General features: G+C 50.8%; 1 protein-coding gene across 2 annotated transcripts; it reads left to right on the top strand.

Annotated features, from left to right (window-relative positions):
• Positions 1 to 44,919: 44,919 nt before the first annotated feature.
• LRRN2 (leucine rich repeat neuronal 2) lies at positions 44,920 to 103,758 on the top strand. Of its 2 annotated transcripts, XM_084789874.1 has the most exons (3): positions 44,920 to 45,256; positions 88,597 to 88,807; positions 100,726 to 103,758. In XM_084789874.1, the coding sequence occupies exon 3, from the start codon at positions 100,935 to 100,937 to the stop codon at positions 103,071 to 103,073; it is 2,139 nt and encodes a 712-aa protein (XP_084646000.1). In that variant the 5' UTR covers positions 44,920 to 45,256; positions 88,597 to 88,807; positions 100,726 to 100,934; the 3' UTR covers positions 103,074 to 103,758. The 2 variants fall into 2 exon arrangements, with proteins under 2 accessions (XP_084646000.1, XP_084645999.1); XM_084789873.1 differs by lacking the exon at positions 88,597 to 88,807.
• The last annotated feature ends 35,632 nt before the right edge of the window (positions 103,759 to 139,390 follow it).

Raw genomic sequence — 139,390 nt, 5'->3', positions numbered from 1 at the left:
CCAGATCGTGTCAAGCTGACAGTCCAGTCAGTCTCCTTCCCTATATTCCTGTTGTTTGTGTAGCCTGCAACGCCACCGTTTCACCTCTCTCCTCTTCAAATGCGCTCTGACCACCCTCTTCAGGATGCGACACACTCTTTGTCTTGCTCTGCTATGGTCTTCTTTTTCTTTTTCTATTTCTATTTCTTTTTCTTTTTTCCCCTCACATCAAGAACCCGAAGTAGGACCCAGATAGGATGGCATGGAGGAAGGGGAGGAGGCTAGGAGGCTGGGGCTAGGCCACAGAGGGACGGGCCTGCAGGTGGTGGGTCTGGGCGAGGTAGACAGACAGGAAACTCCTACAGAACCCACGGGAGGGGGATCCCTGTCCTATCTTCTCCATGAGACTTTGCAATGTGCCTGGCAAAGCCACCCTGTTGTCAACTCTCCAAGGCTCCTGGTGGCATTGGCACTGTGTCTGAGAGAATCAGCTGTCTAGGTGCCTAATGGCAGACCCAGAGGACACAGGGCATTTACCTGTGTGTGCCCACGTGTGTGCCGTGTCCAGTCTCTGTGTGCAGTTATTTGAGACTGTACTGGAGACTTTCACTTTCAGCAGCTCCTTATTCTGAGAGCTCATTGTGTCATCTCCAGTGTCCCTGAGTCTGGCCAGAGGCCTAGCCTGTTCTCCCAAGCAGTGCTTTCCCACTGCCTCTTCCTCCGGCTTAGCACCCAGCCTGCCGTGTGGAAGGGGGCCCAACATGTGGCCCACTCCAGGTGGACAGTGCCCCCTTTTCCAAACACTGTTACTCCATTGCCAACAAGTGTTCCCTAGGGCCAGTCAAAACAAAATCCAGGGCAGTGCACTTCTTTCTCATTTTCCCTACTTCTGAGCTCTGAAATTACCCATCGAGCAAAATCAACAATGCATCAGCCTTCCCACCATTAGTCTAAATTACACCACATCCACCCCAGGCTAGACTTAGAAGTCTTGCCCTATCTAACCCCACTGTCTAGCATCCTTCCAATAGAGGTACCCAAGATGCTCTTGGCCAGGACCTTCTCCCCTGCATGCCCCTCCACAGCGGCCCTGGCTTCTTAAGTCATAACCCTATCTGATTGTCGGGTCTGGAGCCCAGCACTCTGTCTTTGCTGTAATCCAGTGTGCTCTTTAAGATCTCCTTCTGCTCCCAGCCTGGCCAGCACCACGAGCCAGTCGGGCTCTTGCTGCCTTACAGTTCACAGTTAGAAGTGCACAGCTTTGCATTTCATTGCACTCCATTTACCTCACAGTAGCAAACTCTATCTTCACGCAGAGTGGTTAAGCCACAGAAGGGCAGGACACGAGCTCCCCGGACCCCTCACCACATCAAACAGGGAGCGGTCAGGCAAAGCTTCTTGAGGCCGCATCCCAGGGTTCCCCATTTCTCTTCATCCAAACTACCTCCACCCTCAGCCCTCAGTCACACATTCCCCCTGGCCCTCAGAAATTAGGTGCCCCAAGGAGGGTGATCAGAAGACCATGCCAGCCACGGCCCTATGAGGGATTCAAGTGAACCCGGCCAGGCTACTATAGAAAACCAGGCTGCAGGTGTCTAGCACTGGCCCACGAACAGGTGACAGAGATGTAAAGAAGGCAAGGGATTCAAGACAGGAAGTAACGGATCCATCTGTCTAGTTCTGTATAGTTTCCCAAGCATGTTCCCATCATTAGCGCATTGACCTTCAGCCATCCAGGAGATACAAGTAGCCCGAATGATAGTGCGGAGTCCTAGGTGATGAACCGTTCTCAGGGAGAGAGTGGGCAGCCCGTGTTCACATGGCTGGTTGAGACAGGCACGGGGCTCCCATCAAGATCCCCAGGCATCTCAGTCGGGGCGCTTCAGTTCCTGTCATGGGGCTCGGGGCGCTTCAGTTCCTGTCATGGGGCTCGCACTGCAGCTCTAGCGAAGCCTGGGTGTTAAGCCTGACTCGGCTACCTGCCTCAAGCTATTTACACAGCTTCAATTGATTTCCTGTAACCTGTAATTATTTTGCTGATTTTTTTTTTCATGCTCCATTTGTGTTTCCCTCTCCAGCAGGCAGCTACAGGAAAAAGCAGCTTGGGAGGGCAGTGGGAACCAGAGAAGCCATGTGTGGCTGCAGGACAGGCATCGAGGGGACCCGGATGCCTTTCTCACCACCACCTACCAGACAGCTCCCTCAGCTCTTCCTCCACCCCCCCACCCCACTCCATCCCCACCCCCACCCCACCACCCCCACCCCCCACCCCCACCCCCACCCCCGTGTCTGAGTGGTGGTGGGTGCTCAGGTCTGTCTCCCCTTCTGGCCTGTGGGGTAGCACGCCTTAACTCTTTTCTCTCTAGAATTGTTCCCACTGGTACATCTGTCAGGATGGTGATTTTTTGGAAGGAAGGAAGGAATGTGTAAGAAGGATAGCTCATCTTCTATTCCCTGCCTCCTTCTCCCCAACCGACCCCCATGCTGTGGCTAGCACCCAGCTAAGCAAACGCTTTGCGGCCTCTCAACTGTTCATCTTCTCACGTGGATAACTCAAACCCATCTCTATGCCTAGCTGGTAAAGGCTCTGCCATACTCCCTAAACTCTTTTGAGCGTTTCGAATGGCAAAGACTGCTCGGCTCTTGACCAAAACTACAGCCAAACCCCCTGTGTTCACTGCTTCAAAGGGCCAAAGCTTTCCCCGCCCCACAGCCCCCCTGACAGCCCCCCCATCCTTACAGAAGCCCGCTTTAGCAAGAACCCTGGCTTGCAGAAAATCAGTTTAGCCAAAAAACAAACAAACAAAAACAAAAACAAAACCTTTTTTTTTCATACACTGACACCTCTTCCTCCCCCTACCCCCAATCCTTCATTATCAATTCCAGCTTCTCCTTTTAGGGGCACAGCTGAGCCTAGTCTCTCTCCCCATGCAAGGCCCCATCGCAGGGTCTTATGGCCATGGGCCCCTTGAGTTAAACTTGCATTAGCACCTGGAACTAGGATTTGGGCTAGCTTTGCCCCCCTCCTTTCTCTTTAACAAAGATAGCCGAAAGAGAGCCAGCACTTCAATTCTGAAGGCTTGGGGAAAGACTTCTGTAGCTAAGCTTTGCCTGTGGGTCATATTCTGCCCGAGGCTTATTTTCATCTGGCCTTTGAGTTAAGAAAGTGTCTATATTTTTATTTGTATTTTCTGGCCTGAGAAGTTGTTAATACACCATGTAATGAAAAGAAAATATTTCGGAACCACTACAATAGTAAATTCCAGAAACAGCTGGAATCCTGGTAATAGCTAAATGCTGTACAAATTCATGTTTATTAAGACGTCATAGGAAAGAGATATCGTTCTTGCTGGGGAGGTGCCAAAAGGCACAGATAACATTTTTACAACAGGAACATGTTCCTCAGTGGAGTTATCTCCATAAACAATACATCAATTGAGGATGTCATAGAAAATACATTGAAAGCATCTAACCTAACAAAACCAACAACATTCAGTATAATGTGGTTGGGGAAAGTCAAAAGCATAGTAGCATTTTGTGACATGTGAACGTTCTATACAATTCAATTATCATTGTCCAGAGATAATGCCTATTGGGAGATAACAACACATGCTTGCTTCCATATTGCCCCGAGAGGCTTCTAGGCCACCATAGAACAGCTATGCAAGTACCTCAACAGATTGTCTATGGCCTGAAAAACCCAACACATTTACTCCTCCAGTCCTTTACAGAAAACGCTGGCTATGGCCAGGCATAGTGTTGCGTGCCTGTAATCCCAGCACTTGGGAGGTGGAGGCAGGAGGTTCTCAAATTTGAGGCCATCCCGGACCATATAATGAGACCCTGTCAAAGACAAGAGAGGAAAGAAAGAGAAGAGGGCAGGGGGGAGGGGAGAAAGAAAAAGCAAGGAGGTGGCGGGGGAGGCAAAGAAGAGAGAGAGAGAGAGAGAGAGAGAGAGAGAGAGAGAGAGAGAGAGAGAGTTGATATTAGAGCTTGAATCTGTCCCTGTTATGAACATTTGTGCCCCCAGCTGGTAGCTCTATTTTGGGAGGCTGTGGAAGCACTGTGAGGTGGCTCCTCACTGGTGGCAGGTCACTAGGAGCAGGCCTTTGAAGGTACTGCCCGGCCTCCTGGTCCAGCAGCCTCTCTACTTCTTGACAGCCATGACGTTGGGAACCTCCACCACCCTCTCCTACTGTCACAGCCTAAGTCCCTTGATCAGGCCTTCCTCATCATGATGCCCTGACACACACACACACACACACACACACACACACACACACACACACAGTGAGTCAAAACAAACCCTGAAGGGAGTGTAAGGTCTTCAGCTGGTTATGCGGCCACAGAGAAGGAAAAGCAAACAGACACCACAGGCTGCCTGTCCATCAGAGCCCCGCTGCCCCACATCCCTCACAGAGCTGCTGTGAAAGTTAAATTTGGGCTGGAATCTATTAACCACAATCTGTCCTGGCAGCCCAGATCTTAACTCTTTCAATACTGTTCCTACAGAAGAGGGAGAAGCTAGGAAGTCTAATCCTACTGACAGAAAACTAAAGGAGGCACACTGAATGCAGAACGCAAGCGCAAATGCCCTTATTTTACTTCCTAACCTTGTCCAGGCAAGACCTTGTCTAAGCAAAGTCCCAGAGCTACATGTTCCTGCAAACCTAGGGCTGTACAGCTCTGCTTGGAAAGGAAGGACTGACTTTTTTTTTCAAGAATTTAATGAACAGATTGTTAATCACACCATCAAAAAAACTGACACAAAGTTACAGTTCAATAAATTTTATTAAAAGCACGGTAATAAAGAGATCCATCACTTCCTGATTCTTGGCTGTGTTTTATCTATGTCTGTGCTCTTGCAGCCATTCAGAGTGATGGTCTCTGTGTGGTAGAAATACCGTATAGCTCTCTGTTATTAGCTCTCTTTCTGGCTCTGGGTTAGCGCCGTCCTATTTGGTATACTGGTCATGGTGGGAGCATTTACACCTTGGCAAGTGGCAAACTCTACAAATCAGACTTTGGTCCCATCTCATATCTGTTCATTAAATATTTATGAGTCACTGCTGGGACCAGGACTCCTATGGGTATGAGACTCACAAGGGAGACAGGACATGTGACTGGAAAGGACAGAAGACAGAGATAGTCATTGTGGGCTTTGGAAGAGGAATGTCAAGGTCGCTTCTATCCTTGGAATACTGGCCCAGAGAGAAATATTTGGGGACAAAGACTTCAGTAATTCTCCCCCAGAAACTCTGGAGCCTTAGTGCCTATACCCATTCCCCTGATCCACGGCTTTTGATTATACTTACAAATGGTGAAATCCAAAAGATTTGGTTATGTAGAAATTGGGGCCACTACAGCTTGTGAAAATAAGTGACTTGCCTGGATCCAAGCAGTGGCCAAATCTAGATTTTTCTTCTACCAGACTAGTTTTTCCCAGGACAGATATGTTGTGTCTTCTTCTTCTTCTTCTTCTTCTTCTTCTTCTTCTTCTTCTTCTTCTTCTTCTTCTTTTTGTTTTGTTTTTGAAACAAGGTTTATCTGTGTACCCTTGGCTGTCCTGGACTCACCTTGTAGACCAGGCTGGCCTCGAACTCACAGCGATCCACCTGCCTCTGCCTCCCGAGAGCTGGGATTAAAGGCATGTGCCACCACCGCCTGGCCAGAGATGTTGTCTTCTTAAGTATCTGCTGCTTCTGGGTACAGATTCATAGGCTAGATTGTACTGCTACTGTCTCCCTGTTAGCGAGAGCCTAGCTCCCTCCCTTCGGCCAGCAGGTTTCTGGAGGTTTATTAATCCATGACAGTCTGACCACCACATCCTCATAGGCCCTCTTTCTCAGAGCCTCCTAGGCATCTCATCAGACGTACTTCTGTATCCTAACACAAGCTCATTAGGTACACAGGGAGTGTTCAGCACACGGCATGCGTGGTACACAGATAGGGTGACTGACCACAGCTTTGGGAAGCACCAGCTGGCTGTGCTGGAGAAGAGCTGACGAGGGCCATCTTCGTTCTTAGATGAGGGTACTCCTCATCTTGGTTTGTGCACTCCTTAGGGATCAGTACAGGAAGTGGAACATGAGGAAGCAGGAAAGAGCATTCTGGGAGTGCTCCTGTCAGTAAGCACACGGAATAATTTTATGTCATCACTTCCACTCAGTACCGCGCAAAGCAGTAGACATTTAAAAGTCATGTTTGGAAGACACCCAAGAGACTACCACATCCAGGACTTCACTGTACAGTTGAGAAAATTGAGGGTGAAGAGAGGAAATTATCAGAGCAAAGTTAGGTTTGTGAGTGAGAGCTTTAGTTCTGGTCTAGCTGGCACGTGTGCTCTCTGTCTCTCTCTCTCTCTCTCTCTCTCTCTCTCTCTCTCTCTCTCTCTCTCTCTCTCTCTGTGTGTGTGTGTGTGTGTGTGTGTGTGTGTGTGTGTGTGTGTGCATTTGAAAGCTAGAAGTCAATGTTGAATGTTTTCCTCTCTTTCTCTCCACCTAATTTTTCACAACAGAGTCAGTGAACCTGGAGCTCACCAATTTGGCTAAACCAGCTGCCCAGAAAGGCCCCAGACTCACCTGTCTCTGTCTCTCTGGTGACTGGTTTGCAGATGCATGCTGCTGCGATGCCTCCCTTGTATGGGTGCTGGGCATCTGAACCGAGGCCTCCATACGAAAACAGAAAGCGCTTTACCCCCTGAGCCAACTCCCCAGACCTGAAAACGGCCTTTTATTCAGACCAGCTCTGAACAAGTTTCTTCTTTTCTAATAACAGAAGTAGAACTTTGTCTCTTGACTCCAGATTCCATTTGAAATTTATGAAGCCATTACTATTTTTAAAAAGTAATCTATCTATTCCCAGAAGTATGCTAAACACCGTGAAATGAACTCAGTAAACACGGTTCCTGCTGTCCGTACAGTCTGGCATACAGCTTAACATTGAGAAGTGGACATAGAAAAGAAGGTTATGTAGGCTTAGGCAACCAATAAGTGCCTGGAATGTGCGTTCCCTGGCTGGTGATAATATATACACGGAAGCTTAGTTTGCTGCAGAAGGCATGGGCGTGAGAAACAAAGCCCGGAGATCAAATCCTGGCTCGGCTATTTACAGCTGTAAGACTTGGGGTGAGTTGCCCAGCCTCTCAGAACCTCTGGTTCCCTGGCTGCAGGCTGCAGATGCTCACTTCCTGGGCACTGGGCAGACAGAAGAGAAGGCCCCAGCACAGGGCACCAGCAGGGGCGTGACGGGCTTGAGTCCTTTTGCTTATGACAGTTAGTACAAGATGGGGGTAGGAGAGAGCCAGTAGCGTGTGACCTGGGAAGAGAAGGGCCCACCTACCTGCTTCGCTCACAATGATAGCAAAAAAATCCCTCACCTCTGCACATCTCCTTATAACTTATAGAAAACCCAAAGGGACAGAGCATTGTCTGTCCTGTCTCACAGGGTAATGAGCAGTCACATTTATTTATTTAGTTAAGCTTTTGTGTGTGTGTGGGGGGGGGTTGTTTTTTAGTTTCTGGGCATGTTCTAACTTATGAGGCTATAGTGATTATATTATTACTACCCTCTGTTTTAATATAATGAAATACCGGAGGCAAGCTAAGTTAATAAAGAAAAGAAGTTTTATTGAGTTCATGGTTCTGGAGGTTCAAGGACGTGACACTGGCCTTGACGCAGCTCTGATGAGGAACCCCGGGGATGGAGAGGGTCGACCACAGCACATGTGGAAGAAAGAGCTCACATCTTGAAGAAGGAAGCTGGGAGGCAATTCAGAGTCCCAGAAGAACTATCTCAATCTCTTCCAGGGACAGCGCCCCTCAGTGACCTACGGGACTCTCAGCAGGCGCTATCTCTTAGTGTCCAACCTACCACCTCCCAGCATGGCTGCAGCAGGGGGTGAGCTTCCGATGGTTGGACTTTGGGGGACTATTTTTAGGACATAGCTATGACGCACAGCCAAAGGCTAGAGACACACACAGTAGCCCAGATCCTGACTTAGGATTCTCTAAGCTGGCTCAGCCCTCACTTGTTCTTCTAGGTCAAGAAAGGCCATGAATATTCAAAGGGCCCAGACATTAAAGGAGAATAAAGGAAGGGCTTGAAAGGGCTCACCTCATCCCAGGCCTGCTTAGAGCACTTGGAAGGAGGAGCCTGGCCACCTCCCGAGACCTCTTTCCTTGATGGCTCTTCCTGACTTGGCAGACACCCATTCTGGGCTTGTGGAGGCTCACTCCCATTGGACAATTGCTTCTGGGCTGTTGCTCTGGGATTTGTGCCAGGCAGACTCTGGCATTCACCCAGTCGAAGCCAGAGTGCAATGAGCAAAAGACAAGACAGGTGCTGCATGTCAATGGCATGAAGGAGGTGGGAGAGATGACTTGCTATGTGGACACTAGCGTGGCCAGATAGGAGCCTGCCGGACAGAGCGTGTGTAAAAGGATGCATACCCGTAGAGTAAGGGCAGGCATTCGAGTGACCACTTGTGGTCAAGAGGTTTCCTGCAAAGCCTAGCATAGCTGTCCTCTGAGAGGCCCCACCCAGAAATGAATTAAAATGGATGCTGAGACAGCCAAACATTGGGAGGAGCACAGAAAGCCTTGTGGAGGAGTGGGAGGATGGAGAGAGGGACCCGGAAGGAACAGGAGCTCCACAAGAAGACCAACAGAGCCAACTAATCTGGACCCAGTGAGCTCTCGGAGATTGAAACAGCAACCAAGGACCATGCATGGATTGGACCTAGGCCCCCAAAACATATGTACCAGATGGATGGCTTGGTCTTCATGTGGGTCCCCTAGTAAGGGGAGCGGGGGCTATGTCTGACAAGAACTATGTTGCCTGCTTTGGTCACTTCCCCCTGAGGGGGCTGCCTCGAAACCATGGTAGAGGATGCACTCAGTCCTGATGCGACTTGATGTGCAGGTGGGTAGGTGGGGGCCCCCCTTTTCTGAGGGGTAAGGGAGGGGGTTACAGGGAAGAGGGAGGGAGAGTAGGCTACGATTAGGATGTAAAGTGAATAAATAAATTAATTGTAAAAAGACTTTATGAGCATCCACACAATAATTAAAAAATAATTTTGGGGGTGGGGGGGAGAGGTTTCCTGTACTTGGAAGCTGGAAGAGGCGAGCGTTTGGACAAACATAGCTAAGAGTATGCCTATGTGGATGTGTTTGTGGCATGGGTGTCTGAGTGCGTGCTGTGTGTTATGAGAGTGGTGGGTGGGTGTGAATATGTGTGTGAGTTGTACACATCCAAGACATAAACAGAAAGCAAAGAGGCTGCTGCCTTAGGCCAAAGACAGATACTTCCCTGACGAACGTTTGTTTCCATATCAAGCTTGTATGTGCTAATGTTAGGTGTTGTTGTGGTCTGAATGTTGGTGTCCCAGCCCCCTCCCCCAAATTCACAAACTCCCAAATGTGACAGTCTTAGGAGAAGGGGGCCTTTGAAAATGGCATTAGGATCCTTACGAAAGAGCTTGAAGGAAGCTGCCTGGTCCCTCTGGCTTGTGAGGATACAACAATAGTTACTGGTACCATCTTGCTTTCCTGGACTGTTTAAATCAAACAAGGCTCTGACTACGCATGTCTTGGTCTATGGCAAGTTCCCATTAGAAGTACCGCAGGCTAGAGGCTGTGTGCCTTATACAGCAAAGTGATGTGTTTACTTCACAATTTTGGAGGCTGGACATCTGAGATCCTGCAGCCATATCCTGTGAACCTAGTGGTGACCTTCTGGATGGCAATATCACACAAGGGTGTGTGTGCCCATATCACATGACAGAGTGCGTGTGCAAGAAAGGTCAGGTGATGAAAGTGAAAGCAGGTCAGACTGACCCTTTTACAGGAACCCACCCTCATGAGAACTAATCTATGCGTAAGATCTAATCCACTCATGAGACCACCATTAACCCCTTCCCAAAGGCGACCCTAACCCAGGCACTACAGAACCCCACCTTCTGAATACCCTGCCATTTTTCAACATGTTAGACTAGGAACCAACCACGGTTTGGGAAACAAACCATGTCACCCACAGTAATCCCAACACTCATTGCTCTACCCTAAATTACCCAGAAATACCAGGAGGAGCCTGTGACCCAAGGGTTGAATAGCCCCAAAGACGGTCATAGCCACCCCTTGCCCTGTCACTCAAAGCCAAGAGCGTGAAGCCCACACTGAACAGTTTATACCAGCATCCTGTATCCAAGGGCTAGAGGGGCTGGTGGGATGGCCCAGATAATTCCCTGGCTACCTTGCCATCTCCTGGAAGCTGCTTGCTCGCACAGGCCCCACTGCAGGGCTGACATTCCTTCTCTGCTCATTTGCCTCTGCTTTTGTCTAATGAGGTACAGGAAGCTGCTGAAACTGACAATGGAATTACCTGCATGCTGGATTCTGCCAATCTCCATTAGGAGCCCAGGGAGAGAAAGTCAAAGCACCGGGACACCTTGGTGCCGTTATTGCCATAGGGTTTGCTGTGAGAGCAAATAAAACAACCCCGGGCCGATGAGTCAGCCTGGCTTCCAGCCCAGGCTGCAGCATCTAGCTCATTTTCAGAGTCCTAGGAGATAGAGCCCTGGGACAGCCAGGACCTCACCGCACGGTGTCACTGACCAGTGATGAGGCTCAGCCTTTCCCAGAGGGCACTGCATGAGCTCGGCTCAACAGCCCGTTCTCCATGTAATGACTCCTGCAAAGGGCGGAGCCTCTGCCAGACTCTCTGACTTATGCACTTTTGACACTCTGGTTTTGAGATGCTGGTGAAGTGCCTAGTAGGTAGGCCGTCTCTCCAATCCCTTCTTCTCCATAGGTTTCCCATTTGCACAATTTCAACCCATTGTGGAATTCCATCTTTTTCTTAGTGGGTTTAAAACACATACACACACAAAGAAACAACAGTCCTGAAACAACCAAATATATATATATATATATATATATATATGTGAATGTATGTATGTATGTGTATATATATGTATATATGTGTGTATACATATATACATACATATCATCATACTGTCTTGGACTGAATATTACTGTATATAAAAGCATCGGCACTACAGCAAGGCCACCTCCCTGCTTGCTTGTCTAACTTAGATTAACCTGACTACTCTAGCCCACATCCTGCTATGTGGCCCATTACTTCTCTCTCACTCAGTCCCAACACCTGTTCCTTCCACCTCCCTGTCAAGCTGGTGAATCTTCAAAATCTTGATTATTCCTACAATCCCTATCGCTTCCCGGAAGTCCTGCCTTTCCTCTCCTGCTTAGCTATTGGCTATCAGATCTTTATTAAGCCAATCAGAAGGTAAGGGAGGTGTATGTTTACAAGATACCGAGACAGGTGATAAGCCATAAGAATAATAGTACCAGGCCAGTTGTGGTGGCGCACGCCTTTAACCCCAGCACTTAGGAGGCAGAGGCAGGCAGATCGCTGTGAGTTCGAGGCCAGCCTGGTCTACAAAGAGAGTTCAGACCAACCAAGGCTACTCAGAGAAACTCTGTCTCAAAAACAAACAAACAAACAAACAAAAAAGAATAATAATACCAAAGTCCGGACAGTACTCAGCTCTCTGCTGGTATACAAATAACCATCTGAACAATACAAAGACAACCTTTACACAGTGCACAAAAAGATCACCCCAACACACACACACACACACACACACATACAAAACAACAACAACCTAAACTGCACAACTTACACAAAAATTAACCCCAACTTGATTTTGAATGGGCCATGTAACATGTAGATCATTTGTAAAACATGAGACTATACAATTTCTAGATGAGAAAGCATGGGAGAGAATCCTTGTGACCTTGGTTAGGCAAAGAGCTTCTATGTGAAATTCTAAACATGTAACCAATCCACAAAAGAAAAAAGATAAACTAGATATCAAAATTCAAAAATTTGTTCTGCAAATGACCCTAATAATAAAAGGAAATCAAGTCACAAGCAGGGAACAATTCTTACAAATCACACACTTGGCCAAGGGTGTAGATCCAGAATATATATTAACCTCTCAGAACTCAACAATTACTGGGCATGGTGGCACATACCTCTAGTTAAGCACTGGCAGGCTGAGGTGGGAGGATTATAAATTTGAAGCAGTCTGGGCTATACAGTGAAGCTCAAGGCTAGCATGGACTAGCCTTGAAAACAAAATACAACAAAAATTCCAAGCAAAACAAAAAAAAAAAAAACAACAACAAAATTTATCAATAAGAAGATAAACACTCAAAGACAACAGTAGACAAAAGATCAGAAAAGGTATATGATGACTTGAATGAAAATTGGCCCCCATAAGCTCATAGGAGTGGCATTATTAGAGGTACGGCCTTGTTGGAGTGGGTGTGGCCTTGTTGGAGTGGGTGTTTCCTTGTTGGAGTGGGTGTGGCCTTGTTGGAGTGGGTGTGGCCTTGTTGGAGTGGGTGTGGCCTTGTTGGAGTGGGTGTGGCCTTGTTGGAGGGAGTGTGTCACTGGGGGGTGGGGGGAGGCTTTCAGAAGCTCCAGCCAAGCCCATTGTCACTATTTCTTTCTGTTTCCTCCAGATCTGGATATAGAACTCTCAGCTCCTTGTCCAGCACCATGCCTGACTTCCTGCTGTCATGTGTCTCTCCATGATGACAATAGACTAAACCCCTGAACTGTAAGCCAGCTTCCAGTTTAAGCTTTTCCTTTATAAGAGTTGCCATGGTCATGGTGTCCCTTCACAGCACTAGAAACCCAAAGGCAGCTCTCCAAAGAAGACACAAGGGGCAACAGCCACCATTTGAGAATGTATCTACAGCGTTAGCTGTTAGAGAAATGTTGGATGAAAACCACACAATGTGTGAGAATCTATTACAATGGCAAATAACTAACCGTAAGTGACAGCAGCCATGCTGGGGAGGCCAAGGAGAGGCTGCGGCTTCTCTGATATTGTGGGTGAAAGAGCAGATGGCTCAGCCGCCTAGGTGACACTTGGACAACTTTTTGTGATGTCACACATACCATTACTATATGATCTACAACTCCATTGTTCTTTGCTCAATAACAGAAACTCATGTTCACATAAAAGCCTGAGTGTGGAAGTGCACAGTAGCTTTATTCAGTTTCACTGAGCTAGAAGAACCTAGAGTTCTTTAGCCGACCAACACATAACAGACTGCAACACCTCTGTACAACGGAGGAGTGCTCAGCAAAGAAAAGGAAACACAGTTTGACACAAACAGCGTCACAGTGGTGCACCTTAAATATGTTTTCTTAGCTGATAGAAGTCAGAACCAAAATGTTAAATCTGACTCCCTAAACATGACATTCTGGAAAGCATAGCTATAGGGATGATAAAAATAGATGCACGGTTGCCAGGTTAGTGGTAAGGAGAGGGGCTGCCATAAAATTTGCAGAACAAAGGGATTTTGTCAGGTGTTGTTCTCTACTGTGACAGTGGCAGTAGATTCAAGCCCAGGTGCCCGAATATCACAAAAGTCAACTTTACTGTGTTAAATAAAAAAAAATTAGCAGAAAGTTAAAAGAACCTAAAATATAATAAACTGAACTGTGTTGAAAATTAATTATGTAGCTATATCAAAATAATAGTGGAGATGAGAAAGAAAATAGCTACCCCAAATGACAGGAGAATGGTTTCAAAGGTGTAGTGCAGCACCCTGTGGCTTTACAAGCCCAACACCACTTCCCATGAGAGCTTGTAAGGACAGAGACGTAAGTGAGCTCTTGTGGTCCTTCTGAGGTGGCTGTGCTCCATGAGTGCCTACAAACTCTGAATTAGCTAACAGCCACTGTACATACAGAAGTATTGCCCAGAGAGGAAACACAGGCACAAGATTACGCTTCTGAGAGCCGCTTTCCAGAACAATCAATACCTAAGCTTGTTTTTACATGTGTTTCTGTTTTTAACATATATTGTTGATCTGTTAATGTCAAACTCACGACTAACACCCAGAACCCACACCTGCATAAGACTCACCTAAACCCACATATAATCTCCACGAGCTACCACCACAGCCTGCTTATACTTGGGAGGTTAAGCTGCACATTGGCACCGTGCTCACAGACCTTGTAAAGAGCAAAATCACTAATAAGAAGCACAAATGTACGGAAAGTAAGGTATTAAACGATTGCGGAAGGAGTCTGTGTCTCAGTGAGAGAGCTAACAGCTGAAGGCAACCGGCGTCTCCTTTGACCTTAGCCAGGACGGAGCATATGAGCTACAAGTTGTTTGGTGTTAACGGACAAAGTCACCTGAGCCCTGGCTAATCTACGAATAAGAGGACCCGCTGTATACTGTAGACAATGACAGGCCACCCCTCTGACATCAGTGACAGTGGCTGAGTTTACTTTCCGAGTCCTCAGAGACGGCAGCTCCTCCATTCTCAGACAACGGGGAGAACGGAACCCTAGCAACTGAGGTGACACCGCATGTTGCCTTAGCCTTGCTCTCTCTACCTTCCTTTTAAGGATCCAAAGGTAACCTTGGTTTCCCTCCTCCAAGATCTGAGAGTTTTGTAGGTGGGACAATCAGAATGTTTGAGATCCAAGCCTCAGTTTACCCAGATGGTTCATCCTCCCTTTCCACTGATCTGCTGTGCTGCAAGCGCTGAACGCTAGGCCTGCCTGGCGCCCTCGGCTCTCAGCCCCCGCAGCACTCCAGGGACAAGGGAGCTCTTCCACCCTCACCACAGTCAGTTCCATCTGTGTGCAGCTGGACACCAGATTCCTCCACTTCAGGTTCCAATTGCTGACCACCGTGCTTTCACTACCTGGTTATCTTAGAGGAATCTCAAAGCCAGCCTCCTCCCATGGGGCTTTGATCCCCTCCCCCGGCCTGCTCTTCCTATATCCTTTCCCACCACAGTCAATGGTAGCTCGAATTGTTCAACAAGGCCTTGCCCTTGAACCCTTCCACCTCCATCCTCCACATGCTGGAGACATTTATCCTAGTTCCTAGGACTTCCTGCCTTCACTGCGGCTCCCACCCAGGCAGGCCCTCTGCTCCTGCCTGGGTCTCCTGTTTCTGCCTGGGCCCCTAGGCCCTGTGTCCCTAAAAAAGCCCTCTGCCTGCTGCATCCACAAGCTCACAACACAGGCGGCCAAGCAGGAGCTAGAACTGCCCTTTAAAGATATGCCCTGTTACTTCTTTGCTCAAAACTTCCCAGTGGCCTCCCTGTCACTCAAGGCAAAATCCAAGATGGTCCCCAAAGCCATCTGAGCGCTGACTTTCTCCTCCTCCCCTCACCCTTTCCCCCAGTTCTACCCCCATGGCTGCCAACTGCCCCAACAGCCAGGCACACCTCAGCCAGGCCTGTGACTGCCTGGGAGCCCTTTGCACACAGAGAGAGTCAGCTTCAAGCTTCTGTGCTCAGGTTTTGCATCCAGAGGTGGGTGCTCACCTCTATTGAAGTGCTTCCAGAAAGGGGGAAAAGAATCACCTCTCCAAACTACAGCTTCAGCATCCCGCTCTGGCATCTTCCTCCTGGGTTTTCCTGGTTGGTACCCGCTCGTCGCCACTTGCTACAGTACATTTCATTCATTTGTGAATGTTTCTTTCATATTTCAGTTTTTCACCGATGTGTATCCCTGAACCAAGAGTACTGCCTAGAATGTAGTAGGCGCATGGGTTTTTTTAATTAATATTCATTCTGGGAAAGGGTCTCACGTTGTCCTGTCTGTAGCCGAAGATAACCATGAACCCCTGATCTTCCTGCTTTCCACATCCCAAGCTTGAAGCACAGACAAGCACCCCATGCCCAGCTGCATTCCTTGTTGTTGTTGTTTTGTCTTTCAATGAATAAATGGAAAAAGATGGGGCTTGTGTTTTAAACTGGAACTCCCTGCTTTCTAAGGGGTCAGGTCAGGAGACCATTCCTAGATTTCCCTCCAGGAAAGGTGGGCACTCCCTTAGCATCCCTTGGCGCACAGTGCCATTAAACCTATAGGGAAAAAACAAGCCAGTTTCTCAGTAGCCTCCACTCAGAGAGGCAGGAGCTCTTAGCAATGCAAACCAAGGATTCTGTGGCTTAGGGCTAGCAGGCCCATCAAGTCTGTCCAAATGTGACTGGCACTGAGCTGTGTGTGCCTCTCCTGCCTTTCATAGATAGGCTCAGGGTGTCCTTCTGGCCTGCAAAGGGGCCCATTTTCCATGTAGGCGCGGCTGTCATTCTCAGGGCCAACTTCGTCCAGTCCTCACAGCTGTTCCCAGAGCTTATCTGGAACCTTCTGATTGCACCTCCAAAGAAATAAAATAAATTCTAATACCAGCTGTTCAGCTTTCCTTCTGTTTACCCAAGATAGGCCTGCTGAGGCTCCTGGGATCCACTGTGGCTAAGCAAGGTGATTTTCTGATTGGATTGGTGGGGAGCCGGGTGGAAGTGGAGGTGGTAAGGACACCTCAGGAACCTTCACAGTAAAAAGGGGGGAACTGCAACCCTGGCTTGAAAGGTGGAGGTAAGGGTGCAGGGGAGGACAAACAAACACAACAAAACCTGCCTGACACAATCGCAGCCACATTTGCATGACAGAAGCCGCCCACTGCTTAGAAGGAGTGGTAATTAGATTCTCAGGTGAATAGGGATGCTTTCCAAGTGTGCCTGAGGAGATGAAAAGCCAGCCTTGAAGCAGGGTAGAAGGATACAGAATCCAGGATCCTGGCAGTGTTTCAGCTGAGCAGGCAGGTGACGCTGTGAGGGCAAGAGATTAGCCACCTGTGGCTGGAGTGTGTGGCGAAGATGGAGACCTTGGAGTGTTAGGGACATGGTCTGAGGTCAATTTCTTTTCTCTCTGAGGGCCAGGCTTTGACTTCTCCCCTTAAAAAAAAAAAAGACAACATCCAGCCATGCGTTGGTGGTGCACACCTTTAATCCCAGCACTTGAGCGGCAGAGGCAGGTAGATCGCTGTGAGTTCGAGGCCAGCCTGGTCTACAAAGAGAGTCCAGGGCAGCCAAGGCAATACAGAGAGACCCTGTCTCGAAAAACAAAACAAAACAACAAAAAAAAGAGACCATCCTAGGGTCACCTTAAGTAATTGGCGACCTTCATTATCAGCAATGGATGATTTGTGCCATACCGTCCATTGCTTGGGTTGAGTGATTCTTGATGACGGGATCAGATGTTTATTGAATTTGTCAATTCCTGACAGGAGGCTCTTGTTTCTTGGGTGTTGTGGTCCTGGTGAGTGGCAACACAACTGTCTCCACCTCCACCCGTGGCCATGATGACTCAGCAAAGGCTTAGGGGCTTCATGACTCAGCAAAGGCTTAGGAGCTTTGAGGATGCAACGCTCCCTACAAACTTCTAGGTAATATCTGGATGTTGGATTCAGTCCCTGGGTTTCCAGGAACAGTAGATGACAGCAAGGACTTTAAAGTAGCTCAGCCTCACCTCGTACCTGGATCCAGCGTTGGACTTAATTGCTGCGATGAAAGAATAAGCTGACATATTTTTCTTAAAGGTGTGTGTGTGCATGTGTGTGTGTGTGTGTGTGTATTTTCACTTAAGTTGTGGATATGGATGTATTGCTGCAAATCAAGGATTAGCTAAAGAAGCTAAGAGTGTGTTACGGTGGTTTCCATGGTAACCCAAACCCTCTTTGCTCTGCGCTCTCCTTCCCTCCTCTCAACGGGAGGGCCAAGGTTGGTAAGAAAGCAGGGAAACCATCCATGCCAGCTCAGCTGCTCTAGGCGCCCGCTAAGAAGCAGCTGTAAATCCAGTGAGTCTGCGCGGATGAGATGGGCACCAGCCAGTGGGCCACCTGCCCCTATCTCCAAGGTCACCACCTTCTCAAAATCCCTGTCCCTAAAAGCCCACTGGTGCTGTAGGCTTAGCTGTCCCCAGAGACTCAGCTACGCACTCTGGGTTCCATGTTCTCTGAAACCAGAATTTGTCTTCAACCAGAACAGCGTGGTATTAAAAAGAAGACAGAGCCAGAAGAGCGATAAGAGAGAATTGAAACAGGGCAGGAAAAGGGGGACAGCTGCTTCTGACCCTTCACTGGCTTAAAATATATTCGTTTTAATTTTTACTTATGAGTCTATGTGTGAGTGTACGCATGTGTGCACAGGTGCCCGAAGAGAGCATCGGGTGCCCTGGTGGTTTTGAGTGGTCTGACATGGGTGCTTGGCACTCAACACTGGCCCTCTGGAAGAGCTGCAAGTGCTGTGCCACCCCTCCAGACCCCTGAGGCAGAGTCTTACTAGTTAGCCCTAGTTGGCCTGGTACTACCTATGTAGACCAGGCTAGCCTGAAACTCCCAACAGTGCTCTTGCTTTCACCTGCCAAGTGGAAATTCCAAGTGTATGCTACTCCTGTTGTATTAAGCCAACAACAGGCCCAAATAGATTGCAGACGAAAACACTGGAGGCTAAGACCTGGGTTATAAATAAATGTAGGTTTATCCTGTACCTTTCACAATCTGCAGGTTGACTACCTGTTGGTACATGATACATAAATCTGTGTTAAAAAAAAAAGAAAGAAAGAAAAGAAAAGAAAACCTTCCTCCTGCAATGTATATTAAAAGTCCCCTGCCCCCCCCCACACACACACCTTTTCTGTAGTATTTTCTGATACAATCCTCTTTACCCTCTTGCGTGTCAAGCCTGGCTCCAACCCATCACATGTACCCATTATCTTATTTCCTGCCTACAAAGACCCTAGACCAGAGGTGACATTAAGAACCATCACTTTATGGAGATGCAATTGGCACAGAGAAGTTACATTAAGCTGCCCAAGGTCACACAGCAAGCAAGTGGGAGAGCTTGTGCTTGTGGCCTCTCCACTCACACAGCCAGGCGGAAATTGTCACCCACTCACCTAGCTTTACTGAGACCCACAGTCTGGGTATGACCTTTGCAAGGTCACACAGCCTGAGCAGGTGCCATGTGCAAGTATCCAAGCAAGCCTTGGCGTTCCCGTCCTGCTTCAAAGGCAAGCGCCTTATCGCAACTGCAGCTGCCTCCTGCATCTGGGGTTCAAGCCCTTGTTCCTTCTCCTTGGAGGGACCCTACCCAGATGCTCTGTCAGTCAGTCTCACCTTCCTGGTGAAAGTGGGGGAGCTGTGCCCAGTAGTCCCTGCTAAGAATGACAGCACCACCCACCACCCTGTCATCTCTGCCTAGCTGTGTCCCTGTCAGACGCCTCCCAGCTCACAGCTGTCTGTCAGCAGCTGCTCCAGGATATAAATAACCAGCCGTTGGCAGAGGCGCCCTGGGCTGGGTGGGAGGGGGCAGAGTTGGGAGGTGACAGGCAGTGAAGAACCAGAGGTCCTCCTGTGGGCTCAGATACCCCAACCTGGTCCTCGGAGGATGCTAGTTAAAGCTTGGAAAAGGAAAGGGAATTTGGGCTTAGCAAAAGAGAGGGCCAGCGAGCCAGCTCTGTCACCATGTCCCCAGGCTTTCCAATGGCTATAAAGACTGGGAATGATTGCACCAATCCAATCCTTCAATCCACACCCTGGTACTTGAGGACGTATTTGGGAGATCCCTGACTGTGGTTGTAAGGATGTAAGGACCGCACCAGAAAAGAGGGGTCCTAGAACCCGAGTCAAGCACAGAGTTGCGGGGGGACAGGAAGGAGAGGTAAAGTCTGAGCAGGAACAGAAGGACACAGGAACAATTTAAAATCCGACCAGCATTTATCAAGCCTTATACCAGATGTTGGGCTCTTCCACACGCGCATCACCTCACTTCCTCAGGGTAATGAAGAGGGTAATGAAGAGAATCAAGAAAAAGTGAGGCTAGAAGAATCCTGGGAGGTTACGAGCTCAGTCCTCATCTTCAGCTGAGGAGGCATAGAGAAGCAGGCAGTGGCAGGGCAAGCTGAGAGGGCAAGACAGCAGCAGGTAGCCACTGCGTCACTGCCCTCCTCTTCGGAGGCCACCTGGGAGGCGCCCTCTGCACAAGCATCGGACAAGACAGAGTGCCCTTCTAGCGGCTCTTGGAGTAATAGTGGTTCACATACCTTCATGTGCGTTGGACTCACCTAGAAAGCTGTTAAAACAGAGCTGATCCTCACCCACCCCAGGGATTCTGGGTCATCAGATATATTATTTACACTTTCAGTCTTGAGCATATTAAAATGTTTTGATGTTTAAAAACATATGTGGGAGGAGCCTTCCAGGACAGTTCTTAGAGAGAGCATTCTGATATGCAGATTAGCCCATCCTGAGTGAATACTGCTCGACTTGACCTGACACCCTCGGTCTCATCTTCCCAGGCCCAGGATCCAGGCAGCTCAGAGCTGTCAGTCCTAAACTGCTCCTTTCCCCTGTCCTGCCTCCCTTTCCCCTCAAGTCCCCATGAAGGCATTTCCTGGGTTCCCCCCTCAGTCCTTCCTCTCTGCCTCCTGCTCACACTAATGCTTTTCCGGAAGGCCCTGTAAGGAAAATGCTGCCTAGGCCCTCAGACCTATCCATAACCCTGTTTCCCTGAGCCTCTTCTGTAGCCACTCTAGACTAATAGTTACATCAAAGAACACAGCTTTGTGTGTTAGAGCTGGGAATTTCTTTCTACCATGCCCCCAAGGACTGCTGCTGCCACTGCCCACGCAGGACCTCACTTTGTGAACTTGGAGAGACAGCTGGGTAAGACAGTATACAAATTTTCATAGGACCAAGGAGGCTCTTGAAAGGAAAGGCTAAAGACACTATTTGCTCGGCTTCTGTGGCCTGGAAACTGGGACTAGAAACTCAAGCCTCAAGGGCTTAGCTAGAGTGTCAGTCATCTGCATGATATCCAGATCCAACATGGGTGGCCCAGTAGGTTGGGTGGGTCTGTGCTGCCATTTCGTTAGCAAGGGCATTTGTGGGGCTGTGTAAATGAATGGGAAACCATTGCTGATGGCAGGGAGGAACACATGAGCTATACAGGCAACCCCAGGATCTGCTCATCTGCTCTTTCAGTCACACACACACACACACACACACACACACACACACAATGCAAATGCTACATTTTCTACCTAGATGGTTGCTCATTTACGTATTAAAAGCTCTGTAATGGCTAGAGAGATGGTTCAGCAGTTAGGAACATAGGCTTTTCTCCCAGAGAGTCTGGGTTCAATTCCCAGCATCCACATGGTGGCTCACAACTGTCTATAATGCCAGTTCCAGGGCACCTGACACCCTCTTCCTGCCTCTGTGGGCACTGCATACACATGGTACACAGACTACACACAAGCAAACACTCATACACATACAGGAAAAAACAATTAAAGATAAAAGATCTGTGAAGATTGAGCCCTAAACTGGTGAGGCATGCCTCACTAGTTACCTCTCACTGATTTCTTTATCTTACTTATGCCTTTGACAGAAAGAGTCAGCTATTGGCTTAATCGTCCCTTCATATTCACAAGTTCATCCAAGGATTCAGCCAAAGGAAATATATATGTATGTATATGTTCACCATAACAAAGAATTGAAACCAACCTAACTGTCCATCAACAGATGAGTGGCTAATGAGGATTATATTTAAAATTTATGCAGGAAATTGGATGGACTTAGGATGCAGGGAGCAGAGGAAGCTCTGAGTAAAGTCCTGAGTGAATGTGTACTATTGACATGCGCACAGCCATGGCAAGGACGCCAGAGCCTCAGACTCATGGATGAATGGCAGAATCTTCCCTACTAGGATGAAGCTGAGGGAAAAATGGCAAAGCCCTCCTTAGGGGATGGAGTGCGAGTGTTGACAGGGTGTGCGGAGGTGAGGGGGGAGGGTGAGGGGTGGATGTCCTGCCATGTCACTGCCTAAAGACTGCTCCCCTGCAGGGACTCCTCCTACTGCTCGCTAGGCCTGCCTCCTTGGTCCAGATGTACATACGCCATAAACGCTGCCTCCTTGTTTATCTCTAGGTAACAACCCTGACTCCTTGTTGCATGAGCCCACCCCTCTGTCCAACTGCAGGGCATAGCAGTTTTTCCAGCAGAGTCTGGGCCGCCCACATCCTGTATTTCTGTGTCTGTCACATCTTCATTCCCTCACTGTCCCAGTCAGGCCCGAGTTCTGGGAGTAGCACAAGGATTCGGCAACGTATAGTGTTAAGCGGGGTCATACAATCTCAGAAAGAACTAAATCGTATAATCTTTGTCACATGTGGGACCTAGCCAGTAGCACATCGGTGAACAAATGGAATGTGGGTACAGCGTGACAGGAAGACGGTAGAACAAGAAAGACTAACTTGAAGGGGACGAGGACCCACTGAGTGCAGGTACTAACACCAGGTAGGAAAGAGGAGAGACAAGGCTAATTGTTTTCCTAGTCCTGATTCTCTCAGGAATTCTTGGGTTTGATACTGAGGATGTAAAGTTTAATGTGAAGCTCCACAGCTCCCATTCCGAATGCCTGGTCTAGATGCACTGCAGTTCCCTGAGTCACATAAACTCTGGGTCTGGCTGTTTTGGGTGTGTGATGCTTTTATGTATTTGCAAGTGTTTCTTTTTTTAATAATAAGGATTATAAACATCAGGTGAGAAAGCGCACCTGTACAACACCCGCAGACTGTTTCTCTTATTGTTACTCTTACTGTTATTTGCATAGCATTTGCACTGTTCTAGATATTCTAAGCCATTCAGGGGTGATTTAAAGTGTTCCAGGGAATGTGTTGTTATATGCAAATTACTATTTTCTGTAAGAATCTCCAACATCCTCCAATTATCACATCTGCAGGGGCCCTTGAACCAGTCCCCTGTGTGCATGGAGGGACCGGCGTGCTTGCAGTGCAGAATTCAGACCAATGGCGAGTGGAGGGTGGGGACTAAGGAACACGGGTACTGTCAGCCCGGCATCTGTCTACCTCACCCTGGACTATGGCAGCGGAGGCCAGCTCCATTGAAGGCTCCTGCCAAGGAAAGGCTAGGAGAGGAGTGAGAGGGCTAAGGGGCACCTGCCTCCCTCCTACCTTGCCCCCTCCCTTGTTTCCTGAGCTCCCTCAGCTTCTTCCTTAGCCTGGAATGCTAGTCTGTCCTGTCTGGAAGATGGGCTTTCTGCCTCTTTCCAGATTTGTCTGGACTCTTGTCTGAAGATTGTCCGGACCTGTCCTGGACAGTGTCACCCTTTCTCCCATGCTGCCCCACATGCTCTCCCCTCCCTCACAGCACAGAGATTTTTTTTTTCCTGCTGACTAAATTTTCTAAGAGCAAAGATTGGCTTTGGCCGTCCTTTCAGATTCAGCACCACATGTATTGGACAGATACCGCTTGGGTGACATTGCTATACAGGGGATCCAAATCAGGGTTGCCTCAAGTGGGAAGCTATAAACGCCTCCTATTTTACCACAGACACCACGGAGACCTACATTTATGACAGGCTTTGAGGTGGAAGATGCTCTGTTCTGGGAGGGATGACATGTCTTGACCCCTAGGGAGTTCCCAGAACTCTGTGGACTTACCAGCCATTTCTCAGCCTCTTTTCATGCGATAAGAACTGTGGCCCCAGGAAACCCACAGAACAAACTGTCCTAAGTAGAAGGAAAGGACAGCACCTCGGTCTCCCATCTCAAAGGCAGCACTGCCGGCAATCCCTGGTTAGGACGTCCATCCCCGTAAACAGGGAGATCAGGGTGGCGAGTGGGAGGGTCAGCTATGGGACGCAATCTAAACTGGGGGGATGACAAGCTGGGCCAGACAGACAAAACCACTGCCCCAGGCTACTGAGGAGGCTAGATGCAGAAGCCCAGCTGAGAACGTAGCAAGAGGCAAGGACAGATCGGTACTCCGGAGTGCACTTATATGCTGAGAAGGACCTTGATGTTTGAGGTCAGATGGAGTTAAATGGGAGAAGCTTGTAGGAGATAAATCTTGACCAGAAATTGGAAGAAAGAAAGCAACTGGCAGGTCTGTGGGAAAGAAGAGCCTGGGGTGCCCTCAGTGATGGCTGTGCCGGGGTGAAATGAACTGAGGGATGAAGTGAGATGGGACACAGAAATTCCCAGAGGGTGCTGCAGGCCCAGGGTCCTCCTGTCACAGCAAACCTATTCAGGGACCTCTGGATTGCCATAAGACACCCCGCTCCTGGTGTGGGGAGCTGGCAGGCGGCAACGGTCTTGAATGAGAAACATGCATAGAAAGAGAAACAAGGGAGGGGTTCAAATTATATGGAAATTAGAAATAATGATGGTGAAGGAGAGGGAGGGAGGGAAGAAAAGAGGAAGAGAGGAAGGGAGGGAGGGAGAAATTGAGAGAGAGAGAGAGAGAGAGAGAGAGAGAGAGAGAGAGATCTGCAGCCTGTGAAAGGAGCAGAAGACGAGAGAACAGGGGCAGCTCTCACTATTGTCATGGCAACACAGACAAATCCAACTCCAATTCCGCTGCAAACACCACTCTGTGTGAGGCCTTTTTCTGAGACAGAACCCAAGAAAGGCAGGAATGGGGGCACGGAGCCCAGGGTGGGGGATCACCTCAAACAGCCCACATCTATCCCCGCATGTGCAGCACGAGGGGCAGGGACAGGAAGGAAGGCTTTGTAAGGGGTCCCCTATACCTGGTGCCACTGTGTGCACAAAGGGACGAGAAGTGTGCCTGTGGTTTGTACATCCAGGCTGGCTGAGTCACAGGGAGCAGAAGGAGGCTCTGCCCTGCTCACACATACTGCATGGGACGCAGGGGTCTACTTTCAAATGGCAGGGAATGCCTGCTCTGCTCTCTCTGGGCTAGATGCCCTGAGCTCCAGATGGATCCCAGGGGCAAATCCTTCTATTGGCTCCCAAGCACCAAGAAAGCCAAGTGCCACCCAATTCCACCCACCACCTCCCTTTTCATGTTTCAGCTCCAGTGTCCTGTACTCTCCTTTGCTTTTTCACTCACCCTCTCTGGCCCCACCGCTATCCTGTTCTGTTCTCTTTTCCCTTTCTTCTTCAGTGGCTCCCTTCTCCTCTGACCTGCCTCCTCTCTATTGCAATCGATACCAAAGCCAGAAAAGTGGGTGGAAAAACCCCTGTCCTAGTGACAGCACGGAGGAACACTTGGCATTATGCCCTTTTCTCCTTCCATGCTCCCAACAGGAGTCCTGAGAGGAATTCCTATCATTAGTCCCACAGGGGACCCTGGCTATTCTGTCATAGGGTTTATCAAAGCCCAGTCAAGCCACCCCCACCCCCGTCCCCAACTCTTAAGGTGGAGGATGCAGAAGCAGGCTGTCTCGGAGTTGCTGGGACATCCCAAAGCCCCATTGGGGACCCATGCTGAGGTTGCAAAGGAGGATACAAGCCAGCCTGAAGGTGTCACTGCACAGGCAGGCAGAAAGATGGCTTTTAGAGTCAAAGTTTGATCCTGAGGAATGGCCTCCAAATTCCAGTCTTCCAAACTATGACTCAAGGAAGCCTCCCAGTGGGTCAGGGCTGCTTCTAGTGGCCTGGAAACATCTTTCCTCGAGCTGTTGGTCCTTGTATACAAGCTACTGAATCCTGGGGACCTCTGTACTAGGACAACTATATTCCCCTCAGCATGGCCAAGGATTTCTTAGGATGTACCCCATCTCCCCTGAGGTACCTGTGTATGTGGAGTAAGGTAACCGAGACAGGCCATGCGGAGTCCAGCAGGCACGATGTGACTCTGAGGAACACACCCGGTGTCTGACTTCTTTCCAGGGTTCTCCACACTCCATCCCCATTCCTCGCATAGCTGTGGTTGTCATACAGTCCCGTGCATTCAGAACCCATTCACATCCATGACTTCATGGGATCCTCACCATCAGTTCTTAGGGGGTCACCTTCCTCATGTCCTGAACTTAGAGATGCTCTGTGGCCTGCCTAAAAATCATTCAATCTAACAAAGGGCTTGGCTACAAGATGGAATCATAGGGAGAGGTCAGTTCTCTCAGACCCTTATCCATAGATTCCACATTGGTGGACCCAACTGCCCAGAGATAAAGAAATAGTGCAGGCAGCTGGAGAGAGAGCTATAGGACCTGGTCATAGCACCCACATGGTGGCTCACAATAGCCTGTTGCTCCAGTTCCGTGGGGGCCTGACACCCTCTTCTGCCCTCTGTGGGCACTAGGCACACAGATGTTACACAGATACATGTGCAGACAAAACACACATGTTAAATAAATAAATAAATAAATAAATAAATAAATAAGTTAATTAATTAAAAAATTCATGGTCTGACCTGAACTCATATAGGCTTTTTCCCTGTCAGTATTGCCTTGATTATTCCCAATTACCTATTTCCATAGCATCTATGTCACGTCAGATATTGTAATCTATAAATGATGTAAAGCATACAGGATACTGTATAAGTTCTCTGCAGATACCATGCCATTTTATATCAGGGACTTAAGCGCCCGTGGAATGGTATCTTTGGGAGGGCTTAGCATCAATCCCCTAGGAACTCAGAAACAGATAAACTTTCCGGGTTCTTCCAGTGGTTAGACAATGTCAAAACTGAAAAGCAAACAAACAAATCAAAACAATGGCACACTGCTTCGCAGTTTGCTGGCCTAATAGGAGAGAGATCTGACGCTAGTCTATTGCAGCCTGGAATGCGCCCCTCTTGGGCCTTCTGCATGGGACACGTAGGCAGCTGTCACGGAGGAAAGCAGAATGAGTAAAAAGCTAAACTGCCCTGAGCAATGAGGCTTCTGCCAGACCTGTGCCCTGCAGCTCAGCTAGTGTCTGTATATTTGCACGCGTGTACAGGTGTGTGTGTGTGTGTGTGTGTGTGTGTGTGTGTGTGTGCGCACATGCACTCTCATGTCCTGAGTGCCCTTCCCGAATTCACATCGTCGGGATGGCTCCCAGAGCAGAATCACAGACCTAGCTGCAGAAGCAGCCCTTGTCCCTGCTCCCCCAGGCTCTCCCTGTGTGGGCAGGCTATGCACACACAATGACTTAACACAGTCAAAGAAAACATATAAACAAGCGTGGAGTAACAGCCCAGCTGTGAGAGCCTTGCACAGCGAGCCAGGGGGAGTGGATGTGATGAAACAGGAGCGGGGGCGCTGATTCAAAGCAGCTGGGTTCTGTGCCCAGATGAACTCTACAGGCCCCTCTAGCAGGTACCTGTACCCTCCACATACAGTCTGGCAATGAGCATGACTGAAGAGATGTCTTAGACTCCATGCACCTAGGGACTGAGGCTTCTGAAGGGCCTGGCCCAGACATGAGAGGGGCAGGAGACCAGAGCATCCCTGCCAAGAGCTGGGTCAGGTGCCTCCATATAGACCTTGGGCCAGCTAGCTACCCACTGTGGTCAAAGATGTAAGTGATGTCTGCAGGAGGACACAGCTCAGAGCTGTGCCATGACTATGTTCTCCATCCTGTAGGGCCAGGCAGGTCTCTCTTGGGTTAATGGGCATTCAAATAAGCTGGGGTAGTAAAGGCTGCAGTATGGCTGGGAGCTGAGCCCAGTGCATAGGGTCCTTGGGCTCCTGAGAGTTGATTATGCCCGGTTTCTTGCAGGGCTTCCTAACCAGCCTCCTATGAGGTCTTCTGGAAATTGATTTAAATTAAGCTTTAAAACAAACAAACAAACAACCCCCCCACACACACACACACAAAAAACCCAAGCAACAAAAACATCTCTACCTTGTATCCCAGGTTTTATTTTTCCTGGGCTCCAGTTCCTGCTTGCAATCTGAACCACCCTGAAAAGACACAAATATGTCTGTATTTTTGAAGAGTCTCCGAGGAGCCACCTTAGCTCTGGCTTCCTGTTGATGATGTGAGGAATTGCCACACCACATGGGGCTGTGGGGACACCAACCTTCCCTCCTGCTGTCCTGCCCTGGGGGCCTATGTGCTAGGGTCTGAGCTCCTGGAGAGGGAGCCATGGCCTGCATTAGGAGTCCCTCCTCCTGGGCGCTGATGATGTTTCTGCTGTTTACAGAAGGCACCTAATTTATAAGCTGTTTTTACGGCGGTTGTCAAACAGCCACACACCAAAGAAATAAAGTAGCCAGAGGAGCAATGTCTTGTCTACCTTGGCCCGCCCAGCCTGTCTGCTGCAACGGGACATCTATCTGTGGACAATAAAGGTCCCAGAGGCAGCCCCTACAAAGTGATTTCCTTAGGGCCACGTCTCTATTAGGTTAACGGGCTTCTGACAGGATAAGGCATGGTCAGTCAGGCTATTAGGGAGCAAGAGCTGCTCCTGCAGAGAGATACCTCAAGGGAAGGAGCCTGGGTCTCCTCCAGAGAGAGGACACATATTCAGACCTCACTGACCCTGGCCAGAATAGCCAATCCCTTAAGTGGCTGCCTCACCAGTTCCTCTCAACTGCCAAGGGATGGGGCCAAGAACCTGCTTGCCCGAAGGAAGACCATGGTTGATCTCGCCATCCTGTGGCTTCATCCAGCTCAGGGGACAGGGCAGCCACTGCTCTGCCACATGCAGCCCTCATGCTCCGTATTACTATTATGGTATATTCCTGGTAATACTGGTCTATCAACAGCACCAGTAAGCCAGATCAACACCCGACTAGTGCTATGGGGTGACACCTGTCTTCCCCACTGTGAGACCTCACACTACTTCTATGTCCTCTTCTTGTCACTTTAGGCCAGACCCACAGTACGCAGGTGACCAAACATTACAAAAGGGATTGACCTGAGTGATTCTGGGAAGGAAAAAGGGTCTAGGTCACGTGGAGTGGGCAGCAGGCAGGCATGACATGAAAAGTGCTGAGTGTGGGAGAACCAACCAGATGGAGCTGGGACTATCCCGTTCTCCCTCCATGCCCTCAGGTCAGAGCCATGACTGACAGCTGCTCTGTACTCCCCACCCATGGAATGTGCCAACAGTGTAACCTTTGAACCCCTCCCCGGAGGCTCCCTGGGGACATGTGACATGGTCAAGGCCTCTCATTCTTCCCGCTGAGGGAGCACAGGAGAGAGTGATGGCTTCCCCAGGGACTGTGAGTCATGTAACGGAAGAGTCACCTTTCAGCGCTGAGAATTAAAGACTGGGTTTCCTAGCTGGAGAGAAGACAGCTGTTTCATTCTATGAAAAGAGGGGAAATGGTGATTACTGCTGCGGGATCCTGTCTGCTGTGGCTCAGCAGAGATAACCAGCTGCAGCCACAGCCCTGGGCTAAGCACCACTCTCTCTCCTCAGCCTCTCAAACTACAGGCTCTTTAGGATCTGCCCAGCCATCTCTGTGGCTCCGGACAGCCAGCCTGAGAGGGCCCCCTCCTGCATACTCCAGCCTAGACCCCTCACTGCACTACCTCCCTTGCCCAGGACCACATCCTCCTCGCTCTCCCTCCCTACCACCCTAAAAGCCAATCTCACACCACTCAGCAGCCACGTAGGGCAACTCTCGGTTGTCTGATGTTTAGTCGCTACCCTTGAGGAGCTCCCAGATGAGCGGATGAATACAGCCTCATGGTCGGAAGTGATGGCAGAGACTGTCTATCTTACACGGCCTCGTAAAGAAACAGGAAAGACTGAGTGAGCTGCACTATCACAGAGCAAGGTGTCAGAGCAAAGGCTAGACCTGAAACACGCAGCACTTCGTGTGGATCTGGTGACAGCCTAGGCTTGCCTCTCTAATACTGCCATCTATTGAAGTTGACCAGGCACCCTAGGAACAGAGACCAGAGTGAGAGAATTCCATTGATTCTAAGAACTTTAGCTGTGGAGAAAGGACACCAATGCTCAGAGTAAGCCAGTACTCCACGCCCATGTCACACAAGTGAGACCCAAGAAGGGCCACAGGGGTGCGGCAGTCAGCGAAGGTTTCACCAAGGAGGCAGGGACTCTAAAAGGCCCTTGGGAAAGGAGATGCTATAGAAAATGCTATAGGTAAGCTGAGGGTGGCAGCGCACTCCTGTAACCCCAGCACTGGGGAGGTGGGCCATACGGAGTTCAAAGTTAGCCTCAGCTACATATAGAGTTTATATGTATAGAGTCTATACATATAGAGGTTATATATATGAGCTACTTGAGATCCTGTCTCGACAAAAAAAAAATTATCAGTAGTGAAAAACTAAAATAAGAAAAAGGCCCAGGGGGCTGGAGAGATGGCTCAGAGGTTAAGAGCACTGCCTGTTCTCCCAAAGGTCCTGAGTTCAATTCCCAGCAACCACGTGGTGGCTCATAACCATCTATAATGAGACCTGGTGTCCTCTTCTGGTGCTCAGGCATGCATGTGGGCAGAACATAATAAATAAATAAATATTTTTAAAGGGCCCAGGAACAGGACTCTATGGAAAGTGACTGTTGAGTCTGCCAAGTGTCATCTTTTTATTCATTTATTTCCCCTTCTTAGAGCTGGAGAGATGGCTCAGAGGTAAGAGCACTGGCTGCTCTTCCAGAGGTCCTGAGTTCAATTCCCAGCAACCACATGGTGGCTCACAACCATCTATGTGATCTGATGCCCTCTTCCGGCATGCAGGCGTACATGTATGCAGAGCACTGTATAAGTAATAGATAAATAAATCTAAGGGGGAAAATGTCATTAGTACTGGGTGAGTATAAAGTACGCATGGGCACATGGATGCCATGGCATGCGTTTGGACCTCAGGGGACACTTAGTGGAGTTGATTCTCTTCCTCCACCGTCCCATCGTTTCTAGGGATTGGACTCAGGGCACCAAGCTTTTGAAGCAAGGGCACTTACCCACCGAGTCATCTCACCGGCCCTCACCCATTCATCTCGTTCCCCATTCACTCATCCAGTAAATATTTCTGGAGCAGCTACTGGCTGTCAGTCACTGCGCTGAGCCTTGGTGATGAGTGATGGGGATGAACAAGGTCACAGCTCTCAGCTCATGCTGCCTGCCAGATCACAGTATAAAGCGAGGCATGGAGGTAGATGAGGACCATTGGTGGAAAGTAAATTTTAAAAGACTGTCTCTGTATTGAATATGAATAGATTTTTTCCTTATCATCATTTTCTAAACAATATCAAAAGTGGCTATTTTCAAAGCATTTATATTGTTTAAGGAATTACATGTAATAGGGAGAAGATTCCAAGTCTCAAGGAGAGGGAGGGGAAAGGGGAGGAGTAGGAGGGGGGAGGAGAAGGGGGATGGGGGGAGGAGGAGGGAGAAGAGGAGGGGGAGGGGAAGAGGAAGAAGAGGAGGAGGAGAAGGAGATACATGGGTTCTAGGCAAAGACAATGCCATTTTGTATAAGGGGCTTGAACACCTGTGGAGGGAGTCGTGAGGAAGCCTGGCACCAATCTCCCTCAGACACTGAGGAAAAATTCTGTAGGGTCCAGGACCAGAGAAATGGCCTGTCCTTGTGGCATCAGGCAAGGTTCCCTGGAGGACGTGGTGTCTGAACCAAAGCACGAGGGACACATCCTCAGAATGACTCAGAAACATTCATAGTTACTATCACCACCATCGGCGCTGTCAAAATAACTTACATTTGTTGAGGCCTTGATAAATGCCAGGGACCAGATTAGGCACTTTACACACATTCTCTTCGAACACTTGCGACAACCGTGTGTGACAGATGCTATCCATTACTCTACTTAGGGACGAAGGGACGGAAGTTGAGTGTTTGAAAGGCATGTCCAAAGCCATGCAGCTAGGAGATGGTGCAAATGGGCTTCCCTGTGTCCTCAGCCACTCACCATCTTACTCCACAGTCAGTCATAGGGGCATGACATTAGGGAAGACCACAAACAAACAAACAAGAACAGTCCTGACACTTGCTCCTGAAGCCTGCAAGCGCCTGTTGTAACTATGAAGGAAGACACGAGGGAGTGTGTGTGGAGGGAGGGATGTGTCTGTGTGTGTTTGGTGTGTGTGAGTATGTGTGTAAATGTGTGTGTGTGGTTGTGGTGCTGTGTGTGAGTGTGTGGTGTGTATGAATTTGTGGTGTATATGGGAATGTATAAATTTGAGTGTGGTGTGTAAGTGTGTGTGTGTGAGTGTGTGCTGTGAGTGAGTGTGGTTTATGTGTGTGTGTGTGTAAATGTGTGTATATGTGAGTGTGGTATTTATGTATGAGTGTGTGAGTTTGGGGGTGTGAGTGTGTGTGTGTATGAATGTGTGTGCATATGTATGTATGTGGTGTGTGTGTGTGTGTGTGTGTGTGTGTGTGTGTGTGAATGTAAGAGTGTGTGTGGCATGGGAGTGTGGGGGGTGGAGTTTAACACACTGGGAGGTTTTAGTACTTCTCAGGTCACACCAACTACCCACAACTTCAGGGGCTTGGATACCCTACCCCGAGAGAAGAATGACCCTTCACAGTGCAAGCCTGGAATTTCAAAATGCCAGTGCATAGAAAGGCAGAGCCTAAGATGTTTCCTTTTTCCTACTCACTTTCCCAATTCCAGGAGAACCAGCCCCAAGGGAAGCAGGCAGCTCTTTAGCCCTCACCAGGAGTCTCAGAGGATGGATGGCCCATGACCTGCTGATGTTTCATCGCACTCCCCCAACGAACAAAGCAGAACTCTACACCACAAGCAGATATATTCCTAGACCTGCACTGCCTTTGCTCATTGGAGAAGACTCCGTGTTCCCCAGCAACATGAGGGCTGTGTCCAGATAAGCCTTGTCTGTTGTAAGGAGCCAGAAAGAAGGGAAGGGCACCGGTGGTCGGATTGTCTACCTTCCTGGGAGCGCCTACAAAGTCAGGCTGCAGAAGATAGCGGTGTAACTATGTGAGCAGCCTGCTCAGTGGTGATAAGGAAAGGAAAAAGGCCCGTCTTTCTCTCCCAGAGATCTGTGCAGGCAGAGTGAGCTAAGTTTCTGAGGGAGGAGGGGAGAAGGTGGCCTGTTAAACTAATCAAGACTTAAAGTAGCTCATTCAGGCTCCTGAGTGAGGGGAGCTCCAGGTAGTCCATGCCTAGGACAAGGTAGAGGCAGGGTGGGTCACCAGAAGAGATGCAGGCTCAGTGAGTGAAGATTTGGTCCAAAATAAGGCAGTCCTACGATAACTGAATTCAGGGTCTTCCTCCAAGGTGAAGGTGAAGCTGATTAGGCTAGAACAAAGAAAAACAAATCTAGTTTAGCCTCACAATTCACAGGGCAGGTAAGCCACTTAGAATACAATGTCCCAAGAGCAGGCGCAGACCTGAGAGTCAGGAGCTCTCAAAGAAGAACACGATGATTGGAAAAAAGGGACTCATTGGAGGTAGAAACAGAAGTGAAGTATGTGGTTCTGTTCCTACCATTGGAGGCTGCCAGGAGACTCTGCCCTTCCCAAATCACCCCAACACCATGAGAGATCAGGGCAGGGCAGGGGTTGGAAGACAATGATAAGACCCTTTACAAAGAAATAGACATTGCAGTTTGAAGTGATTACGTCCTCTCAGGAAGTTGCAAAGCGGTAGAAGAAAGAGCCATGGACTCTTCGCCCAATATTCTCCCCCATGGCAAATCATAGCAAGCGACTGCACTATAACAACCGTCAAGCCAGGAAAACGGTGTTGGACAATCCATGGCCTATTCAGCTTTCTCTGGCCTTATGGGCCTGTGCCTGTGCATGCGTGGGTGCGTGCATGTGTGTGTGTGTGTGCATGTGTGTGTGTGTGTGTGTGTGTGTGTGTGTGTATGTGTGTGTATGTGTGTGTTTGCTTCCGTGAAGTATTCCCATGCCATCACCATCATGATGATGTCAGGGCACAGAGTTGTTCCATTGGCAGAGGTCCCTCGAGCCATCCCTTTAGAGCAATAGCGTGACCCCACCCACCTGCCCCCGAACCTTGGCACCCACTCGCCTGTTTTCCATGTGTAGAATCCTGCCCTTTTGAGCGTGTCTTGGGAACAGAATCACGCAGCATGTGACCTTCGAAGTCAGTTGTGTTTTCCACTCAGCACAGTGCAAGTGACATCCATCCCAGTTGCCACGCACATGAGTCAAGTACTCGTCTTTTAGCTCTTGGGCTGTACTTGGTGACACTGATGACCCATAGTTGGCCTGATCATTCCCCCCAGTAAATGCCACTTACAAATTTAAAAAGCTGCTATGACTTGTGCGGGGGGGTTTTTTATGACCCATGTCCCATGACACTCTTTAGGAAAGCAAGGGTGGTAGTTACTTTTCTCTTTAATTCAACAAAACACCTGATGAAGCAACTTAAGGAAGGAAGGTTCATTTGTCTTACAGTTCTAAGGGACACAGCCCACCATGGCAGGGAGAGCAAGACAGCAGGAGCAGGAGGCACAGCAGTCAGGAACCAGAGAGCAGTGAGTGCCATGCTCAGCTCACCTTCTGCCTTACAGACATGCTTGGAGGATGGTTTCCATGGCGATTCTGAATCCCATCATGCTGGTGGTCAAGATGAACCATCAGAGCAAGTGTGTTTGCTTTGAAAGACGTTTCAGCTAGGGGTGAGTGAGGAGAGAGCACATCTGGGACCAGAAGGATATCGGCTATACACATTCAGAGCTGTCTCTATGCTTGGGGTTGGGACTCCACAGAGTAAAAAACCTGTACTTACGGCTCTTTAGAGGTTGAGACTGCTGTGGGAAGGATGATGGAAGGAAGAGCTAGCCACACTCCAGAGCTATTCAGAGCAACCTGAGGGAGAACTCAGGAGCAAATGTTAGCCACCAGAGTGGTGTTGTCCTCCAAATAAATGCCTAGCCATGCTAGAAAGATGGGGTGCTGGCGGGTGATATCCATGCTGGTAAGTCAGAGCCTCATGCACACAGCGTGCAATCAAAGAGGTCGGTTTGTTCACTAGGAAGTCTCATGGTCCAGCCCCAGCTTGTCCAAGGCTCACCTGCCTAGAGGGTTGCTAGACAGAGAGCGCCAAAGCACTTTTTCTCCCAGATGGACACTTGGAGAAGCCCCACTATGTGCTAGGCTTCCGGCCAGAACCAAAGAAGCTGGCACATGAGCAGGTGGTGGAGGTGGAAGAGGGGTTTTGCCATGGATTAAAGATGGCTTAAGAAAATTAGCATCTGTCCAGCTAGGCCCTCTCAACAGAGGGCAGACAGGGGGGCATGTGGAGGCAGCAGCGTGTCCTGACAGCTTGGCAGTGAAGGCTAGCACTGTGCACCTTGTCAGGTGCCAGGCACCTGCACAGTGTTGAACACTTGATGGTAATTTAAAGGCTTTGTTATGGGTGTGTGTGTGTGTGTGTGTGTGTGTGTGTGTGTGTGTGTGTGTGTGAGTGAATGGCACATATGTGGGGTACCCATGGGGCATTGGATTCCTTGGAGCTGGAGTTATATAGACAGTTGTGAGGCACCCAGCATGGGTGCTGGGAATTGAGAAGCAGGCAGCACTCTTGGCCACTGAGCCATCTCTCCAGCCCCACGTTTTCATCCTTTAGTACCTTAAGATTGGAGAAACATGTATCTATTGAGTTTCCTACTGGATGCCAGAAGGAGCAAAGACTTCACAGAATGAAGAAGAGACTCGGACAAGGAACAAAAAGACTGTTGAATTGTCCCCGGCAGGCACAGTGTGGCCTTCTCTGGTTATCTGTTCTTCCGTTCTCCAGCGGGGAATGGGAAAGCTTATCCTCCAAAGTGGGACTCAACTGGAGTTGGGGGGAAAATACTCAAAACTCTACATTTAGAAATTAAAAATTATTTTATTTTAGTTAATTTGTCAAAAAAAAAAGCTGGAGTGAGTCAGGATCAGCATTGTGGCCTTAGCCAGTCTGGACACAGAAAAGCAGGAACTCAATTGAGGACAAAACTCTGGAGCAAAGTGCAACAGAATCACCACACGTAGGTGTGGCATTTTTATGTTTATACCAAAAGGCACTTAAATGAAAAGGAAAAAACCATTTAAAACACAACCAGCCAGTTAGAAGGCAGCACTCTAGGGACTCTGGCCACCTTCTCTGTACATCTCTCTGAAGTTAACATTGTCCCCTAAAAGCCTGAGAGAAGGAAGAACTGTCATTCTGGAAACAGAAGTAGGCCTACCTGAAGGTCTCCTCAGTTGGGGACATGCCTGGCGTCCACCTGGGTGATAGGACCTAGAGCCGGAAGCCTTCTGCTGGGCACGTGTGGCACCAGGAGGGCAGGCAGTGGGAGACTAGTCCCTCACAGCCATTTGGCAGCCCCTAAAGTATTCTGAGTTTCAGCCAGTGGAAAGAAGCCAGATCAGCGGTTTCTCTTTGTCCTTAAGAAAGAAGCATTCTAGATAATTTCACCCGGATGGAAGAAAAGGAAACGCTGAAGTGGCAAAGGAAATACATTAACGCCATCTCAGCTAAAATCACACACAATTAAAACCTGGATCTGAATGTGCCTTGTCGTACAGAGAACAGCCTGGAAATGACAAACACTAGTCGCTCATTCAAGCCACCTGACTCTGAGCAGGAATGCCTGGCAAGGAGAACCTGCTGGTTCCTGATTCCGGGCCTTCGGCTTTTGGCCTGAAATCCCGCCATTGTGGGTGGCTGGGGACTCCAGGTGAGTCCCAGAGGAAAACTATCTTCCCTCTGGAGTGAGACCTCCCCAAGCAGAGGCCAAGTCTCTGCAGGCTCAGGACTTTTAAGTGATGCAGGAATGAGCCACAGAGACCGAGGACCCTGGACTTTGCCTAGTATTTCAGAGGTCACCTGGCATCAGAGGTCACCTGGCATCAGAGGTCACCTGGCATCATCTGCCTTCAGACTGCCAACTCCCTCACCCAGGGAGGCAGGAGTGTCTCCTCATCCGCTCTCCTGCTTTTCTTCTTCTACATTTTCTTTACTAGAAGAGAGACAGACACACACACACACACACACACACACACACACACACACACACACACACAAACACACACACACAGTCACAGACACACACACAGGCACACAAGGAGACACACACACAGACATAGGCACAGGCACACATAGACACAGACACACACAGAGACACATAGGCACACACACACACACACACACACACACACACACACACACACACACACAGATCTCCAGTGGGGGAACAGGCTATTTGGTATAACTGAAGAAAAGAAGCAGAAGCCGCTTCAGTGAAGGTCCTGAGGGGCCCACAAGCAGCAGCTGGGGCCAGTGGCTGGCTGGTTGGCACCCTCCCCTCCCGGGTAATGAACTGAGGAGTGTGTGAGCGCAGCAATGATAGGAAAATGAGCTCTGACTCACCACTTTAATCCTTTTGACAGGCAGCTCTGGAGATTGTGGGAGCTCTGTCATGAGGGACAGGAGTTGTTTTTCAAGGGAAAAGAAGAAAAAAACAAAACAAAACAAGCCCAAAAGCAGTTGTCTTGGGGTCCGGATCTAGGACCCAGCTATGTACCTCAGGCTGCCCCTGAGGTGGCTGGAACTGAGGTGAGGCAAGGCAGGCATGGGGCCAGCTCAGCAGGCACTCCTTCTGGGATCTTGCTTGTGTAGGATGGCTCCTCAAAGCACCCCTTCACGGTGCACTTAGCTGCCTTGACGCCTTGAGGGAACTCCATTCCAGTTGTTCAACCCTTGCCTGGGCTGGATGATGGATTTCTAAGCAGTAAGACTGAAATACCACAGTCCCAGGGTCACCTGGACCCAGAAGCTTCTACCCCTACACTTCGCCCTAAGTCTGTAAGGATGAGACTTCAGACAGAGCCAGCTCACCCAGTCCAAACTGTTATTTGATCTAGGGAAAGACTCCATCCCTTGGAGCCTGGCCTGCACGCTCCTGGCATGTATACATTTATAACATTGGGGTAAATAAGAATAAAGACTGAAAACAGACCCAGGGAGTAGCCCTGAAGGGACAGCATGTAGGCGTGATCTTTGGCGAGCCCTAAGAGGGATGTTGGAATTCATTCAAATATTAGAATCGAGATCATAATGACTTTCCCCCCCCTGAGGTAATACGAAGAAAATAGGAAGGAATACATAATGGCCAAAGACAGTAGAAAGCTTTTTGTTTTTGTTTTTGTTCTTGTTTTTTTAAAGAACAGGATCAGGAGACTTGGAGTCCCAGGGTCTTGGGCCTGTGGACAATTTCTGAAATGGCGTGTTCAGAAATGAATGAAAGCTGACTGGAAAAGAAGACAGTGTGCCAAGTGATAGTGCCCAGCACAGAGGCACAGAGGCATGTGTTTCTTCTTAGCACGTCAAACACCTGACTTGTAACTTTTTTTTTTTTTTGCCAGCTTAGGGATTAAATAGTCAACCTTCAATAGTGACTCCTAGGAAGAATCTACAGACTCAATACCCTCAAAAACGTTTATGTGGGGCTAGAGAGTTGGCTCAGTGGTTAAGAGCACTGTCTGCTCTTCCAAAGGTCCCGGGTTCAATTCCCAGCACCCACATGGCAGCTCACAATTGTCTGTAACTCCAAGATCTGACACCCTCACACCAATGCACATAAATTAAAATTAAATAAAAATATTTTTTAAAAAAACGTTTATGTGACCCCAGAACAGAGGCACCACTGATATGTACCCCTCTTGTATTTCATCTGCTTTTAAAGCACTTGCTGAAAGCCACTAGCGGGCCTCCACCTGCAGCTCCAACACCACCAAGTAGCGGAGAGAGGGACGAGGAGCCCATGAGGAGGACGGCCTTCCCCATAGCAGGCAGGCTATAGGGAGAGGGCCAAAGCTAATTCTCTGGGCGCTGAGTTCTTGGGAAGCCTCGTCATCCCTGTTGCCTGTGGTGTCCAGAAAGCTCACATCTCCAGAAAACACTTCTAGAGCAGGGCTCCAAGGTCCTGCGTCACTCTGACTCAGGCATTCTAGGCTCCCTTACAGGTGCCCCAATTCCTGGTTTAGGCATTGGTCGTCCTTGACTTAAGAGGTGTGCGCACTGGAATTGGGTCAGCGGCACCACCGCTGAGGCTGCCTGGTCAGTCTGTTTCCAGATGTGCTGTGTGGCACAGAGCGCTACCTCCAGCTTCGACTTTTTTTTTTTTTGAGACAGGGTTTCTCTGTGTAGCTTTGGCTGCCCTGGACTCACTTTGTAGACCAGGCTGGCCTCAAACTCACAGCGATCCGCCTGCCTCTGCCTCCCGGTGCTGGGTGCTGGGATTAAAGGCATGTACCACCACACCCAGCCCAGCTTTGACTTCTGAGAGCCACCGTCCTGCCTATGGGGTCCCTTTGGAGGAAGAGCAGTGCCTCATCAGCTTCACACTCCTTCTCCCCCAAATAGCAATTCCTCCAGTAATTTCTTTTCTTCTAAGACAGGATCTCCCCACATACCCTGGAACTCACTATGTAAATCAGGCTGGTGTCTAACTCAGAGTTCTGCCTGCCTCTGTCTCCGGAGTGCCAGGATCAAAATGGTGACAATACACCCCACGCCCCTGGGAAACAGAACGGGATTTGGTTACCATATTGCCCAGACTAACTGTTTTAGGTACTCGGGTTCCATTTTTAAAACACACAGTACCTGTGTATCACTTACAGGTGGCTAAATATGGTGTTTGTGTTCACGCCTACAAACAACTGGGCACCGGGACCTCAGTGAGAAGTGTAATTTCTGTTATCACTCTGTGCATGGGTAAAACAACATCATCCCACACCATTTTTACCAGCAGTGCCATTTCTAGGAATAGAACCCAGGCTACTTTCGAGTGTTCCCTGTAGTTCCACAAGCTTCACTATCTGGCTTGGCTGCCTTTATGGATCACTGAGCTCCCAGGGTACCTGTGGGATCTGGCAGCTTCCTGAGGACAGGTGTCCAGGGAAGTTCCTGGCCTCATGGGGCCCTCTTAAGAAACAGAGGACAGAATTACAGCTGGGTCTGGGGCTAGGCATATGACTTTGTTACCAGTGTGCTTGCAGGGCATGCATGAGGCCTGGGTTAGATCCTCAGACAACAACAAACCCCAAGGAAACAAGCAAAACACCCACAAAATCAGCTCCAATGGTAATTTTTTGAGAGTTTATTTATTATTTTTTATGTGCATGGGTGCTTTGCCTGCTCATATATCTATGCATCACATACAAGCTTAGTACCTGAGAAGGCCAGAAGAGGATATTAGATCCCCTGGGACAGGAGTAACAGGTGGTTGAGTTGCCATAGAGATGCTGAGAGTCAAACCTGGGTCCTCTAGAAGATCAGCCAGGGCCCTTAACTGCTGAGCCATCTCTCCAGTAACCGCTCACCCTGACTCCCAGTGGTAATTTTCATTTAGGACTAGGCAGAAAGGCACAGCAAAATACATGAGCCTTGGATACCGCTTCAAGGTTCAGTTTATCATAAATGCCTACCCGAAATTATTTCTTGTTTGTAAGTTGGCTTTCTCTCCCCACCCCAAATGCTCTCCACCCACCCCACCCCCCCACATCTCACAGATGAGAAACCCCAAGCTTTAAACTGCGTAAGCTTCACTGTGCATCTGCCTAGGGCTGAGTTGCTGTGTTCTCCTGGCTCTAGTTAAGTCCCCAGTGGCCCAAAGGACAAGAGTCGGCCCTGGTGTGGTGGCTTGAGTAAAAATGGTCCCATCACACTCCTCCATTGCTGGTGGGAGCGCGAACTTGTACAACCGCTGTGGAAATCAATCTGGAGGCTTCTCAGAAAATTGGGAATAGACCTCAAGACCCACTCCCAAGAGACACTCCGCCATACCACAAGGATGCTTCTCAACTATGTTCACAGCAGCTTTATTCGTTTTTAATAGCCAGAAACTGGAAGCAACCTAGATGTCCCTCAACCGAAGAATGGATAGAGAAAATATGGTACGTTTACACAATGGAATACTATGCAGCTATTAAAAAAAAACAAGGAAATTATTCAATATGTAGGCGAATGGATGGAGTTAGAAAATATTATCCTGAGTGAGGTAACCCAGACCCAGAAAGGCACACATGGTATATACCCACTTATAAGTGGATATTAGCCATATGGTACAGGATAACCGTTCTACAATCCACAGACCCAGAGAAGCTGAGTAACAAGGAGGGCCCAGGGGAGGATGCTTGAATCTCCCTCAGAAGGGGAAATAAAATAGACATGGGAAGTGGATGAAGAGAGAGCACTGGGTGGGGGAGGGGGTGGGAAGGGGAAAGAAGGTGGGGATCAGGTGTGGGGGAGCTGGGGGAGGGAGGTGAGAAGCTGGGAGAGAGAAAGGAAGCCCATAGGGACACATCACTGGGACAAGCTGGAGACCCTCAGTGGGGTGGGCTCCAAGGAGGATATAGGCTCCTAGCATCAGGGGATATGGAGACTGAAGTGGCCACCTTCTATAGCCAGGCAGGACTTCCTGTGGAGGGAGGGGGACACCAACCCACCCACAAAACCTTCCACCCAAAATTTACCCTGCCTACAGGGTGTGTAGGGATAAAAATGGAGCAGAGATGGAGGAAAGGGCCAAACAATGACTGACCCAACTTAAGACACACCCCCCCCATGGGAGAAAGCCAATCCTGTCACTGCTAATGATAATTTGCTATGTTTGCATACAGGAGCCTAGCATAACTGTCCTCTGAGAGGATTCACCCAGCAGCAGTTTGAAACAGATGCAGAGACCCACAGCCAAATATTAGATGGAGCTCAGGGAGTCTTGTGGAAGAGTTAGGGGAAGGATAGGGGGACCTACACGGGACAAGAACTCCACAAGAAGACCAACAGAGTCAACTAACCAAGGACCATGGGGGCTCACAGAGACTGAAGCACCAACCAAAGAGCAAGCATGGATTGGACCTAGGCTCCCTACACGCATGTAGCTGATGGGCAGTTCAGTCTTCATTGAGGGCCCCCTAGCAATTAGAGCAGGGCCTGTCTCTGACATGGACGCTATTGCCTGCTTTTGGGTCACTTTTCCCTAGCCGAGCTCCCTTGTTAGTTCTTCAGGGGAAGAGGATGCGCTTAGTCCTCATGGGACTTGATGTGCTGGGATGGGTTGGTAGAGGCGGGACTCCCCTTTTCTGAGGAGAAGGTGAGGGGGCAATGGGGGAGTAGGGTGGAAGGCTGGGACCAGGAGAAGAGGAGGGAACTGTTATAGGGATGTAAAGTGAATAAATAAATTAAGTTCAAACACACACACACACAGAGAGAGAGAAGAGAGAGAGAGAGAGAATGGCCCCCATAGGCTCATATATTTGAGTGCTTAGTCACCAGAGAGTCTTTGAAAAGGATTGGAAGGATTAGGAGGTATGGCCTTGTTGGAGGAAGTGTGTCACTGCAGGTAGTCTTTGGGGTTTCAAAAGTTTATGCCAAGCCCAGTCTATGTCTCTGTCTCTTTCTCTCTCTGTCTCTCTGTCTCTGTTTCTCTCTTTCTCTCTGTCTCTCTCTCCCTCTCTCTCTCTTTCTCTCTGTCTCTCTTTCTCTCTCTCTCTCTCACACACACAGACACACAGACACACATACACAGACACACACAGACACACAGACACACGGACACACACACACACCCCTCTGCTTTCAAACAAGGATATAGTAGTTCTCCAGCACCACACTTGCCTGCACCATGCTCTCCGCCATAATAATAACAATGGACTAAGCCTCTGAAACTGTGGCCACACTCCTAATGAAATTCTCTCTTTTGTAAGAGTTTTCTTGGTCATGGCGTCTCTTCACGGCAATAGAACAAGGACTGAGACAACCTGGGAGCCTGGGTAGGGGTTCAGAGAGCAGCGGACACCCCAGCCAGAACCCTCGAAAACAAGGTCTAGCCAGTCATTCTGCAGGACTCCTACACTGAAGCCAACTGCTCTAGGGTCCCACTCCCCATAGTTGAGTCGCTGATGGAACAAACGCCCTCACTGCCGTCTGAGGCCTCATCCTTCGCTTCCTGGGGTAGGAGCTGAGCAAAGGAGACATGCAGCAGTGTGGGGGTGGGGAGGGGTCCTCCAGAGGGAAGAATGCTGCCACATGTCTCTGCTCACCTGCCAGGCACTCCCCTTGCATGTTGTGTGCTCAGGCTCCAGGCTCCTCTCCTTAGAGCCTCCAAATACACAACCAGCGCACCTAGCAGTTCAGGGTCCTGGACCTCCCACTAAACAGCCCAGTGAAGTTGAGCCAAGGCTTATTTCTGGGGCCACATAATCCCAACACCCGTCTCTCGAGACACTCTGATGTTCTAGAGTCTTAGGCTTCCTGGCACGACATTGTACTTACTAAGCCCAGAGATTAAACTTGGAGGGCAAAAGGTCAATAACAGCCATTAAATCCTCTGAGTAATTACTAACATACCTCTAAAGGACTGTGCATCGAGTCCCCATTGAGTGGGAAATAGGAGGCACAGGGTGAGGGGTGGGGGGAAGGTGAGTGCCAGCTCAGGCCCGGAGCTGCCAAGGGTTGGTAAAATCTTCTCCTTTGGACATCAGTCTGCATACATTGATGGTGGCCTTCAGGCTGGAAAAATGGCTCCACTGACTTGGGGCCAAGCTTCGAACCCTTCTACTCATTTAGGCTCTACCTAGCCCTCCTTTACGAAGATTCTCCTTTCTCACTGCTCCCCCCACTCCTGGTCTCTGCATCAGCTACCTCCCCAGCCTCTGGCCTCCCTTTATCTCTTTAGGATAAAGGGATTTGTGCGCTGGGCCACAGATGGGTTTCAAGACCTTGGTCACAGGCTCTCCCCACTCTGCAAACCAAAGTCATATACTAGTGCGAGAGGGCAGCCAGGATGAAGGCTCAAGTCTCGCCTGTCCCCAGCCTCCGTTTCTCTGGGCCGTTGAAAGAGCCTGTAAGTCAGCCTGAGACAAAAGCTGTGTGAAGAGGCGTGGTGCCTCATACTTCATCTTTGAGTTTCCTCCGCTGCCCCTCTTTCTGGAACAGCCCATTCTCTTCTGCTTGCCTCAACCTCCCTGCCTTGCTGGTCCCCATTTTCTCTGCCAGTTTAAAATCCTATCCCTCCAGCTGGGCTCAGCTGGAGGCTCAGCTTCTCTTTAAAACCTCCCATGAATAACCAGAACCCATAATGGCATTTTCTTTCTGTGTTTCTATGGCACCTTCCATTGCCTTGAAATGCTAAAAATTTGTTTCGTGTGCTTCCAACTTGTCCCTCTCAGCTCCGGCAGGCCATTATACTCCTCAGCAGGGGTGGCTGGCGGGTGGAGGCCTGGGAGCAGTTCAGCGGGAATGTAGTAGGCGCTTATTGGAAGGATTGAGGGACCAACTCTTCTGTCTATATAGAACACAGCACTTCAAGGCCACGTTACAAGCCTGTAAGGCATGGCTGTCACCACTGGTTGTATCCTTAGAAAAGACAGGACCCAGAAGCTCCGTGTCTGCCCAGGAAGGGACAAGAAACGGAAGCCGCCTAAGGAAGACCTGACTTGCAGAAGTCTCCACACCTTGGCCTCCATCTTCTCTCTTATTGATTTTCCAGGCTCTGATCGGGTGTGGCCTGCTATGAAGCTGAGCTCTGGTGCCCATTCTGAGTGGTCCATACTGAAGGGCTCCCAAAGACTTGGGCCTGAAGCCTCCACTGCAGCAGGAGACCTACCTTATTCTAAGCCCCAATGTGTGGTAGTGACCCAAATTTTCTAAGCCACCAAGCGGGGGGCCCAGCATCCATTTTCTGCACGCATGGAATGCAGCTTCACTTCCTAGTTTCATGGCTTCATGATGGCCAGCCTGCAGGTGGAGACCCTTACATCCAAGTCCCTGTGTGGCCCTGTCACTTCCTCCCTTAATCCCACTGAGACTAACCCTCCTGACTCAGTGCCAGGAGGCTCGAGCTTCCTATTGTAGAAGCAGTTCTGGGAAAGCTACCCCCTGCCATTAGCAGGAGAGCCGCCAGTGCCCGCGGACAAACTCACCCACCGTTACTGTCCTTCCTACCCACCGTTAACTTGGAGAGAGGAGTACCATGCAAAAAACGTGGTCACAGCCACAAGCTGTGCCTCTGAGCCACACCTGGCTCCTACAAGCTGAATTTCCCATCTGTCCTCCTGGCTTTTGCAAGGGGGTCTGAGGGTGCATCGCCAATGCCATTCATTTCTTCCCTGAGCCCCGAGTGCTATGCACTTCTCTCCCTCTTCTCCCGCAAGCCTTGGGTCTTGATACAGAAGGGCCGCTCAAACTACAGCATCGGGCCCCACCCAACTCCTTCTTCTAGGGTGTGTGTTTGAGAGGCAGAAGGGGCTTTTGGCCACTCAGGAGTTAAAATGGCAGCGGGACTGGAGGGGGTTGGCGTGGCAAGCAGACTGGGAGGAGGCGACCGGAGTAGGCTGGGGAGGTTGGGAGCGCAGCGGAGCAGCTAGTGAGGAGGACGGGCGCGAGCAGCCGGGAGGGAGGAGGCGCGGCGGGGGCGCCCGGCGCCGCGGGCCTGCTCTGTGCTCCGCAGACGCGCGGCGCTCCGGGAGCGCCGGCCCTGGCCGCCAGCCTCCGGCCGCGGCGCGCAGGATTGGGGACACTGCCATTTCGCTGACTCCCTCGCAGGCTCAACGACGCGACCACTCCCAGGACAAGCACAGGTTGGGGGAGACGCCTGGCGAGCCTCCGGGGCCTGGGTAGCCGTGAGCCGCGGAGGGCGCGGAGCAGCGTCCCCAGCCGGGCAGTGAGAGACAGACATAGGACAGCACCCGCGCGGTGAGTGTGCGGCTCCCCAGCGACCGGGGTCGTGGACGCCGAGGACGCTGGCATGGCCACGAGGGTCGCCGAGATCCTGTCCCCGCGGCCCGGGCTCTGCTGACCGGGTGGGGGAGGGGAGCGCGACCGCGACCGGGGCGGTCCCCTAGATGCCTGCAGGAGAGCTGGTGACTTGGAAGAAAGCCGAAAGGGGCGAGGGAAGGAGAGCTGGAGAATTCAGAGGAGGTGGCTGCTGCGCCGGCTGGACCCGAGCGGCGGGGGAGGGGGTGGGGGGGGCCGGGGGCCTGAACCTACCGAGAGAGGCCCCAACCCCTCAAACTGTTGCTGGGTAGCGGGGAGCCCTGGAGATGTGGAGGAGCCAAAGAGGTGGCCCGGGGGTTAGAGAGGGCGTGACAGAGGCGAACTCGCAGGATGGAAGCTCATGAGAGCCTGGGGGACTTTCCCTTTCTGGGAGCTCGGGTGGTGGCCGTGCAGAAAAGACAGGATGGCCTTGGTTGGATCTGTCCAAAGTATCTGGCACCAAGAGGCAGGGTTCTCCCGGGCGGGAGACACTAGGGTCTGACTGCAGTCTGGAATGGGATATTTGGGTGGGGGAGGGGCCGGCCGGGCTTAGCCTGGGTGCTGTGCGGTTTTAAAGCAGTTCCGAGGCCACCGCATCGCGCTGGGGACAGGCTGGGCTGGCCAGCCACAGGTGGGCCGTCTGTCCTGCTGGCATGACAGGGCTGTGCGGGCGCAGGCTGCCCAGCCAGCGAAGAGCAGCCAGCGGCGGGGTGAGGCAGCTGAACTGGGATGCTGAAGGGAAGAACTGGACCCCGCGGGTGGGCCCTAGTGGGGTGTTGCAATGCTCCTGGCTGCTCCTGCCCTTCCTCCCCCACCAAATGAACAGGAAGGAAAATGTCAGCTGGGCTTTGTGCTCTGTTCCTCAGGCTGCCGCAGCTCCCATCTGTTGAAGCCAACGCAGCTTCTAATTGGGCGACTGGCAGGGTTGGAGGGGGTGGGCTGGGCACAGTGCTGGTTGCCGCTGGTTGCCAGAGATGGACTGGCAGGCCCTCTGCTTAAAGATGGAGAAAGGGGGGGGGGGTGGAGAGTGGAGAGAGCAGCCAGGTCAGGACGGCAGGAGTGGCCTCTTGCCAGCTTCTTCACCATTGTCACGGGGACCAGAAGCAAAGATGTAGACGTCTTTACTTATCAAGAATGATGGCAGCCTTCATACCCCCTGCCTCAACAACACTCTTGACAGTGTTGTCTTTCTGGCGGGGGTGGGGGGGGTGGGGGGGAAGGCTAGCACCGTCCTGTCAGTGGCCCACTTCGCTCCTTGAATAGTCAAGGAGGAGGAATGGGCAGGGCTGTGTGCAGGACACGAAGGTCCAATGGCCAATGTGTCTTCTACCTACCAGAAAAAGTCCCATGTGGGTGACTTGACCCACTTTCCTGACCAGGAGATGTTGTAAAGAAGTGGAAGAAAGGGACACAGCTAGGGGTCTGCGCCTCTCAAGCCTTCTTCCTTCCCTGTCCTATCTCAGATGTCTCCTGCTGCCAGTCTGGGCAGGGGTGGGGACAGGCTGGGACCTGGGGTTGAATGTTATTTGGAAGAGGTGAGATTAATAAACTCTCTGGCACTTGAGGGATTTTGACACTCCCAGGGTGTAGAAGCACCCCCAGACCCCGATCTGGGCCTTATTGCAACCAAGCTAGGCCAGCAGACTACAGGCTAACTAACTGCCCGTGCACCCCACCTTCCCCCGTCCCTACTTTACTCTTCCTTCCTTTTCAAGCACCCCCATCTCTCACCCTCCCCACCTCTCTCCAAGTCTACTTCCCCCCCTCCCTTCCAGGTCTCCATCCCCACCTTTGCCTCTCTGTTAAACGCAGCTGGAACCACAAGCTGGGCGCACAGTGGCCTCCTCACATCTTGGCAGTGGGTACACATGGACTGTTGTCCCTGGTGCATCCCCCTTTGCAGAGAGGGCCAGGCTGGCAGGCCTAGCACCTGACTTTCCCTGCTCCTGGCGTCCCCACCCCACCCCCCTTCCACCCCCCCCATGCCCTGCCACTCACTCACTCACGCTCTCCCTCCTCCTACTTTCCACCCCCTTGTTTCTTTTACTTGAAGGGAAGGAGGAAAAACTCGTTGCTTTTTAAAAAAAAAAAAACAGATTCATCCGAAAGCTACTTACTGGACACCTACTATGTTGCGTGACACTGTTTGTAAGAGTGGAAGACACACGTACTAGACAAACCTCCATCACTGCAGGCAGAACCGAGCCGGAATTTGAACTTGATAGTTGCTTAGTTTCATGCCCGCTAGTTTCTTTCAAAGGTTTGGTAGAGGAAGAGGGAGGAATATTAATAATCCTAGCAAATCACAGACAGACTAATCACAGACAGACCCTTAGCAGCCCAACCCCACTACTTACCATATAGTACCGCTTAAGTCATTTCTAACCTGAAAGGATGGAGTGGCTTACATATCCTCATCTGTCTTGGAGGCCGGGGCTGTGGTAGAGGGCAGTGAGCGGTTTGTAGGGAAAGGACGTGGGGACAGCTTACAGAGCAGTTGCTTTGCACCAGGCTATGTGAGGAGCTTAAGAGAAACCTCTGTATTCAGTATTCAGTCGTCCTAAAGGACTGCATCACAGTCCCTGCATTCGTCTGGGGCCTAGAGAGAATGGAGCACTTGCCTTCGGTGGTTTTGGAACCACTGTTGCAGTTCAGTTGGCTCTTATGATGTTTAGGGCACCCGCTAAATTCTACAGTTGCAACAAAGCTCACAATTGCCCAAGCTTTCCAGGAGTGCGTCTTGTCTCTCCACTTAGAAAACAGACTATATTTGCTGAACGATTGCATGAGTAAACCTTCTCACGTGATCCAGGAAGGCTTCCTATAGGAGTGAGGGCATTGCAGAGGACACAGGGAGGGCAGAGGATCTTTTTGACCTACAAGTGTGACAAGCTGTAGCTGGCAGCCACTTTCCCTAGGCCTCCGCCTTCGGTCTGGGTTAAGAGTGAGGAGGACACTGCTGCGTTCATCTGAGGTCAGTGTCGGAGCCTAGTCAGCGGCTAGCTTAGTGAGTCAGGGTTGTTCCTACTCTTGCCATCCTCGGGTAAGCCTTCACTGTCACAAAAGCCCAGAGATAGGCAATGGCGGTGAGTCGCTTGGGTGCTTGCAAGGACTTCAGGCCAGGACAAGGTCAGTGGTGGAGGGTAGAAGTGGGACAGGCATCAGGGACACAAACAGCAAGAAGACAACGCTACAGGACAACTACAAAACAAGCACAGGGACATGGGAGAAAAAAAAATAGCCACAACAAGACAGGTCCTCCTGCAGGAGTGTGTGGTGGCCTCAGACCAGAAAGGTGCCTGTCTTAGACTTCCTGAGTGGTGTCGCTCTCCAGGCTACGCACAGGCCGAAGCTGCACGGAGTTTGTCTCACTCAGGCTTTTCCTTGTTCAGTCAACTCATTTTCCCTAAAGCACCTACTGTGCGCAGAGACCGAGGGCTATTGTCTCTGCCCTCGGGGAGCTCACAGTAAGGGTTATCGATTGCAGAGCCACCCACCCAGGCTGCACCATGTGTTCCCGGGAGACTCTGGGAAAATCATCTCACCTCTCTGACCTCAGTTTCTTCATCTATGACTGGAATGATAATGGTACCTACTTCATAAGAGGAAGGAGCACCAGCCAAAGAGCCCACAACAGTGTCTGGAATATAGTAAATCCTATGCAAGTTGCTATTATTAGCACGGAGTCGGTGCTATGGTCCTGCTGAATGGCCGAGGCTACTCATGTCCATGGACTAGAAAAAGACTTGCTGGAGCACTTGATATTTGGGACAAGGCCTGAAAAGGGGCCAGCTAGCAGAAGTGGGGGGAGGGGACCTCGGGACAGTGGTGCTGAGGGTGTCTGGGCCACAGGAGTTGTATATGAAAAGGCACCGTGGAGTGTGTGTGTTGTTCTTTATGGACATCACTAACACCACTTAGTGGGCCTCTTCAGCCGTTTTGTTCTTGGTGCTAGGAGCTGGGCTTCTAATGGGACTGGCTAGCTGCCCAGAACAGCCCCACATGCCTTGGTCTAAAAGAATAAGCTTCTAAGCAGGGGTGCCTGGTGCGGCCTTGTTGGGTTTGGTTGTATGACCTTGCCCCCCCCCCGCCCCCAATGCCTAAGCCATCTGTGCCCAGATTCTGCTGTAGCCAAAGCTTCTGGCTACTGTACTCTGGCTTCTGGTACTTTCTGGAGACCTGGAAGATGCCTTGGCCTTAGAAAGCTGCCTTGTAGGAGGTGAGTTTAACCAGGTCTGCTTTAGAATTCAGTTTGTCTCTGTGTGTTTCTTCCACCCACATCTTCCCTGCTGTTCAGCGTTTGATGGACTTGAAGCAAGTTCCAGCATGGAGAGCAGGCAGGAGAGTTCCTGGGGGCAAAAACGGTTTCTCGGCTTCTACCTCTCAACGTGTAACGACACACATTACAGCGCCTAGCATTGGCTGAGCACTCATGTGCCAGACACCGTGCAAAGTGCCTTCCCCGTGTTGGCCAACTAGGCCCCAAATACCCTTATTAGCGGGGTGCTTCTCATGTTCCTAATTGAAACACGGACCAGTGGAGGCTCAGACTTGCTCAAAGAGACAGGAAAAGAGATGGGGCTTAACCCTCCTCTGTCTTCAGGGTTCTAGCAGTGCCCCCACCCCCAAGCGCGCGCGCACACACACACACACACACACACACACACAGGCATCAGCAGCTTTTGGTCTAGAGGTATCCAGGAGCCATGGTTCCTAGCTAGCTTCTTCCTACAGTGACAAGTTCCCCATGCCTGTCCTATCCAAATCAGTGGCCACCTTCCCTCTTTAGGGAACTTCAGAGGCTTCCTGCCCCTACAGGTTGTGATATTCAATATAGTTAGCCTGTTTTTGTTGTTTGATTTTTGGCAGTGCTAGGGATCGAACCTAAGATCTTTCATGTGCTAAGCAAGCACCCTACCCATGAGTCATATCTGCAACCCCCAGGACCTCATAGTTAAGTTCTAACACTGCCAGGGTGGTTGGTGGCACACACCTTTAATCCCAGTGCTCCGGGAGGCAGAGGCAGGCAGATCTGTGAGTTTGAGGCCAGCCTGCTCTACAGAAAGAGTTCCAGGACAGCCAGAGCAATACAGTGAGACCCTGTCCCCCCCCCCAAAAAAAACACAACAAACAAACAACCCCAAACCACTAACACTGCTTCTTTCTGCCTCCGCCAGAGTGCCCAGGGCCTCTGAGAAGCTGACCCTGACCCAGTGTCCATGGACACAGCAGAGGGCCCAACCAAAGCATGGCTCTCTGGAGAAGGGCAGAATGGAGTGCACCCAGTGAAGGTGAAAGGAGTCAGGCAGGATAGGTATGCAGGGCCTCAGTGGGCTGCTGCTAACACGGCAGGCTTAGTGTCCTGGGAAGAGCCAGTGCGGCAAGTTCTGTTTACAAGCATCTCTTGAGGCAGCTCCTTCCGAGAAAACATGGTAGAAGGGGGCGATGATTGGGAAGCAGCCAGCTTGGGTCCCTCAGGAGAAGTGGGTCTGTCTTATCTAATCCTTCCCTGAAGAAGGAAGCAGGAAGAATAATAGCAAAGAAGGTTTGCGCCTATGAAGCACTGCTCCTGGCTGCTCAGACCTAGGGCTGAAAACGTCTAGCTTGTGAAGGCAAAGGTCACGATGCCCTGAAGGTGGAGCAGCTGCTAAAAGCTGTGCCAAAGGAAGGGGAAAGGAGAGAGGTTGACACCTCAACCTGATGCTCAGGGTGGCCCAGCCAAAGGGGGTATGATGGTCTCCCACAACCCACAGCATCTGCGGAATGGCTCCGCCCACAGCCCATCTCTGCACCCGCAACATCTCAGGGTGGGTGGTGTGCCTCTTCATTAGCCAGTGTTTATCAAGCCTCGGCGCCCGCCCCAGGAGTACAGGCAGCAGGGAATAGCAGAGAGCTCTGCCCTTAAGGAGCTTTTCCTTTGCTGTCTGGGGATACAGCAAAGTAAACTTAGAAAGTAAGTGGCGTATTAGAGAGTGTTAAGTGCTCCGGAGAAAAATACACCAAGGAAAACTAAATAGAAGGTGTATTATGGGAGAGCCAGGGGTTGAGGTTTGTTCAGGGTGACCACAGTGACTAGCTGATGTGAATGAGTGCTGGGCAGAAGGTAATAGCTTGTTGACAGCTGGGATGCAGGGCTGGGGCCTGGGGTACTGGAGAAGGGCTAAGGAGAGGCTAGTGAGAGTGTGGTGCATGGTGAGAAACGAAGCTGAGGCTGGGGGATACCCAAGAAGCCAGACTGGAGCGAGAGTTCTACCCAAGGACTTGCTCCTGGGTGAGATGGAGACCTTTCAGGATTTGGATTTTTGAAACCCCGGGGTTAGGCTATGCATTCCAGCGTTCTCTTGTCAGCAAGACTCTTTTGGCCAATGAGTATGTGCCCACCTGTTTAGGGTACTTAGTCAGGGGTGGGGGCGGAGTCTGGGGGTGGGTTTGGGGAGAACATAGAAAGGTGTAAGACCTAGTCTCTGGTGCTAGGGAGATGCTCCAATGAGTTGGGGAGGCAGAACTCATACTCTGAAATAATGAGGGAATAATACCAGACAGTATTTAAAACCAAGTGCTAAACTGTGTGATTTAGACTATAAATGTTATCAGAACTGTGCACGCTGTGTGGGAGTACACAGGGAACGCTTCCTCGGGAGGTGCGGCAGATTGGGGCCCGGAGAACAAAGTGGGGTTCCACTCTGCAGAGGGGGAGGGTTCAAGGATCTATACCTCAAGAGGTGAGAGGGGTGATCAAATGGGAGGGGAGGATCAGGGGGTCACACTAGGGGTAGAAGCAACTCGGCAAGCTCTGTACCAGGGCAGGGAAGTAGGGGGCGCGTCGAGGATGTGCCTGGAACAGTCATTTCTCTGCAACCTGTGTTTGTTTTTTGGTTTCTTTGTGGGTTTTTTTTCCTTTCGAGACAGGGTTTCTCTGTGTAGTCTTGGCTGTCATGGACTCACTTTGTAGACCAGGCTGGCCTCAAACTCACAGAGATCCACCTGCCTCTGCCTCCCGAGTGCTGGGATTAAAGGCGTGCGCTGCCGCCGCCACCGGCACAACCTGTGTCTCTAATGTGGTCTGTAAACCCCTCCAGGGAGAAGGACTATAGCCCTTTAGGAGCCAAGTCTGTCCTCCGGGGTTTTGGCCTCGCTCCCAAGTCCAGCTGCTCTCTTTTTTGTTCTTGGAATCCCTCGGAGCATTCCATAGATGTCCTTGACCCACTAGGTATCTGTGGCCCACTGCTCTGAAATGCCCCCGGGTCCCATGTAACTATCTAGTCAGCAGCCAGGCTCTCCTCTGGTATCTTCTCAGTGCCCCTGAGCTGCTGTCTGGCAGTAATGTTAGTGAAGTGGCTGCCCTTTCCCCGAGGGTTGGGGAGCTCCTTCCCCGGAGCAAGAGGGGGCTCACCTCTACAACAGAGAGTAAAAGAATCCACTGGGGAGGTCCCTCACCTATTCCAAGTATAAACAAAAACACACCTCTCCTTGGCCCTCAGCCAAAGAAAAGAACCCAGGAATCACACAGATAAAAAGGTTGCCACTGTTCACTCAACAGCCCCCTCTCCTGCTCTGGGCCCTCAAAAGCTAAGAAAGGAGGATTTAAACTGTACCCACCGCCCTCAGGTCCTTTCAGCTGCAGGGCTGAGTCCTTGTGGCTCACAGACTCACAAGGGGAGTAGGCTGAAGACTGGTGAGAGCCCCATCTTCTAACTATTTGCCCTTGGGCATTTTAGCTTGACCTTTCTGAGCCTCAACTTGGGCTTGTGTTAAGTCTGGGTTAATAACAGCTACTTCCCGGGTTGTTAGTAATAATAGCGAACACTTGTGCGTGCTTATGCGGCGCCCAAGGCTTTACTGCATTTATCTCATTTAATCCACAGGGCGCTGGGAAGTAGACATCATCCCCCCCCCCGCCCCCCATTTTGCAGCCGAGGAAACTAAAGCTGAAAAGCTTTAAGTCACTTGCCGGAGGCCACACACAATCCGGCGAGCGACGGAGCCAGAATGCAGCCCCCCAACACCCCCCCCCCCGCCTCGCCTCACTGTGACTCCGGAGCGCTAGTTCTCAGCCACCACATTAAATGGTCTAATCTGTGTAAAGTGCCTACTACAAAGTAGACGCTCAATACATGTTAGTTTCTTCCCCCCTCCTTTTCCCCAGGGCTGCTCCTCCAGTGAACAGCTTTCTCCTTCTGCAATGCATTCCCTTCCCAGACTTCCCTCAAACATGACAAGTGGGAATGGTTTATACCAAGGAAGAAACGGTGCTGAAAAGAGCATGACCCATTTGAACAAAATCTAAGGACACCAGGCCATGAGTGTCACCTTCCCACTAGGTCTTAGGCCCTGGGCAGACTGTATCTGCTGAGATGAGGTCAGAGGCCAAAGGTCAGGTAGAAAGAGATAGGGGGTCACCATCTCTTCCCCATGGCAAGGAGGAAGCACTTTCACTTGCCAGTGCTAGAAATGACCTGTAGGGCTGGCAAGGTGCTCACAGAAAGGTGCCAATACTGGGCTTTCTGGACTTGGGGTGCAGTTTTTCGAAGGTCGGGGTGTGTGGAAAAGAGGCTGGTACCTCAGCTTCATGCCCACTGAATCAGTGTGTCTCCTGCACCTGATTTACACGCACAGCTCCATCTGACATTAACTGGAAAGAAAAACAGGAACAGACACTGCAGGGTAATCGGAATGTCAAGGCTCACGTGGGGCAGAGGCAAGGAGGGTCTTTAGAATGGTCCTCCTCTGTTCCTCACTAGGTCCCCTTTCCTGGTGGGTGGAGACTCATCTCTGTGTAGCCCGAAACAGTCTGTCAACGTGTCCACCGGACACACAGGTTCCCGCCTTCCTGTGTTTCCTCAGAAGGAAACCCCCAAGAGATGAGAGGAGGAACCCAGGTCTTGCTTAAGTTATAACTGAGAGTCATCTGGCCTTGTGTTTTCCCGTGCTTTTAGAATCTGACGTCTAGCCTTTATTTCAAAACTGCCAATGTGTAGTAGGCAGAGTGAGGGCCCTTTGTGTTGCCCTAGTCCCCGGAACTGTGAATATGTTGTTACGCGGAAAAGAGACAGGAAGGTTGCAAATAGGATGGAGGGTGCTGATTGCCCTTCAAAGCAGGAAGTGTGCTACATTATCCTGGTGGGTATAGTGTAACGACAGGGTCCTGTGAAAAGGGCGCAGAAGTCAGTGTGGGAACAGTGCACATGAGAGACGCTTGACCAGTCATTGCTAGCCCTTGGCCAAGGAAGGAAGGCATGTTCTGGAAGCAGAGAACAGCATGCGCTGTCCCCCTGGAGCCTCCAGAGAGGAATGACCCTGTAGATACCTTGATTTTAACTCGGTGAAATCCATTCCAGTCAGACCTCTGTGCCTACAATAAATACATAAGGTCAAGTAAGACAATAAAGTTGTGTTACTTTGTTACGGTAGCCACAGGAAAATAAGGCCAGTGGAGTGAGGTAGACCAGAACTCCGCTCAGCCTCCTGCTGACCTCCCAGGGACTCTGGGCCAATCACTTCATAACCTGAGGTCTGAAAGCTGGTTTGAAACACACTAGGTTTAAAGTGCCACCTCTATGTCTTCCAGACAGTGAAGTAAAGGCCTAGCGAGAAGGGACTTTGTTGAAAGTCACACCGAGTTGTTGAACAGGTTGGGCATCCAACACAGAGCTTGCTTTTATCTTGTCAAATGCTGGCTGCTATCATGAATTCTCTCTGCTACTCCCCAGTGTGCAATGTGTGCATATATTACCCACAAAAGGTGCTGTGTTAAGTGCCTGGCAGAGGTAAAGTAAGACTCAGAACAGTACTGCTTGGGTTCTGACCTCCCTTTAGACCCTCACTGGGCCTTAGTTTCCCCAAAGCAGAGGTAATCAAGCCTAGGCTGCTTAGGGCTGCATTGCTCCTTGCCCTGGGGCTGGCTGCCAGCTGGGCATCATCACAGCCATCTCTTCTGCACCTGCCCCCTCCCCCCCCCCCTCACCAACCCTCCCAACCATGGAGCAAGATTCATCACCCTAGCAAGCTGCAGCTAAGCAGCACACGGGCCCTGAGAATGGGAAAGGAGGCAGGGCCAGAAGCACCTCAGTGTAGAACCTTATCGGCCTCTGTCAGGCAGTTCAGCCCTCCCAGCTCGCCCTGTAATATACCTGAGCTATTGGCCAGCCCCTAGGGCTGCCAGTTTCTGGTGTCGGTCTCCATGGCAACCCCACATTTGCTGTTCTGGTTTCTAATGACTTATTGGCATGTGTGGTAATTTGCAGAGCTTGGCAAGCAGAGCTTGGGGAAGCCAGGGAGGAGGAGCTGGAGATTTGGCTGGGGGGGGGGGGTTCTGAGTGAGATACAAGCCTTCCTTCCCCTACCCTTTTAGTCCCTTCAGAGTAGCAGTCCAAGCAAGGAAGCTGCCTCAGGCCTAGGACTTCCCCTTTGAAGAGCATAGGCTGTCCCCCACAGACCTGCAAAGGAGACAGATGAACAGGCAGATGTGGAACCCAGCTGCTTACCTACCAGGCAGGTGTGGGAGAGCTTACAGCTGTGTGCAGCTGTGGCATATCTCAGACCACACATAACTTCTGGAACTCTCCTGCCTGCCCACCCCCCGGGTTCTGGAATAAGCGGTCCCTTCTGGGGCCAGGAGTCTCTAGGCCTCACGGGACAAGGATGAGGACAGTGTCCACAGGCCCTCGGTCCTCGCTGTTTCGAAGCCTCTGGAGCGCTCAGAGAACTAAGGTGTACAGTACTCAGTGAGACGTGAGGCGATACAAGGAGAGAGCAACCCAGCCATCAAAGAGGGAGTCCGAACCTTCCCTGCTCGGGCAAATGGTCCCCAAAGCTCCAAGTTTGCACAGCTTCCCTGGGATAAGGCCGCGCGGGAGGGGGGGGGGGGAGGGGGGAGGGGCAGGCAATGGGGAGCCTCCGCTGACCTCTTCCTTCTCGTGGCTTCCCCCTCACTCCTGTCACTCTAGATGCCACTGTCCCCGTGTGAAGCCATGGGAGGCAGCCAGCGTGCTGAACACAGCTCCGCCTTTAGCTCCTAATCTAGGTTAGAATCCAGTGGCCATTGCTTACTTACTCTGTGGCCTTAGGTGGGCTCTTAACTCTTCTCTAAGCCGCAATTCACTTATTTCTAAAATGGGACTAGCATGTCCAGGTCACAAGATTGTGAAATAAAATCAGCTCACATTTGTAAAATTCTTGATGCATAGCTGGCCCCTGATAAATATTAGAGGATTTTTTTAAACAGACTTTTAATTATCTACCCAAATAAGCAGGAGCGATTCAATCAATAACAAGGAATTCTAGTGGACTTGGTGAGGTTTTCTTCTTTAAATATTTGAAATGCCTTCATTTATTCAGCAAATGTTTATTGAATGTCTACCACTGAGTACAAGCACCCAGCCTACTGAGCGCAAGCACCCAGCCAGATGCAGGTTTCTTTCCGGGTGTGCCGTGATTAGGGTGGGACTAGTTTCCTTGTGCATTCTCCAAGCACATAATGCCTCTCAAAATCCAGGCATCCTGGAAATGGTCCTTTTGTGGCTCCCTGAGAAGTGGGGGGCTCCCCCAGAGAAAGGCCTGACTTATAAAGGCCCTAAGCTGTGCAAGGAGATAATGCTGCCCAACCCCTCAGAAAGGGCGAGTGTTTTCAGAGCTGAGATGGGGAGGAGAAAGGCTTAGGGTTGGGGAGCTGATGGGTGGTCATTCCTCGACCTTTAAGAGCGTCTGAGGCACTAAAAGGGTCATTGAGGACCACCCCCAGCTGCTGGCTGAAAGAGGAGCAGGGAGTACCTGCTCCCTCTTGGTCAACTGATGATGTCACAGCTCCTTCAGCTGTTGTAGGAATGGGAGATGGGAAAAGCAGGGGAAGCTAGGACACTTGGCTTTCTCTCTACCAGCAGATGGGCTTCTGCCTGTAGCAAGTGTCTGTTCTTTTATGAGGCCTCCCGCAGCCACCCCATGAGAAGGCACACTGGAGCCGCTGTGGTGTAATGGCAGTGATTGCTGGGGGCCCCAGGGACTAGCTAGCCAGTGGTGTTCTCACTACTCGGGCTCACACTGGAGTTCATATCCAAGTGACAATGGCTGAGGGGGCTCCTGCTGATCCAGCAACCATGGGCTTACCACCTGAGCACACCATACTGTTCCTTCTAACCTGGGCTGGAAGCCAGACCTCAGCCCGTGCCTGAGACCTATTTTTATTTATGAGACGTTTAAGCTGCAAGGAAGGAAAATGACTTGCCTGAGGTCACACCATGTGTTTAGCACTGTGGGAACTAGACGTAAAGCTTCTAAGTCTGGCTCCGTGCTGCATCTGTCGCCTGCTTTTCATGACCTTCTTGGTTTTCCTGGTCTAGTTCCCAGGACACATCTGCTGCAGAGGGATGCCGTTTCTCTAAGTCTCTTAGCCACACCCAGCCCCCTTGACTCTTTGCTAGCCAGTCTCCTTATTAAGGAAGGCCATCGGCATCAGCCCACATTTTCCCTCTCTCCATTCGCCCCTCCTCCTGTTACTTTCCCCACATACTCACCTTCTCCCTCGTACCCTCCCCTCCCTGTAGCTACCTTCTACCTCCCTGCTCACCCTCCTCTCTCCATACCTGTTACCTGGCAAGATCAATGACCCTGTGGACAGTCCATCTTACCTCAGGCCCAGCAGCCCTTCAGAAACTCCTTTCCGTCAGGCCATCACCTGCAAGGAACCTAGAGGAGGACCCTGCTCTCTGATGACCACCTCCTGGTCAAGAACCCTCACAGCACCATTCCTGAACATTGGGACAGTGGTTCCATTGGACCCTCTTTTTTCCCTCTTCTGAATCCAGACAGATTCCAAAGTACATGTTAAGGGTTTTCCTGCCAATATCCTAAGCTGTCTTGACCCTGTCTTTTTATTGCCCCAAAGTCCCAGTTCTGGATCAAGTGTTCTATCTATTATCTTTGCCTGAGGTCACAGCTCCTGGGAACATGCACGCACACAGATGGGTACATTACCAACCCAACTTGTTCTTCAAGGGTGCCTGGTATTCCTATCACATTCCCTGGTTCTCCGTCCTGACTCTCCAATGACTGTTTCACACCCTCCTCCCCAAACCTCCGCCTCCGCCCGTGATCTCAGCTGAGGACCTCACCTCCCACTTCATAGAGAAATAGCAGTCTCCAGGCAGAACTTCCCAGCTTGTCCCTCCCAAACCCTCAGGCACAGTGCCTCTCACCACCCTCTGCTCCTCCCTCTGTCTCAGGCAAGGCCACAAAGGTGCCACCTCGATCTGTGCTTCCTGAGGGTTCTAGAGCCTTCCAATAGTTTCTCCTGGCTTCAGACCAACCTCACAGTCCTTCCTCGGGCCCAGTTGCTGCTCCCACCCTCCATCTTCATCCACTCCAGCCAAGCGTCTTGAGAGACTTGGCTCCACCAGTGCTCTCGACTTCACACCGCCCACACCTCCCTCGGCCCCACTCGGGTATGGCTTCCTCCCCCAGCCCTGGGAAACAGCCCTCCACTCTGCTCAAACCGGGGAACAGGTTTCGTTTGTAGAAGCATTTCCCTCACTCTCGGCTCTTCCCTTCCTCTGGGTTTCTCTTACCCCACATTCCTGGCTTTTCTGGTTACTCCAAACTCATCTTTGCTGACTCATGCTTCTCGCCTCCATCTTTAAGTGTTAGCATTCCTTGTGTTTGGCTCTGCCGGCGGTACTGTTTTCGGGCTGAGGATACTGTCTCCAGGCCAGGACTTCACCAGAAGAGCGCCCCTTAACATCCACACGAGGATGACACCCAAGTCTTTAGTCTGTGTCTTCATCTTTGCCCCGTGTCTCAGAGCCACCAGCGGAGGTGATTAAGATGGATGTGCCAGGAAATGTCGAATTTGACATGTCTAAGCCAGAGTCCTGCCTTTCCTAACTCTCCACGCCCTTTCTACCCCTGCCTGCCATTGTGTGGCTTGATTTTGTGAATGGAAGAGTACCACCTCACGCTTGTACCACCTCATGATTGTTCCACCTCATGCATGTACCACCTCAGGCTTGTTCCACCTCACGCTTGTACCACCTCATGATTGTTCCACCTCATGCTTGTACCACCTCAGGCTTGTTCCACCTCATGCTTGTTCCACCTCAGGCTTGTTCCACCTCAGGCTTGTTCTGCAAGCCATTGACCAGGGCTCATTAACTATTCTTCCTTTACCGCCTGAAGTCCAGTATGTGGCCTGGTCCCATCTTCCCCTCCAGCAGCCCCTCCTCCATGGCTTCTGACAAGTTCAGGCCGCTTCTCCTCTGACTCCAGCCCCTGGGATCACCTTCTCGATGGCTGTGACCCCTCACCCCCCACCGTTGCATCTCTATCTTGCCTCTCAGGCACTGCTCCAGGGACGTTTTGAATACGAAGCTGATGTAGACACATTTTGACATTATCTCAGCGCTCTTCAAGGCACCCCGGTGTCCTTTGGATGGCCAGGAAATAGCTTCACATGGGACCGGGACCGGGGCCTGCTGAAGCACATTCTGGAACGCTGGGCTCTTTACGTGTGCACAGGTGTGTGCTCATCCGGGTGTATACAGGTGTGCAGGTGCACATGTGTGGGAGCCAGAGAACAACCTCAAGTGTCATTATGTTCTGCAAGAACTACCTTACTTTATTTTTGAGGAAAGATCTCTCACTGGCCTGAAACTTACCTAGGCTGGCTGCCCAGGAGCCCAGGGAGCCTCCTGTCTCTGCTTTCTACCACTAGCACTGCACGTTCACACACCGCGCCTGGCTGCACGTTCACACACCGCACCTGGCTTTGTTTTTGTGAAACACAGGTGCTGAGGATCAAACTCCAGACTCCTCATTCTTCTGAGGCCTGCACTTTACCAATGGCTACACCGACAGTTCTAAGCATGCACTTCTTTCAGGTCCTTGTGACCTCATGTTTGCTGTCCCTGTCCCTTTATTACTCTTCTGGTCCTATAGTTCTCTTAAAATTTACCTTTCTTTAGAAAAGTGGCCCTCCGCTTCCTGAAACCTCTGGTGAACACTCACAACATCCCTTGTGTCTCCTTTACAAAATGCATCCATCTTTACATCTGTTTGCTTACTTGTTTGTTTTGAAACAGGGTCTCTCTGTGTAACCTTAGCTGGCTTGGAATTCCCAGAGATCTACCTGCTTCTGTCTTCTGTGTCCTGAAATTAAAGGCATGTACCACACCTAGCACATCCTTGATACATAAGGTTTATTTTATTTGTGTGTGTGTGTGTGTGAGAGAGAGAGAGGGGGGGGGGAGAGGGAGAGAGAGAGAGAGAGAGAGAGAGAGAGAGAGAGAGAGAGAGAGAGAGAGAGACATATGTACAGGTGCCAGCAGAGGCCAGAAGAGGGGTTGGATCCCTTGGTTGTGCGCTGTTTGACATGAGTTCTGGGAACCAAACTTGGATCCTCTGGAAGAGTAGTGAGTACCCATAACCTCTGACCCCACGCTCCAGCCCCACAACATGCATCTCAATAGCTAATTGTATCAACGGGAGCCTTGCAGATGAATGCCTGTCTATTTCCCTGCCCACTGGGACCCCATGAGGGCAGAGACTCTTCAGTTCAGTCACCTTGCATCACTGGTACCTGGCACAGATTAGATTTTCAAGAAATACTCAGAGCAAGTGTGGTGGCATATACCTGTAACTCCAACACTAGGGAGGTATCAACTGAAATATGTCACATCCAAGGGCAACACAGGCTGTACACGGAGATCTCTCAGAAACTCAAATGAAGACCGAGCATGGTAATTGCATACTTCTAACAATAGTTCTCTAGCAGTAGGAGCAGGAGGATCATGAGTTTGGGGCCAGCCTAGGCTACATACTGAGATTCTGTATCAAACAAAACAAAAAAGGCAGGGAGGGGGGGGAAACCAAAAAATGAATTAAAAATTCATTAAGAAAAGGACTTTAAACCCTAAAAGAATCTCATAGCAAAAAGCAGGGGGAGGGGCTGGAGAGCTGGCTCAGCAGTTAGGAGCACTGGCTGAGGACTCAATTCCTCACACCCACGTGGCAGCTCCTAATGATGTGTAACTCTAGTCCAAGGGGACCCAATTCCCTCTTCTGACCTCCACAGGCACCAGGCATGCATGCGGTGTACATATATAAACGCAAGCAAAACACACATACTCATAAAAGAAGAATAATAAAAGAAATAGAATTTTTAAAAAAATCTAAGCTAGAGGAAAGTCTGACTCTTGAGTGTGTGGCATTGGAAGACCAAATGGCTGCATCTTGTCAGTGGCCCTGGAGGCTTCTTCCTCTCCCCTCCCCTCCCCTCCTCTCCTCTCCTCTCCTCTCCTCCCTCCCGCCAACTGCAGACCCAGGCTTTGAAGGAGAGCCAGAGTCTCTCAGGAAGGCCCGGCTTCCCCAGTAGCCCTTTCACATCTGACATTTGGAGCTCTCTTTGCAACCTACAGGACCTTCACCAGCCTTGTGATGCCCAGTCGCATTGTCCTTTGTGCTACCGTGAGGAAGCTGGGGCGTGCGTACTGTTTGCCTGCTGCGCAGTGGAGGAAGCCACAGAGCAGGGGGTTTCAACCAGAGTGGCATCGGGGCCTTGTGCGTGAGGCCCCACTCCAATGCGCTGCCCACTCACTGCTGCACATCTATGCTTGTGGGGGAAAGGCTGTGTGTGCTCAAGATGATGCACAGGAAGGGACGGAGGAGTCACATCAAAACCCAGACCCCCACGGGGTGGAAGATGGGAGCTGGGGTACAACCAGCAGTTGAGGGAAGCCAGTCTTTAGTCTTTCTCAGAGACCCCCATAACCTTCTCTCCAGGCTGGGGACACAATGTCCCACTCAGAAGTGCCCAGAAAACCCACAGTGAAGAAGGAAGCCATGGAAGCTGACAGTGGCTGTTCACACCATCTCCTGATGAACAAGAGCCATGCCTTCGCTGGCTTGGCTTCTCTCAGCCTCTCCCTGGCCGTTTCCTGCGTTCCAGATGCCCAAGTAGAACTAGCTGCCCTGCTTCCCCAGCCACACCTCTGACCCTGGGGATCCTCCCAGTCTCCTCTCCCGACTGGCTCTTCCCACTCATCCCCAGCATTCACATTTAGTGACATGTTTTCCAGGAAATTCCTCTCTCATATTGAGCACATCCTGCATGGTTTATGAAATGCCCTTCTTCACTGGTCGGTCTCCTCTGTTGGTTGGAGGCTCCTTAAAGACAGAGCCTGAGTTTTATTCACAGGGGTACTCCCGTGCTGGTGTTCTGCAGTAGCAATAAAATAACATGTATTGAACACTTGCTGTGGGCTAGATGCTCTGAATTTTAAAGCAGCTTTTTATTTTAAACCAAGTATAGATTCACTGGCGGTACAAAGAAATGTACGTGGAAGTCCTAAGGACTCTTTAACATCCTGCTTAACCACACTGCAGCGTTAAAACCAGGAAACTAAGCTGGGCATGAGGTTGTATGCCTTTAATCCCAGCAGAGGCAGAGGAAGGCAGATATCTGAGTTCAAGGCCAGCCTGGTCTACAGAGCAAAGTCCAGCACAGCCAGAACTTAGCAGAGAAACCTTGTCTCAAGAAGAAGAAAGAAAGAAAGAGAGAGAGAGGAAGGAAGGAAGGAAGGAAGAAACAAAGAAAGAAAGAAGGAAAACCAGGAAACTGACTTGGTGTGACCCATGGACTTTATCCACATTTCATGTTCGGGTGTGTGTGTGTGTGTGTGTGTGTGTGTGTGTAGCTTTATGTAACTACAATCAAAATCAAGATACTGGGCAGAAGCTAGGTGTGGTGAACATGTCTATATTCCCAGCACTTAGGAGGTTGAGGCAGGAGGATTACAGGTTCACAGCTAGCCTATGCTACATAGAGAGTTCCAGGCTAGCCTGAGCTACAAAATAAGGCATTATGTCAAGTTACTAAATAATATAGGATAATTAGCTAGAGTCACAGGACACTGCTCTGCTGGCCCCTCCACCAATTTGTTCTGTCACCACAGTTTATAGCATGTCCAGATATTCTGTTCTGTCACCACAGTTTATAGCATGTCCAGATGTTGCATAAGAAGAATTATACAGGCTGTAATCTTTTACTATTAGGTGTTTTTTTTTCTGCACAATCTCCTTTAGGTCCATCAAGCCATGGTCAGCATAAATCATTTGTCTATTTGCTGATGAGTGGTATTCCAAGCTAGGGGTGGGTGTGCCACAGTCTGTGGCACCATTCAGCCACTGGGAGATAATGGTCCCACTCCATTTTACAAGTGAGGAAACCAACATGTCCAGGGTCCCGTGACTAGCAAGTGACATTTAATGAATATTAAATGAGAGGAAACTGTAGCACTTTTTTTAAAAATTTCTACTTTATTTGGGGTGTTAGGTCTCAACCTCCCAACCCTATGTAGGAGAGGGAATGTCTAGTGTGGAGAGGGAGTGTACGTTTCCTTAGCTGATTCCTGCTGGTTAGGGTTGTAGGGTTCCTTGGGGCAAGTCCAGTCTTCATTTCAGGATATCTTCAACTTCTCGTCAAACTGTGTCAATAGCAACCAGGAGCAGCAAGGCGGAGCACCAGCAGCCTTCTTTCTCGGAGCCCTCAGTCAGTCTCTCTCTGTCTGTCTGTTTGTCTCTCTGTCTGTCTCTGTCTCTCTCTCTGTTTCTGTCTCTCTCTGTCTGTCTGTCTCTGTCTCTCTGTCTCTGTCTCTCTGTCTCTGTCTGTCTCTGTCTCTGTCTCTGTCTCTGTCTCTGTCTCTCTCTCTGTCTGTCTCTGTCTCTCTCTCTCTCTCTCTCTCTCTCTCTCTCTCTCTCTCTCTCTCTCTCTGTGTGTGTGTGTGTGTGTGTGTCTCTGTCTGTCTGTCTCTGTCTCTGTCTGTCTCTCTCTGTCTGTCTGTCTCTATCTCTGTCTCTCTCTGTCTCTCTGTCTCTCTGTCTCTCTCTGTCTCTGTCTGTCTGTCTGTCTGTCTCTCTCTCTCTCTCTCTCTCTCTCTCTCTCTCTCTCTCTCTCTCTCTCATTTATTCCCACTGGCAAAGACCACACCCCCACACGAGGTACTTCACAGCCTCTCAGGAGGTAGTTATCAGCTGTGGACAAACTGGAGCAGCCCCCAGCAGCGCACCTGAGATTAAAACAAAACCGTGTTTACATATAACCCCAAACTTCCACAACAGGAAACTAATAGACGCTTATTAAACTGAGCTCTGCTGCGTGAGGGCCCTGTGTGCTCTTACCCTAGCACCTGGAAAGTTGTTCTACGCACAGTAGGTTCTCAATAAGTGCTTGTGAATGAGATGTGCCTGTGTTTGCGTGAGTGGGAGTCACGTCCTGCTTGTCCTGAGTGCCTCTTCTCCGTATCGTGCCCGATATCTTCACTTCCCATTTTTCTTGGAATGTTAGGAAAGTAAAATCGGGGTAGAAAATATTGATCACAGACAGATCTGCCGTGCTGTTGCCTAAAATGCCCAGCGCTATTGGCTGTCTTCTAATTTCCACACTTGCATGGTAGTTTGCATCTATTTTGCAGGTTGCTCGGTTAATCAAAGGCTGAGTGACGTTTGCAGCCCCTGCATCTTGCCACCATTGCCTTCCCAGGAAGTGCAGGGTCAAGATGTCAGATCCTGGGTCAAGGTGAGCAGTCCTAGGTCAAGCCTTGCAGGAGAGCGGTCTGTATAAACAATCTGTTGGGTCCTGAACATGCCCACCATAAGCTGCAAAGTCTGCCTGGGTGTTTTTGCTCACGGAAGAGATGACAAGTCATTACCACTCAGCAGGGGCCTCAGGAGGTTTAATTAAGGAGGATTTGTGGAGCTCTTAGTCCTCAACCTGAGGTATGCAGTGCCAGATGAGATTAAGTGACTGGAAAGGAGCCACTAGTTGGACCAGCCCTGCTGTGGACACAACACCCAGGAGATGTCTTGTTGAGCACCTCCTGACACCCTCTTTTTGTAGAGGTAGGGTGATGAGAACCAGCCCCTGTCTGTAGGGACACACTAAGGACAGGACACTCCGGGTCCCCGTGGCTGGGCTGATACAGAGTGTGTGTGGAGATATGTCCATGGCCTTGAAGAAAACCTGCGGTTTAGGTCAACCAAGACCTTAACAAGGGCCACAGTTACAACCAATGGCTCCGACTCCGCCTTGAAGTGGTTCTGAATAATCAGACCCACCTCATCACAAAGGCTCCAGCACCAACAGTTGTACATGGAAAAGGGTCCATGTTGACCAGAATCCTGGAGGAGCTTCCTGTCTGGGTGGGCTCACGCTGGGCATTGGAGAGCAGGTCTCAGAACGTGCTCTTCGGCAGCGGTGCCCCAGGGACAACACAAGCTCAGGGGAGAAATGTTGTAGGAAAGCAAACACAGTCTACTGAGATGTTTAGGGACAGTTTAAGATGAGACTTGATAGCAATTGTGGCCTCTTGGTGCCCGTTTGGAACTGTGTCCTCAGCCTTGGAACATATGAGCACTCTGCCACCGGGGCACCAAAGAGTCCCAAAGGGCGGTGTGTTAGAACTGTATTCTCCAGAGTGGTGCTGTTGGGAGGTTTAGGTCACTGGGGTATGTCCTCAAAAGGGATGGATTGTAGGAACCATAGCCTCTTCCTCTTTTCCTATCCCTGCCTCACCACATGCTCCTCGCCATGATATACTTCCTTACCGGCGGCCCAAAGCAACAGGACTGAAACTTCTCGAACTGTGGGCTCAGTAAACCTTTCTTCTTTGTAAGTTGATGTACCACATGTATTTTGTTATAGTAGCAGAAAGCCGACTATCTTTATTTTTAATATTATTAAATATCTATTTACTATATTTATTCTATCTGACTAAAACAGATGGAATGGGGTGTTAGGAAGTGGGGCCGCCACAAGAACAGAGGGGTGACATGTCTGATTTAGGACTGGTTCTAAGAACACAAGTAGAAGCTTCCTGCTTGAGGGAACCGAACAGGAAGGGAAAGCCTGTGTGAAAGACAGTCATTGGGCCAACTCTGGTGGTACAAGAGATTACCAGAGGTTGTAAGGAAAGCCTGTAAAAGCGGAGGACGGGCCTGCAGGTGGGCAGAGGTTGGACCCAGAAGGAGGAGAGTCCAAGAGAGGCATGGATGGAAAGAAGCTCTAAAAGCGACTCGCAGAGGCTTAAGGAGGAGGGAGCTGTGTGTAGGGGGGGGGGGGGGGAGTGAGGGAGGGGGCAGGCCAAGGGGACACTTTGACTGTTAGTTTTAAAGGCAGAGGAAGGAAAGTAAGTGGTTGAGTTTCCTGGGGTGGGGGTGGGGGGATGAGGGTGCCTTAAGAGCTCTTTCCAGAGGGAAGGCAGGTGGACTGGGCAGGATGGCAGAAGCCACACCTGCCCACATCCACAGTGCAGATTGTATGCCGCACGGCATGTTCTGTCAGGCTGCGCAGGGTGCTGGGGCAGCAGCCACAGGGAGGAGGCATCAGGCTGAGGTGATTGGATGAGCTGGAATCACCCATCTGTAATAGGCTGATATACTGGCCTCTGTATTTCCTTCTGCAATGCTTTCTCATGTTTTAACTGAGATGGGGGCAGCAGTGACCTTAGCCTCCTGCAGAGCCTGACCTCTTCCAGTGAACAGTCCACCCTCTGGCCTTGCTGTTGGGGAGCTCTTTCTACCTTGAAAGCTTACGTTGTTTCTCCTTGGGGCCTGACTTATAGATAGCTCCGACTCTGAGTCTCTCTGCCCTCCACTGCTCCCCTGAGCACTGTTTCTTTTTTCTTTTTCTTTTTCTTTTTTTATTTGTTTTATTTTATCTTTTTTTTTTCCTCTCCTCCTATATCTAGAAACAGCAGCTTAATAGCCTTTCCCAAGGGTCAGGCTGGGAAGATGAGTGCTAGGCTGTGGGGCTGTGTCCTGCCTTTCCATTAGGGAGGTGCTAGAAGGCAGGGTGCAAAGAATGGATAACACAAACAGACACACAAAAAAAAGCAGCTTGCAGAGTAAAGCAGAATGCCCACCTGTGCCGACGTGCGCTGTGTTGACTGGAGAGCCCCCAGTCACTGGTCTAATTAACGCTCAGTTTGGAGAAGGCGGCGTGCGTTTCCCAGTGTAAAGTGGGCAGCCAGGAGAAGGCACATTTTGGTTCAAACTGTTTGCTGCGAAGGAGCGAGTGAATAATGACCTCATGCATGCCCAAGCCGCCCTTGCCTGAAGACTTTGCACACTGAGTAAGTGCAGCTACTGCAGGAGAGCAGCTACTTCTCGGTGTGCCTCCCGTGCTGTGCACGGGCTCCCGGCTAGCCAGGTTAACTAGTAGTGGGAAGGATCATCTCTGCGGCCCAGATGACATCCACTGCCCCTGCCTGTGCCGCTCTGACACGCCCCAAGTCCATGAGCTGAGGCCTGCGCACAGCTACCTGTCCCCTCACCCCAGTGCTGGTTGGTGTCCTTGCTCCACTTTTGGCACCTGGGGCAGAAAACACAGACTGAAGGGACATCTCAAAGGCTGTGGAAGTAAAGCCGTGAGGAAATGTAGGTCCACGCTTCATCACTGGCTCAGGGTCTTGTGTAGTCCTGTGTAACCGTGAGCCTCACCACAGCTCTTTGGGCCTCTTTTTTCCCCATCAGGGCCATTTCCTCTGTCCAGTCCCGAGTCATCTGAGAACAAAAAGGGGCCCAGAAAAGTCGGTTTGCAATCACTGTGAAATAAGCTTTATCTTTAGAAGGGCCATCCCCAGTGACTAAAAATTGCAGCAGACTTAGTATTCAATTTCAAACAGGGCGCAGTGGGGCACAACTTTAATCCCAGCACTTAGGAGGCAGAGGCAGGTAGATCTCTGTGAGTTTGAGGCCAGCCTGGTCTACAAAGCAAGTTCAGGACAGCGAGGAGTGCACAGAGAAACCCTGTCTCAAACAAACAAACAAACAAAGAAGGAGGAGAAGGAGAAGGAGATGGAGACAGAGAAGAATTGAACGTCTATCAGTTCCATGTCCCAGCTACTGACCAGCTGTTCAGCCTGGCTTTGTCATTCTCTGACTCAGATCAGTCTTCTTTCTGTAGAGTAAAGTTCAGCATCAGCCTCACATGAGGTACTCATAAACTCTAGTAAGGTGAGAACATTTTGTAGGTCCTTAAATGTCTGTCACAGACTGAGAAAGATAGTAAGGACAGTGGACAGTCCTGAGCCACATGGACATGAGTCCTGTTCCTGCTGTGTGTGTCTGTGGCTTTGGACAGGTTGGTGAACATGTCTTGGTGACATCATCTGTAAGCAAGCCAGAGGATTACTCGGTGATGATGGTCTTGTGAGGGGCTGGGCATCTTGTGATACTGGAAATCTGTCCCGTGTCCTGTGTGTGGCTCTGCTCCTTCTGTCAGAGGCCTCTCATGGCTTCAAGAGCAGCTCAGAAGACATCCTTTGCACGTGTTTTCCGACACCCAGCCTACCCTGGCATCTGTCTATTGAAATATCACAATGTCTGCACTCTCCCCGGGGGCACATCTCCAGTCACATGCCTTCGAGATCTAGTTTCACATCCCTGCTGAACAGCAGGTGCATGCTGAAGAATGCCAGGCTGATGAGATCCCTCTGCAGACCCTGCCATCGTATGCCATCCCTCTGCCGGGGACCGCACTCCCTGGGCAGCTGGCCACTTGATGAGGTTACCCAGCCAGCCATCCTGGCCGGGTGCCAGGGACAGGAGTGCTGGAGAAAGCTCCGAACTTGGAGGAATTTTCTCCCTTTGTCTTCATCCTGTCCTGATCCAAGCTGACTCAACTGTCTCATCTGCAGCTCTGACGGCCCTTCCTTTGTGCCACAGCCTGGCCACAGCCTCTAACCTTCCCTGTCAAAGGCAACTAGGAACCCCTCGCCACGTTGCCACCTGTGTGGCTCCTGGCAAAACAGCAGTTGAACCATTAGGACCTTTTGTCTAGATTGCTGCCCAAGCTTCTCTGAGGTCTTCTATGGCCTGTGGACTGCCTGCTTCAAAATATTCTTAAGGGTGGGGAACATTAAAACTGCAGATTCCCTGGACAGTGAATATATAATGGAAAAAATTAACAATACATTTACAGTTCGGACTGGGGGTGGGGCCCAGAAATCTGTATTTCAAGTAAAAGCTCCCATGAAGATAGTAAGCACAATAAACTTTGAAAACCACTCAGGGGGAACCCCCCCCCATGTTTTATTGAAGTACAACTCATAAAGAGCAAGCAGATTCTCGGGGTGCAGCTTGACTAACTTGGACATGAGGTATACAGTGTCCCTCATGTCATCACTCCCAGATCAAGGCCCATCACACACAGTCCCACCTTTGTTCCCTTACATCCCATAATAAAAAAGGGAATTTGGAGCCTAGCCACAAGATCCATCTTATCTTTTTTTTTTTTTTTTTTTTTTTTACTTCACCTGGATGGAGTATTGCTTCTTTCCCTCAGCATTATGTCAGTGTTGCCTGCCCTCAATGGCGCCTCGCTCCCATCCTGTGTGCTGTGGCTTCTGAGACACAGAGAGCAGTCAGGTCTAACCCTAGCTAGACCCCCTGTCATTTCAGTTTTCTGGTCCTCCTCGCTCCACCTTGTGGAGACTACATTCAGGTGTGGAAAGCACACGTAGGGGTGTCACTCTTCAAACCTTCATACACAGGAGGCTCAGCAGCCGGGGACACCCTGGGCCAGCTCCCGCCAGTCCCTCTCTGAACAGCAACTGAAGTTGTTCATTTGTTGGGTGCAGGTTGCTAGAAAGTCCAGGCACACTCCAGATGAAATTGTCCAATTTCAGCTACAAATGAAGAGACAAATGAGATGGAAATTGCACAGAACGAGCCTCCTCCTTGCGTGTAGGTATCAGCGCTGACATGCTGAGCTGCGGGACCAATTCCAGCCCTTCTCTGCAGCTGGGTCAGAAGGGCTTTCCTAGCAACGGGAAACACCATCTCCTCCCTCACCCACCCAGCCAGGCAGAGAGGCAGCCTCGGTGGGGGGGGGGGGGGGAAGGGAGAGGGTGTGTGTGTGTGTGTGTGTGTGTGTGTGTGTGTGTGTGTGTGTGTGCGCATGTCAGGAAGAGAGGAGGAGGGGGACAGGTAGAGGACACTGGGCAGCTGCTAGGGAAACAGGATGATGCTCATCTCCCAGAGGAAAACAAACATTTTTAATATCTATGACATGCCAGCCCCCATGCTGGGCGTTCTGGCTGTAAAAAATGAATGAGACCTGCCTCTAAGAGTACCGAGCCCAGAAGTGGGAAAGAAAGTGGTGGTGGTTGTGGTAGAGAAGGCGGGGAGTGCTGGGACACGCGTATAGATGAAAGAACCAATGGCTGGGAGGAGCAGTGAGCAGGGCAGGAAACTGGACAGGAGGAACAGAGACCGACGGCGGCCATGAGGACGCCCTGGGAAGAGGCCACGAATGCCTTTGCAGGCACCAGCAGCAGTTCTTGGTAATGTGTCAGGGCAGTGAAACAGTAAGACAAACTACCCACACATGATGTCCAAAGACCTAGGATTCCTCAGTCTCTGAGTCTCTGCAGCATCCATTTTCTTTGTTAAGAGAAAGCTGCAAAATTGCAGAGAATGCAAATTTGTTTTCATACAGGGCCCAAGCTAAATACAATTTTAGTAATAATAATAATAGCAAACACTTATAAAGCACTTACCATGAGCCAGGCTGTTCTAAGCACTTCACACATATTAACTCATTTGCATGGTAAGTGTGTTGGGAGGGGGCGAGGAAAACCTATGATGCATTTCAAAGCCAAACAGAAATGACTTTTGAACTATCCAACACCCACACACAGTCTAAGAACTCTGTGTCACCACCGCGACACACACATACACACACACACACACACACACACACACACACACACACACACGTGAACAAGAAAGCGCAAGTCCTAGGAAGTGGGTTTCAAAGCAGCTCCAAGTAGCCTTGAGTAACTGTAGACCTTAGCAGGCCAACAGGCTCCTCCTCTCTCTCCTTTCTCTCTGAGCTGACACACTCCAGGGCAAGCCCCAGGCAAGGCACTCAGGCTAGAAGACGCTGGAGACATCATGAAGGATGTGGCCAGTGGTTAGGGGGAAGGCGGCTTTCTCTCTGGGGACTGCTCTGCTCCAATCTGCGTGTACCACATCCTTGTGGATGGTACAAACATGACTGCCACCAGGGAACTGGTTTCCATAGCAACAGAGGTACAATAGACCCTTGACCTTCTCAGGGGATACTGCCCAGCCCTTCTTGTGTCTATGAGTTGAAGAGGACTACATCCCGTTCCTCCATAAAATGCAGGAAAGTATGGCTTGGGAACGTGATGAATGACCAGCGAGGGCACGGTCCCTAACTCCCAGCTGCCCAGGCGCCCTCTCAGTTCCAGCCTCAGCCCTTGAAAGTCAGCAATATAGACCGTGTCAGAGTACGGTCAGGACAGCAGATGCCACTTTATCCTGAGGCTGACATGCCGGCGTCTGCTGCCGCAGTGGCTCGGAGGGCATTCCGGTTAAGCGTACAGACTAAGCGCATCCAGGAGTCTCTCTGCTACCTCCCAAGCCACGCTGAGCTGAAAGTAAATGAGGGGTAGGGAGAAGAGAACCCGCTAATGAACATCGACTCTGCAGAGGGAAAAAAGCCTCTTCGAGGGCTTGCAGGGGAGGGATAGGCAGACTCCTGCCACAGAGCCACACAGAGGCTCAGAGCAACGCGATGGCCCTGAAGGTATGGCATGGAACAGTGACATCTTAGGTCACCTAACTGCATCTCACCCTGTTACTGCCCCTGCCTTACCCCCCCCCCAAAGTACCCCAGAGAAAAGTGTTTACCAGATAGGCTGACTGTGGTGGTTTGAATAGGCATACCCACCCCCCATACAGACTCATGTGTTTGAATGCTTGGCCATAGGGAGGGGCACTATTAGGAGGTGTGGCCTTGTTGGAGCAGGTGTGTCAGTTTGAGGTCTCCTGTGCTCAAGCTATGCCCAGTGCGGCACACCGTCCCCTTCTGCTGCCTGCAGATCAAGACGTAGAACTCTCAGCTCCTTCCCCAGCACCGTGTCTGCCTGCGTGCTGCCACGCTTCCCGCCATGATGCTAATGGACTAAATCTCCGTGTTTAAATTAAATGTCTCTTCATAGCAATAGAACCCCTGAGATGCTGACCAAAAAGTGAACACTTGGAAACATAAACACAAATACAAGTGGAGATGAGGCAAGATGCTGAAAAGTGGAGAGTTGTCGAGAGCTTTCGGGCAACAGGAAGAGGTCCTTTGCTCCCCTTCTCCAGCAGCTCTGGGAACACTCGTGACCCTGGGAGCACCGGAACTGAGCCTTCTCAAAGTGACCCTTCCTGCCATTTCACAGCTCTGCGTAGGCATGTGGAACTTCTAAAATCGGCCTTCCAAGGCCTCTCGCAAAAAATGTCAACTGTTGGCCAAAAACTACGAGATTTTAAAAGAAAATGTCTAATATTGGGAGGAGAGGATAGAAATGGACAGAAAAATAATGTGAAGAAATCAACACGATGGTGAAGGGGGCGGGGGCACCCACCAGGACAACAGCCCACCATAGCTGATACCCTCCAAGAAGGTATTATGGCCACAAAATAAGAATATAGGATGCTTTTAAAAATTGGAACTAGTTCACACATCATAAAATTTATCCTGTTACAGCACACGATTTGGTGGGTCTTTTGTAGACTCACAAAGCTATGCAACCATCACCCCTAATTCTAAAATATTTTCACGACTCCCCCCACAAGAAGCCCTGTACCTATTAATAGCCACCTATCCCCCCTCCCCCCCACCCCACCCCCCACCCCCGGCATGCCTCGGTCCCTGGCAACTACTAACTCCTTTCTATGCCTATAAAACAGCCTCCTCTGACATTTCATGTAAGCAGAATCATTTAGTGTGTCGCTTTTCATGTCTGGCCTTTTGCATGTGTTCACGGTTCCATGTTGCTGCTATATTGTTACTTTATTCCAGATGTGATTGGCCCAGGATATAACATAGTGTCAAAATCTTTGCCTAGCCTGCACAAGACCCTAAGTTCGGTGCCCAGCACTTTAAATACGTATCTATCCACTGTGTGGGTCCTCTGTCCCCTCAAATAATGAGGGTTATATTTTAGACTGCTTGATGAGTCTGCTTGGTGATGATTTTTAAAAAGAACCCCCACTAAAGCTGAATGTAACAACAATGATTGTAGGTCCAGGATTTGGGGAGTTTGCTTGAACCCAGGAGTTTGAGGACCAGCCTGCGTAACGTGTCAAGACCCCATCTCACATATCACAACCTTGAGGATAAAAATCAAGATTCTGCAAGCATCCAGAAAGACAAAGACAGGCTTTGGGGCGGGGGGGCAGCAGACTGCTTGGCAGCAACCCTGGTAGCAAGCAGACGATGGAACAGCACCTTCAGAAATGCCTGGGAAGGTCATTTCAATGTCAAGTCCTCCCAAAATGTTGTTAGCCATGCAGATTAAATAAAGGCATGTAAGCATGCAAATTTTCAAGAAATTTTCTTCTTCTTCTTCTCCTTCTCCTTCTCCTTCTCCTTCTCCTTCTCCTTCTTCTTCTTCTTCTTCTTCTTCTTCTTCTTCTTCTTCTTTTAAAGCAGCAGAAAGGCCTTGGAAGATGGCTCAACAATTAGGAGCACTTACTGGTTTTGTACTATGCCAAGTTCTTGTACGGCTCCAGAGATTGATGTGACTGGGGCAGTGAAGGAATGTAGAAAAGACAAACACACAAACCGAAAAGCTGGGGTTGGGTGGTCTGGGCTCTCTGATGGGAAAGCCTCAGCTCTGCTTGTTTATTATGTAGAGAGGCAGGGTTATTGAGTACAACTGGATCAAGGAGACAGGGTATATTTATTGCACTTAGCTAAAGTCAAGGAGGCAGGTTTAAGCAGATCTCCATAGGAGCAGTCTCGGTGGGGGAACAGTGTTCAGCGGTTGTCATGGTGTGGTGCCGACAAAGCTATGGTTGGACATTTTTCTTACACGCTGTCGGCATTTCTTCTTGGACCCCCAAGGAAGCATTTGTCATACCTCTGCGCCTCACCTGGGAAGGTCCCATGAGGTTTGGGCATTGGGGTCCTGGACATGGCTGTGCCCATGTCAACAATGCACATTTACTCAGGACTAAATTCACGCAGGCTGTCCTCTGCTTCCCACAGCACAGGATCTCAGTTTAAGATCTTAGCACCTACATGGCAGCTCACAACCATCTCTAACTCCAGTTCCAGGAGTTCTGACTCCCTCTTCAGGCCTCTTAGGGCACTGCACGCATGTGGTGGATATACCGGCTACAGGCAAAACTACTCATACACATGAAATAAAAATAAACAATTTTCAAAAGCAACTGGAAGCTGTACTGTATCCAAAACAATGTTTTTGTTTCGTTTAAAAAAATAAATAACTAAAAGGTGGCGTGAGACCAGGGAGAGAGGAAAAAGCGGAAGAGAAGGTGTTAGAGTGTACTTGGCAGTTAGCCCAGGGAGGTAGAACGGGGCATAGTTTAAATTTCCTCCATGCTTTTCTGTGTTTTCTCATTTTTCAGTAATAATGTTATAGTGTACCTACCAATGAATGTGATTTGTCACATACAGATACAGAGAGCCAGAGGGCAGGAGATGGTGCTGAGGAAACAGAAATAACAGACGCTAAGGGGGAAGGAGTCCCCAAACCCATCATCCTAGACTGCAGATGTCCATGCAACATGCCGTAGCCATACACCACACCTGCCTGTCTGCCCCTGTGTAGAAGGCTTCCTCAGGGCAGCCCCGGGACCATGTTTGGCTCTTATACTACCTGCCCCTGTCTCTGGCAGAGAGAAGGAAGCGCCAATGTGGAGTGGATGCACTATGAAAAAGAGAAGGGCTGGGCGTGGTGGCGCACACCTTTAATCCCAGCACTCAGGAGGCAGAGGCAGTCAGATCGCCGTGAGTTCAAGGCCAGCCTGATCTACAAAGCGAGTCTAGGGCAGCCAAGGCTACACAGAAACCCTGTTTCGAAAAACAGAGAGAGAGAGAGAGAGAGAGAGAGAGAGAGAGAGAGAGAGAGAGAGAGAGAAGGAAGAGGGAGAAAAATATAGGTATGGCATGAGGGGCTAAGGACACGGATGCTGAGGCTAAGCAGCAAAGATTCAAACCCCAGCTATAGCTGCAAGGCCCTGTCTCTTACATTTTTGCTTACAGATGAGGGTAAGTGCATCACAGGACTAGATGCTGGAGTCCATGCTAAGTACTGAGAACAGCGCCTGGCGGGTCCCAGTGCAGGGACCAGCGTACCATCACTTCATAGCAGAGGACCAGAACCCAGGGAAGCATGAGGATGCCGACACTCAGAATTCAGCTGAGAGGGGGGATGCGATCCAGCAGTGGGAAGTGTGGCTCTCCTACAAGAAGCAGCCATTTATCCAGTCCCTACTCCACATGGAGTGACAGGACAGCACGGAGGGTCCCCGGGCCTGCCTGTCTTTCCCTCCCCCTCTCTTTCTGCTTCCATGGAGTTCTTCAGGTGTACTGCCACTGTTTTGACAAATCTCCAAGCAGTCCACCACCACCTTTCTCTTCCCTTCTCCCCAGGCTCCTATTGTCTCCCTAATTAAAGATGGCTTGAGAAAATGTCCCCCTGCGCTGCTGTACTGCTCGGCAGTATGCCAACACCCTGCTGGGGAAGGCAGCAGCAGGCACCTGGTACCTTGGCACGTGGAGACACCTGGGCACTAGTAGGGGCCAGCTGGGCAAGGGGATCAGAGAGGAGGGAGGTGGCGCAGGGCAGGGCAGGGCAAGGTAAGTGGACAGGGGTGCCTGTCCAGCCACACAGCTGGGAAGAGGGGCTGGGCAGACAGGTCCCTCCTCAGTTTCCGTTCAGCCCCTGTATCACCCCTGTATCTTGACAGAGCTCCCCACAGGGTGCCTTCTCCCCAGAGTGTTTGCCTTGTTAGTCCCTCTGCCAGTCGTGGACTCTCCCCTGCCCCAGGCGGGAGAGGGTTAGGGAATGCAGGACTTCCGGTGATAACACTGGAACATAGAGACAAGTTGCTCGCCCCCTCCCTGCTCTCTCACCATTCCGGTCTCGGTTCACAGGTCTCTCCTTCCAAGAGGCTGCCTGAAGTACCAGAGCACCACATCACGACCTTGTTACCCTGGTTCAGGTGACACGTCACCACAGCCATAGCAGCTTCAAGCCTCACCCTCAAGGATTGTTTTATGGTACTGCCCCTCACAGGTCCAGCTGTGCTGCCAGGCTGTTTTCTCAGATTTAGGCTGCAAAAGGCCAAACCAAGGTGTCAGGCAGACCAGGGAGGGGGGTCTGCTCTACGCCCCACTTGTGTGCTTGGTGACATCAGGTCCTATTGTAGGACCAACATTGTTTCTATGTTGGCCATCGGCTGAGAGCCACCCTTAGCCCCCAGAGGCGCTCTGCTGCCCTTTGCGCAGCTCCCTGCTCCTCACAAGTGGTGGGATGCACATCAAATCTCAAAAAATGCTGGCGCTCTTCTGCTTTGAGCTGTAGGAAGACCCTCCCTAGAGGGTTCATCTGCCTAGAGCTGTCCCACTCGGAAAGCAGCCCAAGACATTCATTCGTTCTCTGACCTTAAAATCTTTTGCCATGTAAGGCAGCAGGATCACCAGGTTCCAAGTGGAGGTCTTTGGAAAGCTCTTTTGCCTGCGAAGTGCCTTCCGAGCCCTTGTCACCTTTGTCACACATGATGCCCCCACCCCATGTCACCCATGAGAGCAGTAACTACAGTGTGCAGAGCAATGGCCCCTTAGTGCTGGACACATAGTGGGGCTGTCAGGTGTAGTAAGGGAGTCAACATCCTGGAGGCCATTAAACCCCAAAAGGAAATGGAAACATCTGGCAAACTCAAGAAGGCTTTCTGGGGCCCAGGGTCCTCCAGTCAGATGCCAAGTAGGGTCATGCAGGCCAAAGCTCCCTTCAGCCCTGGCCCTGCATGAGGACCAATAAGGGCAGAAAACCACTGTCGGTGGCTACCTGAGGGAGTGGTGTCCAGGTGTTAGCTGGGCCTGCCTCCCTCCACTGGGTTCAAAGCCAGTCCACCTGGGATTTCAAACAATTAATTTCCCCAATCTGCGAAACGATCAGCTTCTGAGGAAAAACAATTAGCCCACTGCAAATTGTAATTGTCATCTCACTCCTGATTTTAATTTGGACTAATGAGGGCTAAGTGATTCCGGCTGCCTCCGACTCCCACTGTCCCCAGGCCTAGGCCCTCACCTGCCAGTGGGTATTTAACCCTCAGTTGCCCGCCTTGCAGCTGGGGCCGAGGGACCTCTTTTAGGGCTGGCACAACGCCCAGGGTGGGTGCAGCGGGAGGAAGAAAAGGAAGAGAGCCTGTGGCGCACAGGGAAGCTGCCTGTTTGCAAGGCTCATAGGCAATCAAAGCTTTATTGAATGGAATTGACTGCGGGCTCGAACCTTGTCACAGCCAGTTACCTCTAGCCGTGCAGTCTCCAGGGGCCTGCTTGCAGGAGCATCTGTCTGCCTCCCTCTTGCCAACGAGCTTCTACCTGCTCTTTCTCCCATCCTGCCTTGACGCAGCAGCTGAGAAAAAACGCTTAGGTGTTCCCATCCACCAGCTGTGGGGGTCAATTAGGAAGTGACCTTGGTCTGGTTAGCCTGACCCTAATTCCTGATAAACAATTCAAGGCCGGGAGAGAGAAGGGGGTTCCTAGTCAAGGTCAGGACCCCGTAGGACCCCAGGGTTCTGCCTCCTTTTGGTCAACACTTACAGAACCTCCTACGTACTTTCTTAAAATGCTCGCTTGTGATCGCGCCCGCAGCAACGCCTGCTGCATCCAAGGGCATCCAAGGCTGCAGGAAAGAAAGGAGAAGCATCTTCCTGGTCCTTATGATCTTCTTCTACCTTGACCCATCCCTCACCCCACTTAGCCTTATGTCTGATTCCGTTGGTTTGATTTATCTATCCATCTACCCGTCCATCTGTCCGTGCAGTCATTTTGTACTACACCTGTGAACCGAGAGAACCATGCCACATTCGGGGGATGAAAAGATAAATCTCCCCACCCGCCCTTCAACCTCCCTAATTGCTTCTAGATATGGAGCCGACCAGCCCAGAGCCCTAACTCTTGTGCATTGTGAGCCCCAGCCTCAGCAGGATTGTGCCCTGGGTCCTGAACAGCAGCTGGGAGAGGAAAGTACTGTCCCTCCAGCTTCTCCCACTTACAGCAGAGGGGACCACTTATCTACCCGTCTTGGTCCCTGGGGCTTGAGGACATGTTCAGAATAGGAGTCCTGAGCTCTGGAGCTGGCTCTGTGACCATTTACAATTCCTTCCTCTGATCTCTTACAACTTGAAGACAGGGCCTTGGCTCTGCGCTGCCACCAGGCTGTGTGTGGGGGTGACTCTGGAAAAAGCTCGCCCTACCCAGCCTGCTGCCTTTCGTGTGTCTGTGGAGGCAGCGGGGGGCTAGGGGAGGTGGAGATCTAGGCCTGCTACCACCATGAATAACACTGAGTCCCGAGCTTGAGGCTCCTCATCTGGAAAGTGGGGCTGGTCATGCCCAATTGCACAATAGCAAGATGCCCTGAGAGTCTACCCTGCAGGCCAGACAGGGCCATGTAACTGGTTTTGGCGTAGCTAGAGGTTCTGCAGGGCAGAAAGGACATCCACCTGGACATGGGGAAAGAGAAGATTCTCCTACTTGCCTTTCTGGGGGCCCTGGAGTGGAGCATCTTTCCGGCTTCATCCAGCTCTGCTATGCTGGGAGTGTGCAGTAAGGCCCATGACAGTGACGGCAGCCTTATAGGTGGCCCCCTTCGCCTGTGGCCTGCCCAGATCCTTCTCTCTGTTTCTACTGCCAACTCCTAACCCAACCAGTCATAGTCCTGTGCTCTTCCTGATAGTCCAACTTTAGCAGAGTCTCCAAGTAAGTGGTGGAGGTAGGGTTGGAACCTAAGTCTCTAATCCACAGTCTATATCCTGAGGAAATAGAGTAGAGCCCACAGTATGAAGGATGGTAGTATTTGAATGAACACATTCAATAAGTAAAAGGAAACAGGAAAACTTATTATCACTAAACCTATATATAAAAATATTATTTCAGAGCTGGGCGTGGCGGTGGCACATTCCTTTGATCCCAGCACTTGGGAGGCAGAAGCAGGTGGATCGCTGTGAGTTCAAGGCCAGCCTAGTCTACAAAGCAAGTCCAGGACAGCCAAGATTACACAGAGAAACCCTGTCTCAAAAAAAACAAAAAACAAAACAAAACAAAATACACACACCATACATACATGAGAGAGAGAGAGAGAGAGAGAGAGAGAGAGAGAGAGAGAGAGAGAATACACTCTTGAAAAAGAAGACCTGGGTTCTGTTCCCAGTACCCATGTTGGGTGTGTGTTTGCATGTACAGGCTGGCGCCATTTGGACCCCCACAATTACAGCTGCCCAGTGGCCACTTGTAAGGCGGCCACATTGGACAATTTAGGCCACGGTTCTTGTTGCTGTTCCTTTTTCTTAGTCACAAGGTGACCCACTTCAGAAACCTAAGCCACCTCACCTGGCCCAGCTTCCTCTGGACTTCAGACTGTCCTGGCCTCTGCCATTCCTGTTTAGGCTCTTTGAGGGTTGGTACTCAGCTTCCCTTTCCACTCACGTGCCAGCCTCTGGGACACTCCCGCCTTCCATCCTTAGCTGTCCTGAAGAAAGCCTTGTCCGAATGTCTTCCTTTTACGTTGTGAGACAAAGGAAGCGAACGTTTCTCATTTACATTCAAGTTGGACCTGAGGCTTGGCCCGTTGAGTGGCACCTCTATCAAAACATCACATTTGGAAATGTCAGAGTGGCTTTTTGATAAGCCATCTGTCACTCCAAGAGTGGCCGACAGACACAGTGACAGCATGGTGCATCTAATACGCTGTGGAACGCATCTTTTACAATTGCATAGTATTTTATTTATTCAATGTGGCATGAAATCTCCTGAAGGGAACGAACCATTAACCCCGCATGCCCAGCCCCGAAGGCCTTTCTGCCCCCTTTCTAGCCTCTGTTGCTTCTTCCTTCCTTTGTCACCCATAATCCTCTGGTCAACAGAGGCCAGCTCTAAGCACCCCCACCCCCACTGCAGCGCCAACAAGCCAGCCACGCTCTGGGCAGCCCTGACGCCTACAGAGGAAGTATGTGAGCCTTTCTAGGACCTTGGTATGGTCTGAGAGTGGCCTGGGTGGGGGGGGGGGAGGGGGGGAAGAGGCGGGGGGGGGCAGGGGGGCAGGGGGGCTGGCTGTGGCACAGTTCATCCCTGCAGGAAGGAGGTTCCCACTGTTCCTCGCTGTTAGCTCCTCCTCCTTCCCCCTCCATCTCCCTACTGTGGCTCTCTGTCCCTATTTCCTCTCAACTTCAATGGAAACAACAGGGTTTGTTTGGTTTTTTGTTGTTGTTGTTGTTGTTGTTGCTCATTGGTTGGTTTCTTTAAGAAAAAATGCAAAGTAGCAAGTGTTTCAAATCACATATTTCTTATCCAAATAACGGCATCAAGCCCCTGGGGAGATGGGCTGGTTGGATCCAAGCAGCTTGTTCCCAGCCCTTCCTCTGTCTCTCCCACGTCTGAGATACCCCTCTTCTCTCACACAGAGGACGTCTTCCTCCGGTCCTCCTCCCATGCTTTGACTTGGCCGTGTAGTACAGGTGACAGCACACAGTGGGATGGCAAGTTAGTAACTGGTCAGGGATGTCACCAAGTCAGAGAAGAAGCCAGTCTGGAGCTTCTTGTCAGTAAGGAGAGAGGGCAACCCCTTGCTTCATGTGCTGCCACCTAGAGGATGCCTGAGAAGCTGATGATGTGGGGACCCCCATGCCACCATGCTGTCCTCTGCAGTGAAAGCAGCCAATTTTCCATCGATGCAGACGCCTGTACATATGAATATACACACAAAGATGCATACATTCACCTGTCCACCCATCTATGCATCCACTATCCATCTAGTCACCTGCACATCTGTACACCTATCCACCCTATCTTACCTATACAGTCTTAGTTAGGGTTTCTATTGATGCAATGAAACACCATGACCAAAAGCAAGTTGGGGAAGAAAGGAAAGGGGCTCGTCTTGTCAGTGGTCCTAGATCCTGTTAAGTTGGCAGTCAATATTTATTTATTTATTTATTTATTTATTTATTTATTTATGTGGCTTTTGGTTTTTCTAGACAGGGTTTCTCTGTGTAGCCTTGGCTGTCCTTTGTAGACTCACTTTGTAGACCAGGCTAGCCTCAAACTCACAGAGATTGGCCTGCCTCTGCCTCCCCAAATGCTGGTGTGCACTACCATACCTGGCTATTTTTTTTTAACCTTAATGTTATTATTAGGAAATTTATCAAGATAGGAGGGGATATGATTGTGTGTGAAGTTGACAAAGGGTGGAGGTGTGATAACTATTCTTAGTTGTCGACTTTATTACATCTGGAATTGACCAATGCCCCAAAATAGAGAAGCACACTTGTGAGAAATTTTTGCTGAGTTTGAAGTGGAAAGATCTCATCCTGATCCAGAAGTCAATATTAACAGTCAAATCCCATACCCATCCATCCACCTACCAACCCACAAACCCCACCTACCCATCCATCCACCTACCGACCCACAAACCCACCTACCCATCCATCCACCTACCAACCCACAAACCCACCTACCCATCCATCCACCTACCGACCCACAAACCCACCACCCATCCATCCACCTACCGACCCACAAAACCCACCTACCCATCCATCCACCTACCAACCCACAAAACCCACCTACCCATCCATCCACCTACCGACCCACAAAACCCACCTACCCATCCATCCACCTACCAACCCACAAAACCCACCTACCCATCCATCCACCTACCGACCCACAAAACCCACCTACCCATCCATCCACCTACCAACCCACAAAACCCACCTACCCATCCATCCACCTACCGACCCACAAACCCACCTACCCATCCATCCACCTACCAACCCACAAAACCCACCTACCCATCCATCCACCTACCAACCCACAAACCCACCTACCCATCCATCCACCTATCAATCCACAAACCCACCTACCCATCCATCCACCTACCAACCCACAAAACCCACCTACCCATCCAGCCACCTACCAACCCACAAATTTGTACATTCATATACCTATCATTTGTGTTCAGTGAAGGAGAGAAGGCAAGAATGCAAACCACAGAGATAACAGTTTTTCAGTGTGAGCCTTTCCCAGACTCCTCTTGGGACCATGTTGCAATTTGCGCAGAAGGAAGCAGCTTAGAAAAGAACTCTTGCTTCAAGGCTAGACCAATCTGGCTCCAATTTTAGCTGTGTAGCTTCTTGGATGGCTCCTGGCCAGGAAGTCACTTTGGTTTCTTCATTGATCTAATAACTGCAGGGTATCAGCCTCAGAGGTAGACGTGGCTGAGTTCTCAAGCTTGTGCGTCCCTTCCCTGTGCCCTCTTTGTCCTTTCCCTCTCTCTGTGCAGGTGCAAGGGGGAGAAGGTACCTGAGCTGATGGTGGCTCTCTGCATTGGATTTGCATAGAAAATGGCGGACTCAATGTGGCTGCACGTCTGACTGATCGGGCCTGGCCTTGTCTACACACACAGAGCCACGCCTGCTCTGCTAAGGACCAAGTGGGAAAGGAACTGCCCTCTTCACAAAGGGGACCCCCATAGTCTATCCCACCTAACACAAACAGGTGAACACTGAGCATGTATCCAGGCCCCTGCTCTGAGGAGCTCAGCCTGAGGGGAGGCAAGCCGCTTAAGGCTGGGTCAGCGCTATGGCAGCAGGAACTGTGACAGGGGAGATGATGAGAGCCAAATAACTAATAATTCCCCAGCAGTGGAGAAAATTCCAGAAGGACAGATTTAAAGACTTGGAAGCACAAAGGACGGCTCCAGATCCTATGAGTACAAGGGACGGAGGTGGTGGCAGGACTGAAGGAGGATCTGCCCTAGTCACCAAGGAGATTAGCAGCTCTCATGAGGACAGAGGGGAGAGAAGAGAGACACAGAAGGGAGGCCCAGATGGCTGCTGTGGAATGTCGGGGAGTGGCTTCGGGGCAGCTTCATGGTGAAGCCATGAGGACTGGTAGACTCCAGCCAGAAACACGGGGAGAGTACCTCTGACTCAAGCGGCCACCCCCACAGCATCCCCCCCCCCATCCGTCATACTGCACCGGTGCTACCTGAATGAATGATCGTGAAAGGACAAAAAGGAGAGCATGACACGTCTAGGTATGGGTGAAGGAGAACGTTTATCGTAGGTATGAGGGAGAGCAGAGCCAGAGGCTTCTGGAAGAGTTCAGTGTGAACAAGACCGGCAGACTGAATGGGTCCATGTAAGGAGCTGGGGGTCAGGGTGAGCCAGAAGCCACAAGGCCAGGAGAGTGGGAACCAGGAGCAGCGGTCAAGAGGCAAAGACGCCAGGAGACCCGGCATAGGCAAAATGGCTGTTAAGTAGGGAACAGACACGTGGGGGAAAGGCCTAGCCCAGCGTCTGGACTGCAGAGTTTAAGGTAGGCAGTGGGGTTCGCCCGCTGGGATATCTCCAGAGCAGCCACTGGTGCGGCTAAGGGAGGCCTCAGTTTGTCCCGGGTTTTGAGACCTAACTGATAGTAATTCTGTGTCGCTGCCCATGCTGAATGGGGAAGGGGAAGCTCCTGTTGAACACCCGCCGTGTGCCAGATTCCCTGTCATGATCCTGTCTAACACTCAAGACAACAGCGTAGGGTGCTGCTCTCATTTTATGATCTAGAAATGGACACGCAGAAGGGCTAAGTAATTTGTTCAAGGTTATAGAGCTAGAAAGGTGCCAGGGCGGGCTTTGAACTCAAGTCTTTAATGTTTTGGAGGGTTCGTTCTTCTCTTTTGCCGTGCAGTGGAAAGCATTTGGTTCCCAGCTAGCTTCCCAACCCCGATCTCTTTCCAGCCTCTAGGATTCTGGGAGAATTTATATGACACTGGGGCTGTTTTCATCATTAATGGCTGTCAGCGTGGTGACAGGGACCGGTAGATATGGAGCTGTCACAGCGGGGGAGGGGGGAGATGTGGCAGAGGAAGGCACTCCATCACTGCCTGTGTAGGAGAGGAGGCCAGCACTCTGCCCCCACACAGGCGTCTATAAGCCGCCACAGCCTCATCTTCACTCAGGCCCCTCCCCCAGCAGGTAGAAGGAAGCTGCGGCCATGGCAAGAGGCTTGCCAGCACCCTGAATCAAGCTGGGAGCAGCAGTAAGGGACAGAGCCGAAAAGCTCCTCACAACTGAACCCTGAGGCTTCCCAAAATATCCTCCTAGCCCTGGCCTGACCTGGAATCCCCACCATGGGCTCCCAAACTCAGAAAGCATTTGAGTAACTGGAGCTTTTCAGGTGGGGCAAATTTACCATGACATCAATCTTCCGTGTCCCCTGAAGTTCCCGGAGGTGAAGAAAATGTGACACCCCAGCAAGTCCAACAGCCAGTGGGGGCGCAGGGTCCTTGTATTTGTCAAGGTGTGGGCAGGCATCCGGTAGTCAGCCGTGGGCTCCGTGGCTGACAACCTGACCAGGTTAGAGCTCTTCCGGACACTGGCTTGGAGGAAGGCTGCAGGCATCCCCAGAAGAGGCTCTTCGGGAGAGTGGCTGATGCTGTGGTCTGGGAAGTTTCCATCCGTCCCTGCTGGGAAGCACGTGCATCTCTAATAAAGCCACCTAATCAGTTGTTTAAACCAGGCATTCCGTGTGTAATGACTCCTGGCTGAGACCAGAGAAAGCCATCAGCTGTCCCCTGCAGGGGCTAGCCCTGCAGGATATGATTCCCCACTGGCTACGGAAACACTGGCAGTCCTACTTGAGCAGAGACAGCTGGAAAGCTCTGGGAGGGGGTGTCTTCCAGTTGAGCTAACACCTTCCTCCCCGCTGGATCATCCTGGGTGTGGATACTACCAGATCCACAGGAAGTGGGCACCCAGGAGCCTTTTCCAGCTGTGCCTGCGGCACTCAAAGGCATCTTCTAAGGCTGGTCCCTGGGCACCTGCACTTCTCTCCTGACTGGAAGAGACAGTATGGTCATACCTAAGCCTTTCTGGACCCTGCTGTATGGCTGGCAGCCACGTAGTTGGTTAATTGCCCAGAGTTTTGAGCTCTGAAGGCAAGACATTATAGATATAGAAGCTTTAGGGTGTTCCTCATTAGGATTTTAATCATTATTACTGGGAGGACAATCCCCTGTTCATTCCCTGAGAAAATAGGCTGGCACCACCCACATCAGCACCCATGATGGATGGTATAACTCAGGAGACCTAGTGCCCTCTTCTGGCTCAGAGAACACACATACACACACACACACACACACACACACAGAGTAAATCTTTTAAAAAATATTTTTTTCAAACTTTATAAAGGCCCAATATACTGTAAGCTTTTAATAAGTGGCACCTATGAGCATTCAAGGTAGGTACTCACTTTATAGACAGGGAAATGGCAGCTTGGTAAGATCATCCCTGGTCTGGATTTCCACACAAGCCAGATTTCTCACTGCCAAACGCTGTTTTCTGGGACAACCTGTGTAATGCTGTGGGACTGGCTCTCTCCCACTCAGCCACTTGCCTTCCCTCTGTGGCAGCTTTGTCTTCCCTGTCCTGTCTGTTCACTTGGAGACTGGTCAGGATGCCACTTGGTGCCCAAAGCTATGGGACAAAGTAGTAACCAGGTGAAAGCCCCAGAGTCTCAGAGGCAGGGGAGAGGGGAGGAGACGAGGCCTTGTAGCCAGGCCCGAGAGCCGCAGCTCGCTCTTGGGCATCCTGGGAGAGGAGAGGGTGCGGACAGAAATTGCTCCACCAAGGTGTCCTGCACTGCTGTCACCTGGGTAGTCATACCCACTGTAAGGAGTTGGTCTTTGGATACAGTTAGGTCATGACTGGAATAAGTGCTCGTGGGAAAGCCCCAGAACTGCGTGACCCCGCTCTCCCACGTGCGAACACAGTGAGAAGGTAGCCTTCTCCTGAACACAGAAGCAGGCCCTCCTCAACCCCATCTGCTGACGCCTTCATCTCGGACTACCCACCTCCAAGAAACCAATCCTGTTGTTTATCAACTACCCAGGTTATGTTATTTTATTAATTGTGTCCAAGTAGGCTAGGACAGTGGCCAATCTAGCTAAGAAATAAAGTAAGTGACCGTGAGCTCATTGTGCATGAGTTCTCCCTAAAGAAGTTATTAGCAGGGCCAGAGGGATGGCTTAGTGGTTAAGGGCACTCACTGTCCTTCCGAAGGTCCTGAGTTCAATTCCCAGCACCCACATGGTGGCTCACACCACTGTCTGATGCGGTCTTCTGGTGTGCAGATATATACGCAGACAAAGTACCCGTATACATAAAATATAAATATAAACATAAAAAATAAATAAGACAAAATTTTAAATCCCCTTTTAAACAAGAAGTTATTAGCTACCTGTGTCCCATGCACGTGTGTGTAGGTGTGCATACACACACACAGCTACGGGTCTATCTATATGTAATCACATATTATTGGCAGCCCTGGTTCTTGCCCTTTCTAGATGTGTGGCTTCGGGCGGAGGCTTACCTTCTTTTACCGCCCGTGTCCTTGTCTGCGTGATGGAGACGATGCAACAGAGCTATGAGGATCTACAGGGCCAGTGATTGGCCAGTGCCTGGCAGAGAACTTTGCTAACTCGGCGGCATCCATTTCATATGTTACTTCCCCGACTCTAGAGCTGAGGAAATGGCCTCCAGGAGGTTGCCGTGGTGTGTGTGTGGAGCCAGGTGGCTGGGTGGCCCACGTCCATGATGTGATGACCAGGAGGCTCAGAGAAGGACAGCAGGGCTCTGTATTGGGAAGCAGGGTTCTCTCAAGGCCTCTCACGAGTCTTACTGCCTGGGGAGGAGGCCCTATGCCCTAAAAGCCAATGGTCTCCAGAACTGGCCAGGACTGAGCCATGCCCCTGTGCCAGCTAACACAGGAAGGCCTCCCAGAGGCTTGCTGAGATTGCCAGCCAGGGGGCCCTGCTCCGCTTCATGTGGACTAGGAGTCACATGGACTGCAGGGACCATGTCGCCACCAGGCAAATCTGAGTTGGCTTCTCTGTGATGTGTAGTTGTCAGGACTTATTTACTCGCCTCTGTACACCGGGCTCAAGCCTTGGAGCCCCCAAGGTCCATCTAGCTCAGAGTTGCATTGCTGACGCCGAAGCCCAGATTAGACCCTGGCCCTGAAAAAGAACCCACAGTCTGAGTAGAGGCACTTGGGCTGTATTCCCCACACTACTGCCTTGGGACCAAGGGTGGGAGGCCAGGCAGTCGCAGTCGGGATCCCCACCCCCACCCCCGCATTTGCTTTCTCAAAGCTAGACCAGAGGCAGCAAGGGAGGGAAAAGAAACCCCCAGCGAATTCTTGGTCTTCTCCCAGTTCCACAGCCCCTGCGGGAACCAAGCTGCATAATACAATGGGATTTAATAAAATGCCTTTAACTCACAAAGTTTGTCTGCTGCCAGCTCCTTAATTAAATTGCCTAATTCTGCTCTGCAATGGCAGCACAAACTCCCGCGTTTCAAGAGCAGAGTGTTGCTATGGCATTCGCACCAGGGCAGGCTCAGGGCAGGCTGTGGAGGAGCTGGTGGCATCCTCTCAACCCCTCACCGTGACGCCCAAAGCGCCACCCCCAGCCCCTCATCCTACTCCCCACACACTGTGTTTAGTCAGCTAGGAAGCTGTCTTTCCTAGGAGGGAGCTGACTCCTTGCTGGGAATGCTGAGCTGGGTTTAGAACTTGAAGGTTGAGGGGTGGAGAGAGGGGGGCAGGGGGACGGCGGGGGGGGGGGGGGGGAGGGGGGGAGGTAAGGGGGGAGGGAGGGCTTCAAACGGAGCAGAACCGCTACCAGCCCTGGCCCACAGAGCCAGCCCTATGGGGCCACAGCAGCGTCTCCCACGCAGCCAGCTTCCCTGGTATCCCGTACAGGTTCATCTGGGCCCACTCAAAACTCTGCTCAGAGTCGGCCTGGCTGGATGAGAAACCAGCTTTGCTCTTTCATTCACGTGCAAAGGTGCAAGAGACGCCTGTGTTCTCTTGAAGGCATGGCTCCCAGCCCTAGCTTTGCAGTAAAGCAATCAGGAATCCCCCACACCCCTCCCTGGAAAAACTTAACTATGAACAGTTTCCAGCAAGACAACAGGGTTGGAGGACTCTTGGTGATGTGCTCCTGTTTCACCACCTGGTTTCACCATTGACACCACCAGCTCTGTATAGCCAATGTCCGTCTTCTTTTCTGGTGCATTTCAGACTAAGTTGTGGGCATCAGTGCACTGCTCCCTAGAACTCTGAGAGTTTAAGGTTAGGGGGAGGGGGGCTGATTTGTTGTTTTACTCTTATAAAAACACACTCTCATTTGCTCTAGTGATGCCCATCTGAGAAGAATGGCAGCCATCACAGTGGCAGGAAGGCTGGCTCCCCAGGACCCCATTTGAAATTCCCACTGCTACAAGCTGCAGTTTCTTCTAAACCTCTGAGACCACCTGAAAACCCTCTCCCACAGAGCCCCAAAGGCGGCTCCCACAGAGCAGCACCCCTGTTGCATCGCACTCGGGAACAGAGCACTGATGAGTACGGTGAGCCACTAGGAACATTTGCTGAAAGTGAGCACGGGGTTTCGAGTGGCTCTTGAGAACAGGATTTTATTTCTGGAATAAAATTTATTTCCGGAATTTTATTCCTGGTCCCTTCATACTCCATATGCTATAAGGAGAATAAAGGGAAATTGCTCCGGGCTCCCTTCTTTAACCAAGCCATCAGGGGCAGAGCCAGCAAGAACATTCCAGAAACCTTGTCAATCAACACCAGCACCAGCATCCCTCAGAACTGATCCTACCAGGCTTCCGGGGGAAATGTGATGATGAGAACAAGATGAGACTGCACAGATATTATGGGGGTTTGGTTTGGGGTTTGATTTTTTGTTTGTTTGAGATAGGGTCTTGTGTAGCCCAGGCTAGCCTCAAATTCATTTTGTAGTGAGTGGTGTATGGCACTGATCCCACTACTTCCACTTTCCAAGCACTTTAATTACAGATGTGCACCGTTACAAACAATGCCACACCATTTTTTTCTTCTAAGATGGCATCCCAGGAAGTAGCCCAGGCTGACCTTGAACTCAAACTCGAAGCAGTTCTTCTGCTTCAGCTTCCAAATGTAATGCTGAGATTACAGGTGTAAACCGTCCTATATACATACATGCATGTACATATGTACATGCATGTATATGATAGCACATTTATTTTTAGGTGACATCATCCCATCCTTCCCTTTTACAGATTAGAAAAAATCAGCTTACAGTAAGTAAAACCCCACTAAAAATGACAACCGAAACCCCTTTTGTGGTCCTAGCATCTCTAGGGACCCAGTGAACACGCCCCTGTGATGTGGTTGGATCTGTAGAATGGGCATAGGACCAGGCTCATCATCTGACAGCGGAGTCTGTCCCAGCTTCAGGGCAGCACTGGGAGGAGCGGAGCTAGCACTACAGCTTGCGGTGCGTGTTTGCCCTCACGCTTTAGACCTTTAAACAAGAGTGAAGTCTTAGCCCCATTTTGTCAGAGGAGGTAATGGAGGCTGAGCATCTCACCCTAGCTGGCGTGGTTCCTAAGGGGCAGAGTTAGAATAAGAACCCCAAATCCCTGGATTAGCTTCCTAAAACCACCATTTTAATGCACCGAAAACTCACGTCCCTTCTAACGGCACGAACACATTGTCTCAGCTCCGGAGTTGTCAGCAGAGGAGCCCACCCTCGCCTCTGCTGGCTTCTGATGACAGAATCAGTGGCAAGTAAGGCACATTCCTTTGCTTGAAGCTGCATCCTGTCCCTTCTCCCTGAGTAGCTGCCTCGTGTGGCATTTTCCTCCTCTTCTGGGACATCGGTCATATTAGATTGGGATATTCCCTGACGAGCTCATCTTTGCTTAATTACATCTATGAAGACCCTATTTTCTAAGAAGGGTACCCAAAGTGGGAATTCACTATGTCTTCTGGGAGGACACGATGCAGCACATGGCATCCCTGACCGCAGGCCTTGCACTGTGTCCCCCTGCATTCTGGATGCTCCAGCTTCTCCCATCTTCCATCTCCACAGACAAGGTGCCCTTCTTCCAAATTATTACCAGCTACAAAAGTGGAGTCATGAAATATAGGCGGGCTTTTCGTCTTTTTTATTCCCAGACAGTAAAAAATCATTAAGGCTTGCTCTTAATTAGTTTAATTTTGAAGCTTCTAAATATTGATTTAACCTCCACTCCTTTGTACTTGCTGCAGTCACTGAATTATGCCTGGTATTGATCACAGACTCAGGGTTTGAGAGCCGTCAAGCCCGCCTGGCATGCTTGGCTGTGAGGCCGCACAGGTACGGAGGAGCAGCTTGCCAGGGTAGGGGAAGGCTACTCCTTGAGGAAGGCTTGTAAGCTTAGGCCAGAGGCCAGCTTCCTTTTCTTGCATTGGCCTAGACCCAAAGGAAGTCAAGAGGAAGTCAGCTGGAAATCTCACCGATTCCATTCTGGGGTGGAGGGGAACTGGGGAGTGGGGCAGGCGGATCGAGAAAGCTCAGATCCCAGAGCACAGGCGCTGGCACCAGCGAGCTGTGACCCGGCTTTACATGCCTGGAGTTCACTCAGGCCAGGCACGCGCCCTCTCATGTCACAGTAGAGTTCATCGGTCCCTCATCACGGTGGCATCAGGAGCACACAGGCAGGCCACTCCTGTCAGAGAGCCAAGGCCTGGATCACCGTCAGGCCATCTCAGTGGCTACCATAACCATTGCCCGCCCACTCACAGGGGAAACCGAGGCTGGGCTGGAAGCACACTGTGCCTTCTAGCCTTGGCCCATTACTGCTGGGTGAACTTGAGCGTGCCACCTGACACTCTTTCCACTAACACAGGGGCGGTGGCACCTGTGGCCATCAAATGTGTATCTTCCTTGTGGCTTGAAGAGAGCACCAGAGATTAGGCATTTGTAAGGACTAGACATTTGTTCCTCACAATTTCAGAGGCCAAGACGTTCAAGATTGAGGTGTCATCAGCATCCGGCAAGGCCTGCTGTCTGCTTATAGGTTTTTGAATTCTGGCCCCTCTGAGGAATACAGTATCGCCATGGGGGGTTGGGAGGGGGACGAGGCGGGGGGTGGGGGTGGGGGTGGGAAGCAGACTGAAAGAAAAAGACAAAACTCCCTCTCTCACACCTTTCAAAATATCCTGTGTGCATTGTGGAAGGCCGAGCCCTTGTGACTGAAACACCTCCCATCACTGGGCCATTGGGGGTTGTGTTTCCTTCTCTTATTTTGCCTTTTTGAGATGGGGTTTCTCTGTGTAGCTCTGGCTGTCCTGGAACTAACTTACTCACCCTGCAGACCAGGCTGGCCCAGAACTCAGAGATCTGTGACCCGGAGTGCTGGGATTAAAAGCGTGCACCACCACGCTTGGCCGGGGGGGGGGGGGGGGGGCAGGGGGGGATGGTGTTTCTAGTGCAAGAATCTGGCCCATACATTCAGGCCACGGCTTCATAGAAGAGCGGGGATGGTGGAACGTCAATCGAAAGGGGCGGCTGCTTCGGAGGACTGTTGTTAACCGTGGCTGGAGTTGCAATGGCCTCCGCGGGTCCCGGGACTACACTCGGCCTGTGGGATGGTGTCCAGACGGTGCTAACCCCAGCCTGCAGCGCTCTTTACCCAGTCCACTCGCAGGCCACAGGTGACCGCTCCTTCACGTTCACGTCCTACAGCTTTCTCCCGGGCTTCTGCTTCTGGCGCCTCCTGTGTTGTTGGATGTTGAATGTCTTCTATTCTCTGTACCTCTTGGTCCAGACTCCCTCTAGGAGCTTGGCCCTCCCACCCCAGGGAGACTGACAACCTTATCAAGGTGCCTATCAACGTCACTCACTGTCTTAGATGTGGTTTCTGTCGCTGCGGTAAAATATCATAACCGTAAGCAGCCTGGCAAGGGAAAGGTTTATTTCCTCTTACGCTTTCTGCCTACTGTCCATCACCAAAGGAAGTCAAGGCAGGAACAAGGGGGTGGCAGAGGCCATGGCACCTCATGGCTCGCTCAGCCTGCCTTCTTACAGAACCCAGGACCCCCCTGGCCCAGGGGTGGCAGCGACCACAGTGAGCTAGGCCATCGCATCAATTGCCAATCTGGCCGTGACCTTTTCTCCACTGTAACTTCTTCTTTTTCAAGTGACTCTAGTCGGTGTCACGTTGATACAACCCTAGCCCCCACACACTTAATTGTTAGCATATTTCCTCTGAATGCCTGCCCAGCTTCCTACATGTGGTGGGACAGGGCCCTTCCCCACACCCGAGGCCTGCTGCCCCTCAGCAACAACTTTATAGTCCATAGACAGCTTTCCTTTATTTTGTTCTCAACCTGAGAAACCCCACCTGCCCTCCCTGCATACTGCGTCCCCGCCACTCTCATATGTGAAGTGCCCAACATACCCCGAGACCTTTACTCATGTTCTTTGAAACTTTCTCTGTGCTTATAGAGTTGGACGTCAGAAGCCATCCAGCTCAAACATGGGGGGGGGCTGGATGGGCCCGAGAATCTGCATTTCTGAGGACTTTCTCAGCATTGCTGCTCCTGCCGCCTCAGGGCACACTAGGCCCAGGAGAGATGAGGCAGTGATCTGAAACCTGTTCTCAGCCGTGGCCTGGGCTGCACTGCCTCCCACCAATCCCCAGGGCCTGCCCTCCGCTGTTTCCCCAGTGGCTGCAGGGCAGTCCAGGTGATGTGCAGGAGAGCAGGAAAGAGCCCAGCTGTGGAGGTCACCAGTGAGGCCTATGGGGCACAGAGGACTGAAGAAGGAGGGCTGAGCGGGAGGGTGGGCAGGGACGAGCTGGAAGGGTACGGGAGACCGACTGGCAGGCTGTCTCACTGCAGTGAGGGGGAAAGGGAGAAAGAGCATCGCCCACTGAGGGCCTCAGCTGCAGCCATTTTTCTCCCAGCCTGCCTGCCACAGCTGCCAGAGGGAAGGCTTCCGCCTTCAAGCCCAGGCCTCCTTCACCGTCCTGATTTATCTCAAGCCTCATCTGGTAAACCTGCTGATGAAACAAGTCTCCTATTCTCCCCGCCTCATCAATTTTCATCCTGATTTCATTTTCCTTTTCCGTTAGAAAGGGTTTAGCCTTTCTCCGTGTTTAACTGGCCTGCTCCCCGTGTTCGCCCTGCCTTCCACCCCGCTACCCCACCTCCCTCTTGCCAGCAGACCCAAAGCTCCTCACGAGCAGGGTAGAACCCTTGCTCTCCTTACTTCTCTGTCAGCTGGGGACTCTACCCCTAACAGTGCACAGAGAGGAGGCAAGAGCCTCACAGGATTGCAGGCTGTGGCTTCGTAGGGACTGAGAGGAGCAAGGGGTGCTCATCCAGGAGTGCTCCACCGAGGGGCCTGATTACTGAGGCTTTAGACAGGAAGGAACTTTCTAGATGTGCAGTGGGGAACAGGACTTGTAGGTGAGGACCTGACCATGCAAGGGCATGGGTGTGGGAAACAGTATCGCTTGCAACCCTCCCTCTTGCTTCCTTGTCCTTGGCCCCCTGTTTCTAGCTCCCTGTGACCAAGGGGCCATCTTGGGTCCCCAGGCTCATAAGGTAGCCAGGGAAGGCTGCTGAGTCTGCCTGGCACCTCCACCTGGGCAGCAGCTAGTCTAGACTAACCATCTGGCATGGGACTGGGGCAGTGGAATGTCTGTAGAGTGGGGTCAGCCATGTCCTCGGAGTACCCCTCTGGACCCTAGCAGGGAGCATTGGAGACAGAGTCGCTGCTTGCCGGGTGCATCTGACCCATCTATTGGGCAAGTATTTTGTCAGGTATCTGTCATCTGCTGGTGCGTGGTGTCCTTGAGCTGTCCTGAAACGTGGAGCCAAGAACCCCTGTCAAAGCCCCCACAGGGAGTACTTTTAGTGGCTTAGAAGAGGTTTCTACCTCCTAAAACATAGGGAATCTAACAGTCAAGGAATAGCCCAGCCAAGGATATGTGGTGATGCTGCTGAAAAGGGGAAAGGACTCAAGGAGCCCCAGATGATGTCTACGAAGACATCTGTCTCCACCAGGAGGCACATTCCGCCCCATCTGACAGAGGAGGCGGCAGAGAGCACATAGACAAGCAGGAACAGGATTCAATCACTGAGCGCCCCCCAACACTAGTGTTTCCGCTACTGGCCTCAGAGCAGAGGCCAGTGGAGTCACTTGAATTTCTAGAGGGATCTGGAGAAAGCTCCAGAAAGGGGAAGGCTGGTGTAAGATCCTGTTAAGGCAGACAGAAACTTGAATGAGAACAAAGTGACTTTCACCCAGCCACAGTCACTAGGAAGGCAAAATGGCCACAGAAAGACAGACTACAGGATGGCATTGGGTTTGTTTTGTTTTGTTTTGTTTTGTTTTGTTTTGTTTTGTTTTTTAAAGGAGAGGCAGAAGGAACTGCCACAGAAAGGCCTTGTCTCTGGGTACTTGGTCCCTGTGGCTTCTGGTCTCTAAGACAGACAGACAGATAGACATCCCCTGCCTGGCCTGGCCTGGCTTGGCCATTGTCCAGATAATGTTCCAAGTTCCTACTGTGCTAGCCTGAAAGAGTGAGCAGCTTGAGCAAGGCTCCTGCAGAGTCCTCAATCTTCTGGGAGAACAGGCAGGTTCTCATGGAGGGGTGCAGGGCACCCCAGGAACTCAGGAGAGAGGCTCTGGTCAGAGAAGCAGTCCCTGTGGGTTTGCAGAAGCCCAAGTAGCAAGAAGAGCTGGGCTCTGGCTGAGCCACTCTCTGCCTAGGCTTGCTGGCCCTGCTCCCCTGCAGCTCGCTCTGGTGCAGTGCAATCAGACAGAAATGACTTTGCGTGCTACCTACTGGCGCCCTCCATTCTAATTAAGAAATAATGAGGCAGGCTCCCTTCCCAGCCTGGAGCTCTCCTACCCTCTGCCTGGACCAGCCAGGAGAGCTGGCAATGTAGAGATTCCAGCCCAGCAATAAGACCCCTCTCTCCCTACCCATGAAAGAGTTTTACTAGAACCTTGACCTCTAAAATTCCCTAGAGAGGCAGAGAGCAAGGCTAAATAAAGGGCCCTCACTTCCCCACTGTGTCTCCCCACAGGCCAGCTAAGCTCTGGCACCAAAAGCCCAGAAATAACCAGGTGGCACACGCCTTTAATCCCAGCACTTGGGAGGCAGAGGCAAGTGGATCGCTGTAAGTTCGATACCAGCCTGGTCTACATAGTGAGTCCAGGACAGCCAAGGCTGCACAAAGAAACTCTGTCTTGAAAAGACAAAAAAAAAAAAAAAAAAAAAAAAAGAATTCAGGGTAACTTTCACTGTCCTCTTGTCTACTGACCCAGGACTCTGTGATGAGAAGACCTAGACACATGGGTACCAGGAGGTCACCGAGTTGTCTTTCTTCCTCAAGGGACATGGAACACTCAGGCCCAGGATACGGGGATTCTAGACAGAGCTGGGATCTTCAGACATAGACCTATTTCTAGGTGTAGGAACGAAAAAGAAGCCCACCTTGCCTCCTGAGAAGGGTGCTGAGAGGCTCCGGAGCGCTTGGAAGTAGTAACAGACATTCTGGGTATCACCCAGGTACAAAGGCTTTGTTATCAGCTGACGATGGAAAAGAAAGAAGGAATCTGGGCTTAAAGATGAAAACAACTGGTGAGGCTAGAGGTCAGGACAGTGGGTAGCAGGGTAGGGTTGCAAGGGCGAGAGGGAACCTTCTAGAGGGCTGGGATTGGTACATATAGTGCTGGGTGTGGCTGACCTGGTATCCACCCAAGTTCGTTGAGTCTGGGGTTGTACACATGCCTATGCAGTATCTTATACCTCAGCGACGGAAAAGCATTGCAGAGAGAGACGAACAGAGAAGCAGCAGCAGTAACGGGAGACCGGAAGGGAGCGAACAGAGGCATGGCATCACACTTTCCACAGCTGCAGCACTTCAGGCTCAGGAAGCCAGGGTACCTCGCCCAAGGTCACATGGGGAGTGGCAGAGCCAGGCTCAAACCCCACGGCTACGCCTAGCCCCTTCCGTACTGCCCGCCCTCCTTCACATAAGTTATTTATGGAATTCCGACTCTGGAAGACTTAGATAAATGCCGTGCTCTCCCGTGCAGAAGCTCTGGTTGTGTGTGATTAAGTGAAAGGTGGGAGTGATGGACCTATTCACCTTCCAGGAGAACTGGAGGCCACGTGTACAGATGGAGGCTGCCCTCGCACCCCCTGCTGCTCGGGCCCAGGGCTTATCTGCTGCTAAGGAGGCCAGAGTTTATCAATGCTACACTCAATTATGCTGCCCATCTGTCTCCGCGGCTCAGGGGGACCTGGTACCAAAACAGCCGGCTCAGGGGGGACCTGGTACCAAAACAGCCGAGGCCCTGCAATTGGTAGCTGCCTGCCTGCTTGCCTCCTACTAAAAGCATCTGCTCTCAAGGGTTAGGCAGGATTTAGGGAAGGAAGCAAAGAACAGTGTAAAGGCGGGGCGGGAGTTTATATAAACCAGTAGACTCCGCCTCCGTGCTGCAGGGGACAAGGACAGAGAAGGATGGATGGGAAGGCAGTGTCCCCCCCAAAACTCTTCCTTTAGGGTTTTGCCAAGGGTCTTCCTTCTTAGCAGAGGGAGTAGAGGATCGATTCAGTACATTCTACCAAATCCAAAGATGATTCCCGGTGGAAATTCAACTGGAAATGGGTCCATTTGGATTTGCAGAGTAAATCCTTCCAAGCTAATGGTGTGCCTTTGGAGGGAGCCACCAGCCATGGGGCCCGGAGGATGACTCCAGAACTTTCCAGCATGCACTGCACAGTCAGATGACAGAGTCAAGTCTGTGTGCAGCAGCTGCCATTGTTTGACTCTGTGGTTCCAGGCTTATCCTGGCTCAAGGTAGGGGTCTGGTGGGCCCATCAGGGGACCCAAGTCCATCTCTGAAAAAACCTGCAACTAAGGCAAATGTCCCAAGCTGGCTCCCCTCAAGCAAGTATTGATCCCTGTTGACTGGGCTGGTGGGGCAGGTTAGAGTGAGACAAACCAAATCTGTGTAACCTCTGATGCAACCTTTGTGAACCTCGGTTGTCTCCCTGACAAGATGAAAGAATCCTTTTGTTGCTCACACATGGAGCTGGTGGAAGGACAAAATTTAATGTCCCGTGTTCTGCATGTATTCATGTTCACCCACAAGGACTCTGCTTTGCTTGACTCTCTGTGGACAGGGAGCTTGTGTGTGTGCGCGCACATGTGTGTGTGTGTGCACGCACATGTGCATGTGCACACACACACCTTCATGAGCTCCTTGTCACCTGGGACATTATAAAGAACAGTCAATTCAATTTCTCCGCAGCTCCTGTAGAACTCCCTAATCAGCTTGACTGAGTAGGGCCACGTCAGCCTTTAATAGTGATGGCAAATGAATGGGCAGCTCCGGCCTCCATCCCAGGAGGGGCTACGTGCCCACCCTCAAGGGAAGACTTGTCTGAGAAGTTGTCACACTGTGGGCTCCCAGATTCAGTTGTCGCTTCTCTCTTCCTCTTAAAGTCAGCCCTGTTCCTAGCCCAGCGCTGCTCCTGCCCACACAGACAGATTAAGGCCAGCAGGGGAGATGTCTGTGTAGGTTTTGTGTAGTTCTTTCAGGTCTTATCTGAAGGTCAGAGGCACATTGGGGTCCTCTCTGAGGAGCCCTTGCTGTCTCCTCAGCCTCACCTTCCTCTCCAACTGGGAACTGTCCTGGGTTTTCCTCATCCACTGGCGTTCTTTGCTGGATGGCTATGTTGTCGGCTCACAGCTCACCACCCCACCTTGCAGGGGGTGGGAGGCAGTATTGGGTTCCCAGGAGCTAGGCTCAGTAGAGTGGGAGCTTGTTGCACCGTATCGTCTGCTGACTAGAAGGCTATCGTTCCTTTAGAAGTCTTGTGGTCACTGAGCACAGTGTTGCATGTCCGCACTCTTGAGCACTTGGGAGGTGGAAGGGGGTCCTGAGTTCAAGGAAGGAAGGAAAGAAAGGATGGAGGGAAGCAGGGAGGGAGAGAGGGAGGGGATGAAAAGAGGTCTTATGTGGCAGGAGCACCTCCCAGCCATGGAAAAAGCATGCACACCTTGGAAAAGGAGGAGCTAACGTTTCTAGAACTCTCTACATGCGAGACATGTTCATTCCAGGGTCATGTCAGTCTTCCTTAAGAAAATAAAGGAAATATAAAGCAACAGATGCATAGACTCTAGGGCAGGAGGGAGAGCCGAGTTTGGTGTCCTGGCATCTGGTTTGGAAGTACGGCACTTAGAGCCATCCGAATGGCAGGTGCGTCTCAGCTTCTTTCCTGCATCTTCCCCACCCACAGAGTACACCACAAACCCTCCTCCTGCCTCTGTGAGCCCCAGTTACCAGCTGGGGAAGCTGTTTCCCCAGGCTTCCATCGAACATGTATGCAGGCAGGCAGGCATGTGTGCACACGCGTGTTTGTTTACCCTGAGATCTAAGCGACAGCGCACACATACCCCTACGCAAACCTCTGTGCCTTTCAAGTTACCGTTGTTTTTCCCACCTTCAGAAATAGCTGCTGAGGAAAGTGGGATGTACACAGGCGCCCGCAGCTCTCCTGCTCCGTGAAGGGGTGCCCTGCCCCCACTGCTCCCCTCCCAGCATCCAGGAAACAGGATGATGAGGCAAAGAGCCCCAAGTGGCCAGTTAGAGGGGCTGCCTGGAAGCTGGTAAATACTGCTGAGAGCTTCCTGCAGCTTCCTGGCAAGGAGATCTCACCCAGAGGACAGGAATGGCACCAGCCTGCCTCAGGGCAGCCAGTGCGCCTTAGCCCTAGGCTCAAAGCAGGCTGGACCAGACCTGGGTCGGAGCAACGATGTGGAAACAGTCCCGGAAACCTCCAGGCCAGGGCTCATTTTCTCACTGTGGTTGCTGTTTCCCAGCATGAGACTTGAGCCTAGTTCTTTGAGTTCCTCTGGACCTATACAAACCGGAGGTGTGACTGCTTTCATCTCAGGCCGGTTAAGGACAGTTCTACATGAAGCAAAGCTGGTCAGAGTCTTCAGAAGCATGTCCTGCATAGCAGCCACTGACGAGCTGCTACATCTGACCTCTCCTGAGTCTGAGTTAGGCCAGGCCAAAGAGCAGAACATGCAATCTGGCCCAGTTTTGTGTCCGGATCCTGTTCTAAGCCAAGGTTTGATGTACCTCAGGGCAGTACAGCCTGGTTTGAGAAAGAAGCCAGGTTGATTTCCTGGACCCGGGAGGGAGAAAGCATCAGTGGTCGGGATCTGGGGAGAGGAGACATCCTTGGGGAAGCAGCCCAAAGGGCACGAACTCCTACAGTAAGCACCTGTGTTTATAGGTGTGGCAATGAGAGGGCAGGATTCTGGCCGGAGGAAGCTTTGTAGATGATCTGGTCAGGGCTTGGAAAGCAGGAGGCAGCACAATACCAGCCCCTTACCTCAGAGGTGGACACTTGTGCCTTATTGTGTGTTGTCTAAGAGGCGCCCCCCTCCCCAAAGAGGTTCTGCAGCCCAAGAGAACCTCTCTGTAAAAAGTGACTGAACTTGAGCCTTGAAGAATAAGTGGAAGTCATTTCAGAGAAATGAGACAAAAGGGGAGGTGGCATGTCAGGGTGACTGCACCCCGAAGGGTTTGTGGAGAGAATATGGGATAGAAACAAACAACAGAAACCAGGAATGGTCAGGCCAGACCAAACCTACAGGGCTGAGGCAATTAGATTCCCAAACATCTGCTGGGCAGCCGTGACAGACCACTGAGAAATGAAGGCCCATGCCTTCAGGGTGGAAAGTGGCCATTCCCAAGGCCAACCCAGGAGAGCCTAGGCAGATCCCCTGGTAGGACCACTCCAGCATCCCAGCCCATGTAAATGTGGCGCCTGGATCCCCTGCCCAATTCCAGAGTTCTGGGAAACCCATCCCATATATTAGAGCTGGGTTTGTCTCCACTACCTCCTTCCTCCTGCATCACCAGAGAAATGTCTAGAAACTATCATTTATCTCACTTAACCAGTGAGCCAAGGAGGGAAGAGCAAGAAAGGTCAGAACATCTATTCTGCATTTATCTGGGCTCCAATGGTGGCAATTTCAGCCCGTCCATTTTCCTTCCCTCCCAGACACGTGCACATAATCTACTATACCCCTCACTGCCACCCCCCCACACACTATCTCTCTCTCTCTCTCTCTCTCTCTCTCTCTCTCTCTCTCTCTCTCTCTCTCTCTCTCTCTCTCACACACACACACACACACACACACACACACACACACACACACACACACACATACACACACACCACCTCTGAGTTATCCCAAAATTTCTCCCAAAGACTGAATCACTCCTTCCCTGAGAATGTGTAGAAGACACTGGAGCCTTGGGCGGAACAGGGTCTGGAAGGCCTGGTTCCCATCCAGGCCAGCTCCTGGGCTACCCCTCTGGTTTCTGGAGTCCATCCGGGGGAGCTAGAGGGACAGATTCTACCCCTCAGCTCCGTGCATCCCTAACTCTGTTGTCTCCTTCCAGGGCTGCCCCACCGACAAGGAAATGAGTGAGCAGTCCCAGCCCAGTGCACAAAGATGAGGCCCCACACCCAGAGGGCACGAAGCGATGCCCACCCACCCCGTGTAGAATGACTGCCTTGAGAGGGCAGTTCCCCAGGCCCTGGCAGGGCCGCTGACCCTCAGTCTGCAAGTCTTGAAGAGCAGGACTCTTCCCTGCCTTCCAGCTCCACCATGAGGCTCCTCGTGGCTGCCCTCTTGATATCTTGGGCAGCCGGCACCACCGCCGCAGTGCCCGTGGTACCTTGGCGTGTGCCCTGCCCTCATCAGTGTGCCTGCCAGATCCGGCCCTGGTACACACCCCGCTCATCCTACCGAGAGGCCACCACCGTGGACTGCAATGACCTCTTCCTGACGGCAGTGCCCCCAGGGCTCCCCTCGGGGACCCAGACCCTGCTACTGCAGAGCAACAGCATCAGCCGCATAGACCAGACGGAGCTTGCCTACTTGGCCAACCTCACAGAGCTGGACCTGTCCCAGAACAGCTTCTCAGATGCCCGTGACTGTGATTTCCAGGCCCTGCCCCAGCTGCTGAGCCTACATCTGGAAGAGAACCAGCTGAGCCGGCTGGAGGATCACAGCTTTGCTGGGCTGACCAGCCTGCAAGAGCTCTATCTCAACCATAACCAGCTGTGCCGCATCGCCCCCAGGGCCTTTGAAGGCCTCGGCAACCTGCTGCGACTGCACCTCAACTCCAACCTCCTTAGGACCATCGACAGCCGCTGGTTTGAGATGCTGCCCAACTTGGAAATCCTCATGATCGGTGGCAACAAGGTGGATGCCATCTTGGACATGAACTTCCGGCCCCTGGCCAACCTGCGCAGCCTGGTGCTGGCAGGCATGAGCTTGCGGGAGATCTCAGACTACGCTCTGGAGGGACTGCAGAGCCTGGAAAGCCTCTCTTTCTATGACAATCAGCTGGCCCAGGTGCCCAAGCGGGCATTGGAGCAGGTGCCTGGGCTCAAGTTCCTAGACCTGAACAAAAACCCACTGCAGCGGGTGGGGCCGGGAGACTTTGCCAACATGCTGCACCTCAAGGAACTAGGACTGAACAACATGGAGGAGCTGGTCTCCATTGACAAGCTCGCTCTGGTAAATCTCCCCGAGCTGACCAAACTGGACATCACCAATAACCCACGGCTTTCTTTCATCCATCCCCGCGCCTTTCACCACCTGCCCCAGATGGAGACTCTTATGCTCAACAACAACGCTCTCAGTGCCTTGCACCAGCAGACAGTGGAATCTTTGCCCAACCTACAGGAGGTGGGTCTCCACGGCAACCCCATCCGCTGTGACTGTGTCATCCGCTGGGCCAATGCCACAGGCACCCACGTCCGTTTCATCGAACCACAGTCCACCCTGTGCGCTGAGCCCCCAGACCTCCAGCGTCTCCCAGTCAGGGAGGTGCCCTTCCGGGAGATGACAGACCACTGCCTGCCCCTCATCTCTCCCCGAAGCTTTCCTTCCAGCCTGCAGGTGGCCGCTGGAGAAAGCATGGTCCTTCACTGTCGGGCACTGGCTGAGCCAGAGCCTGAGATCTACTGGGTCACTCCAGCTGGAGTCCGACTGACACCTGCTCATGCGGGAAGGAGGTACCGGGTGTTCCCTGAGGGGACCCTAGAGTTGCGCAGGGTGACAGTGGAAGAGGCGGGGCTGTACACCTGTGTGGCCCAGAACCTGGTAGGGGCTGACACTAAGACAGTCAGTGTTGTGGTTGGCCACGCTCCTTTCCAGCCAAGCAGGGACAAGGGACCAGGATTGGAGCTCCGTGTGCAGGAGACACACCCATATCACATCCTGCTGTTTTGGGTGCCCCCTCCCAACATAGTCTCCACCAACCTCACCTGGTCTAGCGCCTCCTCCCCTCGGGACCATGAAGCCACCGCTCTGGCTCGACTGCCCCAGGGCACCCACCGCTACAACATCACCCGCCTCCTTCCGGCCACAGAGTATTGGGCCTGCCTGCAGGTGGCCTTTGCTGATGCCCACACCCAGTTGGCTTGTGTTTGGGCCAGGACTAAAGAGGCCTCTCCTTGCCACAGAGCCCTGGGGGACCGACCCGGGCTCATAGCCATCCTGGCTTTCGCTGTCCTCCTGCTAGTAGCTGGGCTTGCAGCCCACCTCGGCAGGGGCCAGTCCAAGCAGAGGATGGGTGAGAAGCCTCTCCTTCCAGCCTGGGCTTTCTGGGGCTGGAGCGCCCCCTCTGTCCGAGTAGTGTCTGCACCCCTTGTCCTGCCCTGGAATCCAGGGAGGAAGCAGCTCAGATGTTCAGATGGGGGGACAGTGCCACCACCATTGTCTCAACATTCCTGAAGCGCCGCCAGGTCTCAGCAGTAGAGAAGTAACTAGAACAGCTCTACACTAAAGGGGAAGCGATCTGGGCCAGATGCCTGCCAGGAAAGTGGCGCTGAGCCACGTGCTTGAGGCCTGGCAGCTTGGCCAGGAAAGACGGAGCTCTGCGGCTCCTGGGGATGCTCTGCGGCTCCTGGGGATGCTCTGCGGCTCCTAGGGGTGCTCTTGTAGCCTGCAAATGGTTGCTGTTGCCTTCTGGGGGGTCCTCAGCTACGATTCTGAGGAGTGTCTCCAAGGAACAGGAAGGACTCTCTGCCTAGAGCCTCTACCTCCCCAGAGGCTTCTGGGCCTCCGCTTGGCTGTCCCCTGCCTGTATCCCTAGGCCCTTGGCCCACAGGATATGCCCCCTTCCTCTTCTCTCTCTTTGTACAGTCTCAGTTGCTTGCTCATCCCCCTCCTGGGCAAGGGCTGAAAGAGGCTTCTACTGTCTTGGGAGCCTGCCCCAAAGTGGGAGTGTCCCCAGCTGGATCTGAAGGATATTTGGGGAGAGGTGTCCAGGGACACCTCATCCCATAGCCTGGGCTCTGAAGTTGACTTTCTATTGGCAGTTTTGTACCTTTGTGGAGAAATGTGTCACCTGTCCCCAACCCAATTCACTCTTTTCTCCTGTTTTGTAAAAAATAAAAAATAAACAGTAACAACACAATGGGTGGGAGATAATCCTTTGCATGCTGCTGTAAGAAAGCCTCTGGAGACCCTTCAGAGCCGGAAGGTGACAGGGGTGTGGGCAGGGTTTCATAAGAGCTTGGGGAAGAGAGAGACAGGCCAGTTTTCCCTTTTCATTTTGGATTCTGGCCTCTGGGTCTCTGCTCCAAACACAGAGTCACCCCCCCAAAGCAGGGAGCACAAGAGCTGTGGGGAAGAGAAACCAATTGAGGAGAAACCACCAGCCAGGAAGAGCACAACACAGGCAAGGAGAAGCAGAGTGGGTGAGAAAAAAAAAATGGAGGCCCGTGCAGGCGTCGGGAGAGAGTGGAAATTTCCATCCCCAAACCTGGTCCCTCTTTCTCCTCCGATAAGCAGCTAACATGCCAATGCATTGGATGCACTTCCCAGCCTGTTTCTAATTAACAAGCCCAAGAGGCACAATCATGCCGAGAATCACTAATGGCAAATCATGAAGACAGTAAGAACTTTGCTATCTTCACAGGCCAGGGCGAGCATGGGTGATTACGGGTCTGAGGAGGGGAAGGTGGTGGCGGGCGAGGAGATTGCTGTTTCTCTCCCATGCCGTTCCGCCACAGTTCACAATGAGCCTGGTTTGCTTTGGTTGTTTTGTTTTTAGCTGATGAACTTCTGCTGCCTGGGAGTGAAGAGGAACATCTGTTAGAGCCAACAGAGACGAGGGCACAGGGGTGGGGGACTACTGGGGTGGGGGAAGCAAGTAGCGGATGATGCAAGAGGCCACTGGGCAACTGGGCTGCTGAAAGGGCTGAATTGTCTGAGAGTCATCAAATCCACACAGGAGTGTGAGGATCTCCCAGTGTTACAGAACAGGGGTGGCAGACTTGGTGGACACACCCATGCCATCACCAAGACTGCAAATGCATACACGGGTGGGCACCAGCCTCCCCCATAGCAAGGCTCTCAGAAGCTGCCACCTCCTTGGCAGAGATGGTTAAATGCAGATGGCCGGCCCCGCCCCCCGAGTTTCCCCATGTGTGGTTCTAAAGCAGATGCTGCCTGGGTGTTACAGCCAGGACCACTGGACCCCAGCCTGGGACAGCTAGAATCACCCATACTCCATGCCTCTGCCAACCCCCCACCTTCTGGTTTGTGTTTGGTTTTTTGTTTTGTTTTGTTTTGTTTTGAAGCAGGATCTATACAGCTCAGGCTGTTCTCAAACTGGCAATCCTCCTGCTTCAGCCTCCTGAGTGAAGGGATTATAGACAGCAAAAGAGAACTGGAGGAGGAACTACAGGATGCTACTCTCCACCTGAGCACCTGAGGCGCTCTCCCAGAGTCCTGTGGTCTTTCTACAGGAACGTACATGCTGTGCCCTGACTGCACCCCTGCCAGACACTCCTGAGCCCCGCAGGGTTCTTGCCTGACCAGATTTAGAGGCACTGATGATTGGCTGGTGCTGGCAAAGCAGATTCAGCCTTTTCACTGCTCTCCAGCCAGGGGCTCCTCTCCAGAGAGGAAGCAGGCAGGGCCTATGCCGATCCTAAAAACTGCAAGCAGAAGAAGTCACTGCCCTGCTGTCCTAGGACCAGCCACGTTGTGCATGGCAACTGCTGTCTCATGGCCATCCCTCACAGCATGGAAAATGCAGATATTGTTCCCTTAAATAAGCACCCAGGGCCCCCCCTCATCTCTGCCACCCCATCACCCCTGCCACCCTGCCCCTCCACCGCCCCTGCCACCATCCTCCAGCTTTGAAACAAGCCCTGGGGGGCGGGAAGACCCTAAAACATGACCCCAGCAGCTCTAGCTGGCTCAGGGCTAGATTTAAAAGCTCTACATGAGAAATGTCATTTTAGCTGGGGCCCCGGGTTGGATGGTGGAGAAGACCGTGGCTGTGGCCTAAATCGTGCAGAGAGCTGTGCCTCTGTCACAGCTACAAACAAAAGCAGGGGAATTTGTCAGCTCCTGAGGAGATAGCACCCAACCACAAAGAGCCAGAACCCTGACACCCCACCTCCCCACTCCCCACCACCTCCCATCGTGTGTGTGTGTGTGTGTGTGTGTGTGTGTGTGTGTGTGTGTGTGTGTGCACGGCCACTACTCAGCTGCCCAGGTCCTTAGGAATGAAGCCCCGTCCCTCTGAGGATTTCCTGATTGACTACCTCCAGAGAACTAAGCTGGGTGAGGAGGAGAGTTGACAGTAGGCAGCCAAAGGCCTTCTTCTTGGAAAGAGAAATGCCATTTTTCAGGGACAGCTAATTGGGAACATGGAAGGATCACCGTGTCTTGGAAAGGCCGGAAGCCAAGATGATGGGGATAAGCTGCCTCTAACAGGTTTTAAAGCTAGACAGGTCAGGGTCAGGTGTGTTGCCACCACGAAGGCGGGCAGTGAGACCCTCCTGTGTCCTCATCTTGAAGGTACAGCCTTCCCACCTCTCCCACTGGTCCATTAAGGAAACATGTCTGCCGCCGGGCAGCTTCAGAACACCCAGAGTCTTGAAGCCCACACTGATGCACGGCTCTGGTATAGGCCTATCGGGACAGACTTGGCAAGGGGTTGTGCCACAAGGAAGGATGAAGTTAAGTATGTGGCACTCCTCCCACTCAGTCTGGGTCACCGCGTCACAGAACACGAGACTGTAGATCCAGCATAGAGGGCGATTGGCACTTTGCTGGTCTTCGCACCAAAAACTGCATGCTTCAGGGCCTGCCTCGGCTCTGAACACGCTGGCGTGGTTGGCTCGTGCAGGCTAGCGAGTTCCCTCCCTCTACTCCGTTCCAAACAACAAATATTTAAGGAGCATGACTCTGTGGGTACTGTTCTCAGAAATGAGGTTACGAACAAAGAAATAAGCAAAAAAAAAAAATGTGCAATCTGTTGATGGGAATGAGAACAATGAAGGAAAAACATGTCAGGGGTAAATAGGAACTGAGGGCTTTAAGGTTGTCATAAAACCTCCCGTTAGGGGAGTGACAGTCGAGCAAAGGCTGGAGAGAGAGAGGGGGTGGGGGGGATTCCCTTTTCTTTGGATGAGTGTTTCAGGCCACGAGAACAGCAAGAATGAAGTCAGGGGCAGGGCGACTAGCATGGGAGAGCAGCAGGTAGAGAGGAAGGCTGCCCATGAGGCCTGAGGTCTGAATAGCCACAGCAGGCTTGGGCCTTGTAGGCCACCGTAAAGAATGTGACTCTTCTTTCTTGTGAGACGGGAGCCGTTGGAGAGTGGTGTGCAGCAGACAGGACATGATTTGTCATCGGGGGACCCCCTGGGATTACCAGACTGAGAGCAGGGGTTACAAGGCAGAAGTGGAGAACCCAATAATGATGTTTAACCACCCTTCTAGAACTTTCCAAGGGCTAGATATTATGCGTACCTCTGTGCTTTCTAAATGTACTCTTTCCCTACATTTGTAGATCAAATCCACTTGTTCTTTCTCTCTCTCTCTCTCTCTCTCTCTCTCTCTCTCTCTCTCTCTCTCTCTCTCTCTCTCTCTCTCTCCTGAGCCCTCTCCATTTCCCCACAACTCTTCAGAGTCGTTCCTGTTAACCAAAGCCTTCAACCATGGCATCTGCGGGCAGTATTTTGCCCATCTCATAAAACAAGTAGAAGCTTATTTACGGTGGTGGGAGCAGTCTTCAGCAGCCTTCAGGTCTGCATCAGTTGGGTCTGCCCTGAAAGCGTGTCACCAGGGAGCTGGCACTGACATGAGCACGTCACACCTTGCTCTCCCACCAAACGCTACCAACGCCTTGTCTGCTCTAGGGTGACACCTGCCTTCCTCCCTGATGACTTTACCCATGGGTGCTCCTCGGGGAGTCACACACGAGTCAGGCCTCCTGCCTCAGTCTACCTTGCCTGGTTCTCCCCTATTCTTCTGCAGCTTCCCTCTGTGGGAGAGTGTCTCGCGTGTTTGCCGGAAGGCAATACTGCCTGGCAACGGGCACTTCCCGTGTGCCGTGTGCTAGTCACAGCAGCAGGGATTTTCCCTGTGTCATCTTATTCACTGTCTCATGACATGGGTACTATCACCCTCATCTTTTTCAGATTTAGAGCTGAGAGCCGAGCAAGGTTAAATGAGGTCTCCACGGTGACACAGCTACTAGGTGGCAGAGGCGAATTTAAACACTGTCTGATTCTAAAGACTCTTGCCTCGGCCCTTCTGCTGTACTGGCTGTATTCAAATCAGCTTTAACCCCCCAGAACTCCCTAGGCAGAGGCAAGCTGAGTTCCGTAAGTTCAAAGCCAGCCTGGTCTACACAGTGAGAGCCCATCCCAAAACACAAAAACAAATCCGTACACCCTCACTAGATTTTGATGTTGATTTTTTTTGAGACAGGATAACATTAAGCTCAACTGGCCTCAGGCTCCCCGTGGAGCTAGGATGACCTTGAATCCTCCTGCTTCACCTCCCCAGTGACGCAATTATAGGTATGCACCACCATGCCCAGATTCAATTCCATGTACTTTAAAAGTGTGTCAAAAGTTGTTGGGGTTTTTTTTTTTTTGTTTTGTTTTGTTTTGTTTTGTTTTTGAGAACATGAGCCCTTCTCAAAGCTCTGTGCACTAGAGAGCTCCCTGTGCAGCCATTTTATTTTTAGATACTGTCCTCATTAAAAAAAAACAACTCAGAATAATTTGCAATTTTGTTGTTGTGAGTTCAGTGCTTCAACACCTTGAACGGTGTTGTCTTGAGAACCACAGCTGATGACTCTGTCCCCTGACTTTGTGAACTGTGCTTTTTGCTGGTCCTTTCCATGCTTCCTCTTCCTCTCATGCCTGGGTCCTACCAACTCTATGGCTCCACAGTGGCTCCTCCAGAGGGACTTCCTCATCAGTCAGTTCAGGTGAGCTCTGCTGGGAGGGGGCGAGGGGCTTCCTTGCGTCTGAGCTCAAGGATAGGCTAGGTAGGTGTGGAGTTTATTCGAGGCTGCAGGCTGGGAGAAGCCATACACCAAGTGTGCATCCAGGGTCCTCATCGCTGCTGCTTCTTCCTCTGGGACCCTGAGAGTACAAGTTAGAAAACACTGTCTCCATGGTTTCCTTGCAGCCAACCGTCCCAAAGCCCCCTGAGCCACCCCCCTTTCATCCTCACCCTCAGGCCGCTGTTTGAGCTTGACCTTTCATTGTCCTGTTCAGTGACAAGTAAGGACCCCATCCCTGCCTGTACCACACTGAAAGCCTGTATGTTCCTCTAGGTTGCCCTTCTTGCATTTTCTGCCAGAGAACCCCTCTAACTTTGTAGAAGCTTCCAAACATCACAGCGCGCGCACATACATAAACACACACACACACACACACACACACGTGCACACACACGTGCACACACACGTGCACACATATGCATATGCGCACGCGCGCGCGCGCGCGCACACACACACACATGTGTGCACACACACATACACACGCATGCACACACCCTTCAGCACCAGTGCACACAGAAGGAGCACGGTTTGTTGACCACAGTTTGTCTTTCTTCTGGATCTCTTAGAGCTTAACAACGGTAGCTTCCTTGGCCACAGAACACTGGTGGCTTGAGGGAGGCCTAAGGGGCCACGATTCATCTAGTTGTCACCCTCAGGGATCCAAAAGGGCCACGATGCCAACCTGTAAGAAGCCCAGAAAGAGCCCAGGCTCGACCTATAGAACAAGAGTAATGCGAGGTCAGCGTAGGCTGTGACTCAGCTCACCTGCCAGCGATTCTCCTCAGTGAGTCAGCACAAAGATATTAGTATTATCTCCACCTCACAGGTGAGGAAGGGTGAGGCATAGAACGTTTAAGCAACTCACCCAAGGTCACACTACCAAAAGGAGCCAAACTGGAATCAAGTCCTCTGAGTTCACATTTTTCCACTCTGCTCCTTCTCCATGGAGATGCAGGAAGCAGCTGGGGGAGTGGGGCACCGCAGCACTCAGGGGAAAAAAAAAAAGAGGCAGGGCATGGTGGTGCAGGCCTATAATCCCAGTGCTAAAGGAGGCAGAGGCAGCAGATCTACAAAGCAAGTCCAGGACAGCCAAGGCTACACAGAGAAACCCTGTCTCAAAAAACGAAAAAAAGAAAAAAACAGGACGTGACTACAGAGGGAAAGAGACTTTTTCTCAGTGGGGGTATAGGAGAAAGAACCCAGAATGTGATCACATGACACAGAGGCATGGGGCTGGCCACAGCAGGGGCCCCGTGGCTGAGGGATCTGAGAAGCACCCTCCCAGAATGAATTCCCAGTAGCCACAGCTGAAGTTGCATCCTCAAAGAGCTTTCTAGGGCAGGTCTATGCTGTATAAACCTAGATGCCCTCGTCTCTCACCGTCTGACAGCGATGAGACTCCAGGCGGGCCAGGGTTAGAGGCAGGGGAAGCTGGAGGGCCGGCCGTTCCTCACACAGTCCCTCCACGGCGCCGAGTGATTCACAGTGGAACCGTGGGCCTCTGAACACAGTCCTTTCTGTACGTGGATGCGTGAAATATTCTGTTGAGAACATCTTGGATTTCGTGGGATTCTGAACTGTCAAGAATGACTGTGTTAGAGGTTTGAGAGTCACACTCGGTGCTGCAGGATTCAAGAGAACAGGTGTGAGCCGCCCACGATGAATTGAGAGCCTGTCAGGGAGGATTCAATTGGTGAGTGTCTGTCTCTGCACCGTCTCTGCACCAAAATGGGACTTACAGTTATGTATATAGCCATTTCCTTTAAAATAGGGAAAATGAAGTGAAACCTCAGCATTTTTATTAGCCAAGTTCAGCTTGTTTTTGTTTTTTTGTTTTTTTGTTTTTAAAGACAGGGTTTCTCTATATAGCCTTGGCTGTCCTAGTCTTGCTTTGTAGTCCAGGCTGGCCTCGAACTCACAATGATCTGCCTGCCTCTGCCTCCCAAGTGATGGGATTAAAGGCATGTGCCACCATGCCAGGCTAAGTTTAAGTTTTTAATCCATTGAAACCCACCAGCTTCCCGGAGCTCTGCTGCACTCTCCAACATCAACTCCCTCCTGAAACCTGCACTCAGGCCACCTTCTCCAGTCCCCAGCAGCTGCCTGACCAGCATGCACCAGGAAACGCAGACAAGTCTCCTGAACGCCACATGTCACACAGCGCAAAGCACTTCTCCTCGTCAAGGAGAGAAGCCATCGTCCTCACTCTCCTTGGGCCCTCTCTCAACACCTCAGCTTTCTGACTCACCCCTGTGCAGGTGTGTGAGCCGTGTGCGTGCACGCCCAGCCATGTGCTCCCATGAACACATACACTTTGTAAATGTCACCGGCGGCAGTAAGCCAGTCTCCCTCCCTGCACTCCATCTGCCAGAAGCTATTTTAAGCACCTAATAAAACTGTTTTAGAAAGATTCCTAGGGTGATCTGCCCTTTGCTTCCCCTGGGGCAAAAGCAATTATGCTTCAAATGGAGCTAAACTTTGCTACAGAGCCAAGACAGGAGAAAGAGACCCCAGTGACCCACAGCGAGGAGTGTTTACGTTCTGTGAGGATTGTGGGTAAAGAGGAAGGATGACCGGAGCAGTCTGGGCATGGGCATTCAGATCCCTGTACTAATCCTACCATCCTGGTGCCCTTGAGCCAATACCTAAGTCTCTCCACCTCATCGATGAAGGAGCGGGTCGTTCCTCAGTCTGGAGCTCTGAGGCTTGGGCAGACCGTCATCAGAATATCCCAGAAGATGTTACAACACAAAGGCTGAGGTTCCTATGTTCTAAGTGTGTGGCGAGGCTTGAAAATTTACATTTCTAATACAAGTTCCCGGGATAGGACTGATTTTGGAACCACGTTCTGTCAGCTTGTGGTAAGACACCGGTAAAGCTTTAGGCACATGGTAAGCCTTGGCTGTGCATAGAATCACCTGAGGAAATTTAAAACTCCTGATGCCAAGCACCACACACACCAAAGTCTCTAGAGACTTCTGAGTGTGTGTGTGTGTGTGTGTGTGTGTGTGTGTGATGTGCTAGCACTTACACACACTTGTACACATAAGCACATGGAGGCCAAAGGCCAAAGTTATATATATAATTGAGATATGGCCTGGTGCTGAGGATCACACTGAGGTCCTCATGCTGTGCCAAAGTACTTTATGGACCAAACCCTCTCCTCATCCTCTAAATGCTACTTCTTCTTCTTCTTCTTCTTCTTCTTCTTCTTCTTCTTCTTCTTCTTCTTCTTCTTCTTCTTCTTCTTCTTCTTCTCCTTCTCCTTCTCCTTCTCCTTCTCCTTCTCCTTCTCCTCCTTCTTCTTCTTATTTTTTGGCTTTTTGGGACAGAGTTTCTCTGTGTAGATAAAGATTGCTTCTTATTCAAAAACAAATTACATATGCAATCAAGGCTGAAAATAAGATTCCTGAGAGAGACCCTAATACCTTTCCTGTGTGTACCCACGCGTGCCTTATTTTGCTTTGCTTTTTAGATAAGCTCTTGTTGTATAGGCCAGTCTTGCCTAGAACTTGGGATCCCTCCTGCCTCAGGCTGCCAAGTGCTAGGACTACAGGTGGAAGTCACCACACCTGGTTTGTAGAGCTCAGTAAAATTTAAAAGCCCGGTCTGAGATACTCAACTCCCCTCCTCTCAGGGTCCTCCTCACTTGTTTCTGCAGGGCTCATTGTCCCACTGCAGCCCCTATAGAGAGGGCCTCCACTGCAGCCCCTATAGAGAGGGCCTCCACTGCAGCCCCTATAGAGAGGGCCTCCACTGCAGCCCATATAGAGAGGGCCTCCACTGCAGCTCCTATAGAGAGGGCCTCCACTGCAGCCCATATAGAAAGGGCCTCCCACTGCAGCCCCTATAGAAAGGGCCTCCACTGCAGCTCCTATAGAGAGGGCCTCCACTGCAGCCCATATAGAGAGGGCCTCCACTGCAGCTCCTATAGAGAGGGCCTCCACTGCAGCCCATATAGAAAGGGCCTCCCACTGCAGCCCCTATAGAGAGGGCCTCCCACTGCAGCCCCTATAGGGAGGGCCTCCCACTGCAGCTCCCATAGAGAGGGCCTCCCACTGCAGCTCCTATAGGGAAGGCCTCCCACTGCAGCTCCTATAGGGAAGGCCTCCCACTGCAGCTCCTATAGAGAGGGCCTCCCACTGCAGCTCCTATAGAAAGGGCCTCCCACTGCAGCTCCTATAGGGAGGGCCTCCCACTGCAGCTCCTACAGAGAGGGCCTCCCACTGCAGCCCCTATAGGGAGGGCCTTTCCTACTGCAGCTCCTATAGGGAGGGCCTTTCACTGCAGCTCCTATAGGGAGGGCCTTTCACTGCAGCTCCTATAGGGAGGGCCTTTCCTACTGCAGCTCCTATAGGGAGGGCCTCCCACTACAGCTCCAATAGGGAGGGCCTCCCACTGCAGCTCCTATAGGGAGGGCCTCCCACTGCAGCTCCTATAGGGAGGGCCTTTCCTACTGCAGCTCCTATAGGGAGGGCCTCCCACTGCAGCTCCTATAGGGAGGGCCTTTCACTGCAGCTTCTATAGGGAGGGCCTCTCCTACTGCAGCTCCTATAGGGAAGGCCTCCCACTGCAGCTCCTATAGGGAAGGCCTCCCACTGTAGCTCCTATAGAGAGGGCCTCCCACTGCAGGTCCTATAGAGAGGGCCTCCCACTGCAGCTCCTACAGAGAGGGCCTCCCACTGCAGCTCCTATAGGGAGGGCCTTTCCTACTGCAGCTCCTATAGGGAGGACCTTTCACTGCAGCTCCTATAGGGAGGGCCTTTCCTACTGCAGCTCCTATAGGGAGGGCCTCCCACTGCAGCTCCTATAGGGAGGGCCTTTCACTGCAGCTTCTATAGGGAGGGCCTCTCCTACTGCAGCTCCTATAGGGAGGGCCTCCCACTGCAGCTCCTATAGGGAAGGCCTCCCACTGTAGCTCCTATAGAGAGGGCCTCCCACTGCAGGTCCTATAGAGAGGGCCTCCCACTGCAGGTCCTATAGGGAGGGCCTCCCACTACAGCTCCTCTAAAGAGGGCCTTTCACTGCAGCTCCTATAGGGAGGGCCTCCCACTACAGCTCCTATAGGGAGGGCCTTTCACTGCAGCTTCCAAAGGGAAGCTTTCCTTGGCTTTGGTAGCTAGAGAGGGACGGAGGAGTACATGGAAGAGAAAGACTAGTTATGGATGCCCAGACAGACATACCCATAATACTAGCACTAGGGAGGCTGAGGCAGGAGGATTGCCAGTTCAAGGCCAGCCTGAGCTACCTAGTCAGATTGTGTGTGTGTGTGTGTGTGTGTGTGTGTGTGAGAGAGAGGGGGGGGGTTCATCCATTCCGTGACTTAACCACTCAGTCAGATGGTCCTCTTTCATTCATCACCAACCTAGCTGCTGTGCCTGTAACCACAAGGTACCCTGAGGATACAGTCCTCTCTGCAATAGTTTATAGTATAACACAAACCATGTAAAGCAATAGTATAAGATTTGGAAAGGTCGAACGCTACCTCCAAGCCATCCCGTGCCCATCCTTGAGTATCAGGAAGTGCCAAACCTCACAAAGCAGCTCCAGCTGCTGGTTTAACAATTCTACAAGTCAGACAAACAAGATCCATCGCCCTATAAGCCCCCACTCCTTAATCCTAACTCCGGGCACTCCTTGTGCCGGGCTTCACTTCCCACTTCTAGACTGATGCCCTATGCTCTCTCCTTTGGCAGGGAAAGGGTACAACAGAAAAACCAGGGGCCATTCCTCACTACCATCAGCATATCAGGGCAGCACAGCCGTTCTTTCTGTGAATGAGCTCATAAGCGGCAGTGAGAAATTCAACACAACACAGAAATACTTACCAGCGGACCAGCAGCCACTGGTGAATAATCTGAATCTTCATGCCTACACTTCCCACCTAACCCCGCCCCTGCCCATGCTGTCAAAGGTCTTGGCCAGCATCTGTGGACTGTGAGTGGCTTAGAGACACAGGAATCCCACGAACCAACAACAAAGTGAAACTGTACAGCTTGTCAAAATGTAGGTTTTAACGAAGCTGATAAAATCGATGCCAAGCATGTATTTTAAATGCCTGTGAAGCTACTAAAAAGTGTAAGACCCTGATGACACCAATTATATTTTTAAAAAGAAGAAAAAAGTAAACAAGGATCATGATGTAAGAGTCACCTTGAAACTAAGTGACGTGAGGACCAAAAGTCAGGAGAAGGGTATGGGAAATACAAGCAGCGTCATATTTTAGTCACGCGAAGACTTTTTTGTTTAAAGATTTATTTATGTATTATACATACAGCGCTCCGCTTGCGTGTGTGCCTGCACACCAGAAGATCATATTATAGATGGTTGTGAGCCACCCTGTGGTTTCTGGGAATTGAATTCAGGACCTCTGGAGGAGCAGTCAGTGCTCTTAACTGCTGAGCCACCTCTCCAGTCCGTGAACACTTTCTTTAGGATCCTGCTCAGAAGCTGGAGAGATGGCTCAGTGGTCAAGAGTGCATGCTGCTCTTGCAGAAGACCCAAGTTCAGTCCCCACCACCCACAGGGTAACTCACAGCTCCCTATAACTCCAGCTGCAGGGGCATCCTGACCTCCGATCACCACAGGCACCAGTATTCACACCTGTATACCCACACACAGACACACTCACACCCATAATTTAAAATAAAGTGACTCTAAAAATAAGACTCTGCTACAAAAGTCAAGAAGGAATAAAGAGTTGACTGTTTGCTAAGGGCGTCTATTGTTAACCAGTAAAGGAACTTCTCTGTACTGTCCAGGGTTAGATTAAGGAGAATGTAGGTTATGAGTTGGAGACATAAGAACCAGTGGGGACCCAGATGTTCAGAAAGCCTCTGCCATGAGAAGGGAGCAAGCTCACTTTTGAGGAAGATGGGCACCATGGCCGCCATCACCTGTCTTCTATGTCATCAGTGGACACCACCATGTTCTAGTCAACTGATGCCCTAAAGACCCAGGCAATCCCAGTACCAATTACATCCCAAGCACACCGAACATCAAACTGCAGTGGTTATGGCCAATTTCTCAAGAGCACAAACGTGCAATAGATCCTGCCATGGCAGAGGAAGGCTGAGCACCAAAGGAGCTCTTTGTGGTGAAGGAAGCCACGCTGGCCCCTTGGCACTTCCAGCCCAGCACTTGGAGTGTGCTGCCATGCAGCCCGTGCCCAGGGTCCTCAGTGGGTCTTTCACCAGAAGGGAATAGGCAGGGGGAAAAAATAATTCCCCAATGAAGCTCCCCCGAGAAGAAAGGGATTCCCCGGCACCCCACCAATGCCCTGCCCCCAGCTGCACTCCACAAGTTGAGCAGGTGGATGAACAAAGCAGAAATCCCTAGCTGGGTTTGGAACCCACCACTTTTACAGAGAAGAAATAGGACAAAATCAAAATAAAGTGGAAAGTAGTTGTGGATGCATGCATGAGAGAAGAGGGGTGCAGTTAGTGGCACAGTGGCTGTGACCCCCATCTGTGTACCAGACGAGCACCCGGCGCTCTCTCTCTCTCTCTTTCTCTCTCTCTCTCTCTCTCTCTCTCTCTCTCTCTCTCTCTCTCTCTCTCTCCCTCCCTCCCTCCCTCCCTTCCTCCCTTCCTCTTAGCTGCCTCTGTCAGTCCTCACGAGTCCCCAGGGAGTGAAGGGTGCTGGGAAGCCTGTGAGGCAGCCCCTGGTGTGGGGAGTCTGAACACAGCTGGTGCTCTCGCGCTTCCTGCTGATCCCATGGAAGAAGCTTTGGCTATCCCACCTTCACACTAGACACCCTAGCCTCTGCTTTCATAGCTATTATTAAAATAATCTCATTTGCTTGTTTGTTTGTTGGGTTGTTTTGTTTTGTTTAAGATATAGTTTCTCTGTGTAGCCCTGGCTGTCTTGGAACTCACTCTGTAGTCCAGGCTGGCCTTGAACTCAGAGATCCGCCTGCCTCTGCCTTCTGAGTGCTGGGATTAAAAGCATGCGCCACCACCATTTCCAGATATTTTGTTTTTATTCTTAACTGTGGAGAGAGAGAGAGAGAGAGAGAGAGAGAGAGAGAGAGAGAGAGGGCGTACAAAGTGCATCATCTAGAGACTTGTGGTGGTACCAACACTCAGGATGCTAAGTCAGGAAGATCAGGAGTTCCAGGCTAGCCTATATAATATATATATAAAATGCTGTTCCTGGCTATATAAAATATATATATTCTAAATCATTTCTACATGCATGCAATATTTATCAGTGGGACCAGCTACCCTGTAATCTGAACCATCTTACATACACTTTCCTCCTAACCCAGCCTCTGCCTATGATGTCAAAGGTGTTTGCCAGTGCTGTGTGTATGCTATAAACCAGTTTCCAGAATGCCTTTTATCCTAAAACCTCAAACTGTGTCCTTGCTATGTCCTGTGGCCAAAGCAATGGCCGTTCTACCTTCTATTACTGTAGATTTGCCTATTCCAGGTACCTCCCTCGAGGATGAACTCAAATAGTATTTCTCCTTTTATGGCTGGCTTATTTCACTTAGCACAGTGTCCTCAGGGTTCGTGTGTGCTGTAGCATGGCTCAGAATTGCCCTCCTTTTTATGGCTGATCACAATTTCCCTGTGCAGTGACTTGGTGTCTTGCTTTATTTGCCAGTGTTCCGGACTGCTTTCGCCTCTTGGCTCCTGTCTCTTCAAGGCTCTGCTTTCAGTTTCAGGGGGTGAACACTCAGGGGCAGGACTGCTACATCACTTGGTAATTGTTTTTAATTATGTAAAGAGCAGCCATCCTATTTCCCAGCAGTGGCTGCACCACTTTACCTCCCACCAGCAGTGCACAGGATTCCCATTGGTCTAGCCTGCATTGCATTTTTAAAAATAGTTGAGAGCCAAGGGCTCCCCAGACCTTTGGATTTCAAATGAGAATGCAGGGCCTTGGCGGCTGCTCCATCCCTTCTTTGCCTTTCCTCTGGGAGACCCCGACTTATGGAGGAATCTCCTAGCATTAATCAGCCCCTGAGGTGTCGTGTCTTCCAGCAGGCCTGGGAGATATAAAGAAAGTAGAGGCCTTGAACACAATGAATAAAATAGATCTCCAAGAGCATGGTCCCCGACACCTCTGCTCAGCAGGCAGGCAGACTCAAGAGACAAGTGGGCTCCTTGACACAGGGGTGCATGGCCTAAGACATAAGGGCAAGGAGATGAAAGAATGGGGCCTGTAAAATGTTTCAGCTTGTAAAGGTGTTTGCCACCAAGCCTGACGACCTGAGTTCAATTCCCGGGACTCACATAGTGGAAGGTGAGTACTAACTCCTGCGAGTTGTCCTCTCACTTCCACATGCGTGTTGTGGCTTGTGTGCACACCTAGACACACCTACACACACACTAAATAAATCAATAAAATGCAATAAAGCAGTATTCAAGTCTAAGTCTAATCATTATTAGTCATCGTTGTTATGGTGTGTTTTGTTTTTGCTGATTCCTTGACTTTATTTGTTTATCCATATTTTATGTATATGAGTGTTTTGCCTACATGTGTGTTTGTGCATCATTGGCATGCCTGGTGCTGAAGAGACCAAAAGAGAGCACTGGTCCTAGAACTGGAGTTGCAGGTGTTTATGAGGCTCCATGCGAGCTCTAGGAGCCAAACTCTGCATGAACAACAATTACTCATAACCACCGAGCCATATCTCTAGCCATGGCTTTATTAATTTTTCCATTTTTTAAACTTTTAGGATAATAAAAAACTGAGCAAAAGGTACAGAATTCCCACAGAGCACCCCCTCCTCCACACAGTGTCCCCCTCAGTATCCAGCATCCGGGGGGGCCAACTACACCACCTTCAGGGCTACTTCATTGTCCCCCAGTGCTTATGGCTCTCACTGGACCTCACTCCCCAATGTGCATTCCTTGGGCTTGGGCGACCGTGTGATGACGACACATACCGTGACACTGTTGCCCTAAGCAGTGCCTGATACGTCCACTGCGCTGAGGTGAAAAGCACGAACCTCACTTTATAAACAAAGAAACTGAGGCTCAGAAAAGGCACGTGACTTTGCCCTGTCTCAAGCCCAGAATGTGAACCAGTTTCCAGTGGTTTTCAGAGCTATGGCCTCCGTAGCCTTGGACATCTCCTTTCCTGTGGCAAGCCATGAAACCTGTCCCCAAACCACAGCCCACGGGGCAGTGTGGAAGGCGGAGCCATGATGCTTTCCTGCCCTGGTGGAAACGCCAGGCTCTGATGCCCTTTGCCATTCCCTTGAGGCCAGTGGAGAAAACCTGGGGTCATTTAGGCAGAGACATCAGAACATACGTGGTCCTCGCTTTAGTGGGAAGCCCTGCCACCCGGGGGCCCCTTTAAGCTGGGCCAGGTTTGAGAATCCAAGCTATCCCTGTTCCCGGCCGCAGGGCCCCAAGTCCAATCTTAGTGGAGCACAGCAGTCAACATTGCATTCTCCACCAGAGAGTCCAGGCCAGAGACTGCCACACACAGCTCTGCCTACCTTACCAGGACAGGGCTGACTTCTAGTCCCAATTCCATGTGGCTTCCATAAAGCTGGTATTCCTGGCACTAAGGAACTCAGGGTAAGGCTCACCATCCTTCCTGCTGGGTACCAGCCTCACCACTGTAGTTCTCTAGGCAACCTTGACTCCCACCCCTATCCTTAAAACTCACAACAAGCTAGCATGAGAAAGGGAAGGCACTAGCCCACACCCACCGGCAGAGCCACGGCACTGATGCTAATGTCCACCATGCCCCTAGCCACCTCACATTACTTAGACCAAACACCTCACATTACTTAGACCCTTTCCCTATCAACCTGGTCAGGAGGGCAAGGCAGCATCCTTTTCCCGACAGCGGGTAGGTGAGAAACATGGGTCTCAGAGACATTGGGTGATTTACTGAAGGCCACACACAGCTGAACCCCACATCTAGAACTCTTTTCCACTACCACACACACAGACTTGGTTGCTGCTGACAGAGCTTCTCTCCAGGTCTAGGCAAAGCACCAGCCTGCTGAGCTCTGATGCTTGGAAACACACGAACCACAGAAAGAGAAAAAGTACTGGTCCTTCCTTCCTCTCCCTCTAGGTAGAGAGGCCCCATGGGCAGGGGGCTCTAAAGTTGTCTCAGGGGCCAGGCTCCTCAGACCCCTTCTCCCATTGGCCACTCTGAAAGCTGGACAGCACCCAAGGCAGAAAGGCTGAGCAAATGCCAGGGAGGAGGAGGAGAGCTGAACTCGACTCGACCTTCCTCTGTGTGCTACACACACTAGAAACAAACAAAGCAAAATAAAAACCAAGGAACTCCTTTCTTTATTTTTCAAGATCTAAAGGGATTTTTTGTTTGTTTGTTTCCCCTGGGTGGTAGCTACCCTGGTCTACAGAGAGAGTTCCAGGACAGCCAGGGCTACACAGAGAAACCCTGTCTCAGAAAACAAAAAACAAACCAATAAAATCATTTCTATATTTCTTGTCTATCTCTGCCACTAAAAGATAAAGTGCAAATCAGCAGAGGCCTTTTCCCACTTTGCTTCCTGCCACCCCGCCAGAGGGAGGCAGAACTCCGACACATTGCCCATGTCTTCCCATCCATGCCATCTGCACTGAACACCTGTGTGAACGAGGGGGAAAGGAGATGGCCAACTCAGTTTCAGATTCCAAACCGCAGATTCCAAGACCAGATCTCTCTTCCTCTCCGCTGTAATCTCACCAAGCCTGCGTAAATCTCAAGCAGAGTCCTGTAAATCTTTAATTACATGAAGATTGCAACCCAACCAGCAAACACACAAACAGTGTTGATAAATATTTAAAATTGCTACAGCGGCTGATCTGAAGGGATTAAGGACAGATACATTGGAGTGGCAGCTGTTAAACACTAAACCCCAGTAAACGTTACAGAGCAGATAAGTGTGCAGACTCCTAACAGACACTCCGCTCTGTGGCTGGAAGGCGGGTGGCTCAGGGACAAGGCGTCAGGGGAGGCGAGGACACTGGAGCAGGGGACTGGCTTAGTGCCCTGGCGCTGGCCCCTGAAGGCATTTCCTGCCTCGGTATTCTTGTACTGCTGTCTCCTTGAAAGTGCAGTGGGCAGTGGGATGCAGAGGGGGAAAGAGAAGATGGGGGGATGAAGGGAAGCTCCAGCAAGGGCGTGTTTGGGGCAACCGGACCCTCCCCATTTTCCCTCCGCCACCATCTTCCTCTCTCAGTCACCGAGGTCCCTTTCCCCTCGTGTGTACTCACTGACTCGCTCATTCACACACTCACTAGGCTCTGCATCCCCTCAAGCATTTTGTCCTTTGTCACGCGTGCTCTAATTTACCTATTTTCCTCACTGGTCAAGCACATTATTGAACAAATCTTATAATAAACAGGGTGGTGGTGGCACATGCCTTTAACCCCAGCATTTGGGAGGCAAACACAGGCAAATCTCCGAGTTCCAGGTCAGCACGGTTTACAGAGTGAGTTCCAGGATAGCCAAGGCTACACAGAGGAAACTAGCTGGAAAACAAACAACAACAAAACAGAGTAAATCTATAGGAGAAATGCAGAGCTGAGCAAGGACTAGGCTTTGCCATGAAGATATGAAAGCTGAGAAGGGAGTAGAGATACAGAACTTTGAGTATAGAAGGAGACAGGCTGTTACAGTTCTCTAAAGAAACAAATAGTGGGCGGCGGTGGTGCACACCTTTAGTCATAGCATTCAAAAAACAGAGACAGGTGAATCTCTGAGTTCAAGGACAGCCTGGTCTAGAAAAACCCTGTCAAAGAAAAAGAAGAAGAGGAGGAGGAAGAGGAGGAGGAGAAGAGGAAGAGGAAGAAGAAGAAGAAAAAGAGAACTTACAGAATGAATGTATAACATATTAAATAATCATATCAATTAGTTAATTAATTAAAGGAGATTTGTTACAGTGGCTTACAGGCTGTGGTCTGGCTAGGCTGGCAATGGCTGCCTCACACGGGAAAGGCTGAGAATCTCATAGTCGCTGGATACCTCAGCAATCCCAACTAGTGCTGGAAGGTTTCTGGAGAGCTGCTTGCCTGCAGTCTAAATTGGTGTCCTGAAGAAGTTAGATTTAATACTGGCCGCAGAAACAGGAGAAACAGCTTGGCCAGCAGAGTGAAAGCAAGCAAGGAGAAGACAAAGTTTTCTTCTTCCAGGCTCTTTTACCTGCGTTGCCACCAGGGGGTGTGTGACCCAGATGTAGGGTGGACCTTCCCGCATCAGCACAATCTGATTAAGAAGATCCCTCACAGGGCTTCCCAGAAGCTTTCGGGGGTTTTTTAGTTGATTTCATACATACTCAAGTTGACAACCAAGATTAGCCATCCCAGGGACGAGATAAAACATAATACAGCCGGCTTCGGATGGCTGCAGGTTCCCTAGTTATAGCTTGGCTATTTGCCAAGCACCGAGAGGTTCTGTAACTGTCAGAGAGCACTGTTGTTGTTGACACGGAGATCCAGGATCACGCATGTCGCAAAGCCGGCGTGGGGAGATGAGGAGTCGGGGGAGGCTTCCTGCAGGAGATGAAGTGCACCAGCAAAGTGTTGCCTGGGCTCATTTGGCTATCACAACCCCCCCACCCCCACCCGAGCCCATTTTAGGTGTTAGAACGCTGGGAATCCACTCATTTAAGATCGCAGTAGCAACGATGGAACAAGATTAGAGTCAGAGACGGAATCAAAGCAAGGGGCTTTCAAATTCACTCCGCTGCTTCTTGACTGGGGGGGTGGGGGTGGGGCAGGGAGCCATCTACCTCACTACAGTGAAGGAGAAGTCTTTTTCCCCCCCTCTCAGGGTATTGTGACAAGATGATTTTGCTTATTTATTTAACATATGATTTATGTTCTGTGTAGTGCACAGATTTTAAGTGAGCGGTTTAATATGCTTAGGCAAATGTACACCCCAGATAACCAGTACATAAATCAAGATATGGAATTTTAAAAAAATGTTCCATTGCCTCAGAAAACTCCCACTGGATCTACCATGTTCGTATTTCTGTCACTGTGGATTCACATTGATAGTTCTGGAACTTACCTAAATGAACTTAATGCATGCATGGTTTTCTTCTGTTAAGAGCAGGTTTCATGGAGGGCCGTCCCTGACAAAGCTCTAAACACAGAGAGGTGACAGACCAGCAAGTTCTGCCTTACTCCTCACTACAGGCCACCCGGATAGCTCCTGCTCACCCCAACTCCATTAGCCAAGGTGCTCAGATGCCCCCGTTCCCAGGCCCTGTCCTATTATCTCTCCTCACAGGAAAGGGACACTTTAGCCTGTGCTGGCCATCTGCTCGCCTGTTGTGCTGGGCCTGGGGGGTGAGGGTGGGGGTCTCCCTCCAGCCTCCCAAGCAAGAGGCGGCTCATTCCTCTTAGCCCCAGGATTCCTCCCATCTGTGTGGCTGCTCTGTTCTTGTCCTACCATGCCTGCCTCATGTCTCCAGGGAAAGGGTTCTAAACTGGCCCAGAAAGGCCCACCCTCTTCCTCAGAGACCTGGGTGCCATCTTGGTTCTGGCTTTCTCTAGCTTGGAAGTCTCTTAAGGTGGGCACAGGGTCTCTGGCTGACTCACCTCAGCTTCTGTGTGAAGCAGCCTCTTGTCTCTGTCAAAGCCACCATTCCCCCATCCATCCCTGTGTCCTTCGTGGAGTAACTCCATGTGCCTTTGAAGGGCAGCGATGCCTGTGATGCTTTGACTCACCAAATGAACATGCCTGCCCTGTAGATCAAGAACAGGACATCGAGCCAGCCATGGTGGTGCACGCCTTTAATCCCAGCACTCGGGAGGCAGAGGCAGGTGGATCACTGTGAGTTTGAAGCCAGCCTGGTCTACAAAAGCGAGTCCAGGACAGGCAGGACTGTTACACAGAGAAACTCCGTCTCGGAAAAAAAAAATAATAATAATAAATAAAGAGTAGGACATTGAGCCATTCCCAGGGAGATGAACAACCCTCAATTATATTTTCACCACCTGGGAGAGAGACCTTTGTACATTAGAACATGTAGACGGTCTTCTGGCACAGGGTATCTGGGGAGGCTGTGGGAATTCTCCAAGCATATGTAATAGCAACTGAAGTGGCCCAGGCCTGGAGGGAGTGCAGGGGGAGCACCTCAGGTCTCAGTGCCTCTGAACACCCCAATGTCCTCCCTTAAAATACTCTGTAACTGAGCTGGAGCCTCCAGGGACGGTTGACTAAATATTTTTAATTGATATCTCAGACATCTCAGAAAAACTATGGGCAGCTCAGGCTCCCTCCCCTCCAGGCAGCTCAGTATTAATATGTCCAGTGGCATCCTTCCAACACACCCCAAGGCAAAGGCTCAGCCTCTGCCCCACCAACCATTTTGGCCAGAAGAAAGCAGGGGCCGAGGCAGGATAGGTGTTTCAGCTCCAGTGTGTATCAAACAGTCAGTCAGCAACCACTCAGGTACCCTACAGGGAAAACACTGATTGCATCCACTCTGCTTTTTTCCATCTGCTCCTCCTACCACCATTTCCTAAAGCGATAGATAGATAGATAGATAGATAGATAGATAGATAGACAGATAATAGGTCTCTTCTTCTCTCCCTCAGTCTTCCTCCTCCATCTCTTTCTTTCTCCGTATTTGTTTAGCAAAGATGAACTTTTTTTTCAAGACAGGGTTTCTCTGTGTAGCCTTGGCTGTCCTGGACTCACTTTGTAGACCAGGCTGGCCTCGAACTCACAGTGTGACCTGCCTGCCTCTGCCTCCCCAGTGCTGAGATTACAGGTGTGTGCCACTGTGCCCAGTGATGACCCATTCTTGAGAAGCAAGTTGCAGCAGGAGCCTCCAAGTCTGGGTTTTAATGTCAGTTCTCCTGCCCACTGGTTCTTGGGCAAATTGAGCCTCACGTACTGCACCCATGACCTGGCAACAACCCGATACTCTCACGAGTGCCACAAAGAGTGAATGACGTCCCAGCACAGAGGTTGTGGGGGTCTTGGATGGGGCGTTTCTCTTAGAGTTTAGTTCCTTCCCTGGGGTGGGAATGATGGCTGACTCTACTGCACAGCATCTAAAATGATATTAAATAGGAAACTACTTGGTTTTTGGTTTTGGTTTTGGTTTTGAGACAGGGTATGTCTATGTAGCCCTAGCTGGCCTGAAACTCACTATGTAAACCAGGCTGGCCTCAAAACTCCCAGAGATCTGCTTGACTCTGCCTCCTGAGGCTTGCTTATGAGCTTGAGTCCACCTTGGGCTACACAGGAAACTCAACACCAGGACTGGATAGTCAGACTTTGTCTCAAACAAAACAAGACCAACGACAACCAAAAGACCAACCCCCTAACCAGTATGTTCCAAGTAAGGCATGAGGGCATGTGCCTATGACCCCCACACTCAGAAGGAACACCAGGGTGGGGCCAGCCTGGGCTACATAATGAGCTCTTGTCTTAGGGGAAAGAAATGCATTGCAGAAGCTGCACACATTTTATTGCAATAAAGGTATTTGTGATCACTACATCTCCTTCAGAGAAATTCTGAACTCCCTAAGTCTGCCCATCTCTCAACAGAGACCAGCGGGAACGTGCTGCTTCTGAGCTGTCCCTCTCAAGCCTGCGTAATTCAGTGATGTTTCCTCTATAAACCCAGGATCCCTGCGGCAAGCGGGGGCTCTGTTGCTGGATGACCACGGACACGTTGGCCTTCCTGTGCTCCAACCTCAGCATCTGTGAAACGACCACGGTAAAAGTGTCCGATTTGTGAGCTGTTCATACACACACCATGGCGCAGGCGAAGGCTCACTTACTGCTCTGCTGCTCATAGCACCATGTGAGGAGCTGGAAAGATGGCTCAGTGGTTAAGAATCCTGGCTGCTTTCCCAGAGGACCTGGATTCAATTCCCAGCACTCATACAGCAGCTCACAACCATCTGTAACTTCTGTTCCAGGGAATCTGTTGCCCTCTTCTGCCTCCATGGGCACCAAAGCATGTGACGCACAGGTGATGCACAGACATACATGCAGGGAAAACACCCATGGACAGAAAACAAAAATAAGTCAATCTGTAAAATAACAATACTACCCAAGTTCTGGGCACAGAGACAAATAGATCATGAACATGCTTTGGGATATCAATGGCTCGTCCAAGGAAGTGGACAGTTCTTATAAAGCAATGTGTCAAAACAACTGGTAGGGCTGGAGAGATGGCTCAGAGGTTAAGGGCACTGACTGCTGCTCCAGAGGTCGGGAGTTCAATTCGCAGCAACCACATGGTGGCTCACAACCATCTATAATGTGATCTGCTGCCCTCTTCTGGCCTGCAGGTGTACATGCAGGCAGAATACTGCATACATAATAATAAATAAATACATCTTTTAAAAAAAAACTGGTAGTGATCCAGCAGCCCTATGGGCAGGGTCCTCTTCAGCAATATCCTGCTAGCCAGGGGCTGGGCCTCAGGGGAGTACTGGTCAAGCACCAGTTGGAGGTTGAGGTTGAATCCCTGAGCCCACAGTAGCTGAATGATGGCCTCCGCCTCGGTGTCTACACACTCCAGCCAGCTTCGTGAAGGGAGATTGAGATGATCTGCTACATAAAACATTTTTATGGACTTGCAAATGCCAGACTCCAATGTTCTCTCTCTAGAGTGGACCTGCCTGAGTAAGCTGTGCTGCTCCCACAGAGACCACTCCCCCAAACCAAAGCCTGGGTGGTATGGTAGTTGTCACTCTAAGTCTAGCTACGTGGGACTGAGACACCAGTCAAACTTGAAGACAGCCGCTCCCCTCTCTCAGGCAGTGTGCAGTTGAACGCTCGCTAACACTCCCTCAAGTGTATACTGTCTACGGGGTTCCAGCTGCTACCTTCCAGAAACTGCACATCTGCACAGCAATTACAGCAAGACTCCTAGGTGCCACAGCCACGCTATCTAAATCTACCAAGCACCACTCACCTAGTCCAGGCCAATCAAAGTCCTGCCCTACAAATCTGGATTTGGAATCAAGCGATTCCCTTGCAGTCTTGACTTCTCACTAGCTTCAGATACACTAAACGTGTCCTTTCCCTTCATGTACCAAACAACGCACACACAGAAGCCAGTCCACAACAACAACAACAAACAAACAAACAACAATAACAAAAGTGAATCTTGAATTTGATCCACAGAGAGAAGGTCCATCCATGCCCCTGGCTTCCACAATACTACTAAGATTCTTTACTGGGCAGTGGTGGCGTGTACCTTTAAATCCAGCATTCAGGAGGCAGAGGCAGAGGCAGGCATATCTCTAAGTTTGAGGCCAGCCTGGTCTACAGAGCAAGTTCCAGAACAGCCAGAGCTACACAGAGAAACCCTGTCTCAAAAAACAAAAAGCCAAAAGCCTCTCCCCGCCTGCCAAAAAAAAAAAGGTAAGAAGGACAGGAGGGAGAGAGAGAGAGAGAGAGAGAGAGAGAGAGAGAGAGAGAGAGAGAGGGAGGGAGAAAAGAAGAAGAAGAAGAAGAAGAAGAAGAAGAAAAGAAGACAAAGAAGAAGAAGAAAAGAAGACAAAGAAGAAGAAGAAGAAGAAGAAGAAGAAGAAGAAAGAAAGAAAGAAAGAAAGAAAGAAAGAAAGAAAGAAAACACATCTTTGTTTACTCAAAGCCAATAAAGGGACCATACAGTGTAAGTCAACTGTTCTTAACACACGATGGTATTGTTCCTAGGGGACATTTGGGAATATTTTGGGTTATAAAGACTGGAAGGAAGGGTGCCACCATCTAGTGAGCAGCCTGGGATGCAGAGCCATCTCGCTATGCAAGCCAGATTGCACAGTTAGGAACCCTCCAGTCCAAGATGTCAAAAATTGTCAAGTGCTGCTATCAAGGGCTCCTGGTGGCTTGCAACATGATCCTTGCCTCAGGGGTGAGACACTGTCAGGATGCTCGTGAGAGCAGCCCCAGCGCCCAAGACAAGCAAGATGGGAGCCTCCTTCTGTCTCACTCCTTTTTGAAGACTCTTTTATCTTGAGCGATAACGTTCTGATGGGGCAAATTCTCATACCTTTCATCCTAGCATTCGGAAGACAGAAGCAGGTGGATCTCTATGACTTTGAGGCCACAAAGTGAGTCCACAATAGTCAGGGCTACACAGAGAAACCCTGTCTCGAAAAACCAAAATAAGGGCTGGAGAGGTGGCTCGGCCGTTAAAGGCTAGGCTCACAACCATAAATATAAGAGTTCAGTTCCCAGCACCCACGGCTGTCTCTCCAGCCACGAAAGAAAGAAAGAAAGAAAGAAAGAAAGAAAGAAAGAAAGAAAGAAAGAAAGAAAGAAAGAACTAAATAAATAAATAAGCAAATAAAACTTGATTTCGTGTGTGTGTGTTGCCTGCATGAATGCTTGCATGTCTGGTGACCAAGGACTCTGAAGAGGGGGCATCGGTCTCCCAGAACTGGAGTTAGAAATAGTTGTGACCTTCCATGTGGGTGCTGGGAACCGAACCCAGGTCCTCTGGCAGAGCAACCGGTGCTCTTGACTGCTGCGCCATCTCTACAGCCCCATATGTTACTTTTCTAATTTGAAATTTTTAATACTGAAAGAAGAAATGGATGGCACTAGAATTGAGATCAGTCTAGACGTAGTGAGTCTCAAAAACAAACACGGGCCAGATGTCAACAGGAACGGGAGCCACCCGCACAGGGCCTTGGGTGAGCAGGTGGGTGGGTGGGTGGCCGCCCTCACAGGGCTTTGGGTGAGCAGGCAGGTGGGTGGCCGCCCTCACAGGGCCTTGGGTGAGCAGGCAGGTGGGTGGCCGCCCTCACAGGGCCTTGGGTGAGCAGGCAGGTGGGTGGCCGCCCTCACAGGGCTTTGGGTGAGCAGGTGAGTGGGTGGGTGGCCGCCCTCACAGGGCCTTGCGTGAGCAGGCAGGTGGGTGGCCACCCTCACAGGGCCTTGGGTGAGCAGGTGGGTGGGTGGGTGGCCGCCCTCACAGGGCTTTGGGTGAGCAGGTGGGTGGGTGGCTGCCCTCACAGGGCTTTGGGTGAGCAGGTGAGTGGGTGGGTGGCCGCCCTCACAGGGCCTTGCGTGAGCAGGCAGGTGGGTGGCCACCCTCACAGGGCCTTGGGTGAGCAGGCAGGTGGGTGGCCACCCTCACAGGGCCTTGGGTGAGCAGGCAGGTGGGTGGCCGCTCTCACAGGGCTTTGGGTGGTGAAGAAGGAGAACTGTGAAGTGTTTAACTACTTGAGCATTCACCATCATAGAAAGTTTTCAAAGAGCTAATTCCACAGGTGATGGTGTGTGTTGAGAGTTCATTAGGTAAGTACTGTGACCAGACAAGCCCTAGTCAAGAGTATCAATGGAGGGCTGTGCCCAACTCCACCGAAATCCATGTTTGGACTGCCAGAGTTGAGCAGGACCACTCCTCCTCCCTCTGTTGCCTGCAAAGGATTCTGTGAGCACAGCGGGCTGATGGACAGGTCATTCCCGTGGGGGTAGAAAAGCAGGAACCACCCGGTGGGATTTCAGGGTGAAGACACACAGATGGCAAGGCTCATGCAGAGAACCGCTAGTCCACAGGTGGGGTACCCAGTGGCAGAGCCCACAGTTAACGTTTTTTTGGAGTACGGAAGACGGGAGGGCCCACGGCAACGGGACAGCCGCTGTCACAGATGCGGTCTCAGTGGCCCACAGGAAGAAAGGAGAAAGTGACAACCATTGAAAAATTAGCTTTAGAGGTCAGGCATGGTGGTGCACCCCTTTACTCCCAGCACTCAGGAGGCAGAGGCCAGCCTGGTCTACAAGGCAAATCCAGGACAGCCAAGGCTACACAGGGAAACCCTATCTTGAAAAACCAAACAAAGCAAAACAAAACCAAAAGAAAAAAAAAAGAAAGAAAGAAAAATTAGCTTTAGGGGGAAAAACCCGTATCTTTAATGCAGGCTGCCATAGCAGCCACTCTAGCCAACAAGGAGGACCTCCTCTCCCTAGACACTGGTATGTGGAAGGTTCTAGGACATGAGAAGCTGATAAAGACAACAGTGTCAGCACTAAGACCCAGTCCTGGGAACATGGAGGAGAGAAGGGAACCAGGAATTGTAAAAGCCTCTGGAGTTGGCCTCCTCCCTGATGGGGCAACAGGGAGGCTCCTGTCTCCATGGTGACTGAGAAGGCTGGCTGGTTATCAAAGGAACAAGGCCAGAGTACAACTGACAGGCTTGGGAACCAGCGGGGCGAACTGGAGGAAGCCTCAAGGCTGGTAGGCGCCTGTGCTGAGATACCCTGGGGTAGCTTCGTCCGGAAGGGACTGGGCTTTGCATTCCAAAAAAACTGGCCAAAAAGTTCCACTTGAAGAGCTTCACTGCTGTTTGTCAGGGACATTCTGGTCCTTTCTGTGACAGATGAGCTCATTTAGAGGAAGTTCTCGGGCAACCTGAGCTGGCTCCACTCTCATTCTTTGCTTGATTGGGGAATATTTGGGGTTGGAGACTTCCAGGGGAACACAGTGACAAACAGACATAACATCCTTCACACACACAACATCCCAAATTCCATGTCTTCGCTTTAGTTGGAAAGTGAGGGAGTCATGACCTCCCTCCTCCTGCGGTTCTCCCCTGCTCAGGAGAGTGCTGTCAAGATAACACAGGGTAAACAGACCTCTTGGGAATAGCCATCTCAGAGCTGAGAGATGGATGGCTCAGAGGTCTTCCAGAAGACTTGCATGGGTTTCCCAACAGCTCTAAAGGATCCAGTGCCCTCAGCTGGCCTCTGTGGGTACTGCATGAGAGTAATGCAGGAAGAAGACAAAATTGGGGGGGGAATTATTTTCTTAATAGGCAGCTCCTGTTCATTGTTGCTGCTGCTGCTGCTGATGATGATGATGATGATGTTTGGGGGCCAATTTGCGATAACAGGTGTAAAATGTAAAGCAATCTATGTTCAACTCAAAAGTGTTTCACTCATCACTCCCCTCCCTGGAAGCAGCAGCCAAACACATCCCATCTCTTTCTGGCTCCCCAGATGTCCATGGTGGCCTTCACCAGGCTCCCACTTGGTCCCCCTAGTTCACAAAGCCCAGCCCTGATTCGTCTCTCCTGTAACCTTCCATGCCCCTCCTTTGTGCTTCAGACATGCAGTTAGTTCTCTGTCTTTTCTAGTCTTGTTTTGCTCTAATCCACCACGGAGTCCTTGGGCGCAGACAGGGCCGTCTCTTCTAACATAGCGCTGGAAACTGAACCCAGGGCTCAAACATGCTAGACTCCCACTGGACCACAGGGCCGCATCCCAAGCCCGGCGTGTTACTACTGATGATTGACCAAATGCTTGTAAATTTTAATGAATGATTAAATAACAGAACATCTGTGAATCATTTTTTTTACAGTCCTAGGAATGATCATTATTAATAGTTTATTCCGTGGGTCCTCATTAGTCACCCACTAATCCTCACTAGGCTGTCTGGGGCCTTGGGCAATATGTAACAGAGTCTTGCCCTTGGGGACTCCGCAAGGGAAAAGAGGATGAAGTTGCAATGAAACTTTACCACCTAGAACGGACAGTAACACAAACATGTTAACACAGGTGTTAATATGGACAGGTGACTGAGTATGGGGGTGTGGCCTATTGATGGAGGGGAGCCCGGAGCTCTGCCTTATCTGGGATCCAGCTCTCTAAGCCTCACCCACCCTTGTTGGTCTTTTCTTTCTCACCTTCTGCCCCGTTCCAGACACTCCCGCTCAGGCTACGGAGACCTTGGCCTCACTGCCAGCAGAGACTATGGGCAGCTGAAGCTGTGGGGCCAGGACCCCCGTAAACTCACTGGAGTCGACCAAGCCCTGGATTGAGTCTAGGCTCACTACCAGCTATGTGAGCTGACATAGTTACTTTATGCAAGCCTGGGTCTTCCAGGGTACAGAACAAGGACAAATGTAACTGGTCGCCTTGGCAATGCTCATAGGGATGAGAAATGGCACGGATTCTAGAGCCCTCAAGAGATGACTAAGCAGGTAAGAGCACCGGCTGCTCTTGCAGAGAACCCGGGTTCTGTCCCCAGCACCTGTGTGGTGGCTCACAACCATCTGTGACTCCAGGATCAGGGGGATCCAACCTCCTCTTCTGACCTCTAGGGCACCAGGCATGCACACGGTATACAGACAGACAGACAGACAAAATGTTAATACACATAGAAAATAAAATAAACCTTAAAAAATTAAAGCCCTTAATAATGTAAACTGTTTACCTCTAGGGTCTATAAAATGTCAGTTCTGTTGGGTCTGGAGAGGTGGCTCAGAGGCTAAAAGCTAAGAGATACTGGCTACTCTTCCAGATGACCAGAGCTCAATTCCCAGCACCCACACTGTGGCTCAGAGCCATTTCAGGAGATCTGTTGCCCTCTTTTGGCCCCCATGGGCACAAGGGACAAAAATGTCACCCGGACATACATGCAGACAAAATGCCCATACAACAATCCCAGGACTGTGCAGCCACTTCATGGGCCCGAATTCTGGATTTCAGAGACTTATATGAGTTAGTGAATATCTAAAATACCTCTTATATTTTATAGATCATTTCAGAATATTTTCTATGTGCCATGTGAAGAATTAGATAAGCTTGTGGATCCACTGAAAAGAATTGCTATGTTTTAGCCTTTAATCCAATGAGGCACATAGGCAAGTTTAGTTACCCCAGTTGAAGAAATCAAATGCAGAGTGAGGAAATGATCTGGTCAAGGTCTCTGATGTAGAAAATGGGTTGTTAACGCCGGGCGTGGTGGCGCACGCCTTTAATCCCAGCTCTTGGGAGGCAGAGGCAGACGGATCACTATGAGTTTGAGGCCAGCCTGGTCTACAAAGCGAGTCCAGGACAGCCAAAGCTACACAGAGAAACTCTGTCTTGAAAAAAAAGAACAAAAAAACAAAAAAGAAAGAAAGAAACTGGGTTGTTAATATTTACCATTAATCCATGTCATTATTACGGCAGCTATTATTAACCCACCGCCATATGACTAAAAGACACAGATGCCTGATAGAATTTTAAATAAGCCTTATTTCACCTGGGGCTGGGCAGATACAAACCGCCTAAGCTACCTGGTTACCCCCTAGCCCCACACCCCGTGCCATCTGCTTTAGCCATCCCTACCTGGCTACTTCCACCCATAACTCCACAAATGCTTGTGCACGCTTCTGATCTGGGCTGCTCCTCTCCACCACCGCATTCCTCCCGGCCACGCGGTTCTCTCCAGGCTAACCCACGGTGGTCCCACTTCCTTCTCCTCCCATGCCTGTCTCTCTCCTTCCCATGATCCTTCTGTCCTCCCAGCCCCTGAACCTTAGCTACACCTACCTCACTTCCACCCTGCCCAGCTGTGTAGACATCTTATCGGTCAAACAGGGATTATTTGGAGGCAAGGTTACACGGCAGCATTAGGGGTATGTGATAAAGACAGCAAGCAGACCTCGGGGAGCAAAATAATTAACAATCAAATACAAAGCACCAGGCCATGCTGTTGCGTATCTCTATGAGTTCAAGGCCAGCCTTGTCTACAGATAGAGTTTGAGTTCCAGGATATCCAAGGCTACACAGAGAGACCCTGTCTCTGGATGAGAAAAAAAAAAAAGAGAGAAGAGAGGGAGGAGGGAAGGAAGAAGGGAGGGAGGGAGGGAGGGAGGGAGGGAAAGAAACTTTCATGGGAGGGCAAAGTGAGTTGTCATTAAGTGTGTGGATACTGAAGATAAGCTGCTGGAAATCAAGTCCCTGTGCCACTACTTGCTAGCTGTGTGACCCCAGATAAGTCATTTAATTTCTCCATACCACATCTGTCATCTTGAGTCATAACAGTAACGCCCTCACAGTGCTGTGGTTAGTGAGCTATTTTCCAGAAAGGTCTGACTAAAGAAGAGCATACCATGTGAGCACAGGCCAGGCTTACTGCCCCAGCCTCAGTGCTGGACCAGCCAGCAAGCTCCCATCCAAAGCACTGTGAGGTCAGGCCCTAGGATGCTCCCTGATAGCATCCTCTCAAGGCTGCATCCGAGAACAGGAAGGACCACATTATGGTCAGGGATTAAATAGTCCAAGAGTGCTGGGATAGAGTGGGGAGAATTAAGAAGGTTGGGAGCCTGCATGTGGGACACTCTTATGTCCCTTCTCATGATGCATCTGATTTTAATCAGATGTAAACAAAATTATGTATAGATATAATATGGTAAATAAAAGACTGAAGAGATGGCTCAACAGTTAAGAACACTTATTGCTCTTGTAGATGAGCCAGGTTCGGTTCCCAGCACTCACATGGCAATTCACAATAATCTACAACTCCAGTTTAGGGAGTTTTGGGGTACCTAATATCCCCTTCTGGCTTTTTAGGCACCAGCCATACACATGGTGCACATACATACATGCAGGCAAAACACTCACATGTATAAACTAAAATCATCTAAAAACAATTTTAGAGGTAGCAAATAAGGCTTCTTGTTTTCTTCCTTTCTTTTTATTTTCCTTTCTTCCTGTCTTCCTCCCAGTTCACTCAGTGGACACGGCTTGCACTGCTGCGCACGCACCCTGTTTCAGTGGCTGTTCTAGTACTGTGCAGAGACTCCATGAGCAAGGCAACTTATACAAGGAAGCATTTAATTGGCAGCTTGCGCACAGCTCCAGAGGGCTAGGCTCTGATCATCACGGTGGTAAGCATGGCAGCAGGCAGGCAGGCAGGCAGGCATGGCACTGGAGCAGTGGCTGAGAGCTTACATTTGACCCACAAGCCGCAGAGGGAGGGAACCCCAGTGACACACCTCCAACAAGGCTGTACCTTAGGCGCACACACAGCTGGATGTACCTAGGGGTCCAGGGATAGCCAAGCCAGGTGGAGTCCCAGGTTGCTGTGCTCGCCCGCCTCAGTATCCCTGGCCTTATTGTACAGGTAGATTACTATTTTAGAGGTTTTTTTTTCCCCCTACCTTTCACAGCTTCCTTAAATGAAGTAAATGCATTTTCAGTTGTAGCAGAAGGCAGGGAGGCGAGGGCTAAGGAGGTGGGTGCTGAGGGAAGTTTGACAGCATAAAAGAGTGAGTGGAATTCGTGGAATTCATGTGCATTCATGTGTCGTTCTTCCTGTAGCACCCCCACTATCTTGTCTGCTCCTGGGGAAGCTTTGTTGAATGCCTGACTTAACAGCATGCAAGATTCTGTTCCCCTTGCTTTGATACCGCATGAAGTCTAAGGAGCTAAACCAGCATATGCAGCCTCTGTTTGGGGCCCCAGGCCCAGCTGCCGGATATAAAGATGTGCAGGCTGTGGTGGTGCACACCTTTAGTCCCAGCCCTCGGGGGAGGCAGAGGCAGTGGCAGTGGCAGTGGCAGGGGGACCTCTGTGAATGTGAGGCCATCCTGTTCTATATAAGAGCTTCAGGCCAGGGCTGCACAGTGAGACCCTGTCTCAAAAGGAAGGCGGGAAGGGGCGAGAAGAAATCAGGGGAGGGGAGGGAAAGGAAATGAATGAAGATGTTCAGAGCGTTGGGTGTCTTAGGGGACCTGAGAAAAGGCTTCCTGACTCCCAACTGCTGCCCTGGCTTCAGATAAACCAGGGGCCAGGCCACTCCTTGTCTGGGGAGCTAGGCTGGGACTCCACAGATAGATCCGATGAGTAGACAGCATGTGGAGTTCATGGTCCAGCCAAGCCCAAGAGTGTGCAGGAAGATGGGCAGCTCTGGTTTGGCAGAGGCTGCCTCCGCTGGGCCTTGATTTTTCTCCCAGCAGCTGCTGAGGCCCTCCGCTGCACTGAGATCGGCCGGCTTGTCCTCTACAGGGAAAGCACACGCCCATCTCACTGGTCACTGCCTGTTACACTGCACGCTGAGAGATTCTAGGGCAATCATTTCTACGTGACTTACGTAAGTGCAGAAGGGTCTGCCGTGGGAACTTGGGGCATGGAGCAAGGACAAGGATGCTCATCCATAATAAAGCCATCAGCGGATGGCAGGGGCCTGGAGCCACTGAGTCTGTCCAGCGGGGAAGGCAGAAAGGAAGGCTGCCTGCCAAGAAACGCTCATCCATCATGAGGGCACTACTCATCTGGCTTCCACATACCCAGGCCTCCTGGCTTTGTACTGACAGAGATGTCCCAGCCTCGCCCGGCCTTAATCTTGCCCTCTGGCCTGTCCCAGCATCCACCTGCCCTGCCACAGTTGGCCCAGACCTTGCCTGCAGGTTGGCCTCTAGGAAGCCACTTCTTGGATGTAGCTTCTCCTCGCAGGTCTCGGGCCTTAAAAACCGCTCTTCTCTGCTCTGCTCTGCTCTTCCTGGTTTCTGAGAGGGTATAACTCCTCCTCCTCGCTGCTCCTACACTCGCTGGCTTGTAAGACCCCTCCCCAGCATCTCAGGCAATCTCTCCAGTAGGCACACAGCCTGTGTTTCATGAGGCTCCCCTCTTACCTCCTTGAGCCATTATGGACTCTGCCTTAAGCCAGGTTAAGGGCAACTAACATTTTTTCATGGCAAGTATGTCAGGCCTTCCAGATCACTGCCATTTTAACAGGGAGCCACAGCCAGGCATGGTAGCACACATCTTTAATCCTAACACTTGGGAGGCAGAGGCAGGAGCATCTTTATAAGGTCAAGGCCAGCTTGATCCATATAGTGAGCTCTGCTTCAAAATAAATTAAGGGGCCAGGTGTGGTGGCACACGTCTTTAATCCCACCACTCAGGAGGCAGAGGCAGGCGATCGCTGTGAGTTCCAGGCCAACCTGGTCTACAAATCAAGTCTAGGACAGCCAAGGCTACACAGAGAAACCCTGTCTGGAAAAATTATTTGTCGCCAAAAATTAATTAATTAATTAAGGTAACAAGAAGCAACATCTTTGCCCAAGTGTAACTCTTGGAGGTAGGTTTAAGCAACAGTGACCAGTCAGAAGGAAAAGTGTCTTTATTTGTTTGCTTGTTTGTTTGGGAGTGGATGGGGGGCTGTGTGGGTGCCACAGTGCCCACCTGGAGACCAAAGGACAACGTCAGGACTCAGTTCTCTCCTTCCACCATGTAGGTTCTGGGGATCAAACTCTAGTCATTTGACAGCAAACACCTTTACCCTCGGAGCCCGGTCACCAGCCCAGACTACTCATTTCTGAGACAGAGATCTCAATATGTGGTCCGTGCAGGTCTCCAATTTGAGATCCTCCTGCCTCAGCATCCTAAGTGCTGGGGACTGCAAAGGTGTGGGGCTGGGCACAGTGGAAGCAGGAGGACCCACGAGCCAGAGGAGCAAGGCTGCCGCCCCAGGTGAACCACAAGCTTGGCATTCAGACCCCAGAACTGCTAATAAACCCCGGACGGCACTTTTCTCCCTGTAAGTCTGTAAGTTCTCCTCTGTATCCCTTCGTCCTCCTCACATCTGGCCAATGAAAGGATTCGGCGGTAAGTGTTCCAAGACTCTGATGCGGGCCGGAGAGATGGCTCAGCACTGTCTGTTCCTCCCAGAGGTCCTGAGTTCAATTCCCAGCAACCACATAGCGGCTCACAACGTTTCTGGGATGCAGATGTTGATGCAGATGCATAACATGCAGATTATATACATTAAATAAATAAGTAAATATTAAAAAAAAAAACACTCCAACGCAAAGTCAGACCTCCTTCTTGCAACACTGGCGAGGGTGTGGGCGAAGGTTAGGAAGCGTCCATCTGTAACTAAATACCAGTAAGGCAGCTTCGCCCCCACTACATGAAACACCTGAACACTGTACCTCTGCAGCTTCTTTACACTTACCAATGCACTCTCCACGACTGTGAGAGCCCCCATGAGAGGGACACAGATTGTTTGTTCAAAAGATTTCGTGCTCCCAGGCATGACAGCAAATGCCTTTAGCACTTGGGAGGCAGAGGCAGAAGGATTTCTGTAAATTTGAGGCCAATGTGGCCTACGTTGAAAGTCCCTATCTCAAAACTTTTTTCTTACTGTTGATTTGGCTTAACCCTGAAGCACAGACAACAAGAGAAAAAGAGGGACTGTGCTACTATGGGCAGCTAGAAATCCTGTTCAGTCATTCTGCTATTGACAGCATCATTTGTCCGTATGACCTTCAAAAGTCAATATTGTTAAAGGTAAATTTTCTTTTTTTTTTTTTAAAGATTTATTTAGTGTTCTGCCTGCATGTACACTTGCACACCAGAAGAGGGCACCAGATCTCATGATAGATGGTTATGAGCCACCATGTGGTTGCTGGGAATTGAACTCAGGACCTCTGGAAGAGCAGATGGTGCTCTTAACCACTGAGCCATCTCTCCAGTCCCAAGGTAAATTTTCTTTAGTAGTAAATCCAATAGCAGACTACCAAGAAGAGACTTGATACCCTAGCCTCATATTCAGGAGGAGGAGGTCCCCCTCAGTCACAGTCATAGGGAAGGGGAATGGGGTGAAAACAGGAGGGAGGGAGGAATGGGAGGATGCACGGGATGGGATAGCAACTGAGATGTAATATGATGTAATATGAATGACTTTATTTTTCAATAAAATAAAAAAATAGTAAATCCAAATCCCTCATAAAAATCTCAAACTAGCCTATGCCAATGGTTCAGTTTAACTCATCACTTAATGAGGGAACGGATCAGAGAACAGAAACTATCAAAGCTATAGGATGCTGAAAGCAATATGCTTAGCAGATGAGAAACAGTTGACATCTGCAGGGCAACGATTAGTTGTTTCTCCACTACACAGAACGTGTGTCTATAATACAACCACTTGTTTTAACAGCGTTCTCTATTTTACAGTCATAAGACAGCCCAAAGACTTTGAAAGGCAAAGATAACCCAGAGCAAAACTAAAAATGGTCATTTCAAGGTCTTCCATAACTTTACTTAATACTGCAGTTATAAGCACAGACCATGGGAAAGTGGAGTCACCTAGCCAGGTGGCTCCCAGATCCAGTCCCTTCTGAGGCCTGGGGAAGTCACAGTGGAATGACAGTGAGAAAGGTAAGAACGTGGAGGCTGCAGGTATGTCTCAGCCGCGAAGAGCACTCGCTGCTCTTGCAGAGTCAGAGTTTGAGTTCCAGCAGCCACAGCGGCAGCCTACAACCACTTGTAACTCCAGTTCCGGGGGATCTGATGGCCTCTTCTGGCCTCTGAAGGCACCAGCAGTCATGTGGTACACATAAATATATATACATATGCAGGCTCCCTCACATACACGTAGAATAAAAATAAAAATCTTTTTTAAAAAATGTAGTAGTGTCCTATGAGCAAAAATGATCATCGGAGAATTTTACCTTATTGGAGATTGTATTCTTCATGAGGGCTGAGGAAATAACTCGATCATTAAAGTGCTTGTCATACAAGTATGAGGGCCTGAGTTTCATCCTAAAGTTCCACACTGAAAACTAAACAAACAAACAAATGAAAAGGCCAGGGACTGGAGAGACGGCTTTTTGGTTAAGAGCACTAGTTAAGTTTGGTTAAGAGGACGCAGATCAAGTTCCCAGCACTACAGTGGCTCCCGGCATCTGAAACTCCAGTCCCAGGGGACCCATTGCCCTCTCTGAGCTCCTCTCAGACTAGGCATGCACATGGTACACATATACTCACTCATAAGGGCAAAACATACACAAAAATAAAATAAATAAATCTAAAAAAAAAATTAAGCCATTCTTTTTTATTTTCTGGTGTTCAAAATGAGAACATGGTGTGCCTTCTGGTGTCAGATTCAGGATTTTCCCTGGTCCTCCAAGAAGAGCCATGATCAACTGACCCTGACAAGACAGGAGACAAAACCTCACGTCTCATCTCCGATCAAGGGACAGTTGAACAGATTTCCCTGCTGCTGCTGCTACTGCCGCCACCACTGCAGGTAACACGGTGATGG

Source organism: Acomys minous, assembly GCF_964271855.1.
Source record: "Acomys minous genome assembly, chromosome: 1".
NCBI lineage: Eukaryota > Metazoa > Chordata > Mammalia > Rodentia > Muridae > Acomys > Acomys minous.
The sequence above is the reverse complement of the archived record's forward strand: the minus strand, read 5'-3'. Positions and strand labels throughout refer to the sequence as shown.

Excerpts from the sequence above, each read along its gene's own strand:
- LRRN2 (XM_084789873.1), top strand. The coding sequence starts at position 100,935 with ATGAGGCTCCTCGTGGCTGCCCTCTTGATATCTTGGGCAGCCGGCACC.